Consider the following 118,743-nt stretch of genomic DNA (forward strand, 5'->3'; position numbering starts at 1 on the left):
CGTTGCTCTGCTCACTGGCCAGGGATGAGGGCAGGAGGTGCAGCCAACAGCTGAAGCACTGACAGCGAGGGAGGTGGCCGCCTCCCCCCACAGCCACCAGCGTGGCCAGGTGGCAACCGCAGAAGCCAGGGGGCCCCAGCGATCTTGACCAGGGAGGCTGACGGGCCAGACAAGAGGGCTCGGCCCACAGACGTTTGAGTTAGTTGAAGGAACATGATGGCCCCCGGGACGAGAGGCCGGGAGCCCCCAGCATGTCGTGTGATGTGTGCAGGCGACAGAGGCGAGAGCGGGGAGGGGCTGTCACGTGGCCAGTGGGAACGCGCGTCTCTGGCTACAGAGACACTGGGGCGCTTGTGCGCTTCTGCTGGGGATACGAAACGTGCGGCCACGATGACAAGCAACTTGACAGTAGCTCAGCTAACACCATTACATCTGGCCCAGCAGTCGCTCTCCTGGTGAGCAGGGACGTGAATCTCTTTCCCACCTGAGGGCTTTTGCCCTTGCTGCTCCTTCTGCCTCAAAACATTCTAGTTCTCTGCTGTAAACTCTCTCATCGGATGTCAGCAACCCAGAAATCTCGTTATCAGTCACCGTCTCCACCCAGGCCTCTCCTCCCTGGCCTTCGCACAGTCACCACCGCCTCTCTGTTGGTCTCCTCGCCTTTCTGTTCTCTCCCTGAGCAGAATAACCCCTGCTGTCCGCTGTCTCTCCCGGGCTCTGCACACAATAGAAACTCAATAATTCCCTGTGTAATGGACGATTGAACAGCCTGCCTCATGGGCCGACACCCCCACCACAGCTGCCCTCACCCCCGTCTAGTTCTATTGTAATAGCATACTAGTATGTTTTGACAACCCAGGAGAGTTTTAAATAGCACATCCCTTGCTATCAATAGCATTTATATACATTGTTTTTTATCTTAATAATTAACCTTCTGAGGAAAGTAGGGCAAGGGTGACCCCCAAAATAAGGATAAAAAAAAATTAAGCTGGGGCCTCCTGGTGGCGCAAGGGTTTAAGTCTCTGTACTATGAAGCTCTCTGCAGCCTCTGCAGCACGAGTTCTATCCCTGGAGCTGACCCACAGGGCGCAGCAGACCTCTCCTGTCTCCCTGCTGCTCCCCTCAGCAGTGGATTTCAGTGGATCCACCTGTTCTGCTCCCCGCTCACCCGCTCTGTCTCTGGTGAATCCTCTCAGCCCCCACACCTCTGGCCTGCACCCCACCTAGCTCTTGTATGCATAAATAAATCTTTAAAAATAATAATAACAATGAAGCTAAGAGAAGCAAACTACAAAGTGTCAAAATCTAACAACGGGTCTGGGGAAGGGCGAAGCTGTGTGACACCAGCTCCCGGAGTTAGACCGAAGCTGCAGGTGAAGGGTCCAGCCCTGGGCTGACCTCCCTGGACACCCACCCAGGACCCCACAGCCCCCTCCAGCTTGATGTTTTGCTACAATTACTCACAGAACCAAGAAGGCACCGTACAATGAAAGTTTTTTTTTTTTTTTTTTTTTTTTTTTTTTTTTTTACTTTATTAAAATACTGAGTTTATTTCACATGTATATTTTTGTCTCCCCACCATTTCCATTTGTCTGACCACCACTACTACTATGTCCTATCATAACATTCCATACATACTTAAAACCAAGTAAAGGGTGGAGTTCCATCTTTAAAAACTAAACAGGCATTTTGGACAACACATTCTTGGCAATGAAACCTGGACAACATTTATCAGACACGGTAGGGAAAGTTCTCACTCTGCATTATAAAAAGGACAGCCAGATATCAACTGTTACAGAAATGAAATAAGACGGAAAATTTTAACAAACTGAACTATTTTCTTAAAGAGACTTCCTCCACTGCCAAAGATCTTGAATAGCCTCCTGATCAGTCATCCGGAAGCAATTCTTCACATAATTGATGAACTTGGCTTCCACTTTGGGAAGAGAACCACCTTTTTCTATACTTGCTTGCATTTTTGCTTTAATGTCTTCTACAGAACTAGGTCCTTTTGGTGTTTTAGGAGTTTTTTCCTGTTTTTTGAAAGATTCTTGACCTTTTGATCTTGGTGTTGATGGTTTTGAGTCTTTTCCATTCTGGTTTGATTTTTGTGCATTTTTGGCTGGAGTATCTCGTATAGATTTCTTTACAGGTGCCTTTTCTTCAGCTTCTCTAGGCTCCACGCGCCTCCTCCAGGTCTCCTTCTGGCTCCATCCTGCTTCCTTCCTCAGTCTCTTCTTCCGTACAATGAAAGTTTTATTAAAACAAAAGGAATCAAATCAGAACAAGCCAAGAGAAGAGACAACTGAGGTAAATCTGGGGGGCCCTCTGCTGGAGCCCCCACATTCTGCCCACACTCAGGAGCATTGCCCCCAGGGACGCGTGGCCGGGACTTTGGTATCCAGAGATTTTCCCCAGCTCCATCACACACCGGCCGCCCGCTCACCAGCTCCTTCCTCAGGGCCCTGGGCGACCAGCCAGGCCTCTCCCTGGGTAGAATGAACTCTTCCCTGTGCAGGAGGGCTTCACTCTTTATTTTGCCCTTTTTTAAAATTCAAAATCCGGTGTCTAGACGCACGACCCTGTTTAATCTTCGATCTCCACGGCTGTGCTTGACAAAGGAAATTATTATGAATGCTCTTTTCTTTTTTTAACCTGATGTTGAAATAAGATCTAGTAAATGTTAGGAGAAAAACCAAAACAGAGTGGGACAGTGACATCACGGAACACAGCACTGAAATCTGCGTGACTGTCCTGATGACACACTCCGGCCCCGCAGCCCATGATTCCTACAGACGAACATGCCAAGAAAATGTCAGTTACTGAAATGGAAAACCCGGATAACGTCACTAGCGTGGGGCGTTGAGCGTTACACACAGGGATGCACACGCGTGGCTCCTCCACCTTCACAGAGGTCGATGGTGGTTATTGACTTTGGAGTAAAAGTTGTCATCACGCCATCATTACAGACCATTGATTGAGTCTCCAAATTGCAAAGTATGTTTTGTCTTTGATTTTAACCCTGTGTTTATTTACCTTTCTCCCAACTGGGAGGTGAGCAATTACAAAGGTATGCGATGAATGCTTTTTTAGTGAATATATAGACAAGCTCTCTAGCTTGGGTTTTAAGACGATTATGCCACACAATAAAAATGTAACAACAATAATGAAAGTATAACAAGGGCCTCCCTGGTGGCAAAAGGGGTTGAGTCTCAGCACTATCTAGCTATCGACACCCACTGCAGCACCCAAGTTCTATCCCCAGCCAGGGAGCTACCCACATGGTGCAGCAGACCTCTCCTGTCTCCCCGCTGCTCCCCTCAGCAGTGGATTTCAGTAGCTCCACTTGTTCTGCTCCCCACTCTGTCTCCGGTGAATCCTCTTACCCACCCCTGCCCCCCCACACACATCTGGCCTGCACCCCTGTTCCCCTATTCTTGTATGCATAAATAAAAAAATTTTTTAAATCTTTAAAAAAGGCAACAGAGTAGCTGGCCATTGGGCCAGGTTCCCTTCTGGCTCTGGCTCCAGCCCTGATTGATGAGTGCCTCTTGGGCAAATCTCAATCCTTACATCCACTTCCTCATCTGCAATATGGAATTACTCATATTCGCTCTATTTACCTCATAGGGTTATTGTAAAATCAAGAGTCCACAGGCTTTAAGATGTCTTGCAAACTATAAAATATTTTGCTAGTGACACTGATATTTCCAGTGAAAATTACCTTAAAAGTACATGCATTTTACTATATATAAAATATATAGTTTAGGGCCTCCCCTGGTGGCGCAGGCAGTTGAATGCAGCGCTGTGAAGCTGTCCGCAGCCTCTGCAGCACGGGTTCAATACTGGCCGGCCGGCGAGGGTCCCACATGGCGCAGCAGACCTCTCCTGTCTCGCCTGCTGCTCCCCTCAGCAGTGTATTTTGTCAGTCTGCCTGTTCTGTTCCCTGTTCTGTCTCTGGTGAATCCTCTCACCCTCCCGCACATCTGGCCTGTACCCCAGTTCTTGTATAAATAAATAAATCTTTAAAAAATAAAAAAAGAAAAATATACAGTTTACATATAGAAAACATGGTTGGGGAAACAGGCTCAAAAATTCCAAGCCTAGGCAGATTGAGACAAGGGATGCTTCCTGTCACCTCTTGCGTTTAATAGTCATCTAAAGGGGACCTATTCCTGGTCTTGGCTACTTAGTATTTGTTTTCTTAGTCTCCGTTTCTTTATAGCAATCACTCTGAGCCTCAGTTATACCATCTGGTACATGGGAATAAAGCATGACTTACCCCAGAATGTTTGCTGGGAGGCTCAAATTAGATCATTGTTGCCAAGATTTCTTTGCCAGCCATAAAGTGCTTTACGACTGCAAAGAAACCTGGTATCATCTTCCTAAAGGTGAAGAACGTTCCAGAAGTCTCAATAAAGCCTGTAGGCTGAGGGCATGGGACACTCACGAGCAGGCACCTTCCAGAATGAGCTCCGCCGTCAGGCGGGATGGCACGTTGCTTTTGGGCTCCGTTCAGGCCAGACCTTGGGAAAGTGAAATGAAGCATTGGCCTCTTCTCATACATTGGTTCGTTAAATCTTCCCAGCATTTGTGCCAACCGGGGTTTATCACGTCTGTTTTACTAATGGAGGGAATGAAGCTTGGAGATGTTGAGACTTTTCCAAGACCGTGCAACTATAAATGGCTACATCTGAAGCTGACTCTTCCCACATCATTGGGGGAGAACAAAGTGCTCTTACTTGAAAAGGAGGATCTAGTGGAGGCGGCCTCACATTCCTGTGGCCTCACATTCCTGCGGCCTCCCGGACACAGCTTCCTACCCAAGCATCAGATTCATTTTTCATCTTTATAAAAAAACTTTTTTTTAATTTATGCATAGAAGAACTGGGGTGCAGGCCAGAGGTGCAGGGGGAGGGAGGGAGAGGATTCACCAGAGACAGAGTGGGGAGCAGAACAGGCAGATTGACACTGCTGAGGGGAGCAGCGGAGACAGGAGTAGTCTGCTTTGCCATGTGGGTAGCTCCCTGGTCAGGGATGGAACTCAGACCATAGTGGCTGCCAGTAGCTTGATAGAGCTGAGACTTTAACCCCTTTGCCACCAGGGAGGCCCTTATTTTCCATCTTTTTCAATATTTCCTCTTTCTCATGATGGTTGGGGTACCCAGATAAACCATTACCGGCAGCAGGTCCATTTAGGGCACAATAGGATGACCTCTGTGGAGGGACAAGAAGGCTTCTCTACCTTATAATCAGTGTTCACAGCTATGGCATCCTCCCGCCCAAAAGATGGTTAACTGGCAAAGAAGCGGCCATGCTCTGCTGCAATCCACCCCGTCTGAAACGCCCAGTTCTGTGTCACACCCCAGTTGTACACATAGCCTGAGAGACCTGCATTAGCAGCCACTGCTCCTCACCACCACACTCTAAGTGTGCTCCCCCTGAGACTGAAGCAAGTCAAAGTCATCCTTGGTCACCAAAATACTCAGGGTCCTTGGTTGTATAGAAACCTTTTTCACCACCTAGAATGCGTCCTTCATTAATTCATGTCTTTCATTTGAAATTGAATTCAAATACCAAATTTGGAAACAGTCCCAATGTCCATCAGTTTGGAGACCAATTTAAATAAATTACAACATTTTAGTTCAATGGGCTATTTAGTAACCATTAAAAAGAATGAAGCAGATGTGGCACGGCTCTCTAGATATAGTGCAAGGGAATTAGTAAAGGGCAGAACAGGGTGTATAATATGTTCCCAATTCTGTAAAAAAGGAAAATGTTGGGGTTTTTTTAAGATTTATTTACTTATTCATGCATACAAGAACTGGGGTACAGGCCAGAGGTGTGGAGGGTGAGAGGATCCACCAGAGACAGAGTGGGGAGCAGAACAGGTGGATCCGCTGAAATATACTGCTGAGGGGAGCAGCAGGGAGACATGAGGGGTCTGCTGCGCCATGTGGGTAGCTCCCTGGCTGGGGATCAAAGTCACATCACAGTGAGTAGAGGTGATAGCCTGAGCCTATGCCATGACAGAGGCCCAAAATGTTGAGTATTTTAATAAAAAGATATTGTTTTATTAAAAATATAAGCATATAGTGGCATAAAATTTTTCTGGAGTGTGTAAGAACTCCTAATAGTGGTTGACTCTGGTGAAGAGACATACTTTTCATTATATATCTTCAATACTCTTTGGATTTTTCCATGACATATATTATTATTCCTTCAATTAAAAGAACAATTTAAGAAACAAATGCAAAATCTTTTTCCCTCCAGAACTTTCCTTGACCATATAACCTCTTCAATGTCTCCTAAATTTGATTTCCCTTCCTCCTGCCCCTGACTCTACCAGACACTGTGCTTCACCCAAATGTGCAGAGGGAAGGTGTTTTATAACATAATTACTTTAAAAGAATAGCACTTGGCTTTCCAGAATATTCAGTCACTTTGAAAGCGATCAGAAGGCATGTGGCCAGCCACGCCCATTTGCAAGCCATATCTTGAATTTCTGAGCTGTTAAAAGGTCAATTTGGAGCTGTTTGCCCTGAGTGACAGAATCGCTGTTCTGTTCTGCCCCTGCAGGTTCAGGCCATCCACCCTTCTGTCTCCAACCGCGGGAATCTAATCCCGGATTCCACAGTTGCTCGCTTGCCTCCCCCCAAATCCAGCCCTACATGCAGCTAGAGTGATGGAAATGTTAAATGCAAGAGTACAGTTCCATGTTGCCCTTGGGGTAACATCTACTTCCTGTAAGGAGCTCCGGGGCCCTGGGTCCTCAAACGGGCCTGCAGCCTTGGCCTTGCTCTGGCCACAGTGCCTCCGAGCCCGCCCTGCTCTAAACTCCAGCCGTGCTGCTTGCTGCTTGGGCCTCAACTTTCTGTTCCAGGAAGCAGAGACTTATCCCTGGCCCCTAACTCTCATATCTGCTGTTTGCCCTTTGGGGACCCCCCCACCTCTCCAGCATGTGACTGCAGACCTGTAACCCCAGGCCTGCCTTGGGGGCGGGGGTTGTCCTTGCTGTGGGCTCAAGTACCTCTTGCTTAAGCCATCAGCCTCCTCTCCAGGGGCCCCCACTAATTTTCCACTTTCAACAATCTTTTAAAAAGGGAAAGGAAAGCCTCGTAGACAGAGGGTGAGAAGGATCGACTACTAAGGCCAAGGAGGCCAAGGTAGAAGGTGTCCACAGTTTTCTTGAGCCCCCACAGTGGGGAGGGTCCCTCTGACTGGTCAGACTCCGCTTTGGCCCATGCAGACTCTTCCTCAAAGCGTGATGACCTTTCCAAGCTGACTCAGACCCCTGTGAGTCACTGGGATTCCACTTCCCCTCCCACCAGGGTCTCTCACCCCGTCTCCACCCTCCATCCGCTCCCCCCTTTCCTGTTCCCCACCAGCACGCACTCCAGCAGAGAACGCTTTAAAGGCTTCACTTGGAAGCAAATGAATTTCTTCATGGATGTCCCCCAATAACAGCAGAGACCAGATCTTCTGGTTCTTTTATAACATCCACACCACACCCATTCTTTAAAGCCTGCCCCTCCCTAGGGAACTCCCCATGAAGGGAGCGCTCCCGCCTGTGATGGCGACCTACGGGTTATTCCCTTTACACTTGATGCTGTGCCGTCCTGAAGTGTCCTCTCCCAAGACCAGGCGCTCCCAGCACTGGCCAGCTGCCCAGTCGGGAGTGAAGATATCCGGCCTCAGGTCGTGTCTCCCCTTGTGGTATCCTGAGGAGCTGCCTTCCTAGGCTCAGTGTCCCTGCAGGAAAAAGGGACGTGCTGACCTCCAGGGACCCTCCAGCCTCTGGCTCTGCAAGCGTGAGCTGCTCCAAGCCAGGAGCCGGCCACACCCTCTTCCAGGCTAGGCAGGAACAGGAGCTTCATTCCTACTGGAATGAAGCTGTTGAAGAGGTTGCCCGGCCCCTCCCTTCTGCACCAAAACAACAGGCTACACATGGTTCATCTCCCCGGGAAGAACTCTCTGGAAGCCTGCAAGTGACTCCACAACTTCACTGACCCAGATCCAATAACCCTTAAAGTCCTGTGCCCTGGAGCGCTGTTCCTTCCCACAAACGAGCAGCCATCCAGGTCAACCGTGAGGACACTGAGCACCTGTCAGTAGTGACCTAAGTCCGGCTTATCCCGCGCCCCCTCACCCCAAGCTGGTGCTCCTTTTGTGGCAGCATTTAGATTCTAGTTCAGAAAACAAACACAGATGCTGGTCCCCAAATTGCAGGGGGGGGATGGGCACTGCTCAGCTCCTGCATTCCTGTGAAGGAGTCAAGTGGCTACAAAAACGTGGACCAAAACAAACACCTTTTCAGGGAGTTTCATTCAGAAAACCAAGCACAGTGGCAAAAAAATCCAAATTTTTAAAAAGTTTTGGGGGACGTTGGAAGTGTAGAAATCTGGAGAGCCGGTTTCCGAGGGGCACAGCACACCAGACAATGTGGTACAAGGGCCTCGGGCTGTTGCGTCAATGGAGCCTTTCAGACCCTCCACACTACTCACTTGTTCCCTTAAAGTAGCGCTTTCTGGAAGCTAAACTCTCAGCTGCCGAGAACAGCGAACCCCGTGCCATTTGCCCATCAACTTCTTTAAAAAGAAAACCCTCCTGGCCGGTTCTCGGGCTCTGTTCTGTGCTTCAGCACACGGAGCGACCAGCGCTGCTCAGTAAAAAAAAAAAAAAAAAGTTCATTTTGTAATGTATCAAGAACTCACATGAACTGATAAGAAAAATGCAAGAAAAGGACAAAATAGGTAAAAACATAAACAGGAAATGACCATAAACTTGGGGAAATGTTCCTGTCTAGTAGGTGTCATCAAAGAACCGATACTAAAACAAAATAACATTTTTGCCTCCCAATTTAGCAAATAAAAAATAACCAAGACAATGCCGGTGCTGGCTACAAAATGGGCGCCTCACACTGTGGGAATGGGGTGCCCTGGCAGGAAGAACTTGTCAGAATACATCAATACATCGGGAGCCTTAAAAATGCTTACACTCCAGCTTAGCAGCACGGCCAGGAATTGGATATAGGGAAATAATCCTGACTATGAAAAAGAATCTGTTTACAAAGATGGCCACTGAAGCATATGGAAAAAAATATGGAAAAAAAATAGAATAAAACATCCCAAATAGCTGAATAATGACGCACCATACTGTTGTCACAGAGGCACACTACATGATGCATGTGGGCATTTTTCAAACAAGTGCTTATGATATGATTTTAAAAAACATGATATGATTTTAAAAAATGCATTCCATAATCACAAATATTTTTAAATGTGTTTAAAAGATCTGAGAGGAAATACGCAGAAATAGCTGTGTCAAAGATTATGGATTATTTTTCCTTTTTTGGAATATACCATTATACCAGTCAGTATCCAGCCTGAGCTAGAGAGAAAGAAGCTACAACAAAATTTGGGGAGAAAATTTCATTTTTAAAAAAATATCCAATGAAATTGTATACTTCATTTTTAAAAAAGATTTATTTATTGATGCATACAAGAACTGGGGTACAGGCTAGAGGTGTGGGGGGGTGGTGAGAGGATTCACCAGAGACAGAGTGGGGAGCAGAACAGGCAGATCCACTGAAACCCACTGCTGAGGGGAGCAGCGGGGAGACAGGAGAGGTCTGCTGCGCCCTGTGGGTCAGCTCCCTGGCAGGGACTGAACTCAGGCCACAGTGGCTGGCACTAGCTTGATAGGGCTGACACTTTAACCCCTGCATCACCAGAGAAGTCCCAGAAGGTTCAATTTTTATTAATGCCCCCAAAACTTAGGTTTTCACCTTGGATCTTTCATACTAAGAAGAAAAAATACTTGTTTCGTTTTTTAAATTTGCACTGAACAGAAAACTGTACTGCATCCACCTGTCCTTAGCTAATGGAAACACCTCCAAGCAACAGACTGGTTGTCGTTGATGGTCTCAGTGAATCAAAGAGCTGAGTCAGGCTCCACTGGTGCCTGGATTCACGCAGCCCGGCCCGCCTGTTCCAAGACCCGCTTCCAGCCCCAGCTTCCTGGGCATGCGGTGCTGCCCGGCCCTAGGAATAGCGACTTTCCATCACCTGCTTCAACGGAGCAAATAGAAGTGTGAGTGGCAATGACGTGAGTGTCTCTGGGTGTGAAAACTTAGTGCGAAATTTCCCCTTCCTCTGGCAAAAAGTTCACAAGGCGTCATTCTAAAAAGAAGAAAAAAACCTGCCAGCTCGGCGTTGACTGACTTCAGAATCAGATCCTTAAAGCAGCCTTTTGATCTAGAGCGACTTAAATATCTCTTTCCAGGTCTCCAGCAATCACTTACCTTCCTCTCTTAAATCAATTACCTTTTTTCCTTCAAAGACCCCAGAATGACGCGACATCCATTGCAACTCCTGGGCGGGTACTGCCCTCTAGTGCTTACAGCACAGAATACTTTTTTTTTTCAATGACCTAAGGTCCTTGCACATAAGCACTCTCAAAAATTAAATAACAGCCCATTAACCCAAGACTTTTAACTTCACGCTTTGGACCTTTGGGGTGAATAGTTCTCTGTCGGGGTCACTGCTGTGCATTGTTGGGTGTCAGCAGCATCCCTGGCCTCTGCCAACCGGGTGCTACAGCACCCCCTCTAACCCAGTTATGACAAGCAAAATGTCTCCTAAGGCTGCTAAGTGGCCCCTGGGGAGCAAAATCACCCCTGTTTGAGAACCGCTGTATTGACCTAAAGGTTTTCCAAAGCATTCACGTTATTCCAAAAAAATTATAAGCAAAAAATTCTTCTGGACTAATTTTGAGTGAGGAAAAGAAGAACTTCATTGCTGCATTTAAAAAATAAAAAAAGTGTGGGGTGAGAAGGTTTTCAGCTGCCTCTGCCCAAAACCTGGCTGATGGGACATTCCTCACACCTGTGACTTCTGTTCCCACTTTCCTTCTTAGGTTTGTCCACTTCCTTTCAAGAGCTTAAAGACAGCGCTTGCTTGTAGCTCTCCTGCCCGCCTGTGCCATGCAGGAGCCTCTCTTCTTCTGTCTCCCATTCCTAATAAACCTGTCCTTTCAAAATGCAAAACGAGAAAACAAACAACAGAGCTTGCACTTGTAGCTGACTGTGGACAATGTGACGGGGGATGAGCATCTGTACTGTCTCCCACAAAAATTACCTATGTCCATGACTGTGTAGGTAATTCAGGAACAATATAGGTAATAGACTCCATATTGGTTGTAAAATGTGAAAATTCTTATGGAATATCAAAAGGATTTCTGGATTTTAGAAAGTTAGAAGCGTTTATTCAGATCTGATATGAATGATTATCCCTCATTTAAGTGCATTATGCTCATAAATCCTGCTCCTGTGAATTTTAAAACCTACAAATGACTAAGGACCAGATACCTTAAAAATACAAATGTCATTTGGAGTGGCCCTAAATGTAAAACCCCCCCCCATCAAATTTCTCTCTACCTCAATTATTTTTGCAAAAGAAATAAGAATAAATAAATTTTAATTCACTGCTGTGATTAGAAATATACCACTTTTTATTAACACGCTGAAATCTAATATTTTATTTATTGCTTAGTGACCCTGGAAGTGTTATAAATCTACAACTGTCAGGCTCTTATTAGCAAAATCTTGGAGTGGAAATCTATTCCAACCACGCAGAGCAGTTTCCAGTGTGACATCTGCTTGGAGGCTGCTGCTGTACTGACTGTTTATATTGGTTTCAGCCTTTCCTCTCTAATTAAATGTAATTAGAAAGTCTCTGATCATATAACAAAGCAAGGTATAAATAGGTTTCAGGCTTTTATCTTTTAAAGGACAACCAAATGATTCAAATGTATATTTAAAGCTGTAATATAGAAAAGTTACATAACTTGGAGCAAAGGAGAAAAGAAAATCTGGAAGGACACCGCTGACCAGAGGGAGCAGAGACGCTTGAGGCCCTGAGACTATTTGAGGGTGATTGTGCATCACCTTTCCCAGGCACGTGAAAGGCTCAGGTTATTCTGTAATATGCCTCATCTCAACACACAGAAGCTTTTTTAAAAAGCAAATAATTTAGAAATCAGGTTATATATTCATTGCTAGCTTCATAGCATTTTAAACTCCTCAGTAAAGGAAAATATTTTCTTTGGTATTTATTTAAGGAACTGTGGTAGGCAGAGTCCTCTCTCTCTCTCTCTCTCTCTCTCTCTCTCTCTCTCTCTCTCTCTCACACACACACACACACACACACACACACATTGCTATTTTGATTCTTGAAATTTTATGAAGAAAACTGAGGAGGGGGCCAGTCAGAAAGTTCCAACCCCCTAATGCTGGTCTTTCTGGTGTGACTTGCCCCTCACTGGATACAAACACCCACCTGGGGTCACATTAGCATAAACTCAGGTTTGGTAAAGGGGCTTGCAAGGAAGAACAAATCAAGAAATTCCAGGAGTTTTTGAAGTTGTGCTGTTGTGCCCACGAGTGCTAAGAACTGGGGGCAAAGGCCAAGTATATTCTTAGTACAACATAAACATATTAATAAATTAATATTTATTAAAGACTTGATGTGCCTCCCTGATCAGGGCCTCCCTGATACCTGGGGTTAAGTCTCAGTGCTATCAAGCTATGGCCAGTCACTATGGCACAGCAGACCTCTCCTGTCTTGCCTGCTGCTCCCCTCAGCAGTGTATTTCAGTAGATCCACCTGTTCTGCTCCCCACTCTTTTTTTTTTTTTAAGATTTATTTATTTATTCACACAAGCACTGGGTACAATCACAGAAGCACGCGGGGGGTGGGGGGGTGAGAGAATTCACCAGAGCCAGAGCAGGGAACAGAACAGGCAGACTGACGAAGCACACTGCTAAGGAGAGCAGCGGGCAGCAGGAGAGGTCTGCTGCGCCATGTGGGACCCTCTCTGGGCGGCCAGGGATCGAACTGGTGCTGTAGATGCTGCGGCAGCTTTGCAGCCCAGCGCTCAACCGCTGCACCGCCCACTCTATTTCTGGTGACTCCTTTTACCCCCCACACCTCTGGCCTGTACCCCAGTTCTTGAATAAATAAATAAATCTTTAAAAAAAAAAAGTAACTTATTTTACTTGATTGACTTTTCTATCATTAATTACATCAGAACTATATCTTGTTTTCTGAACAGAATTCAATATGCCAATAATAAGAGCAATTAATAAGAAAAGCAGATCCTAGCCATGTTTCATGCACTCAGTAGCCACAATTGGCAAATGGCTGTGGTGTAGAACAGCACAGATTATGATACTAATACCTGACCTACCTAAATTGTTTTAATACCTTGTTCATTGACGTCTCCCTAGAGGTTGGAACGTAGAACTCAATAAATATTTCTTGAATGAATAAATTTGCCTTGATCTTTTTTTATTACTTTACATCGACCTTAAGGGAAAATTTAGATTTTCCCCAAAAATAATTTCATTAGGAATTTAAGTGGGAATTGCAATTATTTTTTAGTTAATTTAAGATGGGCTGAAATCATTACAATGTTTAGGCCTTCCACCCAAAACTTAGCATGTTTCTCTCCTTGTATTTAGTCGGGGGAAAACTAAGGGTGTTTCTTATTCACAGATGTTTCCAATATTATTTTTCTCTGGTAATGATTGATAGTTTGGATTTCATAGCTCATACATAATTTTATCTGGTGATGTAAGTTTTTTTTCACCGATATATTCTGCTACATATATACTTCTAATTATTGCCAAAATATTATAAAGTCTTTTCCTGGATATTTTATTAATTCAAATGCTTAGTTTAACATAAAAACCCCATCTTTTTTTTTCCTTTCAGGATTTAAACCACTTATTTGTTTGCTGTTTTACTGCATCAGTCAGAAATTCCAAAAAACTTTAACTGGCAGCAACTGAGAGACTGAACCTACAAAAGACCACATGTAAAACAGAATGTTGGCCCACAAGTGCCAAGAGCCTGCCTAGGAAGCCATGCCTTTATCTACAACAAGCAACCCGGGAAACCAGCCAGCTCTAAGGCACACTTGCAGGAAGCCAGGTTACTAGCCACAGTGACAATCCACAGAGGTAAGCACCCGTTTCTATAACAATTGGCCACAAATGACCATGACTTGATTAATAAGGGACAGCTTCCCTAATTTTGGTGCCCACTTCTAACTATGGACCAACTACACAAAACCAAACATATATCCCCACCAATCATATACAGGACGCCCCACTTCTAGCAGGCTGCCTACAGCTCCCCCATGCCAAGAGTCTCCTATCAGGGCACAGCACACCCCAAAGCTTTCCACTTTCCCACTATAAATCTTTCCCATCCTCCACCGGCCTTTGAGTCAGTGACACTCAAGTGACAGAGACTGGCTTCAGCCAGCTCAGAATAAAGTCTTTGCTTTTCTCATTTGATTGGTCCTCCATCTGCACACCCAAAAACAGGCACCTGTAATCTTAGTTAAGGAACACCTTAAAATTTTTTGCTATAAAGAATATTATTTTGAAAAGGATTTTATTTCATTGGGCATACTATTCCACTCCTAATAAATACTTCAAACAGAATGTTAACTTTCATCAGATATATTTTCAGCATCTGAAAAGATATGTTCTTCCATATTTGATTTTTAAGATTAGATTTCTTATTATTGAACCATCCTCAAATTTCTGAGATAAGCATTTCTCAGTTATGATGAATTATTCTTTCAATATCCTTGTTTTTGTTGTTTGTTTTCATTAAGATTTTATTTATTTTTGTGGAAAAGAATTGGGATTAGGCCAGAGGTGTGGGGAGTTAAAGGATTCACCAGAGATCCCACATGCTTGTTTTTTAATTTCAGATTTAAAGTATAGGGCCTCCCTGGTGGTGCAGGGGCTAAGACACAGCACTATGAAGCTATCCACAGCCACAAGTTCAATCCCTGGCCAGGGAGGTAACCCACATGGCACAGCAGACCTCTCCTGTCTCACCCGCTGCTCCCCTCAGCAGTGGATTTCAGTCAGTCTGCCTGTTCTGTTCCCCACTCTGTCTCTGGTGAATCCTCTCACCCCCACACCTCTGGCCTGCACGCCAACTCTTGCATGCATAAATAAATAAAAAAGATTTATTTATTTATACATACAAGAGCCAGGGCGCAGGCCAGAGATACGGGGGGGTGAGAGGATTCACCAGAGACAGAGTGGAGAGCAGAACAGGCAGACTGACTGAAATACACTGCTGAGGGGAGTAGCAGGCGAGGCAGGAGAGGCCTGCTATGCCATGTGGGCAGCTTCCTGGCCAGGGATCGAACTTGTGCTGCAGAGGCTGCAGATTGCTTCATAGTGGAGTGTTTAACCTCTTCCGCTGCCAGGGATGCCCTAAATAAATCTTTAAAAAAAAAAAAGATTTGGGCCTCCCCTGGTGGCGCGGCGGTTGAGCGCTGGGCTGCGAAGCTGCCTGCAGCCTCTGCAGCGCCGGTTCGATCCCCGGCCGCTGGCGAGGGTCCCACATGGCGCGCAGACCTCTCCTGCCGCCCGCTGCTCCCCTCAGCAGTGTACTTCGGTCCTTCTGCCTGCTCTGCTCCCCGCTCTGGCTCTGGTGAATTCTCTCACCCTCCCACGCTTCTGACTGTACCCAGTGCTTGTATAAATAAATATTAAAAAAAAAAAAAAAATCTTAAAAAAAAAAAAATAAAAAAAAAAAAAAAAATAAAAAAAAAAAAAAGATTTGAAGTATATATTTATAGGTAAGACTAATTTCTAGCATTCAGTATTAATCTTACTAGTTTTATTTTTCAATTGACAATTTTATTTTTATATAGAGAGGGTATGTTTCAGGTAACTAAAAAAAAAAAAGAATGTTATCAGTCACTTACAGTTACAAAGTAATAATAAATGCCTTACCTTCAAGGCAATTCAAATATATGCAAAAGTGAAGTGAAAATAAACTCACAAACTTTTTGCTTTAACTTTATGAAAATGCTCTACTGCTATTAGAGAATTTAAGACTTCTCACAAATAAGAGTGGTAAACACATATGGTAGTGCTTTCCTTAACACTAATCTACTCCTGTATCAAGTGATAGCACAATTCTTCTAGACTAGGCTAATATATGTTTCCATTTTAACCTCAAGAAGTTAATATCCTGATGTTAGTGATATTAATATTTTTAAATAATTAGACATTAGTAAAATATAACCCTTAAGAATTTAACATGATAGGGCCTCCCCGGTGGCGCAGCGGTTGAGCGCTGGGTTGCGAAGCTGCCCGCGGCCTCTGCGGCGCCGGTTCGATCCCCGGCTGCTTCCCGGCCACCGGTGGAGGATCCCACATGGCGCGCAGACCTCTCCTGCCGCCCGCTGCTCCCCTCAGCAGTGTACTTCGGTCCTTCTGCCTGCTCTGCTCCCCACTCTGGCTCTGGTGAATTCTCTCACCCTCCCGCACTTCTGACTGTACCCAGTGCATGTATAAACAAAACAAACAAACAAACAAAATAAATAAATAAAAAAAAAAAACATGCCTCTATAAAAAAAAAAAAAAAAAAAAAAAAAAAAGAATTTAACATGATAAAAAGAAGATGCCACAAAGCATTGGGTGGTTCTAGGTGGAAAACCTGAGAACAGTTTGAATGTACCAAAATATACTAACTCATTGACTAATATAGGAAACTATGAGCTTGGGTAGATGTAAACAAAACAAAAAAAATTTTTTTAAAGATTTATTTATGCATACAAGAGCTGGGCTACAGAGATGTGGGAGGTGAGAGGATTCACCAGAAACAGAATGGGGAACAGAACAGGCAGACTGACTGAAATACACTGCTAAGGGAAGCAGCGCGTGAGACAGGAGAGGTCTGCCGTGCCATGTGGGTTGCTCCCTGGCCGGCCAGGGATCGAACTCATGCTGCAGAGGCTGCGGACTGCTTCATAGTGCGGTGCTTAACCCCTTGCGCCACGAGGGAGGCCCCAACAAACCAAAAATTTGAAGAGTAATGTACTCAGGTATTGCCCCACAAAATACTTAATTACAAAGAAGACTGAGAAGCTTGGAAGATATCATTTAAGTCAAGTGATCAAAGTAAACATTATCTGTAATGGGACAATTACCTAACTGCTGATAAGGTGTGAGAAGAGCAGCTTCTGTGATATTCCTGCCAAATAGCCTGCTCATCATGAGGACCCATCATCAGACAAGCCTGATTTAAGGGACATCCTACAAAATAAGTGGCCTGGAATGCTTAAAGTGTCAAGGTCATGAAGGTTGAAAAAACACTGAGAAATTTCCAGACCGAAGGAGACTAAAGAGACAACTAAATATGAGACCTCTCTGGGCCGCCCCTGGTGGCACAATGGTTGAGCAGTCTGCCTGTTCTGTTCCCCACTCTGTCGCTGGTGGATCCTTTCACCCTCCTGCACCTCTGACCTGTGCCCCAGTTCTTGTATAAATAAATAAATAAATCTTTAATATATATATATATATGTGTAACATTGTAGTATAGCAGGTTAAATGAAATATGATTGCAGTCAATTTTATCTGTTTCTAAGAGGAGTTTCTCAGAGTGAGAATAGTGTCTGAGAATAGTTATTGAGAGTAGTTGCCAAGGGGTGGGTAATGGGGGTGGTGGGAGATGTTGTTTAATGGTACAAACTTAGAACTAGTAGGTAAACTCTGGAAATCTAATGCACAACATAGTGACTAGTGTCAACAATGTTGTATTATAAACTTCAAAGTAGCTAAGAGACTAAATCTTAACATTTGTCAACACTACAATAAATGATAAATACAGGTTTTCCCCACTGTCTGAAAGTAGAACGGTCTTATTTGGCAGATTAATTTGAGTGCCTGGGAATGCTGCTATTCTCCTAATTTACAGAGAAAAAAATGTTGAGTGTTCCCAGATCATCTAAAATAACCTACCAAGTCATATTAAATAGTACCACTCTGCTTTGGGGAAGCAGGGGAGACCTATATGTGACATGATAAAGGTGCTACTGTAGCAATTATGTTGCAATAGAAATGTTTGATTGATAACAAACATTTTATACCTTAAACTTATACAATGTAATTTGTTGATTAAGCCTCAATAAAAATGTTATATTCTTTGTACTTTTTTAATATGGCTTCTAAAAAATTTTAAATTACCCCTGTGGCTCCCAATCATAGACAATATTATATTTCTATTGGAGAGCACTGAGCTAGAACATTGAACAGGAGTAGTGCAGTCAGTGGAAATACACACTGTCCCTATGAAACAATAAATTGACACACTGGTTTAGACATCAGTTTCTCGTGAGCTTTCGTGGCACAAGTCTGCACCTCACAAACTGATCAGCTTTGCGTTGACAAAAATCAAGCCCTGCTAAAGGGAAGATCAGACTTTCACTTTAGTGAGGAAATGAAGGTTCTGACAATCCCTGAGCTTCTGGGCACAGCTGTCAGCTCAGTCATGTCATTACCTTCCATCATTTCTCTCTTGCCCTCTCTCTTGTCATTAGACTGTTTTCTTCAAGGAGTAGGATTGCAAATATTCATTGTGTTTCCCTAGCACTTAGGTGTCTTAAACAAACATATTTAAAAGTTTATTAAATGAGTAAGTGGACAGTCCACATTTTATGCCTTTGATCATAGTTATAGGCCTTCTTGACTTGAAAGGAATTATGCAGAACCTCTCCTTTTTTCCATGTGTTCATTGCAAATAGCTTGTAGAGATTGAGCTCAGAAAAACCTGAGAGTCATTACAGTGATGTGAACTAAAAATAGTGAATAATACCTAATGTAGAAAGGAAGTGTATTTCATTATCAAGAACAGAGCCTCAGAGACAGATCACAGAATTGACATTTCATCATTATGCAGTGGCATACATTATATGACCTCTTATTTGTCCCTGAGCTCCAACAGCCACTTCAAGGCTGACAGAGAATAGTGGTGGGAGGGAGAACAGATGACACAAAAAGAAAAGGAGGTTTATGGTAGGATCAGTATAGTGCTTTGGGCTCATCACACAGACCAGATGGCAACAGTTCCTTTCTCAGCAAGTTACAATGCCCTGCAGGTGTAAAAAAACATTCACTGTCAACTTCCTCTACTAATATTTTTTAATACTGTGGCCACATCCAAATATGGCTGAAAACACACACAATCTCTCAATATAAAGGGGGGGGGGGTTTGCTTCTAAATATTTGCTGTCAAAAGAAAAAATCCTTTCCTAAGAAATCTGTCACTCAACAGACAACCTTGGCTTCTGAAAATCTGCATGTCCCCATCCCTCTCTTAAAATGAGCCTTCATTTTACTCTATTTTGTCACGGTTTTGCAAAAGCCAGGAAAATGTGTGAGAAATTACTGGCTTTAGCTTTGCTGAAGTTAAATGCTTACAATTGCTAATTCTATAGAAATGTGTCTACTCCTAATGTTTTCATAAATAGTGTACACACGAATTCAATTATCGCCTCCACTTTCCATAGCTCCAAAGAAACCGTCCTGGTGTATAAGACAAACGGAAGCAAACCTTCTCTGGTTTCACTAATTCCAATAAAAAGTATAATTTGATGACAATTTTTCTTCAATAGTTGAGACCCTTCTCACAAACTACAATTCAGCTGCCCTAACTATAACAAGAAAAATGTAAGTTTTTTTAAAAAAGATTTATTTATGGGCCTCCCCAGTGGTGCAGCAGGTTGGACGCAGCACTGTAAATGCTGTCTGCAGCCTCCGCAGTGCCAGTTGGATTCCCAGCCGGCCAGAGAGATACCCACATGTTGCGGCAGACCTCCCCTGTCTTGCCCACTGCTCCCCTCAGCAGTGTTTTCCGTCCATCTGCCTGTTCTGCTCCCCGCTCTGTCTCTGGTGAATCCTCTCACCCTCCCATGCCTCTGGCCTTACCAGGGTTCTTGTATAAATACATCTTTAAAAAAAAGATTTATTCATGCATACAAGAACTGGGGTACAGGTGCGGGGGGCGAGAGGATTCACCAGAGTGGGGAGCAGAACAGGCAGATCTACAGAAATCCACTGCTGAGGGGAGCAGCCGGCGAGTGAGGAGAGGTCTGCTGCGCCATGTGGTCACCTCCCTGGCCAGGGATCGAACTTGTGCTGCAGTGGCTGCGGACAGCTTCATAGTGATGAGACTTAACCCCTTGTGCCTCCAGGGAGGCCCCAGAAAAATGTCTTAATCCCATAAACAAACCTTTACAAAGTTCCCCCAGGGAACCATTCTTTCATACTAGGAGAAGGAAAAAAATTCTACGTTTGTTAAAATACAACCTACGTTCCAGGCGTGTTAAACCAGGCGTGTTAAACCAGGTGTGTTAAACCCCATCAACACTTTTCGTGCCCCGAGAGTTCCGGGGTCTCTCAGCGGGGGCTGCCCCGACGCCTCCCGCAGGCCCTTGGGTGCCGCGGGCTCAACTATTAAGACGCGCGGCGGCGGCAGCCCGGCTCGAGGGCCGGGGAAGGCGGGCGCGGAGTGACGGGCTATGTCCCGGGGGCAGACGCGGAGCGACAGGACAAAGGTCCCCCCAGCGCGGACGGGGCCGGGCCGGGCCGGGCCGCCCGAGGAAGCCGCGGAGGCCGCGCCGCCCGGAGACCCGAGCGGGGGCCGCGGCGCGCCGGTGGCGTCACGAGCGCGGGAAGGAAGGTCAGTGTGTGACATTGAATTGGAAACACAGACGCCCCGTAAATCGTCCCGAGGGGCCGCAAAATGCAAAACAGCGAACGCGAGAGGAGGGTGATGGGGACCCCACGTTCCCCGCCCGGCGGGCCCGGAAGAGAAGGGGCGCTTGGCCTCCGCGCATGCGCAGCCTGGCGGCCTCCGGCGCGGCGCCGCGGGGTCACGTGGCCGCGGTTGCGGCATTTCCGGCCCAATCGCAGGCGCCGGGGGCGCGCCCCTGCCACGCGACGCGGGGAGCCCTGCGCGCCGGAGCGCTGACCTCGCTTTACGCCTCGCCGTGCGCCCGGCGGCTCAGCCCGGGGCGCGCTCCGAAGTGGGGCGCGTTTTGTTTCCCTGAACCCGCGTGCGGGCTCGCTGGCCTCGCGTCCCGTCTCCCCAGACGCGCAAACCCGCGTCCCCCCGTTGGAGACGCCGGCGGCGGGGGGGGCGCCTGGACGGCCGGGGCGGGGCGGGGGCGCCGCTCCCGGGCCTGGCGCGCAGGAGTCGCCTCGCAAACGCGCCCCGCAGCGTGTCGCCTGCGCCTCCAGGGGCGGCGCGGGGCCCGCGGCGCGCGGAGTCGGAGCCCCGAGGCCCGGAGACGGATCCCGGCGGGCGCCCGGCGTGGCCAGAGCCGCGGGAAAGCGGAAGGACGGCGGCCGCCCCAGTCCGCTCCCGCCCCCCGCGACGGCGCGCTCGGGGCGGGCGAGTCACGTGCCCAACGGGGCCGAGCAAAAAAGGGCGGCGCCCCCACAGGCCCCGGTGCAGGAGAAGTAAAGCCTCGCCGGAGGCCTGTGCGCAGTGTCCCTCCCTACGAACAGATCCTCCACGGGGCAGCTGGGAGTCGGCTCCCGGAAAGGTGGGGTGAGGGGAGGACGCCGGGGCGTCCCCCGCCCCGTCCCCGGACCCCGCTGTGCTCCTGGGGCGCTGCCTTGGGCCTCTGGTTCTTAAAACAGGTGCAGTTCCTGCCCCTGCGCTTCGCTCCCCCGCGCGGGGCACACTGACTCCTCGGTGCCAGGAGCCTGGGCTGGGGAGAAGATGCCAAGAGACCCACTAAGCGAGCTCTGGGGCCGGGGAGGGAGTCTGCCCAGGAAAAGTGGCAGCTTAAGTGGCGAGCAGAGGCATGACCTTCAGCGCAAGGCGGTCCGAGTGTTTACTTTTTGAAAAAGATTTATTTATGCATACGAGAGCTGGGGTGCAGGCCGGGGGTGGGGGTGTGAGGATTCACCAGAGAGCTTGGGGAGCTGTAGAACAGGTGGTTCTACTGAAATACACTGCTGAGGGGAGCAGCGGGGAGACAGGAGAGTCTGCTGCGCCATGTGGGTGGCTGGTCTGGGAATCGAACTCGTGCGGCAGTGGCTGACAACAGCTTGATAGTGTTCTAACGCCTGCGCCACCAGGGAGGCCCCTGGTCTGAGTATTTAAAGAGGCGGTCGGTGTTGGTACTTCTCAAACAGTGAGAAAGGGCAGTTCTGACCAGTGTCTGTGTGAAGCCGGTGGCCCGTAGACCACACTGCAGGTGTGTCAGGTGATCAGGTCCAGTGATGCGTCGGCAAAAATTTAAATTATTTGTAGATAATTCATAAAATTCATAAAATTGAAATCATATACCTGTTTGTTAATCACATGGTGTTCTGGCTCAAACCTGCATCCGTGCCAGAACCACCAAGACAAGTGGGTAGATGTATATGAAATAAGTATTTTATGAGCGTATAATGGCCTTTTAAAGATTCACCTGGAAATCAACTCATTTTGTAATATCCATTTTGTGGCATAACCTGTTTTCCTTCAAGTTAGGGTTGTTCTGTAGACTAGTAACATAAGTAGCTGCCTCAGGCCAGATTACCCAAGCCAGGCTCTTGCTGCTTGAGACTGATTAGTACATGAAAAAGGAATGCAGTGGTAGAACGCTATTATTAAGCAACAGCTGCAGAGTATCCAGTGCTAGGAACTGGGGAAATTTTCAGCAACTTAAGTCACATGTTGTAAAGCCTCTTTAAAATACAGAAGGGGGGTGGGAAATAAAATACAGACTAAGAAATAAACAATACTTGAAAGTGTTTTCAAGTCTTTCATAGAACTGATTGTTCCATTATCTGACACCTCCACTAAAATCTTTTAGTGTAGTTCCACCATTTTCTTTAACCAAATAGGAAGTCTTCATTTTTTAAAGACAAAAAAAAAAAACATTAATTTCAACAATCCCTTGAGTTGAAATATGCATCAGTATTTTCCACCCCTCAGGAAGCAGAGTTCCACGATTAAAACAACCATTTCAATATTAAACAGTAAAGTGATCACAAAACATTACTAAATATACTTGTGCCTTGACTTCACAAGACATTCCAGAGCTGTCTACAGGTGAAACATTTTAAAAATCACTTACACGGGAAAACCAAGAGAGAACAAAAAGGTTAACCCACAATATCATATTGTAAGTTGGGAAGTTTGGACTCATTTTAGAAAACTTATCAATGCACAATAGTTTTATAATCATTGTAGTTAAGAGTTCCTTCAACTGTCATTTCCAATCAAAACAAGAAAATACTAGCTCAATTTGAAATTCGGAATGGGCAATAAAGAAAGAATTGAGAATTTTTTCTTAGGAGTCACTGAGGCACATGATGAGTTAAACTATTTGATGATGATGTCTCATCTCATAGCCAAGTATTTAGGTGAGTTTAGGTGAATTCTTTCAAGTTGTGTCTCAGTTTTTAAAGACCTTTAAAGCCCCTAATGGTACCTTCAGAAAGTAAATGTGATACAATGAAACTAATCGTTAACAACAAATCTTCAATTTATTTGAAGCAATTTGGTTTCAAAAATGTTAAGTTACAGCAGTCACAGAAAAAAAAAAAAACAACACAGGGAACAGTCAGAAACAAAAGAATAATCGTGAGTACTGTGTTTCTTTGTTTTTTAACACTGTCATGGCTTTATTCAAAACACAGTTGCACAAAAGTATTAACTTCAAAGATCTTTTAAGGAGTTTTGAGGAATTTAACACACTATATACATACTGCCATACAAAGAGCATTAAAATAGGACCAAAAACTTCTACAAAATATAAAACCCACCCTTACTTATTTGCATGAAAATACCGCCCACAAAGCTAAATAAGTCTAAAAAGTTATCAGGAGGCTCTAAGTGTTGTTTTCAAAGCAAAGAACCCTAATTGTGATTGCACAAGATGATTGATAAGAAAGCCAATATATTGATTTCATTCTAAAAATAACTCTTTCATAATCTGGCATAGAGTAAAATGAGAATTCGTAGGACTAAAACAGAGTACTTCAATTGTTAAAAAGGAATAAAATGTTAGCCTTTGGAGATTCCAATTCTCCGACTAAATTTATCCCAAGAGTTTTATTTCAGTCAGTTGTTTTTAAGTTTATGCACAACTAACCACCTAATTTTTACTTTAAAACCCCAAGTCATAAATTGTAAACTATTAAAGAAGCAGTCCTGCGTTCAGTAATTTAAACTGTCCCAGTATGGAAGTGTAATTTCAATTAATTTGCTGACATTAACTTTGAAAAAGCTTTTATTCTAAACAAGGGGGGAGGGGAGAGCTCTAGATAGCCAAGATTAAAAAAAAACAATTGCCTTGAACATGGAGCCTCCACAACAAAAATGAAGATGTACTCAGCTAGTTATTATAGATATTTAGTAGCCATATAGGGAAACACACACTCGCACTTATTCCAAATACCTTTCTAGTTTTACTGGCTGGACCTGAAAACAAATCTTCATTTAATATTGATTTAGTTTCCAATATTTTTCCAACTGCTCAGTATCTGGTAATGTTTTTAAACTACAGGAAGAATTAAAGGTTCTACACAGAAAAATTAGATATAGTTTGCAGAGTGGTATCTAAATCATTTGGGAAGCCAACTTTAAAATTTCACTTGAGCAACTCATTACCAACAGGCAATTAACTGTTCTGACTTTTGAGGAACACTAATGCTGCTTCCAAAAGCCTCCTCTGCTTCTTTAAATTCTTTATCCTAATACAGTCTGTACATGTCATTAGCCAAGGAAAAGATTTCCAGTAAGCAGTCTGCTGCATAAAACTGTGCTGATAGCAATATATGTATTTCAGAAAATACTCAATTTCATTCACCTAGCTTGTTTAAAACTGAGACAGGTCTGAAAAGGTGGTTGAGGTATAAGACAAAAGGTTTTCCTGGGTATCCAAGTTTTTCAACTTTTCTGAGATAGAGGGAGAGGAGTGAAAGAAAAAAAGGAAAGTGATGATAAAGGGACCGTTGAGAAGAAAAGGAAGACTACACACTTAAACAACAACAAAACAAAACAAACCGTTGGCATGTCATGATCTTCAGCTTGCAGAAAGGGTTCCCCTGCATGTCTCTGAACTTATTAGTATAAGCAATTTTTCCTTCAAAAATAGAATCTTATTAGTCACCTGGCTTAAAGGTTTCAGATGCTCCAACAAAATCTATGAACTACATTACTGAACAGAACCTTTACTATCTGTTCTGCCCCTACTTTGCAAGTTATGACAAAAAGCACCCAAACACCCTTAGCCACACACACACAAAAATCGTTGCTTCAAACTAAAGCTCTCTGGGTCATCTCTAAAACAAAATAGTCATCGAGTTACCATTCAAGAGACTGCTCATTTCAAATTCCAGCGACTAGGATCTCAGTTAATGTATAAATAACTTTTAAACCTTATCAAGGAAATGCACCATACTACACCTGTGAAAAAAGCGATCTTTGTTTTTTTTTTTTTAAATTCTGGGCTAAACATGACTAATACAGTTAGCTTGAATTAGAAAAATTAAGATTCTAAATAAATTGCTAGAGAATTTCACAATGAAGTCAATGAAAAATTTCCTCTACATATAATGTGATCAGTAACAGACTAGTAAATCTTATTTGGAATGATAAGGCAAAAATAGTAAAACCACACTTTTTCCTATAAAAAGTTACACGTTATCTTCTGTGGGGATGGCCATCTTACATGAAGAAACAGAGAAGATGTGATCACTCCATTGCACACCCAGGACATGAGGGAGTCTGGTCTTAGAATGATCTAGTCATCTTCTTCCTCACCATCATCTTCAGCCTCTCGTTTCCTCTTTTCCCCTCGAAGACCTTCTTCTTCTAAAAGACGAGTGGAAGGAAAATTGTAAGATACTTAATCTTAACAAATGGATGTTGGTTAAGTTACAAAGTTTTGGACTATTTTAATGAAAAGCTAATGGCCTAGGAAAATTTTAAGTTGTTTCCTCTCAACTTCAGTGTATGGAACAGACTTAAAATCCATAAATTGCGACAGCTTGCTATGCACCCTTGTGGACAAATCATGAAGCACAGGTCAGGAAACTAAGGGCTTGACATTAACAGTGTGGTTAGTGAATTTTAAAAATTAAAGACTTAGATAATGAATACCATGGAGAAAAATCTAAGAGCATTATCTAGAGCTTAGATAAAAATACTCTGTAGATAAGGCTTCACAAACTCCAAATAAAAGACGATAAAAAAATTAATGGAGCTCAAGGGTCCATTATCTCTTCATTCTTTCGAAAATAAGTGTTATAAGTATTTGTTTCATGGAATTAATGAATGCCTGAGAAAATTGCTTTAATAAAAAATTTTCTACCTCTTAAAGAATTCAATGAAATGATTCCAAATCACAGAAATCTATAGTAATTTGAGTAACATACTCATTTTTTAAAAAGTCCATGAATAATATCAGTACCTTGAACTTTAGTTTTGTAATGGCTAATGTTACTCACCCTCATCTTCCTCTTCTTCCCCTTCTTCAACATAGTCATCATCATCGTCTTCATCCTTGAAATTCAAATATTCAGTTTGAGAATTAATAAGTCATGATATGGATTTTTCACTGTTTAATAATAGTACTTTCCAGCAACACCAAAAAAGACTATGGTTATTCTGTGTTCTGACAACCTCTGCCTAGCTACATTTCTTCTTTTTAAAAACCCAACGAAATCTAGTTTCTTCTGAAAATAACTTATATTTTATTTAGACTGGCACTATTCAAAACTTTCAATAACATGGAAATGTTCTATATCTACACAGTAACCACTCAACACATGTGGCTATTGAGCCTTTGAAATGTGACCAGTGCAAGTGAGAGACAGAATTTTTCATTTCATTTTAATTTTTTATTTTTTTTTTAAAGATTTATTTTTATTTATTTATACAAGCACTGGGTACAGTCAGAAGCACGGGAGGGTGAGAGAATTCACCAGAGCCAGAGCGGGGAGCAGAGCAGGCAGAAGGACCGAAGTACACTGCTGAGGGGAGCAGCGGGCGGCAGGAGAGGTCTGCTCGCCATGTGGGACCCTCCTCCGGGGGCCGGGGAGCAGCCGGGGAGCAGCCGGGGAGCAGCCGGGGATCGAACTGGCGCTGCAGAGGCTGCAGGCAGCTTCGCAACCCAGTGCTCAACCGCTGCGCCACCGGGGAGGCCCTAATTAATTTTTTAAAAGATTTATTTATTTATTTATACAAGCACTGGGTACTGTCAGAAGCGTGGGAGGGTGAGAGAATTCACCAGAGCCAGAGCGGGGAACAGAACAGGCAGACTGATGAAATACACTGCTGAGGGGAGCAGCGGGCGCGGCAGGAAAAGTCTGCGCACCATGTGGGACCCTCGCTGGCAGCCGGGGATCAAACCAGTGCTGTAGAAGCTGCCAGCAGCTTCACAGCCCAGCACTCAACTGCTGCGCCACCAGGGAGGCCCCATTTTAATTAATTTAAATAGACACTGTGCCCAGTGGCTACCATAACGGACAAAGCAACTTCCTTCCATTTCAAAGACAGTCTTCTATTTTACAGCTTGAGGAAGGAATTACCTGAATTCTATCCCCAAACACAAGTTATATGCACCAAAAAAGTCACTCAGTCTGTCTGGACCTCAGTTTTCCAATCAATAAAAAGAACTCATCTAGAAGGATCTCTAAGTTCCTTCTATTCTATTTTTTTAAACTTACTTTTTTAAAGATTATTTATGAATACAAGAACTGGGGTACAAGCCAGAGGTGTGGGGGGTGAGAGGATTCACCAGAAACAGAGTGGGGAACAGAACAGGCAGATTGACTGAAATGCACTGCTGAGGAGTAGCGGGGAGACAGGAGAGGTCTGCTATGCCAATTGGGTCAGCTCCCTGGCCAGGGATCGAACTCGTGCTGCAGTGGCTGCCATAGCTTGATAGCGCTATCTTTAAAACGTGCGCCACCAGGGAGGCCCAGTTCCATCTATTCTAAAACTCTACACATCAAAATAGCTAATGTCAATAAAACTCACAAGCTTGATCTACAACTATGTTGTGGACTGAGTTGCTGTGGATTGCTAAGATTTTCCACATAGCCTTGAAACACTGTAACTTTTTTTTTTTTACTATAGCCAAATGGGATACAAATCTCTTCCAAGCACTGCATACTCCTTGACCGTTTTATGTTAAGTCTAACAAACATTTTTCTTAAATGATCATAATCACCATATCTTGATAATAAACTTTAATTAGTATATGCCTCAGACAACTCTAGGGTCTCGCCTTCAGTCCACAAGTTTACTGCTTCATAAAAACTTAAAGTAGCTGGGGGCCTCCCCGATGGCGCAGCGGTTGAGCGCTGGGTTGAGAAGCTGCCCGCAGCCTCCGCAGCGCCGGCTCGATCCCCGGCCACCGGGCGAGGGTCCCATATGGCGCACAGATCTCTCCTGCTGTGCCCGCTGCGCCCCTCAGCAGTGTATTTCATCAGTTTGCCTGTTCTGCTCCCCGCTCTGGCTCTGGTGAATCCTCTTACCCTCCTGCACTTCTGACTGTACCCAGTGCTTGTATAAATAATTAATTAAAAAAGAAAAACCTCTAAGTAGCTGAATAGTTAAGGAAAACTTGGTCAACCTTCCCCTTTTCACAATATCCACAGTCCCAGTTGTGTGTAGTAATGCTAAACAGAACCTAATTTTCCAGCATTTAGCTAGACACCCCCAAGAAACTAAACTGCCTGGCAATTTTATCACAAACCATTCTTTTTTTTTTTAATAGAGGCATGTTTTATTTATTTATTTGTTTGTTTGTTTTGTTTATACAAGCACTGGGTACAGTCAGAAGCGCGGGAGGGTGAGAGAATTCACCAGAGCCAGAGCGGGGAGCAGAGCAGGCAGAAGGACCTAAGTACACTGCTGAGGGGAGCAGCGGGCGGCAGGAGAGGTCTGCGCGCCATGTGGGACCCTCCTCTGGTGGCCGGGGAGCAGCAGGGGATCAAACCAGCGCCGTAGAGGCTGCAGCTTCGCTCAACCTCAACCGCTGCGCCACCGGGGAGGCCCTCACAAACCATTCTTACACAATCAATCCAAACACTGTAAAGCCTTCCTCACCAGACTATTGAGCACATCAGAGAAGGAACAGATGGGTAGAACGGGACAAAAAGGAACCTCAATAACAATCAGGAAAACCCGCAGCTATAAAAGCTGAACAGGAAGGAAGAGGGAGAGAAGTGAGGGGGGTGGAAAGGGAGCGGAAAGACAGGGAAGGAGGAGATTTTAAACCTCTCGAATCTGCGAGGAATGGTAAATGAGGATATTTAAGTAATTACCAATTTTTAAAACACTCGCGCTATGAATCACATTTATTCCTTAATAATTTAGAAAAGCCCTAGTGCAAAAGGCAAATTACCTGTATGGATTTTGTTCTCAACAAAATATAATTAAATTGATTCAAAGCTTGTTAACTTTTTCAATATCTATTAGATAACATCTCTCAGTAAACACTCAGCTTCCACCCTAGAATTGCTCAGTAGAGACGATGGTCTTTTCCTAATTAGTGGGAAATAAAAATGTTTCCTTATTTGTACTATGAATAGACAAACAGCACAAGACCACCTTAATCCTCGATTCTTCTAAAGTTCGCATCTCCATTTTAAAAGAAATATACTACATATACATGAAACCTTCTTTATACACATTAATTCCTTACCTCTGAAGAGTAACTGAAATAAAATAAACTCAAATAAGAATTAATCAAATTCCATTTCTATTTCTTTAAGACTTTCTTTCAAGGGCCTCCCGGGTGGCACAAGGGGTTAAGTCTCAGCACTATGGAGCTATCCTCAGCCACAGCAGACCCCCCCCCCCAACTCCCCGCTGCTCCCCTCAGCAGTGTGTTTCAGTCAGTCTGCCTGTTCTGCTCCCCCTCTGTCTCTGGTGAATCCTCTCAATCCCCCATCCTCCACCCCTGGCCTGCACCCCAGCAAGAATGGATGGGGTAGCATCCATAAATAAAATCTTTAAAAAAATTTTTGCCTTAAAATTGAGGTATAACTGACATGTATTAGTTTTAGCTCTATAATATTCTGCGTTTATGTATATTGCAAAATGATCACTGTAATAAATCCAGTTAACATCCATCCCCATACAGAGTTACCAGAACATTTTTTTCTTGATTCTTTGTCATGAGGAATTTTTAAATTTACTCAGCAACTTCCCAGTATACAATATTCTAAACTACGGTCACCCTGCCCACATCACATCCCGTGACTTATTTTGTAACTAGAAATTTGTACTTTTTGGCCCCTTTACCCATTTTACCCACCACCCTCCTCTAGCAACTAGCAATCTGTGTGTGTCTGAGCCTGGTGTTCCTTTTCTTTTGTTTAGATACCACATGTAAGTGAGATCACATGGTATTCGTCTTTCCCTTTCAGACTTACTTCACTTAGCATAAGGTCTTCAAGGTCAGTGTTGCTGCAAATGGCAAGATTTTTAATTTTTTTTAAGATTTATTTATTTATGCTGGGGTACAGGCCAGAGATGCAGGGGGTTGAGAGGATCCACCAGAGACAGAGTGAGGAACAGAACAGGCAGATTGACCGAAGTACACTGCTGAGGGGAGCAGCGGAAGACACAGGAGAGGTCTGCTGCGCCATGTGGGTTGCTCCCTGGCGGGCTGGGGATCAAACCCCTACTGCAGAGGCTGGGGACCGCTACACAGCGCGGTGGTACTTAACCCCTTGCACCACCAGGGAGGCCTGATTTTATTCTTTTTCATGGTTGAATAACATTCCATTTTTTAAAAATGTACCATTTTCTGTATTCATTCACCCATGGATGAATTTTTAAAAATCTCAATAGTTTTTGTCTCAAACTTCTCCTGACTCTTAGTTTCTAAGAATAAGACTTCATTAAAAATCCAAATTATTTCTTAATTATTGAAAGCCTCTGGTCCTTGCCACCCAAGGACTGAATTGACTTGTATGCAGTGTTATATGTTATCTTAGAGACATTTGCTCTACATCTGACCATGTCATTTTTCAGTTAATATTTTCCAGTATTCAATAGTCACAAACATAAATAATTATTGCAATTATTTGAAGGTTTGTTTTTATTTGTTTTTGCATAGAACTGGGGTGTAGGCCAGAGGTGTGTGGTGAGAGAATTCAGAGACAGAGTAGGGAGTAGAACAGGTGGATTTACTGAAATTCACTTCTAAAGGGGAGCAGCGGGCAAGAGAGGAGAGGTCATATATGCTGCGCCATATATGAGTTAACTCCCTGGCAGATCAAACTCAGGCCTTAGCAGTGATAGCGCTGAGACATAAGCCCTAGGCCACCAAAGAGGCCCTGAGGTTGTTTTTTAATTACCTAAAACTGAGAAAATAAAAAGCCCAATGCAAAATAACACAAGTCTGTTATTTTAGTAAAAAATTAAAACAGGGGCCTCCCTGGTGGCGCAAGGGGTTAAGACGCAACCTATGAAGCTACCCCAGCCACTGCAGCACGCGTTTGATCTGGATCCGGCCAGGGAGCTGACCTACATGGCACAGCAGACTCTCCTCTCTCCCCACTGCTCCCCTCAGCAGTGTATCTCAGTAGATCTGCCTGTTCTATTCCCCGCTCTATCCCTGGTGAATCCTCTCACCCTCCACACCTCTGGCCTGCACCCCAGCTCTCGTATGCATAAATAAATCAATATTTAAAAAAAAAGAGAGGGCCTCCCTGGTGGCACAGCGGTTGAGCGCTGGGTTGTGAAGCTGCCTGCAGCCTCTGCAGCGCCGGTTCAATCCCCAGCTGATGGGTGAGGGTCCCACATGGCGTGCAGACCTCTCCGGCTGCCCGCTGCTCCCCTCAGCAGTGTACCTCGTCAGTCTGCCTGTTCTGTTCTCCCCTCTGGCTCTAGTGAATTCTCTCACCCTCCCACGCTTCTGACTGTACCCAGTGCTTGTATAAATAAATCTTTTAAAAAAAATAAAGTATCTGGGCCTCCCCGGTGGCGCAGCGGCTGAGCGCTGGGTTGCGAAGCTGCCCGCAGCCTCTAAGGCGCCAGTTCGATCCCTGGCTGCTCCCCGGCCACCGGAGGAGGGTCCCACATGGCGTGCAGACCTCTCCTGCCGCCCGCTGCTCCCCTCAGCAGTGTACTTCGGTCCTTCTGCCTGCTCTGCTCCCTGCTCTGGCTCTGGTGAATTTTCTCACCCTCCCGCGCTTCTGACTGTACCCAGTGCTTGTATAAACAAACAAACAAACAAACAAATAAATAAATAAAACATGCCTCTATAAAAAAAAAAAATTCTTTAAAAAAAAAAAAAAATAAAAAATAAAGTATCATACACTATTTAAAAAAAGAAAGAGAGAGAGAGAAAGAGAGAAAGGAGGAAAGGAAGGAAGGTAGGATCAGGGAAAAGGAAAGCTTTCCTGAGCATCTATACTGTGTGAGCAACTGGATACTTTACAGATGTTATCTTGTTAAATCTCTCAAATAATGCCAGGAGGTTGGTATAATCTCAGATTTATAAATGCCAGACTGAGGCTGAGGAACATTTGTAAAATGTCTCCACCATACCACGCTGCTGACAGGATGCATTTGAAAGATATCTGGGGATGAGCGTCCCTGGTGGCCTAGGGGTTAAGTCTCACTGCTGTCACCACTAAGGCCTGAGCTTGATCCCAGGCCAGGGAGGTGACCCACAGAGGGCGCAGCAGACCTCTCCTGTCTCCCCGCTGCTCCCCTCAGCAGTTTGTTTCAGTAGATGCACCTGTTCTGTTCTCCACTCTGTCTCTGATGAATCCTCTCACCCCCGCACCTTTGGCCTGCACCCCAGTTCTCTACACATAAGTTAATAAATCAATCTTAAAAAAAAAAGAGACAAGCTATCTGGGGGTAGAATCAGTAGGAGTTCATGAGCATCCGGCTGGAGCATGAACTGGGGAGAATGGAGAAAGGACAGGCGGGCCCACACATGCACACCCACAACTCTCAATTTCTACACAACTTACTTTTCATAGTCCTTAGCCCTGTGCCTAAAAAGTTATCTTTTGATGCACATGAGAAGGGTTTATTCACCTGAATTTCTTCTTTCATCAAGTATGAGAGGCCCACCTCCTCTTCGCCCTCCCCCAGCTCCGAGCCGGCTTCTTCTTCATCCTCATCCTCATCCTCATCATCATCTTCCTCCTCTTCCTCGTAGCCTTCAGGGGGTCCAGCTTCGTCTTCATCTTCATCATCCTCATCTTCATCTCCATCTTTGAAAATTATTTTAAGGGATGAACAAAAACAGAAATAATGGCTGGGCAAATGTTTCTTGTGAGCCGGCTGATCCTTTTTATCCTCGCCCCAATCACTTCAAACTCTTACGTCAAGAGATGGGAAATATTAGGTGATTTTTTTAAGCTTTTTTCATTTATAATATTTTCTGTTAGAGAAATATGGTTCCTAAATACTGAAATTCTTCCAATACATAGAATGTCATCAAAATATTACATGCGCTAAAGTTTGTTGCACCTTGTGGATACTCAAAACCTCCTTGTTGATCTTTGCATCTTTTTATAACATTGTTTATCCATCAAATCTTTTACAGTGAAAAACTTTCCAGCCAACAGTAACAAAGTATCCCATTTCTAACAATAGCCATTCCACCATTTGATGTGTCAGTCACCCATTTATCTAAAACTGTATATTCACTATCTAATTGTGGAACATTTCCATCACTGCCCTCACCCCCAAAAAAGTTCCAGACCCATTAGCAGTCCCTCCCCAGTCTTGGCAACCATTAATCTACCTCCTATCTCCATGAATTAGCCTAGTCTGAACAGTCCATAAAAATGTAGACGCCTTTTATATCTGTCTTTTTTTCATTCTGTAAAATGTTTTCAAAGTTCACTCTCAAAGTTCACAAAATATGTATTAGTACTTCATTTTTATTGCTGTTTTTCCATTGGAAGATAGATCACGTTTTGTTTATCCATTCATGTGTTGATGAACATTGGGGTTATGTCTGCATTCTGGTGATGATGGATAATATTGCGATGAATGGTGCTTGTTTTTTAAGTACTTTTTTAAAGTTGCCACATCCACTGAGTGGTGGTTACATGAGTTTATACAGATATAAAATTTCATGGAGCTTGAAGTTATAACAATCAAATTCCCTTAAGCTAGCAGAAATGTGAAAGAAGAAATACAAGACTAGGACTCTGGTTTTTTTTAATTTGTCTTGTCTTACTAACATCTTTTTTCCCTACACCTAAATATCCAGGCCTGATCCAGTTTGCAAAGCTAGACTGGAAGTTATAATTATACACATTTACGAGTATTAAATGATTACCTTCCTCGTCCTCCTCTTCCGAGTCTGGTGCTTCGTTATCCTCCTGATCAAATCCATCTAAGTATGTGATTTGCTGCAGCAGTTCAAAAATACTTTCTCTATAATCTTCCAGGTTTGTGATCTCACAGTTAAACAAGTCAAGACTTTTCAAATTTTTCAGATTTTGCTGCGAAAGTAAAAAGTTAAAATTTACATTCAAGATTTATAATGCCATATTATTTCTTTCAATTTGTGAAATGAAATATGTACTTGAAACCAAGAGAATGATGCTTGGATTTTTAAGAGTTTTATAATGAAGGGTTATGAGATCAAGTATAGCCCCTTCTCTTAATGAGCCCTGAGCCCTGCCATGTAAACCACGAAAGTTAAGAACTGTGCTCTGTTCCCTGCGGTATCCCCAGGACCTTCGTGCCTGACTTGTGGGAGGCACTCAGTATGTTTGGCTAACCAACTCTGTGCATAAATAGGCAGTAACAAAGCTTAAATCCCCAGCCAAACTTGTCAATAACTTCAACCTCCTTCCAAACTTTTTTAAAAGTCATGGCAACACGCTTCCAGGGGATAAAGGAGGAATAACTCAAAACACAAGGCGGAAAAGGAATGGAACTTAGGAAAGGACTGGAAATCTTAAAAGCAGACATTCAACTCCTGAAGTTGATAATACAATGACTTAAGAAATTTTATCTGAATTTTACTCTAAAGGAAAAGAAAGCAGTAACCATCAGGATCACAAGAAAGAAGAAAGAAGGGTCATAAGAATGAAACCGATTAGATGAAACACAAACACATCTTAGGAAACTCAAAGAAGCAAGTCCAGAGACAAAGTCTTCCAACTTACCAGTGCTTCTACTGTGCTGAGATCTTTGATTTTGTTTCCACTCAGATTGAGGTAGGTGAGATTTGGACACTTTTCTGCCAGAACTTCCAAGCCTCCAGAAATTATATTGTCACTAAGTTCCAACTATGTAGTCAACATAGGAAGAAAACAAAATAGGACAAAGGCTTAGGGCAGAGAGCAAAAATCTTCTTTATTGTAAGATTGTTATTTGAGTAGAAGAACTGGGGTGTAAGCCAGAAGTACGGGGGGTGAGAGGATTCACCAGAGACAGAGTGGGGAGCAGATCAGGCGGATCTACTGAAATACACTGATGAGGGGAGCAGCAGGGAGACCTCAGGAGAGGTCTGCTCTGCTATGTGGGTAGCTCCCTGGCTGGGGATCAAACTCAGGGGATCGAACTCAGGCCGTCTTGGTGGTAGTGCTGAGAGTTAGCCCCAAGGCTACCAGGGAGGCCCAGATCAAAGATTTTTTTAAATATATCAAATTGGAAAAAAACAACTGTCATTGTCTCTGGCTTCAATAGACTGTCACAAATTCCCACTAAAGCCACCAAATAACATATTAGAATCCCTATATAGGGGCTTTGTTCTGATTATATATAGTTGGATTTTAGGTTTCAAAAAAAATATTAGGTTGGTGTTAATCCAAATTCACGCCATAAAGCAACTTAATTATTAAATTTAAATTTCTAAAGGCAGTATTAGAGCTGACTGCAAAATCCTACATAACCCTTTTCCCCCCCTTAATTGTTAAAAACTTGGAAACCTCTAGTTAAAAAGCAGAATGGTTGTTTCAGTTGGCCCAAAACTACGCATAATAATAGTCATTGGCTTGGAAACCATGAGGCTTTCACACCTAATGCCAACTTACCTTTCGAAGTTTAGTTAAGCTGGGCAGCCGAGCCAGTGAACTCAGTTCCACGTTAGCCATACTCAGAAACTCTAGTTTTTTAAAAGTGTCATTCAGGCCCTCAATTTCCCCATTCACACACAGGCAATTATCAAGGACTAATTCGGTCACCTGGAATAGAAAACATGAGTGAGTCTTTCGTTTGCTGTCAGTCTGTTTAGCAAAAGCCCTGGGTCCTGACACTGGAAATGTGACTGTGAAGACCACCATCCCCTTAAACCTTTTCATCCTCCCTGAAATGCAGTCTAAAATCATCATTATAAGTTAACCCTTTAAAGTGAAGCTTGGAATAAGGAATCCAGTGTGTGCCTCAAACCACTGAGGCATAAAAATCAACTGAAAAGAGCCTCTAGAGAGCCCTGGAGAGCCTCAGCCTCGAGAGAGCCTGGAGAGAGCCCTGCGGCAGCCTCTGCCCCAGGGCTGGGGTGGGGAAGGGTGAGCTGCCGGATTACTGCAGGGAGAACGAACTGTTTTACTCACCTTTTCAGTTTTAAATCCCTTATCTTTGGCTGATAAATGCCACCATAACGAAAAAATACCTTGCTACCTTTGGTGAAGAAACGTGAGAAGCTTCTTCTGAGAGTCCTGCTTTGGGATGTTACCTGTTCTAGCAACAGTGAAGCCACGCGGTACCACCCGGAACAATACATTCTTGATAAAATGTTACTTCTTGCCACCCTGCAAGCATTTTGGGAACTTCTTCCCATTCTTGAGGGGCCCGGGGGCTGCCTCCTCCCCCTGGTCAGAGTTGGAGTAACAAAACTTTCTGGTGTGGGTGGAAGTGGGTTTACCCTGCAGTGGGAGGTGAGGGGCGCTGGTTCTCCATTCCCAGGCCCAAACCCATCCGCGGTCCTGAGGGCCACGCACCACACCGAGGAAGGCCGCCCTCTGTCTGGATGGGGCTTTGGCATCACCATTTCTGCGAGCGCCGAGGCCCGGAGACCTCCTGCTGGCACGAGGGAGGCCGGGCCCGCGGGTTTGGGGCCGGGCCGGCTGCGGCTGCACGGCGTGGAGGAACACACTGCAAAGTTTGGTGTCAGAAAACCAGTTCTTCCACTGGAGTAACCACTTGGCCGCCCTGAGACTCCATTTGCTAGTTGGGAATTGGAACAAAGCATCCACCCTTCGGTGTGTCCGAAGGAGGAAAGCGAGGAACAAACGCGGGGAGCGCCCCGCACGCCGCAGAGCCGCCCCAGCAGGAGACCGTTACTGCACCGGGGAGGAAGGCGAGGCTGACCCCGGCAACATCCGGCGCTCCCCGCGCTGGCGAGGAAACTGCCCGGGACGGGGCGAGCGCACGGGCCGGGCGGGAGCGGCCGTCCCCGGCCGCCCGGCTGCAGCAGCCCCGCTCGGGTGCAGCTCGGCCGCGTCCCGGGGCGCGCGCCCCCCGCTGCAGGCCCCCAACTTCGCCCCTCGCCGGACGGCCCTGCCCGCGGCGGCTGCGGCGCCCTCCCGCCACCTGCCACCTCGGGGAGCAGGCTCGGAAGGGGGAGCTAAGGAAGCGCGGAAAGACCTGGGGCCCCGCGCTGCACCCCGCGGCCCACCCGACCCCCGCGAAAAAGATGCAGATGTGCGGACGGAGCCCCGGCGCTTCGGCGGCATCCTGGGGTGCCTCGGCGTGGCGAGATCTCGGGGCTCCCCTCCGCCGCGGCCCCGCGCCCCCGGGAGCCCCGCGGAAGAGAGGGGGCGCGGCGCGGGCGGGCGGGCGGGCCGGGAGGGGCGGCGCCGGAAGCGCCCCCCCGCGGACCCTCGGAAAGTTGAGGTGACCCCGCCTCGCGAGGCCCCTCCCCGCGTCTCTTTAACTCGGCGCCCGCGGCCGAGCGCGCCCGCAGCCCCGCGCCCCGACCCCGGCCGCCGCGGGGGACACTCGCCGCGCGCCGTCCCGGGGGACCCCAGGTCCCCGCCCGCCCCCGCCTGCCCGGGGCGCCGCTGACCCAGATTCCCGCGGCCGCGCGCCGCTCCCGGGGTGGGCTCGGCGCCCCGCGCGCCCCCCGCGCCCCGCGCACGCCGGGCCCAGCCCGCGCCCCGCGGACGAGTTGGCCGCGCCGCGGGAAAGTTGGGCGAACTTGGGCGGCGACGGGCCGGGGGGCGCCGGGGGTCGCGCCCACGCCGCCGGCCGCGCCGGGGGGAACTCGGGGCGCCGCGGCGGGGTGGCCCCGACGCCCGCCGCCCGCCCCCGGGGTTCGCGCGCCCGCCCCTCGGGGCGCCGGGGGCTCAGCCCCGCGCACACAAAAACGCCCCTGGAAACTTAAGCCCTTCGCCATTTTAAGTGGAAGAGCTTCGCGATCCGAAACTTGAAATGAAGCGGCCCCCCCGCGCCCGGGGGAGTTGATCACCGCCCTCCCCGCCAGCCGCCCGGAACCCCGAAACCAGACCCCCCGCGCGGCCGATCGCCGGGAGGGGAGGGGCTGAGTCATCTCACCTCCTCCGGGGCTCGGTTCCGCAACTCCAGGTTGATCCTCTTCTTCATCTCCATGGCCGCCTCCTGCTCGGCCGCTCGCGCGCGCCTCCCTGACCCCCGCCCGCCGGCCCGCGGCCCCCCCAGACCGCGACGTCCAAATATTCGGAAATGAATGAGGAGAAACGCACGCAGAACGCCCACCGCCGCGGCCGGGGTGGGGGAGGCGAGCAGCACGCGGAGCCCGGGGAGTTGAGACTCTAACTCGGCTGCCCCCGCCGCCTAGTCCGCACACTCGCGCGCGCACACGCACACACACTTCCACACGCGCGCACACACGCAGCCCGCAGCTCCGGCCCCTTCAATGGCTGCTCCGAGACTGAGCCTCCATGACACGGCGCCGCCAACCCCCTGGCCCACACTCCGCCCACCTCCCGAAGGGATTGGTTGAGTTTTCAGCATCGCGCTCGCCCATTGGGCGACATCCGTGTCTGTCAGCCTTTGGGGCGGACCCGAACTAGAATCGCCGTCTCCATTGGCTGCGGCCAAGCGCGCAGTTAACTCCGATAGGCCCAGGAGGGTGTCCGTCGCGGGGAGAGGATTTTGAATCCCAGCAGCCCCCGCCTTCTCTTTGTGTGCTTGGCGCGCTTTCCCCGGCGCTGGGCGTTCGGCGCCCGTCGGGCGGTTCCGTTGGTTTTCCCGTGTTTAGTGTTAAAGGGAACGGGAAAGCCGCCGCCTCGCGGGCCCCGGTCGCCAGCCCGGTCCTCCCCGCCCGGGGCAGCGCCGCCCGGGCGCACGGAGAGCGCGGGGAGCCGGCCGCGGGGCGCGGGCTTCGGGGCAGAGCCGGGGCCGGGTGGGGACGGGCCCGAGGCCGCCTCGCAGGGTCCGACGGGCGGTCGCGTGAAGCGTGTAAACGCGGCGCCTCTGAGGAAGCGCGCCCTGGAGGAACGGCCGCCGAGGCCGTTGCCGCTGAAATGAACTCTCGGGACCTCGGGGGCAGCAAGGCCCGCCCGGGGGAGGCGAACACCAGCTCGCAGCGGGCGCTGGGGCCGCGGCGCCGCCTTCTCGTCCCCTCTTGGCGCTCTCCGCGGAATCTGTGGGGGCCAGATGCGCTCATAGGTCGGTGCGCATGGGAAATAAAGGAGAGGGCAAGGGTGACTTTTAGGATTTCTGTCCTGAGAGTCCAACTTTGCTTAGTTTTTAACCTAAATTCTGTTCTTTTCATTCCCTACGCCGTCCTCAGGATAAAGACCCAGAGACGTTCCAGATGATTTGGGGGAGTGAGGGGACTAGTCCAGCCCCTCCCAGAACTGCGTGTTGGTTATTTTTCCAGCGTCTCCTCTCGGATTAGAGACCCTAGGGTTTTTGAATAGATTCCTTCCGGCTGCACCCCCACCGCACCCCCCAAGAGAAACAGCTTCACGAACAGGCGTGCATTTAAAATGTAAAGATGTGGTATTTGACATGTTAAGTACTTTAAAGGAAAACAAAATAGTGATTGTCTTCTCCGTGCTGAGTGTTTCCTTTTAATTCCCTGGAGAAAAATTTGTGAAGAAGAAAATGGGGAGAAGTTTTTGGTATAAAATGCCACCTCTGGGGGGCTATTTGGAGTTCATTAAGTTTGTTTAGTGCAGGCTAATGGAGCCAGGCTGATGTGAAAACAGCCAAAATGGACTGAGGAACAATTCAAGAAAGAACTTTTAAAGGTGGTGGGGATTGGGGTAAAACAGGGGTGCAAAGAAACCTGGAAGCACTTTCTGGCCCCAGCTTGGGAGAAGGCCTGTGTCCTACTCCCACCAGCCTCTCACTGCAGGGTCTGGAACGCTGGTGTTAACTTCAGAGAGAGTTATGGAAGGGCATTCAGATTTAGGAGTCATCCACAAAGAATGGTAGGTAGGGCCTTAAAGAAATAAGATGTCGGACCTCCCCTGGTGGCACAGGCAGTTGAGCGCCATGCTGTGAAGCTGTCTGCAGTCTCTGCAGCACCATTTCGATCCCCGGCCTCCAGGTGAGGATCCCGCAGGGAGCTGCAGACCTCTCCTGTTGTGCCCACTGCTCCCCTCAGCAGTCTATTTCATCAGTCTGCCTGTTCTGATACCCACTCGTCTCTGGTGAATCCTCTCACCCTCCCACACATCTGGCTTGTACCCTGTTCTTGTATAAATAAAAAAATAAATTTAAAAAAAAAAGAAATAAGATGTCCACAAAGAATGTATAGAATAAGGCTGTAGGGCCTCCCTGGTGGCGCAGGGGTTAAAGTCTCAGCGCTATGAAGCTATGGCCAGCTAGACACTTAGGCATGACCCACATGGTGCAGCAGACCTCTCCTGTCTCCCCACTGCTCCCCTCAGCAGTGTGTTTCTGTAGATCAGACTGTTCTGCTCCCCACTGTCTCTGGGGAATCCTCTCTCTCACACACACACACACACACACACACCCGCCTCCACCCCAGTTCTTGTCTGCATAAATAAAAATAAAACCTTAAAAAGTATATATATATATATATATATATATTAGAATAAGACTGTTGGCAAAGGAGAACAACACGTGGTTGAGGGAAGCGAAAACAGGATTCTCTACCAAGAGTACAAGAAACTGAGCAGCAAGTAGAAAAGGAGGTAAATTTGAAAAAAAAAAAAAAATGCAAGGAAGACAGTTTCAAGGAAGATAGTGATCGTCCAGTTAAATGGTGGGGCTTTTGTATCGAGGAGGTGGAAGGGATGGGCGTGTTTGCTGGAAAATAATGGCTGTGAGCAAAGGCCTGAGGGCATTTCTACCACTGGGTGGTAACTGCACGTAGAAAGCAGCAGGATCCATCAAAGTGGGCCTCCCCGTCCCCCACACCCGTTGTCCCCAACCTCTTATCATCTCAAAAGAGGGTGGCCCCCGGGGAAAGGGGAGGGTCCAGGTTCCCTGCCCCACCCCAAGCAAGGGTAGAGCTGAGCTGGGAGGAGAAGCTGGAGGAGGCTAGAGACTGAGAGTGTTAGGGGGAAAGGATGTCCTGCGCTAATCCCACGCAGGCTGTGTGGACGCCACCCCCACTCCAGACCAAAGCCATCAGGACATTGGGAAAGACAAATCCCGTCACCACCCAAGGGAGGGTGGCTGGGAGCTGAGGGTGGAGTTGGGCAGCCAGGTTGGGTATAAAAACCAAACACGTGGGCCTTGGGGGGCTCGCTATCGCTTGCCTCCCGGCTTCACCGCTCCCGGCTTGCGGCAGCTCTCAGAGCGCCAGTTTGGGATTCCTGATCAGCGGATCGGGTAGGACGCATTTAAAACTTTGTCTCCCACTTTTCCCCCTGAGCTGTCCATTTCCTCATTTCCCCTGCCCTTGTCCATAAACCTTTTATGAACCTTTCGCGTGTGCCTGCAGTGGAGCATTGATAAGTCCTTTCAAGCGCGGGGGTGAGGACCCACAGTCAGGCACCCCATTTTGTATCGGGGCTGCCCAATAACAAGAGGAAGAAGGAAGGGAAAGATGGGGAGACCTGGAGGAGGCAAGGGGGGCAGGACACGTGAAGAAGCTTCTCTTGCTTCTCAGCCTGGGACTGGCACCGGGGCCTGGGGGACAGAGGGGACACTTGAAACCGACATGGGTGAGAGACCCGCGGGAAGTTAACAACGGCAGCCTTTATCTTGATTTTGATTTTGCTCTTTTTTAAAAAGATTTATTTTTATTTATACTAATTTTGCTCTTTTCCTTCCAGATTTGTCTGGTCCCTTCTGCCCCTTTCCTCTGGGTCCCCACCAGAAGGTGCCTTGGGTTTGTCGCAGGCTTTCGGGCCTCAGCTATTCTGCTTTGGCCAACCCTGTTTGCCTGGGCATTTACCCATGAGGGGACAGGTAATTTTGGGTATCTGATTTGGAAACTCTATTCTTTGTCTTTCTCTTCTCTTTATTGAACACTAATTGTATTAAAGTTCTATCCACTAAAGGCCTTATGCACTAGAGTATGTTTTGTCTTGAGGCAGCAGATGGCAGAACCTATTTAGAGCAGGCAGGTTTAGGGATCCCGGGGTGCCCCTCACCCAGCCCTGAAACACTCTCAACTGTATAGCCACAATACTTGAAGGGCCTCCCCGGTGGCGCAGCGTTTGCGAAGCTGCCCGTGGCCTCTGCGGCGCCGGTTCGCTCCCCGGCCACCGGAGGAGGGTCCCACATGGCACGCAGAACTCTTCTGCCACCCGCTGCTCCCCTCAGCAGTGTACTTTGGGCCTTCTGCCTGCTCTGCTCCCCGCTCTGGCTCTGGTGAATTCTCTCACCCTCCCGCCCCCGCTCTGATTCTGGTGAATTCTCTCACCCTCCCGCGCTTCTGACTGTACCCAGTGCATGTATAAAAACAAACAAACAAATAAATAAATAAAACATGCCTCTATAAAAAAAATATATATATTAAAAAAAAATACTTGAAACTTAACTCTTTCCAGTCTTAACCAAGAAGCCAGGATAAACAAGATGCTGGGAGAGTAAAGACCCCGCTAGAGGTGGTGCCCAGGAAAAAAGACCCCTGGCAGGGGATGAATGCAGAAGGGCATCACCAGGCATGTAACTGGGCGTGTGGAGCTACGGAAAGGGAGAGGGGATGGAATAGTCAGTGTTACAGAGCAGGGAGAGGGGCAGCCCAAACCCCGCAAACCTGCCTATTCTAAATGGGTTCTGCCATCCGCAGCATCAACACAAAACATATAAGACTTTCATAGGAAGGAACTTTACTACAACTAGGAAACAACACAGGAAAGGCAAAGAATATAGTTTCTAAATCAAGCACTCAATGTTACCCGTCCCTTCATGGGTAAAAGTCCACCCAAGCAGGATTGGCCCAGAGCAAGGCCCCAAAGCCTGCCACAAGTCTAAAGCACCTTCCAGTGGGGACCCACAGAAAAGGATCAGAAACCACCAGACAAGTCTGGAAGGAAAAGAGCAAAATCAAGACAAAAACCACCATGGTCACCTCCCCACAGGTCTCTCACCCACATCTGTGTCACCCAGTCCACGACCAAAAGGCAAGTGCAGTTTCTTCACATGTCTCTCCATTCCATGTGCTTCTTCCAGGTCTCCTCCTGGCTCTCCATCCTGCTTCCTTCCTTCTCAGTCTCCTCAGCTGCTGCTTCTCTCTCTGCTCAGTTCCACCCTCCTTTTAGGTAGGGCAGGAAACCTGGAACCTCCCCCATTCCTGGGGACCACCCTGTTACATCAGGAGAAAAGCCGAACTCACGAACATGCTGGAAGCTGGAGGAAGGGAGCAGGATTTAAATGGTGGAATGAAGAGTGAAGTTCAGTAACCAGGAGGTAGATGGAAGCAAAGACGCAAGGTGTGAAATGAGAGCAGGTGTTTCAGAACATTCCTTGGATCCACCAATGGAACCTGGATCAGGATATGACTTACTCGGCTGGTCTTTAAAGGTCAAGCCCTGACCCCGCCTGCTGCAGCCCCTCCAGATCCAGACCCCCTGTCACTCTCCACCCTTCTGTGAGTCAAACCCAGGAGGACTGCATCGAGTCCTGGAAGGAGACTGGAAGTCTGAAGGAGAGAGTATTTATTTACTCCCCGACTCCCTCCTCAGTGCCAGGCCTCACAAGGGGGTGCAGCTCCTCTAGTGGGGAATCACTGTGATCCACCACCGACTCTCCAGGAATGGAGGACAGTAGTGCCGGGAGATGACCTTCAACTGCCCCCACTCTAGGCAGTTACCGAGGCTGCAGAAAATTGCTGGGCCCTTGGTCACCCCTCCCTCTGGTGGCGGCCCAGGCCCAGTGAGTGACCAGTGCAGAGGGGTAAGGCCTGGCCAGTCCTGTTGCCTCAACCATGACAAACTCCAAGAGTCATTCAACCCCACCCTAGAGCACCACTAAAGGGATCAGCCTAGCCCCCCCTTAGAACCACCTTGTCATTCATTGTCTCCCACTGCTAAATCCCACTTCCTTTCCCCTTTTCCACAGATATTGGTCCCAATACCATCCCCCAGAAAATGCCCTGAATACTATTTCCACCTCAGGGCCTACTTCTTAGGTAGTGCAGGAACCCTCGCCAAACACCCATCCTCTGAGGAAGTCCAGGCCAACCTACAGGAGAGATCACATCCAGAAGCCTTGAGCCCACGCTGAGAGAATGGGGGCTTCCAGCCACCCCCCAGCTTCTTCAATCCCAGTCTCTCCAGCTCCAGCCACTGATTGAAATCTCATGAGAAATGTGGAGCCACCCAGCTAGCTCTTCCCTCTGCGTCATCCGGATTGGGGTTCCCTGGGAGCAGCCAAGCCAGTGACCTGGCTTTCCCCACTGGCCTGCATGGCTCTGAGCACGCGGCAGGCACGCAAATGTGTCAGAATTGTTATGCCTCAAATAACTCAGGTTGTGGTTTAAGTTCATACTGCCGTTAGGAAATAGACTTTGCAGGTGATGGAGTGAGGAGTTAAGGATAACTGCAGACTGTCCTTCTCAACTTTTTATCTTTGCCTTTTGCAAACTGCTTAATTTGCCATCTCAGTGTAAGACTAAGCCAGGGCCACCATTGCCATGCGTGTGCTACAGAGGGCACGCTGGTTTGGAACTGCTAGAAGTCATTCCTACCCCCACCACTGAGAAACCCTGTGCAAGAATAAAACAAACATCCAACTGGGTCACTATAGCTCCCCATTGGGCCCATGATCAGTACTCAGGGAACACCAACACCCTCTACACCCAGAGTGCTGCTGTCCTGTGGGAACCCCCCAGGCTGATACCCTCCAAGGCCAAGTTAAGTGGCTAGTTTGTCTGTAAGGGAAATCTACTGTATGCCAATGTCCATTTACAGTCAGTAACCTTTCCAGGGGCCTCCCTGGTGTCACAAGGGGTTAATTCTCAGCCCTAAGAAGCTAACACCAGCCACTGTGGCCTGAGTTGGTCCCATGGCTGTCTTGAGAAAGTAGCAACAGATGAAATGCTGAGTCAGCTCAGCTCATGATGTAGTAACTCAGTGAGGAAGAGAGGGTAGGAAAAGGAAGTGTGTGCAGTTGGAAGTTAATGGATAATAATACCTAAGACTGAAAATTCAAGACATGACAGGATGAACATGTTTTAGGAGGGGATGAGAACAGTTGAAACGTTGCAGTGATTTTCCCTAGGAAGTAAAAATTGAATGTGAGGAGAAAAGAATATTCCATATTTTCCACTATTATTTTTATTAATCCATTTGACTTTTTTAAAAAGATTGATTGATTGATTGATTGATTGATTTATACAAGCACTGGGTGCAGTCAGAAACAGGAGGGTGAGAGAATTCACCAGAGCCAGAGCAGGGAACAGAACAGGCAGACTGACGAAATACACTGCTGAGGGGAGCAGCGGGGGGGGGGGGGGGCAGGAGAGGTCTGCGCGCCATGTGGGACCCTCGCCAGAGGCCAGGGATCAAACTGGTGCTGCAGAGGCTGCGGGCAGCTTTGCAGCCCAGCGCTCAACCCCTGTGCCACCAGAGGAGGCCCAATCCATTTGACTTTATTACTTTAGTGGAAATAATAAATAAATTTAAAAATAAAGTGAGATAGCTCACAATCAACTTGTAGACTCTACAAGCACAACAAAATGTTGAGTGGAGCCACTGCCCTTAATATCTGCTTTTCTTATTCTGTGCGCTTTTCTGGTTATAGAAAGTCTCTGTTGGGCCTCCCCGGTGGCGCAGCGGTTGAAGCTGCCCGTAGCCTCTGCAGCGCCGGTTCCAACCCCGGCCACCTGGCAGGGTCCCACATGGCATGACAGACCTCTCCTGCCGCACCCACTGCTCCCCTCACCAGTGTACTTTGGTCCTTCTGCCTGTTCTGCTCCCCGCTCTGGCTCTGGTGAATTTTTTCACTCTCTCGCGCTTCTGACTATACCCAGTGCTTGAATAAATAGATAGATAGACAGATAGATAGATAGATCTTAAAAAAATAAAGAGACTGGGTTCTATGGAACAATTCTGAAAAATTATTAAAAAAAAAAAGTCTATGTTGCCAATCCAAATGCACACAGGTCCACAATAGAGAACTTATCCAAGCATAATGCCTGATGACAGGATTTTGGTAGATATTCTGCCACGTATTTCAATAAGTATGTCCCCCTCTTTCTTTATTAAAGCAGCTAAGATTTTTGCCAAGACTGTGTTTGTGTTGCTATTTAACTCTGGCTTAATGAAGCCAATGACTTCCTCAACGTGCCAAAAGCAAAGTCCTGGTAATCAAAGAGTTTGAGTACAATTCTACTGAAATATATTGAAATTTGCTAGAAGTTGAGGAACCCATTCAATTTCATTCTTTTAATCAAGATTTTCTCCTGCTTAGTTATTTGAGCTGTCTTGTCAAATATCTTGCATTTGTTTGAGTTTTTTTGTTTTGGTTTTTTTGTTATTATTTATTTATTTATTTGTGGGGCCCTCACCGGCAGCCGGGGAATGAACTGGCGCTGCAGAGGCTGCGGGCCGCCTCGCAGCCCAGCACTCAACCGCTGCGCCACCAGGGGAGGCCCTGTTTGAGTTATTTTTAGTAGTATGCTTTCTTATCAAATGATAGGTTTACTCTCCATGAAGTGTCATCACACACTTGTTAAGATGGCTACTTTTTTTCAGATACTATCAAGTGCTTGAGCAGTCCAGAGCTCTCAAGCACTGACTGGGAGCAACACAACCTCCATGTACAACAGTTCGGCAGGAGCTTACAGAGTTAAACATACACTTAACATACAACATAGGGGCCTCCCTGGTGGCTCAGGGTTTAAGTCTCAGCACTATGAAACTATCCACAGCCACTGGGGCCTCAGTTCAATCCCCAGTCAGGGAGCTGATCCACAGGGCGCAGCAGACCTCCTGTCCCCCACTGCTCCCCTCAGCAGTGTGTTTCAGTAGATCTGCCTGTTCTGTTCCCCACTCTGTCTCCAGTGAATCCTCTCACCCCCGATTTTTGTCCTGTACCCCAGTTCTTATATACATAAATAAATCTTTAAAAAAAATACTAGGTTATTTATAGTGATTTTATCAAGGACTGATAAAAACTAAAAACAACCCACATGTTCTTCAACTGGTAAATGGAAAATAAATCACGGTCTCGGTGCATAGTGGGAAATCAACAATGAAATGATGAAATGAGGCAGATTCCTGATACCCAACAACATGAATGAATGCTAAGTGAAAGAAGCCAGACACAAAAAGCCTACATGCTATATAATATAATACCTAAGACATTCTGGGAAAGGCAAAATTACAGGGTCAGGAAGCAGTTAAGTAGTTAGCAAAGGGTAAGTGTGGGAAGAGAAGCTGACTACAAAGGGGCCGGCGGGACAAGGGCGGGGGCAGCCAGGAGCGCCTCTGTACCTCCATACCGTGATGGTTGCACATGGTTACACAGCTGATGGTTTGTCAAAACTCATGGAACTGCACCCGAAAAAGGATGATACTCACCACGTGGGAGTTATACCCCCAGAAACCTGACTTTTAGAAAAGGAGTTGCAGGCCTCCCTGGTGGTTCAAGGGGTTAAGATGCAACCTATGAAGATATCCACAACGTCTGCAGCATGAGTTCCATCCCCGGCCAGCCAGGGAGCAAGCCACATAGTGTAGCAGACCTCTCCTGCCTCTGCTGTTCCCCTCAGTGGTGTACTTTGGTTAATTTGCCTGTTCTGCTCCCCACTCTGTCTCTGGTGAATCCTCTCACCAGCCCCCCCACCCCCCCCTCCACCTCTGGCCTGTACCCCAGCTCTTGTATGCATAAATAAATAAATCTTTAAAATACACTTGTAACTCTTTTTTTTTTTTTTTGATTGATTGATTTATTTATACAAGCACTGGGTACAGTCAGAAGCACGGGAGGGTGAGAGAATTCACCAGAGCCAGAGCGGGGAGCAGAGCAGGCAGAGGGACCGAAGTACACTGCTGAGGGGAGCAGCGGGCGGCAGGAGAGGTCTGCGCGCCATGTGGGACCCTCCTCTGGTGGCCGGGGAGCAGCCGGGGATCGAACCGGCGCTGCAGAGGCTGGGCAGCTTCGCAACCCAGTGCTCAACCACTGCACCACCTAGGAGGCCCATAACTCTTTTTTTTTTAAAGATTTATTTATTTATGCATACAAGAGCTGGGGTAGAGGCCAGAGGTGGGGCGGGGGATGAGAGGATTCACCAGAGACAGAGTGGGGAGCAGAACAGGCAGACTGACCAAAGTACACTGCTGAGGGGAGCAACAAATGAGGTAGGAGAGGTCTGCTGTGCCGTGTGGCTTGCTCCCTGGCCAGCCAGGCATCGAACTCCTGCTACAGAGGCTGTGGACTACTTCATAGTGGTGTGCTTAACCTCTTGTACCAGCAGGGTGGCCCTACAAGTCTATTTTAATTTTAAGTCTTTTTAAAAGTCTACACCTTCTTGGACCTCTAATCGTGCAAACAGTTGGACAAGTGTGTAAGTATATATATGGACAAGAATATTCTGAGGGCCTCCCTGATGGCACAAGGGGTTAAGCTTCAGCACTATAAAGCTATCTGCAGCCTCTGCAACATAAGTTCGATACCCGGCCAGGGAGCTGACCCACATGGCACAGCAGACCTCTCATCTCCCCGCTGCCCCCCTCAACAGTGTATTTCTGTGGCTCTGCCTGTTCTGCTCCCCACTGTGTCTCTAGTGAGTCCTCTCTCACACACACACCCCACACCTCTGGCCTGCACCCCAGCTCTGGTATGCATAAATAAAAATTTTAAATGTTTTTTGATTTCTGCATTTGTTTTTGTTTTTATTTTTTTTATTTAAATTTTATTTTTATATTCCCCATACAATTACAACCCCCTTATTTTGACCTCAACCCTCCTTTCTCCGCCCCTCACCCCCCATAGAGTGTCTCTGGTTCATAGTTGTTTGTTGATTTTGATATTTTCTTTCTTATAGTTAGTCTTTTTCCTGGTCCCTTATTTAAGTTTTCTAGATTCCTGCTATGAGTGAGACCATCCGGTATGATTTCTGCATTAGGATTTCTGCCTCTGACTGCAAGGAATTATCAGAGGCTGCAGCCACCGGAACTAAAAATGTCCTCTACTTTCTTTAAAGGTGTTTATTTCCGTTTTCTGGTTTTTTGGTTTTTTTTTTAAGTATCTTAACACATTTTGAGCATGGGATTAGTCAGAGCCTGATTTTTTTGTGTTAGTGATATTTATGTAACCTCAGCCAAGTCTCTACCTTTCAAGACTCAAACATCCTGTTAAAAACTGGATTGTTTTGAAAGCAACTAATGTGTCCACCAGGCGCTACAAGCTCTTTCCCTATAGTGGTTCAAAGAAATCCAGATCATTGTCACACAGCATCTGAGGACAGACTGCTCATGGGGGGGATGACTTAAGGCATTATTAAGCTACTCATTGTCACAGATTTTGCTGTATTATCTTCTGACTTGTATTCCTATAGGGATTCAGACATACCAGTGTCTTCAAAAACAAAGAAAAACACTCCCGTTAGCTAGAAAGCTTCTCACCATGGAAGGGAAGTGATAGAAGTGTTACTCTTTCACTCGGGTTGGTGCAGGGACTTCATTTGAGTCAAATGAATGGCAGAGAATTAGAAGGCAAGAGAGGAGAGAGGCAGGGTGACCTGGCCACGATAGATGGAACAGTTACAATTCCAGGGCCCGTTTGATCCTTTTTCCTAGCTCCCAGCAGAGGAAGCAGTTCATTAAACACATTAAGTGTATGAAATCATGCCTGGACATAGCCTATCTTTTGGTGTCACCCCCAGAGACCGAGAAGTGTGGGTCTGCCTGCCTTGGAGCAGTGGCTTTTATGTTCTTACATGTGACTCTGGGACCTGGTTCTGCTCCCACCCAGTGGAAAGATTGTTGTATCAGGTAAAGAAATCGCACCACAAAAAAAGAAAAGAAAAGAAATCGCACCGCTAATTGCTCACCCCTGGCTCCCATAGCTCTTTGCTCAGCCATTGCATTGGGATAACCGGGTAAGGTAGCATCCCCTAAGAGACTGTGAGGTCCTAGGGAATTTTGTCTCACAATTTTTTTTTTTAATCGCAGCAAGGGGCCTAGCAGGTGCAGGTTCCCCTGTGTGTCTGTAAACCACAGAAGGAACTGCTGCTAACCCCTGCAAATGCGACTGCAAGGGACAACTCCAGAAGGCTGGGATCCCTGCAGTGCGAGGCAGACTCCCTGCGACCCGGCTCTGCAGTGGGGCATTGGGCCCCAAGCATCGGCCCTCAGACCATAGCATCGGCCCTCAGACCACAGCGTCGGCACCACCTGGGCCTCGACCCGCCTCCGTGAGTGCAGGGCAATCGTGGGCCTGGGGTCAGTGTGTGGTACACGGTGGTCACAATTCTTCTCGACAATTCCAGCAACATGTGGACCGCACCTGTTACCTGACTTCTGTCTACAAGGTCCTTCTGCTGCACGTGCTGTGCAACGTGAACTGGAAAAACAAGTGAATAACCCCAAGAGTTGTAACCACCCTCTTCCCAAAATTATCTTGACTTTATTCTCAAATGTTTTGGTTTTTGCTTAAGGGGCTTGCCATGTATCCGAGGACAGCGCGTGAGAATCCGTGGAGCACCTCACAGATGGGACATCTCTCGGTCCACCTTACCACAGGGCTATGGCATGAGGTCCTTGCTGTTTTGGAGACTCAAAGTCCATTTAATTCTGTCTCCTGGGGTCCCCTTCTCACGGTGACCACGTTCTTCCTCTCCATCTGCCCTTCCTCACTGATATACCTCACCACACAAACTCGGGGTACTTAGGAGCTTTCTGTGGAGTGATTTTCAGCGAGTGAGGTTTAAGATCTTTTTTATTTTTTGTTTATTTTTTAAAGATTTATTTATGCATGCAAGAGCTGGGGTACAGACCAGAGATGCGGGGGTAGGAAGGGTGAGAGGATTCACCAGAGACAGAGTGGGGAACAGAACAGGCAGACTGACTGAAATCCACTGCTGAGGGGAGCAGCGGGGAGACAGGAGAGGTCTGCCGCGCCGTGTGGGGAGCTCCCTGCCCGGGGATCGAACCCGTGCTACAGAGGCTGCGGATTGTTTCATAGTGCGGTGCTTAACCCCTTGCGCCACCGGGGAGGCCCAGATCTTTTTTAAAATGACCTTTTGAAGAGTGGCCGCCGCGGTCGGCCCCTGACCCGTCCGCGCTGCGCCCACCTGGAGGGCCGGCAGGTGGCGCCCGGGGCCGCGCGGGCCGGGACTCGGGCGGGGCGCGGGGCGCGCAGCGTGGGAGAAGCCGGCTCTCAAACAAAGGTTCTGGGGTTCGAGTGGAAACGAGGGTGGGGCCCTTTTTTTCCTTTAAAGACCGTAGAAGGGCGCTCTCGACGCCGCCTCCAAACCAGCGTGGCCGCGGGGACCCTCCGCAGTAAAGTGGGAGCCAAACCAGGCCGGTGCCAGGAGCGCGGGCCGGGAGGCCTCGGCCGGGAGCCCCGGGTCCCCAGCCCACCGCGGAGGCGTTTGCCCCGGAGGACTCGGCCTCGGCGTGGAACACTTTGAAGTTGTCTGAACTTAAAATTCGTGGGCGAGCCAGGAGAGGGCGCGCACCTGGCCCGCGGGGCGCGGGGGCAAAGGGGCGCGGGGGCAAAGGGGCGCAGGGGCGCGGGGCCGCGTCCCCACGGGGTCACCCTGCCCCGCCCGCTTCCCGCCCCGCCGCGGCCTGAGCGCGGCCCTGGCGTCCCGGGTCCGGCCCGCCCCCGGGGGATCGGAGCCGCACCTGGAGCCCCTGACCGTCGATGGGCCCGGCGGGGCTTTCGGGAACCTCAAGCGCAGAGCTTCGCCCGCGAGGGAAAAGTGCTTGGAAACGCGATGGAGAAGTTAAAAGGAAGGACCCGGGTCGGGGCACCGCGGGCTCCGGGCTCTGCGGGCCGGGCACCCCGCTATTCCGGCCGCCGGGCGCTCACCCCACCCCAGCCCCGTCTCTCACCCCGGCGGACGGCGCCGGGCCCGGGCGCGCGCAGAGGCCCCGACGGCGCCCGCGCCGGGACGAGCGGCCCGCAGCGAGGGCTGCGCGTGCGGCCGCGCTGACCCGCGGGCTTCGCGCCCTCGGAGGCGGGATTTGGGACGCACATTCCAGCCGGGATTTCCAGCCCCGCGGGGCGCAGGCAGCAGCCCACATTCCGGAGCCCGGGCCTCCTCTGCGCGCCGGCGGCGGGGTCGGCCGCTCCCGGGGAGACCCGGGCCCGCGTCCACCGGCGTCACGTGGTCTCCGCGCCCGCCCCTTGCCCGGAGTCCACCTTTTCTGAGGGCGCAGTGATTGTCTCCCAGCCTCCGGCCTCCCTGCCAGGGGTCAGTGTCCTCTTCGGTGACAAAAGCCGCCCCAGATCTGCGCTCCCCGGGGAGGGAGGTGCCCGCGGCTGGCAGCTGGAGCCGCCGTCCCTCCGTGGTGCCGCCGCCGCCCCTCCCCCGCTGGGCACACAAACGGGCTTTATCCAGCAAACAAGCCACCCCCCACCCGGCCGCCCAGCACGTGGACCGGCCGCCGCGGGCAGGGGGTGGTGACGGCCAGGAGAAGGGCCGCTGCGAGCCGGCCTCCCCGCGCGGCGCTCTCTTACTCTCCACAATCCAGGGTTTCCTCCTTGACGTCCTGCCCCCCCTGCACCCCAATCCCCAACTCCTGTTACCCATTCCCTAGCTGCCGACCCTCCTGTTGTAGCGCAGCGCACATTCTGCAGGGTGCGCGCAGCCCGCCCCAGCCGCCCGGGGACCCGCTGCTCGGAGAGGCAGGCGGGAATGAGAACCCGCGTTCCCCTGAGGAGGCCTGGACTGGACCCCAAAGCCCCCCTTCGCGGCGCTGGGCGCCCCAGGGACCCTCTGTGAACGGAGTCCGAGCAGCAGAGGAAGGAAGAGCTGCCCCAGCTGTCTCCTGAGCCGCGGCCAGCGCCCCAGAGGAGCCCCGCGCTCCCGCGGCGGCCTGCATGGCTAATGGGCTATTTAAGGAGCTGTGCGGCTGCAGCCCGGCCGCCCCCCCTCCCCACGCGCACCCGTCCAGAGCCACCTTAAAAGCGGGCGGTGATTGCGAAGCTGCCGGCCAGCAAGCGGAGGGAAGACAGCGGGAGATAGAAGGAGGGCTGAGGGAGAGGCAGGGGGAGAATTGTCCCGGGGACCCAGAAGCCCAGGGCGCCCTCCTGAAAACCAGGTCCCCTGGAAGCGGGCAGGGCCAGAGAGCAGGGGAGGAGCGGCACGCTCAGGTCCTGGAAGCCCCCCAGTCTCCCCTGCCCGCCCCGGCCCCCAGCCCTCGTCCTCGCTCCCGCACCTTCTGCTTCTTCCCGGGGCGCTATGCTGGTCTTCACCCTCCTGCTAGAGGGGATTTGGATCCTGGCTGCAGACGGGGGTAGGTACCTCTGGGTGTCTGTGCGTCTGTCTGTGTCCCCGTCCGCAGGTCGCCCGGCGTGCTGAATGGGGGTGGGGAGTGTAAGGGAGGCCCAGGGGCTGGAGGGCAAGAGGAGAGAGGAGACCTCTTCCCTTCTCTCCTCTTGGCCTTCCCGGCCGCGCTGGTGGTGGGGTGGGGAGACGCAGCCGGCAGGGGGGCAGTGTGGAGTGCCTGGAATCTCTGCGCCGGCTGCAGATTCTCTCCAGAGTCCTCTCCCCACCACCCAGTGCCAGGCCGCCCTCCCGGCCTCCTTTACTTCCAACTCTCCCAAGTAGCGGTGAAGCCTGGAGGTGCGAAGGGGGCCACTACCTCCTGCCAGCTCGGGCCCTGGACACAGTGTGAACCTCATGGCCCAGGCCCCTTGGATTCTGTGCAGCCACTAATTTCCCAGTTTTTCTCTGAAAGCAGTAGACGTTTGTAGGGTCCTCTCAGGAGTTCCCAGGAGATGAGGGACAGGAGGGATAGGCCGAGACGCCCCAGGAGTGTCCCCCAAAGCCAGCCTCTTATTTCTGTTTCCTGTGCCTGGAGCAGTATCCAGCACCCAGTAGGTGTGTAACTGAGTTGTAGGGAGAACAGGGTGAGAAGGGTGCTGGAGAGCAGAAGGCGCGTGTGGAGAAGATTGGGCCTGGGGAATGGAGAGTTGCAAATCGCATCTGATGAGAAAGGGGGAAAAATGGAGGAAGAGGTGCAGCCTTTCATGAGGATTTGGTGGGAGGGAAACAGGCCAGGCTCAGCTTGCAAGAAGCAGGAAAGTCAAGTTGGGTCCATGGAGCTGGCCTGTGAGAAGCTGCCCAGCCCTGCCTCGGACGGCTTTTCAGAGCTGCCTGACCCCAGGGCTGGCCAGCAGGACGGACCAGGCCACTTTGGAAGTCCGGAACTTAAGGGAGTGACAAAGGGAGAGCAAGAATTTAGCATTTTCCTCCAAAGTTTCTAGCAATTTGAGTCATGAGGGAAAATCTGTAAGACCTTCCTTTCCCCTTGAAACACCCTGGCCCCGGCTCGGGGGCCGGCAGACCCCAGCAGACGCGGCCTCTTAGCCAGACACTAGCCGCATGGGGACCGCATGTGACCGTGCTGGCAGCTCTTTCTCACAGACAATGCTTCGTTTTCATCCTTTCCCTGCCAGCCCGCTGCCCGTGCCCACCCACCACCCCCCACGCAGGCTGGCCCCTGCCTGGGCCTTCCCCAGCCTCTGGGAACCTGCGAGGCAGCGGCTGCGGCGCTGGGGAGTCTCGTCTGGAGTTACCGTCCTGGCCCGGAGGAGCTGAGCTGTTCACGAGCAGCTCCATGCCCTCGCCAGCAGGGAACAAAGCCCCTTCTCCCCTCAGGGGCACTGTCCCCCACTCGCATCTTCCTTCCCCTCCGTGCAGCCCCTCCCCCCATCTCCCAAGTGTGAGACTGGCTGGGCACCGGCGGGAGCAAAGTGAGGGCCTGGACGGCACCCTGGGCTCCCGGTTAATTTTAGTCTCCGGCCTTTATCTCTTTTCATTCCTCCTCCCCCTTAACTCGGCAAACACACGCCTCAGCCCGGCTGGCGATTTTAAATAGGCCCCCCGACCTTTCCACCGAGGTGTCCAGTTTCAGGCCTTCCTTTGGGAAGAGGTGGAGTGGAGGGAGGGGAGCGCGGCGGGAGGTGGAGCGAGCGAAGGAGGGTGGGGAGTGCCCTGCCCCCTCCCCCACTGGCTGTAACTCAAATTACTCTGCTTTGCAGGTCAACACTGGACATATGAGGGTGAGCAGAACCCACGGCCTCCCGACACCCCTTTCACTCCGGGACCTCGTGGCCTGGCAGGAGGTCTCGGGCAGTGTGGGTGGGAGGCCTCCTGCAGCGGCTCACCCTGGTCCTCCTGCCCCTACCACCCCGCGCCAAGGGTTTCCATCCTGGGCTCCGGACCCTGTTCTATCAGATCCGTCACCCCCGATTCTGCCAGTTCAATCCACAGTGGATCCGTGTGGGAGAGGGACGGGGGTGGACAGCCCACGGTGGGGGAGGGCCCTGAGCGTCACTGCCCAGTCTCCTTCTGGCTCCCTCCCTCCTGATGGAGCCTCCCCACAACCTGCATTTGGAACTGGGACAGAGCATGAGGTCAGGGGTGAGCAGGAGGCCAGCAGGACAGTTTGTGACCCTGGGGGGGCGGGGTGGAACTCTATTCCTCTGACTTCTGCTGAATGACCCCTGAGTTCCAAGTGGACGCAAGGCCCAGCAGGAGGGTAGGAAGGTCTAGGGAAGGGCAGCAAAGCTGAGCCCAGGGGCAGAGATGCCCGGGAAACCCTCTCTGTAGGATCGTGTCACCCCCCAGTCTCCTACCCCTCTAGTCCCACCTCGCCTGCAGCTTTCTAGCCATCACCCTTCCTCTCCTTCAGCTTTCTTGTTCTCAAAGTACAGGTGAGTAAAAGCCATGACACCCTGTTTATGGAGAGAGCTGGGGCGTCACCTCTGGCCCTGAGGAGAGGGCAGCTGCAGCGTCAGGTGCAGCAGGAGCTCCTGCCTCCCCAGCCCCGCAGGAGGGATCCGCAGGAGGGATCCGCATCTGGGGTGGAGGGAAGGACATTTCCACCTCCCCAGGGTGTATAACTGCGGGGTGGGGACGGGGCTGGAGGGCAGCACAAATGTCTGTGGTGGCCCCTCCAGGCCCCCATGGTCAGGACCACTGGGCAGCCTCTTATCCAGAGTGCGGACGCCAAGCCCAGTCCCCCATCAATATCCAGACGGGCAGTGTGACCTTTGACCCTGACCTGGCCATGCTGCAGCCCCGTGGCTATGAGCAGCCTGGCGCTGGTGCCCTGGACCTGCACAATAACGGCCACACGGGTAAGACCCCCAAGCTTCAAGGAGACATGGCCCCGGTCCCCATCCAGGGGGTCAGGGCCAAGAGCATCCTCCTGACCTCCCAGGAGGAGATGGGATAAGGGGGTGAGGTCCCAGGGGCCGATGCCTGGAGCGACTTGTGTGCTCAGACCCTGCGGGTGGTGACGTCTTGATCTTCACTGGGCAAAAAGTGGGCTACCAAAGCAGCCGCCTCTGGGAAGAAGTGGGTGCCCTGGCTAAGCGAGGCTGGCCGAAGTGGTGGCAGCCCTGGGCATGTGGCCCCGTCCCACCAGCGCCGGGCTTGCTTTCCTTCCTTCCAGTGCAGCTCTCCCTGCCCCCCGCCCTGTATCTGGAGGGACTGCCTCGGAAATACGTAGCGGCACAGCTGCACCTGCACTGGGGTCAGAAGGGCTTCCCGGGGGGTTCGGAGCACCAGATCAACGGGGAGGCCGTGGCTGCAGAGGTAACAGGCGCAGAGGCGCGAGCAGTGGCAGGCTGGTCGGCGGGGAGAGCATTTGGAAACTGGGGAAAGCAGAACTCTGCGGGGCTGACTTAGAGCACAGTGGAGCTGATGGTAGCCATGCCAGGGTTGGGGCGGGGGGGGGGGTGGGGTGGGCGGACAACCGCCAGTGACCCAGCTGCCTTCGCCCTCAGCTCCACGTTGTTCACTATGATGCGGACTCCTATGACAGCCTGAGCGAGGCTGCTCAGCGGCCTCAGGGCCTGGCCGTCCTGGGCGTCCTCATTGAGGTTGGTGGCCCCAGCCCCTGCCTCCACCTCTCCGCCCCTTGGCACCCCCAGTCCTACTCTGCCCTCTCTGCTGCTGGTCTCCCTCCCAAGGCCAGCGGCAGCCCCCGATGCTCACTGCTCACTCCTGTCCTCCCCCTGCAGGTGGGCCAGGCTGACAACCCAGCTTACGAGCACATTCTGAGTCGCTTGCATGAAATCAGACATAAAGGTGAGCCCTAAAACCTGCCTTAGAACAATGTGAGGTTAGACTTCGGGGAGACTCCCACAGCTGGCCTGAGTGTTGAGCCCCGCGGCGCCTGGGAGCCCCGGGGAAGGCAGGCCCAGGGGGAGGAAGGAGCCTACAGCCCGCTCGCCTCCAGGTCAGAAGACCTCGGTGCCCACCTTCAACGTGAGAGAGCTGCTCCCCACACAGCTGTGGCAGTTCTTCCGCTACAACGGCTCCCTCACCACGCCCCCCTGCTACCAGAGCGTGCTCTGGACCGTCTTCAATAGAAGGGCCCAGATTTCCATGGAGCAGGTGAGTGGTGAAGAGGTGAGGCTGCAGAGGCAGAGCTGTTCACCTCCTACTCCCCAAAGTGAGACCTCTCTGCCCACCCCACTTTCTACTCAGCTGGAAAAGCTTCAGGAGACACTGTCCTCCACAGAAGAGGAGCCGTCGGAGCCCCTGGTACAGAACTACCGGGCCCCCCAGCCTCTCAACCAGCGAACAGTCCTTGCTTCTTTTATCCAAGGTGACCCTACAGGACTTGGACAAGGAGATGGGAAACTGAGGGCACAGGAGTGGGAATTAGGGAGCCCCTCGGGTGGAAAAGGCTAGGAGAAGGGGTTTCCAGAACTTGCTTGGATGGGGCAACGCGCCCCGCCCCAAGCATCTCCAGGGACAGAAGCGCTGAGCTTCTCCCAGTGCTAAGTGTGCTCCCACCTAGGTGGGGACCTCAAGTCCCACTGACCCACGTTTTCTTCCCTTCCAGAGGCGTCCTTCTACACTACAGGTGAGAGCCCGGAGGAGGCCCTGGGGGAGGGGCGGGCAGCAGGTGAGGGAAGGGCTCTGGACCGGGACCCCCTCAGCCTGGCTGATGCCTCGCCTTCCTCTCCCAGGTGAGATGCTGAGTCTGGGCGTGGGGGTCCTGGTGGGCTGCCTCTGCCTCCTGCTGGCCGTGTACCTCATCGCTAGGAAGATGAGGTGAGGTCCTGCTTTCTACTGCTCCAGGCCTTCCGCTGCGTGGGGAAGCACTCCCCTGCTCCACCGCAGGTGGGGCTCACCTAGGCCTCTGCTCATTTCCAAACCATCCCCTCTTCCAGGAGAAAGCGCCTGGGAAACCGGAAGAGTGTGGTCTTCACCTCAGGACGAGTCACCGAGCCATAGGCCTCATGAGGCCCTCTTGGATGCCTTCCCCTCACACCTATCAGGGAGCTTCTAAAATGGGCTGTGGAGAGCAGCCAGAGGATACTGTAGAAGCATGTAGCCCCCGTCCTCTGGACGCCCCCCGGGGGGGCACAGACAGGCTCTCCATCTAGGGAGAGGAGGAGAGCTCTCAGCCTCTCCACGCCTGCAGCCCAGACCCCAGGCCCCCAGGGCAGAGCGCAGACAGGCTGTAGCTGCAGAAGTTGGGGATGTGTCCCAGAGTCCCCCAGGCCTCACTCACCTTTACGCCCCTTCCCCCGATGCAGCACAGTACCTCGTTAGGAAACAGTGCTGCTATGGTTGGGGTTATGATTTTCTGCTCACTCTATTTGGAAATTAAAATTTCTGACCCCACTTCTGGCCTTACCTTTGGGACCCTTAAGATTGGGAGAGTTCCCTAATCCCTCAGGAGGCAGAAGCGGACGCAGGAAAGGGAAAGAGAAGCGTGGCTGAGGGGTGCCTCCCACCCCAGTGCTGGACCCCCTTCTGGAAAGTGCGTACCTCTAAGTACCTGACCCGTCAGAGCCCCAGCCCAGGCTGCTGCCTTTGCACAGAAGCTGTCTGTGAGGATCAGAGGTGGCCGGGGTAGGGAGGAGGGTGTACAGGAGACACCAGAGAGCAGAAGTCTCAAGACTGCCACGTGATCCCCTCCCTTAGAAGCCAAGTTCCCCCACAATTAAAAAGTCCTTTTTATTAGTCAAAATCACAACCACCTTGATTAAAAGGATGGGACACACCATCCTCAGCAGAAAATGATACAGTTTATAGAAAACCTCCCCACCCCCCGCACACCCCAATTAAAAACTAGAAAAAGTCTGCCCCCTTCCCTGCGACGGCACGGTGTTCTCTCTCCTCCCGCCCGGGCACCGAGCTCTGGGGGGCCAGCTCCACCACAGCACCCTCCACTTCACCTTGGGGAGAGGAGAGGTGCTGGTGGCCAAGGAGGTTAACACATTAGTTCCAGTAATGCCAGTTCCCACACATGCACGGCCTTCCTCGCCGCCGAGGCCCGGGCCACGGGGCAGGCGGACAGGTACCAGCCCAGCCATGGGTGACTGGCGGAGGGAAAGTATTGTCCAAGGAGGGCAGGAGGGAGTTCCACCTCCTGCAGCCCGCTTGGGAAAAAAAAAAAAAAAGGCAATTTGGGGTCTTTTATCACACCAGAAACAGCTCCGCTCAGACCTGAGAAAAAGATCAAGCTGTCCAGTCTGGGAAGGCTCCTGGGGCTCAGCGCAACTACCTGAGCCTGGCCACGTCATCTCCACGGCAAGGCTAGGCTAGTCCCTTTTTTTGGCAACCTGCACTGTCCAGAACTGGAGATGGAGAAATACAGAGCGAGGAGGTCAGGAGGGTCCCCCAGGCCCAGGGGTCCCCCCCAGGTGCCCTCAGTCCTCGGGTGGGATGCGCAGGGCAGAATACACCATCACCCGACTGTCCTCCTGCCGTCGGCCTGCAGAGGGGAAGGGGGGTGAGTCTTGGGCAGGGGGAGAGCAGAGCACTGACACATAGGGAGTCCTGGACACAAGGGGGTCCCCAGGTGGTGGGGATAAGTGCAGATTCAAACCCACCAGTCACTGACTGGCTGAACCCAGACTGCTCCTGGTGACGCCTAGAGACCAAGGTCATGAGTGGACAAAGCAAACCCTGAAGGTGGTGGGGAGGCCGATGAGAAGGAAACAGAGCGTGGTGGGCAGTGGACCCGGGCTGGGGTGGGCTGTCATGGGCAGTGGGCAGGCAGGTGGGGTCTGCCAGGCGCTCAGTCCAGGTAGTCAGTCCTTACACGAGAGGCTGCGCTGGATACTTCGCAGGGACCCTCCGGCTGTGAAGAAGGCCCAGAGGCCCATGGAGACAGTCACTGCATAGATGGGCAGCAGGCTGGCCTCGTACCAGGGGTTCAGGAATGTCTGGGGGTGGCGGAAGAACAGAAAAGAAGTGAGCTCCCCCCACCCAGTCCTCACAGCTCTTCATGCCTTTGACGTAAACCTCCCCTCAGACATCGCCCTCAAACCCCACCCCGTCCTGTCCTCAGCACCAGCATCTCATGGTGAGGAGGACTTCTGATTTTCAGCGACCCCCGAGGTTTCTTCTACCCCTGCTCACTCAAGCCAGCTGCATTACAGCCAGTTACTCCGCCCCAACTCCTCCCTGGAGCAGGCTATGAAGCTCATGCTAAGGTGAGAGGCCATGGAAGACTCACCTTTTGCTTTTCCCAAGGCAGATCTTAAAAGGTTAAAAAGTGAGGATATAGTTCCCCTTCATCCCACTCACCAGGAAATTCTTTTCTCCCTAACTCAAGCCCCTTCCCCAACTCCCCAACTCACCAGGCCTGACGTCAATAGGTGACTCCCAACCACCAGGCCCAGAGCCCAGTACCGTCTCCTCTCACAGGCATCAAAGAACACAACTCCCCAAAAGGTGTGGAGCAGGATAATGGCTGCTGTCAGAAAGGCTGCAGGGAGGGAGATGAGGATGAGACAGTCCCTCACTCTCTCACTCCTGAGATGCTGAGCCAAGAAGTCTCCCAGGGAGGGCCGTTTCAGACCAGGGCCAGGGGACAAGGGGCATGAGCACAACAGGAAGCAGATCTTACCTGAAGTCAGGAAGTAATAGGGTGAGTCTCCATGGATCCCAACCACACCTGGCCCAAGTGCATCAGCCAAAATATTGATAACAGAGAAGACACCACTGATGATACCGAAGGAAAGACCAGAAACTGGGGGGAGGGAGGTTCTCATCAATGTCAGAGAGGGCCATAGCAGGAGACCATGACCCTCCCCGGCGCCCTACACCTATGCTTCCCTTCACACCACCTCTCCTTGGAAGTCAGGTATGAAGGAATCAAGAAGCAATTCAGAGCATGTGGCTGTTTTAGAGACTTCCCTGGGGAAGTCTCTCCCCGGGGAAGTCCAAGTCCCTCCTCCAGCCCCTCTCCCCTGGCTCACCATAGGCCATCTGGCGGATGGAGATGGGTGATCTTCCGTCCTCACTCAGCGATGCTAACCCCTCATCTGCCTTCCTGGGGTGGGATGGGCAGGCAGGGTGGGGGACACATGAGGGAAGGTAGGAAAGCTCCCTCCCCTCTAATGTCCTCCCTCAGTGCCTCTCCCCAACCACCACCCGCTTCTCACAGTGCAGTCCTCTGCCCTTCGCCCCTCCAGGCCTCCCATCTTCTTACTTAAGCAGCTTGTAGTAGGCAAAGCGGAACACCTCCTGCAGAAGGACAGAGACCGCAGCACCAAAAATGAGGAGGCCATACTGGAGACGGGCATCCGATCGGTCGGTCACATGGACCAAGATGAACCAGACCACAGAGGCCAAGAGCAGGGAGACCAGCCAGAAAAATGCCCTGAGGAAAGACAAGGGCAGTCAGATGGGCAAGGAAGGTGGGGAACCAACCGAGCCCGCGGGGTGAAAAGTGGAGTGAGACTTCCAGACAGTCTGGGGGCCAGGGAGGAGGCAGGAGCCTCCCCCCGCGGAAATCTGGCAGGGATCTAGCCGGAGAGAGGCAGAGGGATCTGGTCAGAGGCTTCGGAGCGCGCCCGGGTGCGAGCACAGAGGACGAGGCGTCCATGGCCGGTCCGCCCTGCGGCCGGCGGAGGTCAGCACGGCCCTCCCGGGAAGTCAGGTCCTGGGCCTCTGACGTCGCCGGGAGAGGAGGAAGAATCGGGGCGCTGCGGGGCGGAAGCGGCCGCGGGGAGGCAGGACGCCCCGGCCCGGCGCCACCCGCCCCCCCGGCCAGCGCCTCGGACTCGCGTGCCCCGACTCGGGCTCCCGGGCCGGCCCCGGGCCCCCCGAGCCCCGCCGGGGCTCTCCCGTGGGCGCCCTCCCGTCTCCCGACCCCACTCACCCCGCGACCAGGATGATGACGCGAAGCGGGTCCCCGGCCACCGTGATCAGGAACAGCGCGAAGGCCGGGCCGAAGGCGACGAAAGTGCAGCCGAAAAACACCGCGGCCCCCATGGCGGGCGGCTGGGGGCGGGGCGCAGGCCCGGCCCGGAGACTCGGACGGGGGCCCGGCCAGGGGTCCGCGTGGGCGGCGACGCGACCCCGCGAGGGGCGCGGTGCAATGTCACCCCCGGACCCCGCGAAGGGGAAGGGGAAGGGGGGCACAGAAATCCCAGATACAGGTTCGCGCGACTTCCTCTACGGAAGCCGAGGAGGGGATAACCCCCGGCCGCAGCCCCTTGGCCGCCTCCCCGCTAATCTCCGCCCCCGAGGCCAATGGGGACGGGGCGGGGCGGGGCGGGGGCGGGCCCGGGCCGCACGGCCTGCCGGGAGTTGTAGTCCCGCCGCCCCCGGAGTCGCGACCTCGGTCTGGGAGCGGCTGGGGCGGGTCACCGGAATGGGCCTGGCCCGGGCTCGGATCCTGGGCTCGGTTGGGCCTGGGCTGCGGTTTCCTTACGTGATTTTGGGGGGCTGAGTGACAGCGATCTTACCTCTTCTTGAAGGGCTGCAGAGGGGAGAAGGTCATGTTGGTGCTTAAGGGACAAGTACAAAGAGAGCACAGGATAGGGGGTGCGCAGAGATAGGGACGGGTATTGTTCTGACTTGAATGAGAGGAAATGCCCGGAGATGAGCTACTGCGGAGACATGAAAGTTAGTGTTAAAAGTAGAAGCTCTTTGAACAGGCTAGGAAACATGCCTTACAGTATATGGTTAATGAAACCCTCATCTGTCATGAGCAGCGTCCGAATGAAACCAGACGGGCCTGGAGAGCGGTGTTCCGAAGGAGGCTAGAGGAGATTCAGAGTTTAAATTCAGAGTGGGGATTGTTTGTAAAAAAGCACCTGGGGGAGGAGTTCCTGGTGGCACAGGGGTTAAGTCTCAGCACTATGAAGCTATCCCCACCACTGGGGCCTGAGTTCGATCCCCGGCCAGGGAGCTACCCTCATGGCACAGCAGACCTCTCCTGACTCACCCGCTGCTCCCCTCAGCAGTGTGTTTCAGTCGATCTGCCTGTTCTGCTCCCCACTCTGTCTCTGGTGAATCCTGTCACCCCCACACCTCTGGCCTGTACCCATGCATAAATAAATAAATCTAAAAAAAAAAAAAAAGCAACTGGAGCAATGGGTTGAAGGAAATGGACATTCGCCCACCCACCCGCCGGGGTCACTGGGTTCCTTTTATGTCATGCGTCCTCTATTTATTTTCTGAAAATGAATCACTGTAGTGTCTTTTCCTCAGACTGAGGGCAGGGGCAGAGGTTGCATATTATTAGGATCAAAGAAAGTTCAAGTAGGAGAGGAGGGTGTTGGAGGGGAAGGGTTAGTTCTTAGGACGAATGTTTAAGGGAGAGAGGACCAGGATGGGGAAGTGAAGGAAACTGGATGATTGCTTTTGAGAATCAAAGAACCGAGAAAACAACAGAAATTGCTGAAAGGGAACCAGGCTTCCTTTTCTTCCTGAAAGTGATTCATGATATGATGCATATGTGCACATTCACAGAAGTGTTTTTACATTTTTTCCATGAAGTCCTGGAAAGGCGCTGAGGGATAGATTATAGCCAAGTAAATCTCCACCAACATGGCTGAGAGGATGGGCGAGCTAGCCAGGACTCCAGACTGCAGGGATCTTGCTTCCGACTTCAGGGCCCTGTGGGCAACTACCACAGCTTCCGGGGCCTCCCTGGTGGTGCAGCAGGTTGAGCGCCGCACTGTGAAGCTGTCCACAGCCTCTGCAGCATGGGTTCAATTCCCAGCTGGCCAGGGAGAAACCCACATGGCGAGGTAGACCTCTCCTGTCTCTCCCGCTGCTCCCCTCAGCAGTGGATTTCATCAGTCTGCCTGTTCTGCTCCCCGCTCTGTCTCTGGTGAATCCTCTCACCCTCCCGCACCTCTGGCCTATACCCCAGCTCTTATACAAAAATAAATAAACCTTAAAAAAAATTATCACAGCTCCCTCTGAGTGACAGAGCAGACGCCAGTCTTGCTTCACAGCGCCCCAAGGAGGCCTGCAGAGGGCCTGGCTAACAATAGATGTTGACTAAAGATTTCCTTTTAAAAAACAGCTCTGAAAGAAATAGGGAAAAAAAGTGTATGTGTGGGGGGAGAAGTAACTATTCTTATTTTATTCCCTTGTCTGCAGACCGTGAATGCCCAATGTTACTGCCCAGATGTTACTAATATTTCTGAGTTGAGCCGAATGAAAAATGGAGACTGTCCCGACCCGCGGGATTCGTAGGCACGAAAAGAGAAGGGCTGAGGATTGAAATGAGGGACTTGAGACAACTTGACGCTAGCGGATGCTTCTTTATTTTTTCTTTTCCTTCTCTTTCTTCCCTGGCCTTCTCTCTGCTCCTCTTGCAGCACTCTCCTCTCTCGTGGTTCTCTTCTCTTCCTCTTTCCCGCCTTCTCCTCTTATATCCTGGTAGCTCCTCCCATCGTACCTCCCAGTCGCATTTGATTAACAGGAAAAACCTGTGGTTTCTCAGAAGGCGAAACGGTAAAGCGAAACTTAATTGATGGCACATACTGCGCAACACTGCGCATGCTCCAGACAGAGACCACCAGGCCACTCTCCTGCCCGCCCGTGACTATGCAGGTGCTGCTCTTTTTCTTTCTCCTTTTCTAATAAACCCGTCCTTTAAGAGGAAGAGAGAGAGAGAGAGAGAGAGAGAGAGAGAGAGAGAGAGAAGGACGGAGGGAAGGAAGGAAGGAGGGATGGGCAGAGAGAGTGGTAAGAGGAGCTTTACTGGGCCTTCCACTGACCATGTCCATGAACAACATGTGGGACCCACAGAGGCCCAACCAGGTGCTAAGGTGAGGACCCCAGCATCATGGGAGGACCTTGGATTGTGGGTCGGAATCCGGAGACACACCTGTCCCTCTCAGGGGCAGGCCTTGGTGCCCCTGCCCCTCGGGCCTGCCCCTGTACGGGCCTCTGCCCAGCCTAACCTGCAAGTGTAACCCGGCCTTGCATGAGCCGAGAAGGGCCACATAGAGGTGCTGGGCACGGCCTTCCACAGGGGCAGCTCCTGCTCAAGCTGAAGTGGTGTGTGTGCAGGAGGCCTCTGCTGCTCCTTCCTCAGCTTAAGCTTCACCGCGTAGTTCTGCAGGGGATGGTAACTTCGTGCCATCCTCTGCTGTGGTGACATCCCAGCAGCAGAAACCTCAGCCCGGGATGCTCCCCTGGTGACATCACACCTGGGCCCCCCGGTGACTTCACACCTGGGCTCCCTCAGGCCTTGGCTGCTTAGCCTCCTGCCCGCTGCTGACACTCTGGACTCCCTTGGGTGAAGTAGTGTCGGGGCCTGTAGCTGAAAGAAGGTGGCCACACCTGGCCCAGCTGATCCTGGGGCAGAAAGGCGCACCGCAGGCCTACTCCCGCTTCCCCACCCTGCCCGCTGAAGGGGGGGGGGGTGCCGTCCATGTTTGTAGGTGTGGCCACTTGTTTTCTTCTTGAAACCAGTAACAAAGATTTGCAATCTGAAAGGAAAAACAAAAGGCAAACTCTACCCCTGTGGTCTGAAATGAACACACATGACTGAAGGTGGGAGAAGGGGTGCAGCGCCCCCAGCAGGGAGAGACTAGCTGCTTCCTCCCCTGTTCCCTCCTGTGTCCAGAAAGCTGAGAGAGGTGACATAAGGTCAGCACTTACCAGAGAGGAAATAACTGGACTTGACAGAGAGATTTTTATCAGAAGCCAGGGAACATGAGCTTTGAGGATCGATGAGGCTGATGTCCTCACACACTTCATGAATGGGACAGGCGGCAGAGAGAGGGCTCCTTTCAGTCTAGAGAAAGTGTATTCCTTCCTCAGAACATCCTGATTGTGAAGAAAGATTTTTGTTTTGTTTAGGGTTTATTTATTTATGCATACAAGAACTGGGGTGCAGGCCAGAGGTGCAGGGGGTGAGAGGATTCACCAGAGACAGAGTGGGGAGCAGAACAGGTGGATCTACTGAAATCCACTGCTGAGGGGAGCAGCGGGCGCAACAGGAGAGGTCTGCTGCACCCTGTGGGTAGCTCCCTGGCCAGGGATCGAACTTGTGCTGCAGTGACTGCCGATGATAGCGCTGAGACTTTAACTTCTGTACCACTAGGGAGGCCCCAAGAAAGAGTTTGTTATTAAGCCTCGGAGAGAAGGGCAACTCTGGGTGGGAAAGGAGAGAGGCAGAGGGGGAGCTTTCAGGGAGGCCTGGGAAAGGTAGGCTGGGGGTGTTAGTTTGGGGGGCGGCATCTGGAATCCTGAATGGATTTAATTTGGGGGAGCTCATCACACATGTTTCCATCAATACCCACTTGTCCTGTCTAGGCCTGGGCCACTGTGGCCGAGGGCCAGACCCGGGCTAACTGAAGATGTAGTTGGCTGACTGGGGGGGCGGGGAATTCCAGCGCCTGGGAGAGGAGTTGCTGCAGCTCCCTCCCAGGAGGCGGGCTGAGCTTGGTGGGAAACGCTGTAATTTCCTTTTTCTGCTTTCAGTAGTGCAGCATCCAGAATGGATGTCCTGTTTGCGGCCATCCTTGCTCTGCCACTTATCCTTGGTAAGTGCTTTTCTCTGAGAGCCTTTGGGTGAGGTCTTCTAGCATAAATGGGGGAGAGGGGATAAAGTGAGAAGATGAGCAGTGCAGCTCAATGAGAAGTGATAACGCTCTCCTCTGTGCTGGAGCCCAGGGCTGGGGGCTGAGCAGGGATCTGGAAAATGGGCCAGGAAAGGGGGAGGAAATGGAAGTCCCATCAGAGAAGAGAAGGCTGATGGGGAAGTCGCCCCAAAGATGGGGCTGTTGAATGAGATGGCATTCAGCTCGCCGTCACCACAGAGCTGGACAAAGTGAGAGCGGCCAAGGAGAGACCGAAGGCGAGAGAGGGGTTGTGAAGGGAGGGCAGCCTGGTACCGGCAGGGAAGTCAGGGTGTCTTCTCTCCTGGACAGATGGAGACAAACATCTTGCATCAGTAAACACACAGAAGTGGGGGGACCTTTGGAGTAGAGAAGTAGCTTAGTTCCTTCCCTCCTTTGTCCCCAGCTGCTAGGTGCTGTCATTGTTTCCTGTTCCTCCAGACTCTGTCCTTGCTCAGGGGTAAGGGCGAGCATTCAAGGAGCTCAGGGGAGGGCTTTGGAGACCTAGAGTTTGGGATCCAGTCACGTCAAAGCCAAGTATTTTTAGTCTTGGGAAGAAAGAAAAACCATTGTAGACAGGTCGTTTAGTCCAGCTGACTCCTCTTAAGAAAGTGGGTGCTAAATCGCTGGTTCGGAGTTGCTCCCCTAGTGAGCAGGGAAGCTGGAGCTGAAACCCAAGCTGCGAAGCACACGGGGATGTGTGCGTGCCAGGTGCTTGTGAGAGAGGCTGATGAGAGCCTCGCTCACAAATACGACAAGGTCTGGAGCACATTGAATAGTTTATAGTTCTTAATCTGGGATCGCTCTCTGCTTCCTACTTTTTTTAGGTTTGGTTCTCTTCTGGGAGTTAGTGAAGGGACCCATTTTTTGTCCTGGGAGCTCCTGTTTTGAAAGTGCACAGAGTCACCAGCCTCATCACAGACACAGAACCCAGAGTCTGAGAAGGACTTGGAGGGCGGCAGTGGGGAAAGAGCATGACCGTTGGAGAGAGAAAGGAAACAGGGGCCTGAGCCAGTCCTTTGGTCCCTAAGGAATTCCAGCTGTGTCTTGACCTCTTGTCCTTATCCCCATAGGACAAGAATATGAGGACGGAATACTGGAAGAGGATGATTACTATCAGATCATGTATTATTACACAGTCACCCCTAGTTATGGTGAGTGTGAGCCAGGCTCTGACCCTTACCTGGATAGATAGGGGTTTGGGGGATACTCAGTTCTGAGATTTCAGCTTTCCCTTTGCACTGGAGCAGCTGGGTTAGAGAGAAGTTGGCTACGGGTGAAGACTACCAAGGCTCACAATGTTATTTTTGAATTATTTGGAAACTGGTTGAAACAACATGGGAATTTGCAAAGGGTAAACTATATCAGATGTTAGAGTGAAAATATAAATACACGCACATTCACAAACATGTGAACATTGAAATTCATTAGAATTAGAGGATAGTTGTAAACATTACAACTTGAGCAAGTTAAGTGTCCTGAGCAGTTCCTTCCTCTTCTCATTTCCCATTCAGAGCTACCTTTCTCCTTTGTTACTGCTGACTTTTTTCCTCCTCCCCAGATGACTTTGCTGTAAATTTCACTGTTGATTACTCCATGTTTGAGTCAGAAGACAGGCTGGTGAGTGACATACCTCTATAGGACTGGACAGCTAAAAATAATCCGGGATATGTTGAAATGGAAGTGATCAACAGGAAGCAAAACTAGGTAGTAGACCCAAAACCAACTTGTTAAGGATCCCTGAGGAGAAGAACGAAACCAGAACCTGGCAGGTTTGCTAAGACACTTGAGAGGAAGGGGCAGGGAGTGGGATGGGAACACAGTGCAAGCCTACAGCAGGGAGGGAAGACACTGAGCTTCAGTGGGGGCAGCTGGAGAGGGAAAGTGGAAAAAGAACTAAAGTAGAGTCTAGGGGAATAGTGGATGGAGGCCATGATGATACTTTGCTTTCTAATCCTCTGGAGGGCAGAACAGGCTGGATAAGGAGGCAACAGAAACAGCAGAGACAACCACCATCAGTACCACCATCAGTCATGAGACAGAAGGTACAGACCATCAGAAACATGAGACAGTGAAAGCAGCCACCCCAGAGCCGAAACTGGTAAGTGGATTGGGAAGAAGTGGGAAGGGAGCCCAGGAGACAGGCTTTACCCTGGCATACCAGGCTGGGCCAAGAGGGACCCACCAAGCAGGTGTTCATCTCAGCTGAGACTTTGTATCTTTCCCTGAGATTCAGGTGAGACAGTGTATGTTTCCCTGAGATTCAGATGAGACTTTGTATGTTTCCTGAGCTTCAGCCCAGACATTGCATGTTTCCCTGAGATTTAATACTAAACCTGTATGCAGAACACCAGGAAGATTTGTTGCCTTAAATTTCAGTGCAGTGGCTCTCAATTTTCATGTAACCTGTGAGCAAAGTACTAGGATGCTGCTGCTGCTGATTCTATTGCCCTCAAGGTATTTCTCTTTTTTTGAAGATTTATTCATTTATGCATACAGGAACTGGGGTACAGGCCAGAAGTGTGTGTGTGTGGGGGGGGGATTCACCAGAGACAGAGTGGGAAGCAGAATAGGCAGACGATCGAAATAACACTGCTGAGGGGAGCAGCGGGGGATACAGGAGAGGTCTGCTGCGCCATGTGTGTCAGCTCCCTGGCTGGGGATCGAATTTGTGCTGCAGTGGCTACAGCAAACTTCATAGGTTATGTCTTAACCCCTTTGGCCACCAGGGAGGCCCCTCTCAAAGTATTTCTAAAACTCAAATTTACACTATGAAACATTTAGAACAAAATGAAAAGGTTTGTAACAATGTTAAGTTACATGTAAATTTTAGAGTATATGACAAAGAGCATAGGATGTGCCTTAGCAGTAGGAAGAGAAGCTAGGACAGGCTGGACCTGTCTGGAAGACTTCTAGGAGGTGATGTGTTTGAGCTACATGTTGAAGAATAGGTGAGCTCTCAATTGGTTAAGTTAGGAAAGGATGGAGCAATTAGGAGGAAGAATTTTAAGAATGGAAGAGTGCACAGGAGAGGGGCTAGGGCAAGCCTGGCATGGTTAATGAACGGGGTGTGAAGGAAGAGGGTCTGTATGGAAAGGAACAGCAATAAAAAAAAAACAGAATTTAAAAGGCTCCTAATATTTGCTTGGTCATTTCAAACATGGCAAGATAGAACAAAGTTAGAGTCGGAAGTGTCAGGCTTCAAGTTTGCATTCATTTTTTTTTTAGATTTATTTATTTATGCATACTGCGGTGTAGACCAGAGATGCAGGGGGTAAGAGGATTCACCAGAGACAGAGTGGGGGAGAAGAACAGACAGATCTACTGAAATACACTGCTGAGGGGGAGCATCCGGGAGACAGGAGAGGTCTGCTGCACCATGTGGGTCAGTTCCCTGGCCAGGGATTGAACTCAGGCCATAGCGGTCATAGCAGCACTGAGATTTAGCCTCTAGTCCACCAGGGAGGCCCTAGGTCTGTAGTTCTAAATGCAAAGTCACAGTCACAAAAGCAGATGACCTCAACAGAGATGTATATACAAGATGAAAGGCAGTGACTATGCCTATAGTCAGCAGGAGGAAGAGGAATCAAGATATAGAAGATTTGATTGCAAAAGGAGGTAGATTTTCACATTTGCATTATAGAGTCTGAAATAGAAGTTTAACATAATCAATTGAAAACTACCAAGAGACCAAGAAAAAGGAAGTAGTTGGCGGCCCCAAAGAAAACAGCTGCAACTGAGCAGTTGGAGCAAAAGCTAGATTTTGTGAAGTTAGAGAGGGAGTTCATTATGAGGAAGTGGAGAGTTCAGACCAGCAATCTGAGAAAGCTGGTAAGAGCTGGAAATGAGAAAAAGAAAAATAGCAGCTAGAAGGGGCGGCAGGACCAACATGCAGCCTGTGTGCAGCTGGACACAGATGGGAGGAGTCACAACTGGAAAGCAGTGGTTGATGGTAACCACAGGTAAGTATTTTAAAGTCTATAGTGGTTTCCCTTTGGACTGTAAACTCCTTGAAGACAGGAGCCATGTCTTAACACGCTTGTATGCCCCTGTAGCGCCTTGCAGTGACTACACGTTACATGAAAGCAACATGTCGAGCCGAGTGTGGACTCCCTGGCATGGTCGGGAAGGGCTGAAAGCAGACAGGAAAGGTCTTCTCTCCGTGATGGGGAGGTCTTTCCTCTAACCTCAAAGGAAAGGAGAACTGTAAAGAGAACTTTCTGAAGGGGGCAGGGGAGGAATAGGAAGGATGACCCTGGCTGACCCTGGGGTGTCTGTATTTCAGCAGCACCCAGGTCTGCATGATGCTGTGTCCGGTCTGCAGAGTCCTGTTCCCCTCCTCCTGTCCTGTGCCCTCCTTCAGTGGGGGGTGTATTTCATGTAGAAGGTGAGAGTGCAGTCACTGGGGGAGAGGGGGGGCTCTGAAGCAAATTTTAACCTGTATCTGGCAAGTGTTTCCAGCATGGTCAATATTCAGTGCTTAACGGAGGAGGGATCACGATTAAAAAGATGGAGAGGTTGAGGCAAAGATTTTTGTAACAAGAGTCATTACATTTTTTGAAGTGGGGCCTCCTAGAGTCAAAGTAGGAAAGAAGCAGCCCCAGGTTTCCAGGGGCCCTTGGGGAATCATGGCTCCTTTGGGTCTGGCTCTGGTTTATGGCTTCACAGGTGCCAGAGGGCAAAATGGGCGGGACCCTACAACCTGGCTGAGTCAAGAGGCAAAGTTCAGAGGCAGAAAGGGGTGGGGTTTCCTCACATGGGGGAGTTGTTGGGGAAAGGGAAGAGGAAGAGAGACCCATAATACAGGAAAGGGCTTTAAGTTGGGATCCTAAATAGCTATGAGGAGGGAAAGGGACACATCTTCCAGATGTCACGGGGAAATCCAGTTTAGACTATGAAAGCTGGGGAGTTTTCGGGGGGCGAGGGGGGGCACCATGGGGCTTCCTGGCACCCTGACCCTGTTTTTTGTTTCCTTTCTTTGCTTTTTTTAGAAGGCCGCTAGGAGTCTTTGGATGGGGGTTTGGGAAGAGGACATTGGAAGAAAAATAAATGAACAATCTGGTTACTCTCTGCTCCTCTAAGAGGATCTGTTCTAAAGCCACAACACTGAGGCGAGCGCAAGGATGTGGGGGCGGCCGATGAGAAAGGGAGCTTGCGGAGGATCATCTGGAGGGGACGTGGGGGGTGAAAACGCCGAGTCTTGGGCAGCGAGGGGAAGCGCCCCCACAGACAGGCTCGCGCGGCCCGGACTCCCCAGGGCCCCCGCTCTGACTCACTACACGTGAGCCAAGCCCGAGCGCCGGGGAGAGCCGAGGTGCGCGTGGAGCCCTTTTCACGAGGCCACCCGTCATTAAACATGTGTGTGAAACATCGACCACCCCCCGGAACTGATTTTAGAAGCCCACTCCCCGCTCCCCGTCACCCCACACGGCGCGTCTCCAGTCAGCAGTTCGGGCGGGCAGGCACGAGCGGCCAGTCAGCACCGGCCCCCGCCGGCCGGGAGCCCCGGGCCGGGCTCTCCCCGGCCGGCCGCCCTGCCCCGAGCGCTCGCGTGTCCCCAGGGGCCAGCGGCGCGGCCCCGGGATCGTCCCCGCCAGCCCGCGCTGGGATCCCTGATTCGGGACCCCGCGCCCGGCGCGCAGGCGGGGCCGCCGTGACCTCCCGCGGGCGGCGGCGGCGGCTTACGTAAGCGGCGCGGGGGGAGCCGCCGCGGGCGCCGGGCGAGGACGCGGCGTTCCCCGCGCGGCGCCTCCTCCCCCGGCCGGGCAGAGGCGCCCAGCTCGCCGCGGAGGCGGAGCGGGCCACGGCGGGCCGTGCGGGCGGGCTCCGCGCCCAGAGGCCCCTTCGCGCCGCGCTCGTGAGCGGAGGCGTCCGAGCAGGGGGCGCGGGGTCGGCCCCGGAGGCCACGTCCCGGGGCGGGCGCCGGCCGCGCAGCCAATCAGCGGCGCGAGCCAGTGACGCGCCCCGCCCGCCGCCCGCCCCCCTCCAGCTCTCGCCACCCGGGCTCCGCGGGCCGCATGTAGGGGCGGAGCGCGGATCGCTCTATCCCCAGCCAATCGCTACCCGGCTGCCTCTCGATTGGCCGAACCCCGTAGGCTGTGACCAATGGGGAGTTAGCTTCGGAAGCTGGGGTCACGTGCTGCCGGCCCGACAGCCAATGAGGGCGCGCGGCCTGTGTACGCCGGGGGAAGGCACGTGCCGCGCCGCACGTGTCCGGGCGGGGCGAGGGGCGGGGCGTGCCGCGGCGGAGGTGGACGGCGGGGACCGGCGGCGCCCGGGCGGGAGCTGCGACCCCCGGCGGCCCGACCGCGCAGGTGAGGACGCGGGGCGCCCGTGACGGCGCCGCCCGCGGAGCCTGTGTGGGGAGGAGCGCCTCACGTGGCGGGCGCGACTGAGCCGGCCTCGGCGGAGCGGGTACCGGAGCCGAAAGGCAGGGGGTGTCGGGGCCGGCGCTGACCGGAGCCCCGCGGCGTGACGCCTGGCGGGCGGTGGGGGTGGGGGGGTGGGGAAGGGCTGGCGGGAGGGGGCGGGAGGGGAGGGCTGGCGGGAGGGGGCAGGGGGTGGGGGGGAGGGCTGGCGGGAGGGGGCGGGGGGGGGCCGGCCTGGCGGGAGGGGGCGGCAGATGGGGGGGGCGGGGGGGCGGGTGGCAGGCGGGGGCCTGGCAGGAGGGGGTGGGGTTCAGATCAGGGGTACACTGTGAACCGGGGCAGCGCCCAGGCGCCAGCACGTCCAGAGCTGCCGCCCGGCCAGAGGGGCGTCCAGGGTCCTGCCGGCAGCGGGAGGCCTGGGCGTGACTTCCCTGTGGCCTCTGAGCCGGAGATGTTGGGGGGAAGAAGAGCGCTGGTCCCCCGCAGCACGCCCGGCTCCCCCCCCCCCAGCCCCGGATTCTGCTCTCGGACGCGCGCCCACTCCTGTTTCAGGTTCTGACCCGGCCACTCCCGGAGCGGCTGTCCAGCCCGGCGTCCAGCCCATGGAGTCTCCGTCTGGCACGTTCTCCTGCTCCTGCTCCTCGCTCCTGTCCTCTTCTCCCGCCTGCCCCGTGAACAGTGACTTGGGTTCCCCCTCCCATGGCGAGGGGGAGGAGAAAGGGGCGCGAGGCCCCAGCCCAGACCCTGCTCGGCCCAGGGGAGGTCATCGTTCCAGCCCAGGTCCTGTCCGGTGCAGGCAGCGGCCCAAGGTGTCCAGCAGTCAACGTGAGGCGTCTCTCTGGGAACAGCCGGGCTGGCCTTCTCCGGCAGCAGGATCTGGGGTGAAAAGATCAAGGGATGATGACTCGGAGGCCAGTCTCAGTGCTGAGAGCTGTGGCACGGAAGGAGACCTGCTCTTTGCCCAGAAGGTAAGAGAAAGGAGGGCAGAGAAGGCCCCGGGGAGTGGCTGACCCCCAAGCTGGCTGGTGGGGACCCTCTATGGTCGCACCGGCCCCCAGATTGGAAGATGGAGGGAGAATCGATGCCGGTGCTGCGCTTGGTCTTCTGATAGCTTTTGTCCTGTCTCCTACAGTGTAAAGAGCTCCAGGGCTTCATTCGCCCTCTCACAGACCTCCTGAATGGGCTGAAGATGGGGCGCTTTGAGAGAGGTAATTATCCGATTAGGTGCATTCATTTGTGCAAGCTTCAACTCTCTGAAAACATGTTTTAAACATGTATTTCTACATAGTGTTCCTCTTTTGCTTCTGTGACTTGATATGTTTAGGTGGATCATTTTAACTTCTTTGTGCCCTTCCTTTGCCTGATTTAACTCTTGAATCTCAACCCTTAATCTCTTTCTCTCCCTGGCCGCAGGGTTGAGCAGCTTTCAGCAGAGTGTGGCAATGGACAGAATCCAGCGGATTGTGGGTGTTCTGCAGAAGCCACAGATGGGGTAGGTCTAAGTCCTTGGTTCTGGCCTCAGTACTTCATAAAAAAGGAATCTCCATTGGGGGCTCCCTGGTGGCGCAGGGGTTAAGTCTCAGCACTATGAAGCTCGCTCCAGCCACTGCAGCACGAGCTTGATCCCCGGGCAGGGAGCTACCCACATGGCACAGCAGACCTCCTGTCTCCCTGCTGCTCCCCTCAGCAGTGGATTTCTGTGGATCCGCCTGTTCTGCCCCCACTCTGTCTCTGGTGAATCCTCTCACACACCCCCCGCACCTCTGGCCTACACCCCAGTTCTTGTATGTATGCGTAAAATAAATTATTTTTTTAAAAAGGTGTCTGCAGGCCTGTCTTGTTTCTCTTTTCATGGTTAGTAGCTTTTATTTTAATGTCTTTTTTACAGGGAGCGATACCTGGGAACCCTGCTGCAGGTAGAGGGGATGCTGAAGACTTGGTTTCCTCATATAGTTGCCCAGAAGCCGCTGCTGAGGAGCAGCAGGCAGCAGCTGACCAAGGTAAGAACTGATGAAGCTGTGGAAGAGGTGGGAAGGCACCCGAGGAGATGATTTGTACAGAAGAAATGGGCTCCTCTTCCTTTGGCTTTTGGGGGGCTTGCATTCTTCAGAGTGAAGCTTCGTTCCAGGGAAAGGGATGCCCAAGTGCCCTTCTTTTTTTTTTTTTTTTTTTAAATTCCTAGATGTTCTTTGTTCTGTTTTGTCTGGGTCACTACAAAGAATTCTGTGAAGTTTAATCCTGTTTTTCAAGTTGCAGCTTACCTGCTTTCTTTGCAGACACAGAAGGCTTTCACCTGGCCATCCTGTTTAAGGTGGTGGCCTTCTGTGTCGGAAGATGCCGCAGCATCTTTGCAAATTCTTCCTTCTCTGCTGCCCTTAAAACCCTTTCCCTCTCCTTCTTTTTACTCCTGCCAGAGTATCTTTCCATCAAATTCTCCAGAGGCTTGGGTTTCAAGGACTGGTCACAAGAGGAGGGCACCGGGGGGCACGTGTATGTGTGTGGGGGTGCTTGGTAGATTATTAGTGTGGAAATGACCTAATGTGGAAATGACCTGTTTTCTGTGCTTCAAATAGTGGGATATTTAGAGGGCACTCATATGATGGGGGTGGTCTCCTGTAAAGAATGGACAGTCCTTGTTTTCAATCAACCATAGTTGTTACTGCTGTAGGAGTAACAGATTTCACAGGAGGATCTTGCTCTCATATTTACACATCTTAAGAAGCTCAGCAGAGCCTCCCTGGTGGCACAGAGTTAAGTCACAGCGTTATCAAGCTATTGCCAGCCACCGAAGCATGAGTTTGATCCCCTGCCAGGGAGCTGACTCACATGGCGCTGCAGACCTCTCCCGTCTACCCTGCTGCTCCCCTTGGCAATGTGTTTTGGTGGATCTGCCTGTTCTCCCTACTCTGTCTCTGGTGAATTCTCTCACCCGCTGCGCCTCTGGCCTACACCCCAGTACTTGCATAAATAAATAAATGTTTTTTAAAAAAAGAAAGAAACTCAGGATAGGAAATTATAACTTAAAATATAGAGATTGGGAAATTATCACTTTGGAAAAGAAGGTCTAAAAGAAGGTCTAACTTATTTGTTAAGTAGTGAGAACCTGTGGGACTCTGTATGTGTCTGGATATCCGTGCTTTTGACGGTACATGGCATATTGTAGGCCTTAACATATTTGTAAAATAAATAAAAGCTTAATTTGTCTGCTAAATCTTTTTTTTTAAGATTTATTTTTATCTATGCATAAAGTGACAGGGGTGTAGGCCAGAGGTTCGGGGGCTAAGAGGATTTGCCAGAGACAGAATGTGGACAGAACTGGCAAATCTACTGAAAAACACTGCTGAGGGGAACAGTAGGGAGACAGGAGAGGACTTTAACTCCTGCACCACCAAACAAGCCCTGTCTCCTAAAACTTTTACCTATTCAGCCTGCCAAGAAGGTAACTGTTGCGTGAAAGCAATATATATTTTCATTGCAGAGTTCCCAAGGAAAGTAAAGGTTTAAACAATCAGGTTGAGTTTGTCTGAAAGCTTTTTCACCTAATTTTTCTTTTTCTCTCTCTTAGCATTTTCCAAGCCACCACAGTTACCCAGCTGCTTCCTCTCCCGACCCTCCCGTGGAGAAGCTGGAGCAGGCTCAGCCTGGACATACAGTGTTGAAACCACAGCAGCCGTGGCACCTCACTGAGTGGCCAACTATGAACCTCACTTGGATCCACACTACCCCGATCTGCAACCCCCCCCTTAGTTCCCCGGGTACCATCGCCATCAGCCACGCTCCTTTAGACACTGGAACCAGCATTGGCGTCATCCTTTTCCTCCAACCTGGAATGCAGCCCTTCACCCACTCCGCCCCAGCCACTCCATCTCTGCCTACCACAGCATCTCTCATCACCCTTGGTGGCCCCAAGAAACTGTCTGGAGAAGAGTCTCGTTGCCGCAGTTTGCCAGTAACTCTGCCATCAGACTGGAGCTGTCCCCTGCCTCCCCCTGGCCCACCCAGCGTGGCCAGCAAGGTGACAGTGGGTCACCTAGAACGGAGGAGAAGCCCCCCTCCAGGTGCTTCCCATGGCCGGCTTCTCACCCCCTGACAGGACTTGGGACTCTGGTTTCTAATTTGTGTAAATCTCTCTCTCTTTTTTACTTTTAATGTGTGCATTTGTGTTGAGGGAAGAGAAATCCTTTCTGATTAAAACAATTTTATACCTAAGCATTTTGCTGATTACAGGAAATTGGAAACCTTCTATTTCAAATACTGTACATCCTCTGAGCGCCAGAGGAGGAGAAAGGGGCCGGAACGCTTGTGCATGGGAGCGCCACCATCTTAGACATCTGGGCAGGCCCGCAGAAGCCTGCGAGGGAGGGGAAGATAGCGTCTGCTGCTGTTTCCGCAGGACACACCGGGGACAGCTGCAGGGCTCAGAGTTGGGCTTGTTTTTCATCCAGGCTCAGAGACTCGCTCTGCCTCTCACTGGTCATCGTCCAGCTGGCCCAGGCTAGCAGGTTCTTCTTCGATGAGGGCTGTTGAGGCTTGTGGATAAAGGCAGGTGTAATGTGCCAGAGGAGGGGCACAGCAGCCAGAACAGCGTCTGTGGCTGCCAGTTTTAAAAGGTAGGGACATTCAAGGACTGTCAGAATGGGGAGTCCTCTCCAACTCTGGCTTCAGCCTCATTCGAAAAGCGGCAGCTGCTAAATGTCTGCTGGACGGCAGAGGGCTGAGCACTGGTGTTACCGGGAGGTGGACGTGAGGCCTGTGATTGACCTGTGTCTGCCCTTGTGCCTGCATTACCCTGAGTTGTCCCAATTTGCAGGGAAGCCACATGCTTGCCCACTTTTAGCAGTATAGGACGGCTCAGGTGTTCAAGTTACTGCTTATTGGCTGCGCTTTCCACAGGTAGGTGGGCAGGTAGGTTCCCCCTGCTTCCTGAGTTCTGTGTTCTCAGTGAATAATTTTCTTTCTTTCTTTTTTTCTTTGAGAATGTGACTTTTGAAAGACAAACCTCTCTCCACTGGGCTTTTGATGACCTTTCACCTCTGGAACTTTTTCTGTACAATTTACCCCTCTATCTTACAGCTTTCATTTGTTACTGAGTTAGTTACCATTCTTTCTCCTTTGAGTAATAATTATTTATTGCTCTTATGAGTATGATCAGGTCGCCCTTTTGTGAAAACATCCATTGAGACGCTTCGTCCTCTTTCTTGCTTTTCTCCATAATCCTTGGTGGAGGAGTCTTGTCATATCCTTCCTGACTCCTCCCTGCCTCTCAGCACTCAGCCTCTTGCAGCTTCACCTCCATTGATGTCTTTCTACTGCCTCTTCCTAGGTCACCAATGATCTCAGAATATCATAATGTAACTTCCATCCAGTCAATGGCTAGATCCAGGGACCTTTATGAAGACGATGTATTTCATTCTCTCAAGATCATTTGACACCCCTAGTGCAGCCTGCTGAAATCCTCCTTTGGATCCCATACCAGCACACGATCCTAATATTCCTCTTACCCATCTGACAGCAATTTCTCTATCTCTTTTTTTTTTTTTTAACTTTTTTTTTTTTAATAGAGACATGTTTATTTATTTATTTGTCTGTTTTGTTTTTGTTTATACAAGCACTGGGTACAGTCAGAAGCGCAGGAGGGTGAGAGAATTCACCAGAGCCAGAGCGGGGAGCAGAGCAGGCAGAAGGACCCAAGTATGCTGCTGAGGGGAGCAGCGGGCGGCAGGAGAGGTCTGCGTGCTATGTGGGACCCTCCTCAGGTGGCCGGGGAGCAGCCGGGGATCGAACCGGCGCCGCAGAGGTCGCCGGCAGCTTCGCAACCCAGCGCTCAACCGCTGTGCCACCAGGGAGGCCCAATTTCTCTATCTCTTAATGGCACGTTTCTACTCCCTCCAGAGTGTGGGTGTTCCCCGCAGCTCAGTCCTTGGCCCTTTACTCTTACCTAACTACATTCTTTCACTTAAAGGCTTCATCTTTTCTGGCTTTAATTCTCTCTATTTTTTTTCCTATTTGTTTATTTATTTATTTATTTATTTTTGTGGGACCCTTGCTGGCGGCCGGGAAACAAACCAGCGCTGCAGAGGCTGCGGGCAGCCCCACAGCCCAGCGCTCAACCGCTGTGCCACCAGGGGAGACCCATCTATTTATTTATTTATGCATACAAGAGCTGGGGCACAGAGACAGAGTGGGGAACAGAACGGGCAGATTGATTGAAGTCCACTGCTGAGGGGAGCAGCGGGCGAGTCAGGCGAGGTCTGCTGTGCCATGTGGGTTGCTCCCTGGCCTACCAGGGATCGAACTCGCATGCTGCAAAGGCTGCAGATAGCTTCATAGTGCGGTGCTTAATCCCTTGTGCCACCAGGGAGGGCCCTAATTCTCTCAACTGAGGCGGCTGTGGAAACTTCATCTCCAGTTCCAGTCTTTCCCCTGAGATTACATACTGAATGTCTAACACTCTGCTGGGTAATTCTATTTACATATTACTTACACTAAACACTTACTGAAAAGGTCAGCATCTCAGAGCTAAGAAGTACCCTTTGTATCTGATTTCAACCCCCTCATTGTATAGTGAAGCAAACTTAGGTGGCTTGTGTAAGGCAGAACAAAACTTTTTTTTTTTTTTTTTTTTGCATAGAGCTGGGGTGTAGGCCAGAGGTGTGGGGGGGAGGGTAATAGGATTCACCAGAAATATAGTGGGAAGCAGGACAGGCAGATGTACTGAAATATACTGGTGAGGGGAACAGCTGGTGAGATAGGAGAGGTCTGCTGTGCCATGTAGGTCAGCTCCCTGGCTGGGATAGGGGGCATTGAACTCAGGCCATAGTCATGACAGCTCTGAGACTTAACCCCTAGGCAACCAAGGAGGCCCCAAAACAGAACTCTTGCTTTCTAATCCACTGATGCTTTTTTCAGTGCTCACTAATTAAAATAGTCTCTTTCCTTTAAAAATGCCCTGTCTTTATACAGCCTCCTTTTGGTGCTATTTATGGTTCCAATATTTTTCTAAATAAGTAGACTTAAAACTTGGGGCTGTTCAGTCACCTTTTTATTCTGATTTTGGAATGTTATTTAAAATCCCTTTTTTGGGCCTCCCCGGTGGCGCAGCAGTTGAGCCCTGGGTTGCGAAGCTGCCCGCGGCCTCTGCGGCACCGGTTTGATCCCCGGCTGCTCCCCGGCCACCAGAGGAGGGTCCCACATGGCGCGCAGACCTCTCCTGCCGCCCGCTGCTCCCCTCAGCAGTGTCCTTCGGTCCTTCTGCCTGCTCTGCTCCCCGCTCTGGCTCTGGTGAATTCTCTCACCCTCCCGCGCTTCTGACTGTACCCAGTGTTGTATAAACAAAACAAACAAATAAATAAATAAAACATGCCTCTATTAAAAAATTTTTTTTAAATAAAATCCCTTTTTTCCTATCGATTCCATTGCCACCTCTGTAGTCTACACTGTGACTATACCAATAACCTCTCTTACCTCTAATTCCTACTTACTGATAATCTTAATTTTCCTAATACAGTGCTTTCCAGGTCATTTCCTTTCAAATCCTCTAATGACTCCCCAATTCCTTGAGAAGAAAATTCAAAACCTTTAGTCAACGTGTCTATTTCTCCCTTTGTTCCCTTACATGTTCCCTCTGTTCCAGTTCTTTCTGCTTGTCACTGAATACTGTAAGCTTTGTTGTCTCAATTCTTGCTCATGCTGTTCACTTTGCCCAGCATTTCCTGCTTCTGCTAATTTGCTCCCGCCCTTCTTACCATGACTAACTCATGTATTTTCCCCTTCTTTTCTTTCAAAGTATATTTATATTTTATTTCATTTGATTCCCATGAAAATTTTTGTGATTGAGGGCAGATATTAGCCCCATTTTACAGATGAGGAAATACTTGACAGTTTAAGACAGGAGTCAACAAGGGTTAGTAAATAATTCAGGCTTTGTGGGTCATATACCTCTGTTGCAAATACCCAACTCTAAAGTTGTAGCTCAAAGTAGCCATATCTAATAATCAAATTAGCACAGCTGTATTCCAATAAAATTTTGTTTACAAAAACAGGAAACGGGCCTCCTAGGTGGTACAAGGGGTTAAGTGGCAGCACTATGAAGCTATCCACAGCCACTGCAGCACAAGTTCCATCCCCAGCCAGGGAGCTGACCCACATAGGGCAGCAGACCTCTCTTGTCTTACACATTGCTCCCCACAGCAGTGTATTTCAGTGGCTCTACCTGTTCTGCCTCCCACTCTGTCTCTGGTGAATCCTCTCACCCCCTGTGCCTCTGGCGTGCACCCCAGTTCTTGTATGCATAAATAAAATAAATCTTTTTTTAAAAAATGGGTGGAACTGGATTTGACCTGCAATTTGCAGACTATTGATTAAAGTGACTTGTTCAAGGTCATTTGCCCGATGACGATAGTTTGGATAGAATCTAAATTTCCTGACTTCTAATCCAGTGGATTTCCACTATATTGTGCCGTTCCCTATACAATTTATTTTGTACTTATCATATGCTACCTTGTTTTATTATTTTATGTTTACAACTGTCTTCTGGTGTCCCACAAGGCACTGAAATGCTATCAACAGTACCTAACACAGGGTAGGTATTCAATAAAAATGTGTTGATAAGTGCCATGATGTCCCAGTCTAGCTCTGTTGTGGTACTGAACCTGGTGTATTCCGAATCTAGCTCCAGCTTTGGTGAATTCTATTAGCATAATGGATGATGATGCACCTGTGTGTCTGTTTTAGGGGAGGTACTCAAAGAACCTCATTACAGGAGGTGGGGGGGCAGAACCTTATTACACAAATAACTGCTTAGGCCTATCTTCTTTTTTTGAATCTTTTCCTGAAGTTTTTCAGTAGCCATATGAATATATGTAAATCACCATAAGTAGATATATAGAAGTAACATTAAAGGAGACTGTCTCCACAGTGAGGAAGAAATAAAAAAGAAATATTTCTACAGGTCCCACTAGGAAGCAAAAGGATAGAAACTGAAACGTCTTCCATTCTAAATCCTGAAGATGTTTCTCAATTTTTTATTTACTGATTTCACTTTATTTAGTGAAATGGCTTGAAAGGTGACGTTACAGGAAACTCACAGTATGTTTATTTCGTTTCTTTTCCTTAGTTTTTCAGCAGAGGAGGGATATGACGCTGTTTTTCATACAGAAAGCGGATCTTAAAAAATCCATGTCTTTTTGCTGACAGGAAACAGGACGGATGCTTGGGAAGTTTTGCAAAAAAAATTTATTAATGCATACAAAAACTGGGGTACAGGCCAGAGATGCGGGGGGTGAGAGGATTCACCAGAGACAGTGGGGAACAGAACAGGCAGACTGACCGAAACACACTGCTGAGGGGAGCAGCGGACGAGACAGGAGAGGTCTGCTGCGCCCTGTGGGTTGCTCCCTGGCAGGGGATCGAACTCGTGCTGCAGAGGCTACCGATTGCTTCATAGGTTGCGTCCTAACTAATCCCTTGCGCCACCAGGGAGGCCCAAGTTTCGCAAATTTATGTCATTTTCCTTCCAGAAAAAAAAGGGGGGGCTTAAATAGCTGTTAAAGATTTAGTGAGATTTAGGGGTCGGAGTCGGGCTGAATTCAGAGGCGGGAGGGCCGCCGGGAAGGCGAGGGCCCTGCGCTGGGGAATCAAGGCAGCGGACACTCGGCCGCGGCGGGCAGCAGCCCAGGCTGGCACCCAGGCTGGCACCAGGGGCTTCCGCGGGGCGCCCCGCTTCCGCCTCGGTCCCGCGCGGCGCGGCGGATGACGCACTTCCGCTTCCGGTCGCGAGCCGCGGGGCGCCGCAGGGCCCGGGAGGCGCGGGTGAGGAGCTGGCGCGGGCTGCGGGCGACGGGCGGCCGCGGGGGAGGGCGCGGGGCGCGGCTGTCCCGCCCCCGAGGCCCGAGAACGGCCCGCGCCTCCCAGGCTTCCAGGGGTCGGGCCGCCGCGGGGCCGGGTCGCGCGTCTCCTTGGCGACGCCCCGCTGCGGCGTCTCGTCCTCCCCGGGTGTCGCGTCGCGCGGCCTCTGCGGGCTGCGGGCCCGTCCTCGAGCCCCGGCTCCCGGGGCCCCGCGCGTTGCGTGGCCAGACCTGGAAGTCCCGCGGCGGAAGGTGTTCTGTGTTGCTTTTCTGACCTGGTCTCTGTGCTTGCCTCCCCCTCCCTCCACCGGCCTCGCGGCCCCGCAGAGAGAAGGCTGAAATCCAAGGTCATGGCGAAGCATCTGAAGTTCATTGCTAGGACTGTGATGGTGCAGGAAGGGAACGTCGAGGGTGCATACAGGACCCTAAACAGGTAAGTGGAAGGGGCCAGACTGCCTGGACAAACTCTCGAGGGGAAGGTGGGAGTCTTACTCCCCCCACCCCCATTGTTCTCGAAGTGGCGCCAGCCCAGGTGTTGAGTCTCTTAAAACTTCTCAGCCCCTCAGTTTATTATCTTAAAGTTCTAGCCAAAGCCTGACTGCATGAAGCTTATTATCAGCAGCCATCCCTTTGATGAGCAGCCTGAATTCAACATGTAGGCAAGAGCCAAAAGGGAAAATCAAGATATAAAGTGGCCAGGAAGCAAGAACATGGTGCTTGACAAATAGAAAGCGGAGGAGGGCCGCTGCGTGGGCCCTCTGAACGCACCTGTCCCTTACAGGGGCTGCTCTTCCTGCCCGCTCCAGTGTCACCGTCTTCTCCTTTCCCTTTCTTATGTAATAAACCTGCCCTTTGCGTGTGTGGAGATATACACACATATATGTATATTAAAAAAGAGAAAGAGGCACAGGGAGGGGTTGATGTAGGACAAGGCAATGGAAAAGATGCATTAATTTGGGATCTTGCAGAAGCACGCAAGAGATGAAAAACATTCCAGATTTAGAGGAAGGTTTCTGCGTAAGCAAAAACAAAAATGGAAAGGAACTGACTGGAGTGGAGGAGCTGTATTGAAAGGTTGAGTGGCAGCCTAAGAGATTACAATGACCCTGAGGAGAAGATGCCTTGCCAGTAGTTACTCAAGCAAATTAGTTCCTTACCCTTCCTTTATCTCTAGTGAGGATTTCTGGCATGCTTCATTCATTTTCTTCCGCCATTTTGAAGCAGAGATTGGAGAAACAAATGCTTTAGTGGGATTCTCAAAGAATTGTATGAAAACGATTTTAAGAGATTATATGATTCAAGCTCTGCCTTAAGGCCAGTAGGTGGTAACTTCACAAGTGAGGAAATCTAGGAAGATCAAATTGTATTTCCTAGGTCACACAGTGGTGGGAAGGAGCATAAAGTGCCTCGCTTTCTAGGGCAGCGATCTTTGCTCTGTTACTAGGTAATTGTTTCTCGGGATATGGAGAGACCTATGGCGTTCACTTTTCAGTTAATCCTGTTAGGTTTAAATATTGGTAATGGTCTTGGTGACTGAGAAAGCAAATAAAAGAGAACCTAGTTCTTCGAAAGCAGAAAGTTAGAGATGTGGCGAGTTGGATAGCAGAAGACCATAGTAAGTGAAGCTGTGTAAATGAGTCGTAGGCTCAGGTTTGGTGTCTTGGAAAAGGACCTGGTCTTAGGTCAGCCTGTTACCTCATTCTGTGTGGGTTTTTTTTTTTAAAAGATTTATTTATTTATGCATACAAGAACTGGAGTGTAGACCAGTCGTGAGAGGAGTCACCAGAGACAGTGGGGAACAGAACAGGCAGATCTACTGAAATACACTGCTGAGGGGAGCAGTGGGGAGACAGGAAAGGTCTGCTGTGCCTTGTGGGTCAACTCCCTGGCCAGGGATTGCTGATAGCTTGATAGCGCTGTGTCTTTAACCCCTGTGCCACCAGGGAAGCCCTCAGTCTTTGGGTTTGCCAGTCATACCTGTGGGCAGAGCTGTTTCTCTGCATTGTCACGTTGAGAGTAAAGATTGTCAGTTAAGTACCCAGCGGTAAGATAGCCTCTTTTTTTCCTGTTACTGCTTCTCCCAAGTATTTCCTATTTTTGAGCTTCTAGTGGCCTGTCTGAAAGAACACTGAGATGTCATTATTTTAGAAGCATAAAGTGAGTGTTTTAGACTGTAGTGAATTAACTAATGAAATGCTGAATTTGGGAAAAGTAAAGTCTTGCAGCTTATTTACTTTTTCGGATCTCTCCCTGTAAGTCTTTGTCTGTTTGTTTCTTTTCGTGGATTTAGATGGGCCTATAAAGTAACAGTAATTAAAACAATATGATATTGGCATAAAATAAACGTATGGGTCAGTGGAGCAGAATTGAAAGTCCAGAAATAAAGCCACAAACGCATTAATGCTTACTCTAAAGCAGCCACGAACATCCAGTGGGGAAAGCAGAGCCTTTCTCACAGTGGTGCTGGAAACACTGGAAGGCCACACATAAGACTGAAATTTATTACTCTCTAATCCATTCCCCCACATAAATTCCAAATCTTTAATCCACTTTTTAGAAAAATTACTGTTGCTTTTTAGTACAGTGTAAAGTCAGGTAACGTTACACCTTTGTTTCCTTTCAATTCATATGTTGCTTTAGGGAGAATCGTCCTGTCATCTTTGTGCGCCTCCTCCAGGCGTGGGAAAGGCCCTTTAATGCCACGGTCTAAATCCTTTCACAACATCTTGTGGTTCTGTCTAGGTCCTTCACCTTCTTCATTAGACTCATTTTGGCCACAGTATTTTTTTTTTTTATTTACTTATTTATTTATTATTTATATAAGCACTGGGTACAGTCAGAAGCGCGGGAGGGTGAGAGAATTCACCAGAGCCAGAGCGGGGAGCAGAACAGGCAGAAGGACCGAAGTACACTGCTGTGGGGAGCAGTGGGCGGCAGGAGAGGTCTGTGCGCCATGTGGGAACCTCTCCGGTGGCCGGGGAGCAGCTGGGGATTGAACCGGCGCTGCAGAGACTGCGGGCAGCTTCGCAACCCAGCGCTGAACCGCTGCGCCACCGGGGAGGCCCTTGGCCACAGTATTTTTAAACTCTTCCAGGAGATTTTGACATTCAGCCAGGGTCGTAGACGTTCGGGGTCTAGTTGGCTTCTCAAGGGCAGAGGCCTGTGCGTCTGCATTTGGGTATCCCTTGTTGGTGCCGAGGCGGCTGGCGTGGAGAGCGCTCAGGAAATGTCTTCTCCGTGGAGGTAAATGTTCCTTTACCTTCTGTCAGTCTCTCACTTTAGTGCTTGTCAAACTTTTCCACTGAACTATCCTTAACAGCAGAGGACAGTGAAGGAACGATAGTAGTAAGCCAACATGGGATTTCTTTGATGTCTCTCTCTTTTTCCACTTAAAATTGTAGGTGATTTTGTGCTGGGTGCCGTGATTACAGCGTTAGGGAAAGCACACCCACCTCTGCTCAAGTCAGGATTGGTGCTGCGGGCAGATGCATCAAATTTATTCAGAGATTTTTGCCTGTGGCACTGTCAGCTAGTCTAAGAAGCCAGAATTACCTCCCTTCAGGGATTAAAACACTAATTTAGGACTAGGTTTTGGGGGAAGTAATTTACCTTGCTTAAAAAGAAAAGAATTTAGGGCCTCCCCGGTGGCGCAGCGGTTGAGCGCTGGGTTGCGAAGCTGCCCGCGGCCTCTGCGGCGCCGGTTCGATCCCCGGCTGCTCCCCGGCCACCGGCGGAGGATCCCACATGGTGCGCAGACCTCTCCTGCCACCCGCTGCTCCCCTCAGCAGTGTACTTCGGTCCTTCTGCCTGCTCTGCTCCCCGCTCTGGCTCTGGTGAATTCTCTCACCCTCCCGTGCTTCTGACTGTACCCAGTGCATGTATAAACAAAACAAACAAACAAACAAAATAAATAAATAAAACATGCCTCTATAAAAAATAAAAAAAAAAAAAAAAAAAAAAAAAAAAAAAAAAAGAAAAGAATTTAATCATAAGGAAGATTCAAATCCTGGAGACTCAGGGCTGAGGCTTGATGATCTTTTTCAGGCTTCCTCATGAATTTAGGAGACAGGAACTTTGTGTGGGTTGTTGGGAAGCAGTCTGGGGAGTGCGTGTGGTTGGAAGCTGCCAGCTCGAGCAGGTGTTAGAAGAGCGGTTTTGAATCGTCTTTGAGGAGGATACTTATTTTGTCAATTTAGATTCACTCTTTAGGGAGCAACATTTCTATTTTTTCTCTTGGACTGTTAGATATGTAGCCCATAAATTGGGTCTTAGCCTGAAGGGGGAGAAGTGAATGAATATTTTTAAGGACTTTTTTTTTTTTTTTTTTTTTTTTTTCCGAGTCAGGGTCTCGCTATGTTGCCCAGGCTGGAGTGCAGTGGCTATTCACAGGCGCGATCCCACTACTGATCAGCACGGGAGTTTTGACCTGCTCCGTTTCCGACCTGGGCCGGTTCACCCCTCCTTAGGCAACCTGGTGGTCCCCCGCTCCCGGGAGGTCACCATATTGATGCCGAACTTAGTGCGGACACCCGATCGGCATAGCGCACTGCAGCCCAGAACTCCTGGACTCAAGCGATCCTCCTGCCTCTGCCTCCCGAGTAGCTGGGACTACAGGCGCGCGCCACCACGCCCGGCTTTTTTTTTTTTTTTTTTTTTTTTTTTTAAGATTTATCTTATTTTTTAAAGATTTATTTATTTATGCAAACAAAGGTTGGGGTGCAGGCCAGAGGTACGGGGGCGAGAGGATTCCCCAGAGACAGAGTGGGGAGCACAGCAGGTGGATCTACTGAAACACACTGCCGTGTGGGTAGCTCCCTGGCCGGGGATCAAATTTGTGCTGCGGCGGCTGCAGATAGCTTCATAGTGCTGCGTGTTAACCCCTTGCACCACCAGGAAGGCCCAATTAAATAGTTTTTCAGATACTTTTTCCTGTATTTTCTCTAACATAATAGGCTCTTCTGGAAGCAGCCTTCATTAAAAGGCAGTCTAGGAGGCCTGTAGAGATAGGGCGAGGGGGAGGGGGAGGGGTGTGAGAGAGGCCAACATTTAAGGATAAATTAAGGAAGAAAGATCCTTTATGGGCCTGAATCCTGTCTTGCTCTTTGGTACCTTTTCTCTCTATCGTAAAGGCAGCATGTGTTTGGCATAACTGTCTTTCCAGCAGAACCCATATCATCTGCTGCTCCTGCTCTGGGGTCTGCGGTAATTCCCTTGCCTCCGTTTCCCTCTGCTAAAACCAGACAAGCTGATTGTACACATACGATTCTCTGTAGCTTACGAGTCATTCTTGATAGGAAACAGTTGGCGCCCCGGAGAGGGCCCCGGGAGTCAGTGGTGAGCATGCCTCTTCACATTTGTACTTTTCCCAAAGCCCAGCTTCTTCCCAGTGTATGTTCAGTCTGTTCTTATCTTGGGCTTCGCGATATAAACTGGCAGGAGTAAATAGGATCCCCCCTGGGCAGGAGCAGCTCGTAGTTTCTCTTATTTTTATTTCCTCCTCCTGTCCCGTCTTCCGTGTCTCAACCTCCTCATCTCTAGGTGTGCCCGTGACTTACTTCTCCCATGTAGTGAAGGGACAGGGTGAGCAGGAGTGGGGGGCGGCAGCAGGTGCTTCCTGACCCCTTGGACCAGCGATGATGGGTCAAGAAAAGTCCAGGTACAGCATGGAGCCAGGCCCGTAGACTAAGGTTATAGACTAAGCCCCAGGGTCTTGACTCACTGAGAGCAAAGAGGTGAGTTTGAGTTAGGCTGTTGTAAATCCAACAGAAGCAGGTCTATAAAGAATTAGGGCAGGAAAAAACAAATCGAGCTTCATTTTATGGACACTCGTAAGATTATTAAAACATGGTTTCTCCCTTAAGGGACTTTTTCTCTAATGAGAAAGAGAGAGGTTTTTATAATTAACTTAAGGAATGACAGAATGAGATATTTGCTAAATAGGTGTACAGTAAAATAAATTATTTTCTCTAGAACATGAGAAAGTTCTGTGGAAAGATGGCATCTGCCCTTGGCATCAAAAAGCCAGAAATTTTTCAGCAAGAATGTTGGCAACTGAGGGTTGGGGTGACATTCTAGACTGGGAATGCAACTAAGTAGGTATCTGGTGTTGAAGTGTGGTCAGGGGTGGTCAGTCAAATAGCGCGGCTGGGACATGTGAGGAAATGGTGGGTGAGACTTACTAGAATGTTCCCATTTGTACCAGTAGGACGCTATGGGATGGTCTTTGCCTGTATTTAAGTAGGCCCAGAGAGTTCTCAGACCTTCAGACTTTAGCTGCATTGGTTCTTAATCACAACAAGCAGAGAACTCCTTTCTCCACTACGCACCAAGGAGGAATCACTCCCAGTGGTTTTTTTTTTTCCTACTGTACACGACTCACCTCATTGGAAGTTTCTGAAATGGCCCTTGGTTGATTCACTGTCCTTGGGGGCTGTGTTCTGCTCCTCAGGGATGTAGTGGAAGGAAAAGGTGGGGCATGCCCCTGACTGTAGACTCCCCAACACGGGGACTGTGTAGTCGCCTCTTTCCTTCCCCATGCGCCCACTGGGCCTCTGTAGTGGGAGCTGGTGCTCCCCCACCTCAGCGCTCGCGTTGCTCAGCGTCTAACCGCCCCTGCTTCGCAGAATCCTCAGCGAGGACGGGCTCCTGGAGGACATCCGGCGGCGCCGCTACTACGAGAAGCCCTGCCGCCGGCGCCAGCGGGAGAGCTACGAGACGTGCCGGCGCATCTACAACATGGAGATGGCGCGCAAGATCACCTTCCTCATGAGGAGGAATCGGGCGGACCCGTGGCAGGGCTGCTGAGGCCTGTGAATAAAAGGCCCAGAGTAACCCCTCAGCGCTGTGTCTCCCTCTTGTCTTTCGCCAGCTCCGGTCCTCTTTCACCTCTCCACGCGCTCCCCCATGTGGGCGCCGGCCGGCCTGCCTGTGTGCAAGCAACCCCGGGCAGCGAGCAGGGCCTCAGCAAGCCAGAGTAGGCCCGGGTGGGTGCTGCGGCCAGGGCCTGGGGAAGGTGGAACGGCTCTGGGGGTGGATGGTGGTGATCACTGCCCCGAAGGGTACAGCTGTGCGCTTACATGGTTTTAGCCGGTAAATTGTATGTTACATATATTTTACTACAATAAACAATTCTTTACAAGTGGCCTAGGAGAGATGAGGAAATTTACTAAACCATAGGGGAACATGTCTACCACTTCCTACCCCGGTTTCATGGAACCCAAAACAAGGTTTTAATGGAAAAGCATCTGTTACTCTTTACTGGTTAAAAAACAAAAGGAGAGACAAAAAGGAGAGCGAGCACGTGTGTATTGAAGAGATTGTTCTGAAATGCCTGTCAGCCGCACAAGCATGCTGGGACCCTGCACGAAGAAGTCCTGGAAGACAATCTAACATCTGCTCCTGTCTCGTCTCTCCTTCAGCTGTCCTCGAGAAGAGGCAAGTGCAGGTTGGGGAAGTAAAGCAGCAAGTGGAGAGCAGGAAAGGGGGTGGGGAGAGCAAGGGAGGGCGCAGCACCAGAAATCCCTACAGTGGGTCCCCAGGTGTGGTCTTCAGATCAGCGACGCCTGAGGAACTGTGTGAAATGGAAATTCTGGGTCCCTACTCTAGGCTTGAGTTGGCAAGTGGAGCTGGCACTCAGTAATCTTTGTGTGTGTGTGTGTGTGTGTGTGTGTGTGTGTGTGTGTGTGTGTGTGTGTGTGTGTGTGTGTGTGTAGAACCGGGGTACAGGCCAGAGGTGTGGGGAGTGAGAGGATTCACCAGACAGGGACGCAGAACAGGTGGATCCACTGAAATCCACTGCTGAGGGGAGCAGCGGGGAGACAGGAGAGGTCTGCTGCGCCCCGTGGGTCAGCCCCCTGGCCTGGTATTGAGCTCAAGTCATCACAGTGATAGTGGTGACAGCTGACGCTCAAGCCCCCAGGCCACCAGGGAGGCCCTCAGTAATCTATTAACAAGCCTTGCAGATGACTCTATGATGCCTAGTAAGTCAAGAGATTCCAAAAGATAAAAGACAAAAGACAACAACGGAGAGATTCCAGGTGGAGGTCCCCGCTGCCCGCACTGCCGCTCCCCGGCAAGCACCCCGGCTTATGTGGTTCTTGAAACCCCGCAGAAGCCCCGTGGGAAGGCCCTTGCCCTGCTGCTTCTGCTGCTGCCCGTCCTCCCCGGCCTTGCCCTCCCGGGGCCCGGCGACGAGTTAACATGAGAAGAGTTGGCGCCAACCCCTGCAGGCCCAGAGGGCTGGCGGCCCTGGCTGCACCCTCAGCATGGTGGTGAAAAGGCAAAACCCGAGGGAGCCGTCTGCCGAGCACGGCCTCTCCGGTCGCCCGTGTCCCGTCGCTGCCCCCTTGTGGTCGGCAGTGTGGCTGCAGGTTTTTTCCGGTCTTAATTTCTGATTTTTCACTGTTCGCAGCTTTCACAATGAACATCCTTATTGAATAAGCAGGCCTGCGAGAAGAGGTACTGGAACTGCCGTTACGTTCCTTGCCTCTCCAGGCTTGGCTCCCCCACCCTCTTCCATGGATCAGCAGTTAGGTCCTTGGTAAATTGCATTGTTGGTCATTACATAGAAATGACAGAAATAAAAGCTCTGGTCTTTACCCTCTGGAAATATTCATTGTAGTTAGGGATATTCTATATAAATATTGCCTACAATGTTGTTACCTTTGTACAACCTCATTTTAACAAGTTTATTTATTTATTTTTTTTTTTAAAAGATTTTTATTTTAAATTTATTTATTTATTTATACAAGCACTGGGTACAGTCAGAAGCGCAGGAGGGTGAGAGAATTCACCAGAGCCAGAGCGGGGAGCAGAGCAGGCAGAAGGACCGAAGTACACTGCTGAGGGGAGCAGAGGGCGGCAGGAGAGGTCTGCGCGCCATGTGGGACCCTCCTCCAGTGGCCGGGGAGCAGTCAGGGATCGAACCGGCGTTGCAGAGGCTGTGGGCAGCTTCGCAACCCAGCGCTCAACAGCTGCACCACCAGGGAGGCCCCTCATTTTAACAAGTTTAAATTAGGCATTCATAGTTCTGAATCCCTTTCAGTCTCAGATTTTTGGTCTTTAACACAGCACTTTGGATGGTATTAAGATGTGTGGTACCATGTGCCAGCTGCTGTTGCTGAAGAATATGGGCCTACGCTCTGCCAAAATGCAGGGTGTATCTGTGATAACAGAGTCAGGCCTGTTATTAAGATGCACCTGAACGCCATCCAAAATACTAAGAGATGGCAATGATCTAGAATTGTCTCTGAACATTTTCTCCTGTTTGTCCTAATGTCCTGACCATTGTTCTTGTCAACCAGAGTGGTGAACAATGGTGGGTGTCAGCAGAGACCCAGCTGAGAGGCCTTGTCTGGCAGCTAGTTTTTTAACAAGTCAAAATTTTCTGGGTTCAGTCTTGATCTCGGCAAAGTACTTAACATAAATTATGGTTTCCCCCTGTAAAGTGAGGACAATTGTATCTAAAGGTGTGTGGTGAGGATTAAATGAGAGAACGCATTATCATGTACTTAGCATAGTGTCTGGCACATACAGAACTTAACAAATCTAGGAATTAATAATCTAGTTGTGCCAGCCAGAAAGATGGCATTGATTCCTCCTGCTTACTCAGCCAGCACCAGCACCCATTTAATTCCTTCCAGCTGTCTTTTTTTTTTTTTTAATAGAGGCATGTTTTTATTTATTTATTTGTTTGTTTGTTTGTTTTGTTTGTTTATACATGCACTGGGTACAGTCAGAAGCGCGGGAGGGTGAGAGAATTCACCAGAGCCAGAGCAGGGAGCAGAGCAGGCAGAAGGACCGAAGTACACTGCTGAGGGGAGCAGCGGGCGGCAGGAGAGGTCTGCGCGCCATGTGGGACCCTCCTCCGGGGGCCGGGGAGCAGCCGGGGATCGAACTGGTGCTGCAGAGGCTGTGGGCAGCTTCGCAACCCAGCACTCAACCGCTGCGCCACTGGGGAGGCCCCCTTCCAGCTGTCTTGATTCAATGCTGCAGGCCTCATCCCAGCTACCATCATAACTCTCTGCAGCCACTTACCTCCTTTATGTCAGTATTGCCTGGCCTTCAGTTCCTGTCCACGTTGGCCAGAATGATTGTTCTAACATGCAACCCTGAACTTTTACTTTTCATGCTTGTATTTGCAAGTAGTTGGTACTCATTGCTTTCAAATAAAGTCCAAACATTCAGTAAAGCATTTAAAACCTGGGCATCCCTGGCGGCGCAGGGGTTAAGTCTCAGCACTATCAAGCTGTGGCCAGCCACTGTGGCCTAAGTCTGATCCCCAGCCATGGAGCTGACCCGCATGGCGCGCAGACCTCTCCTGTCTTCCTGCTGCTCCCCTCAGCAGTGTGTTTCAGTAGATCCGCCTGTTCTGCTCCCAGCTGTCTCTCATGAATCCTCTCATTCTCCCCCCCCCCTGCCACCTCTGGCCTTCACCCCAGTTCTTGTGTGCATAAATAAAGAGAAGAGCCCCCACGGCCGAGGGCAGCACCCTGACCAGACCTGAAGGCCAGAAGGCTGCGTATAAAGCGCGTCGTCCATGAAGGCAAGACAGACAAAGCGTCCTGCCGCACTCTTTCCTAGATCGCCTCTGGCACCGCTGTGAAGTCGGGGGGCCAGGTGAGGTAGGGGTGTCAGCGCTAGTGAGTGATCGCTCCTCTAAGAACCGACTTGGTACGGAAAGGCCGCGTTTAGTCCGAACACACAAGCCCCGTTTTGCGCTCCGAGGTAACGCTGCGCACTTTGCGTCCACACTGCGAGGCCCGCAGGCGGCGCGGCCCCTGCACCCCGCGGCGCCCGACCGCAGCCGCCGGGCTGGCGCGACCCGACTAGGTGCGAGCAGCTGCGGGCGCGAGCGCCGCCCGCGCATGCGCCGGGCCCCGGACAGCAGCTCCTGCGGCTGCGCGGCCGGCGCCCGCCCCTCGGGTCACGTGGCGGGAGGCGCGGCGTGGCGCGGCCGTGGCGGCGCGACGGCAGGCCGTAGGGCGCGCGCGGGGTTTCCGGTTCCGGTGTAACGTTCGGGCTCCGTCTCAGGGGCTGAAGTTTGTGAGGTGAGTGGTGGCCCCGGGCCCGGGCGGCGTGCTGCGGGTGCGAGCGACGGGGCCGGGGCCCGGTCCGCGGGGCGCCCCGAGGCGGGAGGCTCGGCGGGAAGGCGGCCGAGGGAAGCGCGGGGTGCCGGGGAGCCCGGCGGGACTGAGGTTGCTGAGGGGAAAGGGCGGGGGCGGGAAGGGACAAGGTGGGGAACCCGGCCCCGAGCTGAGGAGTTTGGGTAGAACCGGGTGGGCAGGGCCGGCGGGACGCCGAGAGCAAAGCCGGGGGAACGGGGGCGTCTGCGGGGAAACCGAGGCGCAGAAGAGCACAAAGTGGGGGGATTCCTCAGAAGGTTGGCCCTGCTCCCAGAGATCTCTGCCCCCCCTTCCACGGCGGCCCCCCACCCGCGCAGTTGTTCGTTCTTGAATGCATTAGTGACAGAAGTTACCGCTTGGAACTTTTATGTTTGCCCCCTGGCTGAGTGTGCACCTCATCTCGTGGAGAACTGGCTTGAACCTGAGCGGTTGTTGGTGCTCTGACCCGGCACCTACCAGGTCAGATAGCGGTGGTACCTGTCGTGTTGTTTGGGTTTTTTTTTTTTTTTTTGCTTTGTAGCTGTGAGTCCGGCATCGTGGAATATAAGCCCCTAAGGGCCAGGTGAGGATTCTTGACTTTTCTGTTGTAAATAATCTCAACACTCAGCGTGCTGCTCCCAATAGTTAAGCAATGCGTATTGATTGAATGAAGTCAGTATGATGTAGGTTTTAAGATAAGGTGTGGAAGATTGGTGAACTAAACCCAGGGGAATTACCTGCCCAAAGGCTGGAGAATGGTAGGGTTTCCATCCCGACTGTTGGCTGCGAGCTCCTTCTTTACTTTGCGCAGTGTCTGAATGTGCTGCTTTGAGCAGTGCACGCTTAATGCTAGAGGCTGTTAGACTGTATACTGCTGTTTCATCACGGGTGAGTAGAGACACCGTAGGATCGTTCATATAATGTATCACGGAGACACGAAATCTTTCACTCCTAGTTTCATGACTAATCTCACTTTGTGTATTTACATCAAAATTAAATACACTGATGGCAGCAGATCTGATAGAAGAGAAACACCAAGACTGTAGTAGTTGATCAGGTAGTTTCTTCTAGGAGAAAAGATTTCTTAAAACATCTTGAGTGATTGACCTCATGTGTGATGTTGCTTGGGGGAGGTGATACCGCTTGGAGAAGATTAGCTTGGAAATTGAGGTTAGTGGAGATTATTGACTTTGAGGCACTATAGAGGAAATTGGGGAATTCAAGTTTCTCTAGGCTCATGGGGAGTTTTCAGACTTAGATAGAAAATCAAAATGTAAGCGTGAATAATGCTTGAGAATTATACTAGTATGCATAATAACAAGATTTGTTGTAGAGTGTCTTTTATGATAGTGTTTATTAAGCTGTAAAGTTGAAGATGTGAAAAGGTCAAGAGAGCAAGCGTATATCCAAAATAAGGGTATTTTTTTCTGAGCTGAGGGATTGCTCTTACCAAGTCAGCTGAGAGAGACTCTGTAGAACATGAGAGAAAATTATCTGGGTACAGAATCCTCACTGGGATGAATATGACTACCCAGATCTGTAACAGAACATTAAGGATTATGAGATTTTTAAAGGATGATTGACCTGGATAAATCCGCCTTTATTTGCATCCCTTAAAACAAAGGGAAACCTATAGGTCAGAGCAGGCTTACAGAATGCCTGCCTGCAAGTAGGTGTGTTAGAAAAGCTGGCCTCTGGGTGGGCTTTCTGCAGTCTTCTTTCATGTACTCTGTTTGCCAGTCCTTGTTAACATGGTAGGATCAAGAAAGAAACCAGAACTTATTTCTCAGACAAGGTTATTCTTAGGATTTGTTTGTTTAGTCTGCAAGTTTCATTGATCCATTGAGACTGACCTTGTTAGGGTTAAAAATTGAATAGAATGGAGTTCATTCTGCTTTGAAGTGTGGTTTTCGGGAGAACACTTAACCTGAAGTGAAGGGGAAGGTTGCGAATGGGCGGGGAATGCGCTCCTGATGTTCCACCAGTGCCTGCAGTTGCTTTAGTGTTTTCCTACCTTCTAATTGAACTCTTTTCCTGGTTTCTTTTTAGGTGCAGTATTAATTCCCTTTTGCGCTGTCCTCCATTTCCTGGAGAATGGCGCTGTCCAAGAGGGAGCTGGATGAGCTGAAACCATGGATAGAAAAGACAGTGAAGAGGGTGCTGGGTTTCTCAGAGCCCACGGTTGTCACAGCAGCACTGAACTGTGTGGGGAAGGGCATGGACAAGAAGAAGGCTGCTGGTGCGTGCTTTTCTGAATCTTTTGACTTCACATGTAGGATGGCCCCAAACGCTTTGAACCTTTCCAGAATTCTGTTGGGATTATCTAAAAAAGATCAGGTCACAATTTATTTACTCTTGCATTACAATGGAAATAGTTTAAATAATTTTGCTTTTCTCTCTTATTGCTACATTTTTTTATACTATTTGGGACATAGTTTGTTTTTGTTTTTTTTTTTTTTTAAACATTTATTTATTTATGGGGTACAGGCCAAAGGTGTGGAGGGTGAGAGGATTCACCAGAGACAGAGTGGGTAACAGAACAGGCAGATAGACCGAAGTACACTGCTGAGGGGAGCAGCGGGGCGGGTCAGGAGAGGTCTGCTGTGCCATGTATTGCTGCACCAGGGTTGCTCCCTGGCTGGCCAGGAATCGAACTTGTGCTGTAGTGGCTGCGGTTAACTTCATTGTGTTTTAACCCTTGCACCACCAGGGGGGCCCTTGTGGCATATGTCAAATCTCAGACTGTACTGACCTTTGACCACTGTACTGAATTACCTAAGGTAATTCGCATAAGAAATAGTTTAATGTCAGATTCAGACTGACATCTAACCGTATAGGAGTCTCTATAAAATAAATTTTAAAAATTGAGGGAGGGAGGGCCTCCCTGGTGGCGCAGCGGTTGAGCGCTGGGTTGCGAAGCTGCCCACGGCCTCTGCAGCGCCGGTTCGATCCCCGGCTGCTCCCCGGCCACCACAGGAGGGTCCCACGTGGCGCGCAGACCTCTCCTGCCGCCCGCTGCTCCCCTCAGCAGTGTACTTCGGTCCTTCTGCCTGCTCTGCTCCCCGCTCTGGCTCTGGTGAGTTCTCTCACCCTCCCGCGCTTCTGACTGTACCCAGTGCATGTATAAACAAAACAAACAAACTAAATAAATAAATAAATAAATAAAGCATGCCTCTATAAAAAAAAATTAAAAAAAAAATTTGAGGGAGGGAGATTTTTTCTGGGGTAGTCTTCTATAACTTGCTATTTGGGAAACATTAGGGTTTTTATGCACCCTAAATTTTGATGCATGACACAGACAGATTGCTCTTGCTATGGTACTTCCTATTCCCAAAATTACAAGTATATTGTTACCTCATAAGGTAAGGTCACTCTATGTAAGAGAATTTGTAGGAATTCTACAAAGAACTTAATAAAACATTTCCCTACATCTGGGATGAAATTCCAGTATTGGTGTGTGTTAATATGTCTTGTAGTAGAATAAATGCTCTTAATGTTTTCAACCTTACTGCTTCTTTTTTACCTCTCAGACCATCTGAAACCTTTTCTTGATGATTCTACTCTTCGATTTGTGGACAAATTGTTTGAGGCTGTGGAGGAAGGCCGGAGCTCTAGGCATTCCAAGTCTAGCAGTGACAGGAGCAGAAAAAGAGAACTAAAGGTAGGTTATATTGAACTAACTGATTAACTCAGAATTGTTTTGAATGGTAACAAAGTTGCTGAGCTTACCTGGCTCACACTTTGATATTTGCTATTAAAATATCTACTGTTCAAGAGAGATACTTAGACATTGTAGAGGGGATGAACTTGCATTATTACCACCTTACAGTGATGAGCTACTTAAGTTCATGGGTTGAAATATTCCAAGAAAATAGTCAGTAGCTTTGCTCTTTTTCGTGCATAGTTAGGGGTTTTGGTTCTCATGTCTCCCTGTCCCGCCATCCTCCTTTACTACTACCTATAAATTGACAGTAGCTCTAAGATTGTATGCTTGGATTTGCTTGCAGTCTAATTGATTGCTTGAGAATGTGATTCCACTATTATCTGAGTTGTAGACCTCATTATTGCTCCTTTTTAGAGGTTTCTCTGCAACAGACTTGTAGATGGGAGACATAACAATAAGTATGTCTGGAGAACCTACCATTTGCTATATAGAATGTTGCTGGTCATCTTAAAGGGACCATCATATTTCACCGTTGATTTTGTAGTTGCTGATGGGTCGTAGCCTCTTTCAATATTTTCATTGTCAGTAGCTGATCTCTGTCTCATTTTTCTCTGTCTTTTAAAAAAAAATCTTCTCTGTGACTCCCATCAAACCTTCCCAAGTGATTTTAGTACCTTGGCTGTTCCATTGCTTTTCTTGATGTGCACAGAGGGAATGAGCATTGTCTACTTAGTCTCTGGCAGGCTGTAGAACCAAGAGAAATAGTTTCAGGTGCCCTTTGTGTTTAGGGTATTGTAGAATGACGAGAGGAATGAGAAATAGTCCTTGCCTTAAAGGAATTTAAGGGGTGAGAGCACAATAAAACAGGCACAAACTATAAAATCTGAGTATTAGTTTTATATATATATTTTAGAGTTGACTATAGAATCTCAAACTTATGTTGGGTTTTGTTCTATTTGAAGGGGAACGCTTGATCCACAGCATACACCACTCTGTAGCGTGAAGGTTATGTTAAGATTGGCATGCTGCTATACTAAGGGCTGAGGACAGAATGTGAATGAGTGACTGCCTTGGGTGGGCTTAAAAATGGTTACTTGAAGGAGGTATCTAGATAGCCTTGGGATATGGGTCCCATTTTGGTCCATTTAGGTCCCCACCCCACACAATATATTATGGGAGAGTCCTTTTTCTTGAACTGTAGGAGTTCCAGGAAGCGCTCGCCCCTGGCCGAGGATATGTCCTTGCAAAACACGAGCCCTCCTAGTGAAGAGGGGATGTCACCCAAAGCCTACCACCGGTGTGTACATTTGCTTTTTCCCATTGTCCCTTCCAGTTGGCCACTCTTGGTCCTGTTAAATTCACTTTGCAAATTAGTCAACATATTTGAGTTCCCATTGTTTGATAGAAACAGTGTTACTGGGGAATAGCGAAGAAAAGAGAGACAGCCCCTGTCCTGGCAGAGCGTAGACTGTAGTTGGGAGGAACTACTAACATTGAAGACTTAACACTTGGCAAGCAGAATATCAGCCATGTAATTTTACCTACTGTGAACCAACCTCTTAAGTGCTAAGCGGATGTGAAACAAAAGTTTGATCAGAGTGGGATGAGATTATTAATGAGGAAAAGTTCCTGGAGGAGGTGAGTTTTAGGCAGGATTTGGAACTGGGATTTTCACAGAAAAGTTAAGGGAGATTATTACAAATGTGGGCAGTAGCATTTTGCAAAGATGTTGAAATGGGAACATTTATATGAATGTGGGGATGAATTTGCTTGACTGGAATAGAATGATGAAATTGGGTGAGGTGGTCCACTTGGAGGGTCTAGAAGACTGACTTCTGGCAAGTAGCCATTTGCAAGATGGCATCATAGTCCCCTGGGAAGAGCCACCAAATGCTGATAGGGACTAGGATGGTTTTTCCCTTCTCCCCTGGGCAGGAAATACAAATCTTCTGTCATCTTTGGTTCCCGTAGGAAGTGTTTGGTGATGACTCTGAGATTTCCAAGGAATCATCAGGAGTAAAAAAGCGACGGATACCCCGTTTTGAGGAGGTGGAAGAGGAACCAGAAGTGATCCCTGGGCCTCCATCAGAGAGTCCTGGCATGCTCACTAAGCTCCAGGTAGTAAGCAAAGGCTGGACACGAGTTAAAGAAATGAGATGCTTGGGTTTAAATTTATTGTAATTTTACTTGAATTAGTGTTTGGTGTTGGAGAACTTTTATTTCCTGCTTCATGTTTCATCATTCTTTGGCTTAATCAGGAGTATTCCATTTCAGGGCCATAAAAGTAGCTTTTATGGAGCACCTGTTAATGGGCAAGCAAGATGTGGTACATACAGTTACCTGCCTCATTGGGTCATAGAGAAAATTAATTGAAATAATCAGAACTCAGCTTGATGACAGAAAACTGTAATACGGAAAAGATATAATCTACTTAAATAATTTCAGCTTGACTTTGCTTTTATATGGTAGTATCTGTTTTCAAATGGGCACCGTTAAACAATTTTGATACCATATAAGCAAGAGATGTTTCTTATGAGATATTCTTTTTAATTAAAAAACCATTTTTTTTTTAATTTTTTTTATTAAGGCATGTTTTATTTATTTATTTGTTTGTTTTTTTATGCATGCACTGGGTACAGTCAGAAGCGCGGGAGGGTGAGAGAATTCACAGAGCCAGAGCGGGGAGCAGAGCAGGCAGAAGGACCGAAGTACACTGCTGAGGGGAGCAGCGGGCCGCAGGAGAGGTCTGCGCGCCATGTGGGACCCTCCTCTGGTGGCCGGGGAGCAGCCGGGGATCGAACCGGCGCCGCAGAGGCCGCGGGCAGCTTCGCAACCCAGCGCTCAACCGCTGCGCCACCGGGGAGGCCCTAAAAACCATTTTAAAACATCATTGGAGGAGATAGAATATATGTGTACATATGTATGGACAGTGAACAGACTTTATCTCTTTGTGATATTTCTGGAAAGGAAGAAACTGATGATGTTTTTTAGAGGACGGGGTTAAAGGAGTTTACAATGTGCCCTTTTATACTTTCCTGCCTTTTGAACTATGTAAATAATACCACCTACTCCAAAAATGTTAAAAATGAATTTTAGAAAGTATCTTGACAGATTTTTGGGAAAATGCAAGAGGAGTTATCCCCAAAGTTTATTATTCTGAACTTCTTTAGAAGTTTACAGATACTAGAAGTTTACAAATGCTAGAATCCTTCTCCGCAGCTAAATTACATCTTTATGCTATCATCTCTGGTTACCCAGACTAAGAATTCAGGGACTCAGAGCCTATCTTTTTATTAAAGAATAATTGTATGGGTTTTGTTAGGAATGTTGCATGTGTCACTTAAATGCATACAACAGCTCTGTAAGGCAGGTACTATTTTTTAACCCTTTTAGACCCCTGGAATGTTTAGAGATGAAATACCATGTCCAAAGTGCTCTAGATACTAAGTAACAGAGTTAGGATTCAAACTCAAGTCAAACTCTCTGACTCCAGTGTTTTAATCATCAAGCTACTTAACATCCTACCTTAGGAATTAATCCTTCCTAAATTCTCTGGCCTATTGTACAGGAAGAATATTATGCTGTTATTTAAAACATTTTTAGGTCTCTAGATCTGAAAGTCCATTGGGTTTAGAAACCTGTATGAAAGAAAACGTTAACTGGTTTTCTATTATCCCCCCACCCTGGAGAGCAGATCAAACAGATGATGGAGGCAGCAACACGGCAAATAGAGGAGAGGAAGAAACAACTGAGTTTCATTAGCCCTCCTGCACCTCAGGTATTGTGCTCATGGGACCCTGGAAAGAATCTTTAGCACAAAATTTCTTGCCTCTCGGATGAGAGTCCAGGAGGTGACTACGTGTTCTACTCCACAGTCTAACACACTGTGTGTGTGTGTGTTGTGTGTGTGTGTGTGTGTGAGAGAGAAAGAGAGAGAGAGAACTCTAATACTCCTGATTCTGATTTCTTTTTCTCTACTTCACAGCCAAAAACTCCCTCTTCCTCCCAACCAGAACGACTTCCAATTGGCAACACTATTCAGCCCTCCCAGGCTGCCACTTTCATGAATGATGCCATTGAAAAGGCAAGGAAAGCAGCTGAATTACAAGCCCGTATCCAAGCCCAGCTAGCACTGAAGCCAGGGCTCATTGGTAATGCCAATATGGTGGGCCTGGCCAATCTCCATGCCATGGGCATTGCTCCCCCGTGAGTATCTATTTTACAAAACCCCTTGTCGTTTCTGAAGCTTGAGAAACAGTTTATACCTTGGAATGTTATTGATCTGTGTCTTGCACGTAACCTAAAGCATTTCTTATACCATTTTGTGTTTCTTATATATGATCAAAAAATGCGATTTGAATTTATTGTCTTGGCTTCCTTGTAGAATTTACTACCCTTTTACAATTTGGAGAACAGAGAATAAGATGATGCATCTTACATTGGACCTGGGACTAAAACCAGGCCTCCTAACATTAAATCATGTTAAGTGAGACCAGATCTGAGAGTTCTTCACAGCTGGGTAAAGATAATAGACTTTAATTTTAGTATCTATGGTTATTTTGGTATCCCATGTCTCACTCAGGAGTTCAGAGGTAAACAAAGATAGGATTACACATTTTCTCATTGTAATCTGCAAATTCATTGAATTGAGATAGTACCCTGTATTTAAATATCCAGTTTGATATTTTTAATCAAGCTATTCACTGATTGAGGACTTTGTGTTCCATAGAATTGACTTTGTTGTCTTTGTCCGCCTTTGATATATTTTCTGAGGTTTTTTTGTTTGTTTCATATGGAATTTGTTTCTTTCTGGACTATTTTTCAGGAAGGTGGAATTAAAAGATCAAACTAAACCTACACCGCTAATCCTCGACGAGCAAGGTCGCACTGTGGATGCAACAGGCAAGGAGATTGAGCTGACACACCGCATGCCCACTCTGAAAGCCAATATTCGTGCTGTGAAAAGAGAACAGTTTAAGCAACAGCTAAAAGAAAAGCCATCAGAAGATATGGAATCTAATACTTTTTTTGACCCCCGAGTCTCAATTGCCCCTTCTCAGCGCCAGAGACGTACTTTTAAATTCCATGACAAGGGCAAATTTGAGAAGATTGCCCAGCGTTTACGGACAAAGGTATCTGGCTTAGACTAGAACCTAGAATCTCAAAGACATTTGGAAGATGACAAAAAGGAAATTGAATATAGTCCTAAAATACAATCAGAAAAGTGAATAATTTTTTAAATACTGTATTCCTGGAATACTTGATTTTTTAGCTGATGGATTTTTCAGTTAGAGTCTGTTTAGGTAGAAATGAAATTTTCAGCCTTCTCCATATACAACTTGCAGTAGGGAGGAACAATTCAGGATCTTGTGGGTAACGAGAAAAGCTAACAATCCGTACAATTGTATTGTTAATGACTTTGGCCTTGTCATTTTCACCCTGAGAGCCTCATAAAATGTCGTTTGTGCATATTTGCTGCAAGCACACTGGCGTGGGTGGATAGTGATGAGGGTGAGGTATGTGTAAATCAACTAAGTAAAGGTTAAATAAAACGAGCTCTTTTTTTGAAACTTACAGAAATTATGGACTCATCACAGTAGGTATAAATTGTTCAACAAGAGAGTATTTTAAAATTTGGGATTCTACCGCTTTTCTATTCTCTGTGTCTCTTACTTTCCTCTCTTTGTTTATCTTGTCTTTAGGCTCAATTGGAGAAGCTGCAGGCAGAGATCTCCCAGGCAGCTAGAAAAACAGGCATCCATACCACAACGAGGCTCGCCCTCATTGCTCCTAAGAAGGAGTTAAAGGAAGGAGATATCCCTGAAATCGAGTGGTGGGACTCCTACATCATCCCCAATGGGTTTGACCTGTGAGTTTGTCAGTAATACCTTTTCATAACACTGCAGTGTCATGGAATAATAGTACTCATGCTTTAAGTAAAACTTTGAAATCCAAGGGAAGTAGTTAATCATACACAACCTCATATATATTTATAAAGGATATGTTAATGGGTTATTTTAGGTTTTTTCTTGAGTTGATGTTGGAGGAAAGGGCACACATAATCAAGGCTCTAGGGAAGTATTACCCACTGGAGTTTTGTGTGATAATGGACATATTTGCTCTCTTGTCTGAGATAGCAGCCACTGTGTACATGTGAATGTAGAGTGCTTCAAAACTAAATTTTCTGTGTTAAACATTACTTGTTTTTCAGTTATTTCTTAATTATATTACTTTACTACTTGTAATAGATGTTTACATATCTTAAAGGTCCAGTTCTAGAATAGAGCAAGGTTTCTTAATTGATGGTGGACAGAATGGTAAATAAAGCATATTAGAGACATTTAGACAACTTTCACTATGTCTGTTCCACCACTCTGTTTCCTGGCTTTGGGACAGTGTTTCAGTCATTCTCTACCCCTCTGTTAACCGCCCCAGGAATTTATCCTTACTAATGAGAGAATGTAACAACCTCAGGAGAGAGGGTAGAAAAAAAGGTTGTGAATGACTGGTGTAGAGAGCGCATCTAAGCCTTAGTGGAACCCAGTTTCTCATCTTGAGAGATTACATTTAATACATATAATAGATATGCATGTATTGAAAAGGGGTGGAATACATTATGGATCATGAGTTTTTTCATTTTGTCTATGAGATTCCTTTTCTATTGGCATCATCTCTATCCACATATCTTGTTTTCCCTTCTTCCTCCAATTTTAGTACAGAGCAAAATCCTAAGAGAGAAGATTATTTTGGAATCACGAATCTTGTTGAACATCCAGCCCAACTCAACCCTCCAGGTAAAGTATGGGTGGTTCAGTCAGGCTCTAGAGAAGTAGTCACTGGTAGAGCTTGTGTGATAATGGACATGTTTTCTGTGTGTCTGAGACAGCTGCCCCTGTCAACATGTGATTGTTGAGCACCTGAAAACCGAGTGCAACTGTACACTGGTTTCACCAGTATAGCTGAGGGTCTAGATTTTATTTTTTCAGTTTTAATGAATGTAAATTGGACATATGGCTGTTGGCTACTTTATTAGACAGTGTAGCTCTGAAGCATTGAGTCCTTACTTAGAGATGACTGACTTGTTGATGTGTGTGGTGGGTTAGGCTTTTACCATAGTGTTGACTCCCAGTTCTGGCCTTTACACCATTATGAAATGCCTTCCCTTTGTTGATCTTCTTTGTCTTCCGCCTTTTTTTCTTTATAATTTTTGTACCATAGCCTGTTGTTTCAGTAAGGCGAGAGGTTTTAATTGTGGCTGTTTTATTCAGCTGAATATGTTGGGTAAATCACTTGAAATACAGAATTTCCTCATTTGTACAGATATTAACTGATACATCTTCAAAAGTTTTTTGTTTTGTTTTTAAAGATTTATTTAGGCATCCAAGAACTGGGGTGTAGGCCAGAGGTGCGGGGGGTGAGAGTATTCACCAGAGAGAGAATGGGGAGCAGAACCAGTGGATCTACTAAAATACATCGCTGAGGGGAGCAGTGGGTGAGACGGGAGGTCTGCTGTGCCATGTGGGTCAACTCCCTGGCCGGGGATTGAACTCATGCTGCCGTGGCTGCTGATAGCTTCATTGTGCTAAGACTTAACCCCTTGCACCATCAGGGAGGCCTCCCACCTTTAAGCATTTTATGATTCATAAAAGATTTGATCACATTAGTCAGATTTGATCACATGAGTTAGATTTGGGATGAAAAGAGTTAATATCTCAGTTGGTAAATTGAGGAGTAAGTTCAGAAAAATATATTGGGACGTTGAGATAATACAAGGTATAGTAGTCATTGGATTTTACTTAATTCTACTTTGCTATCATCAGTGTGAATTACTAAAAGGATATGTGGGGGCAGAGGAAGATGTTTGTTTCTGAAAAGTTGAGTAAAAGTGCTTTGGGAGTCCAGAGGATTTTTCCCTGTGCCGTAAACTCTAAAATTATAAATTTTATCGTCAGTGTCAGTGGTTTTCAAATTGAATTCCACCAAAACATTTATGCTCAAGAGGTGGGATCTAAGTGGGATTCTGGATACTCGTTCTTAACCCCAACTCCTCACTTAGAACTAAAGGAGCTCTAATTTTGTTTTCTGTAATTGCCACATTTCAGTTGAATAAAGGGTCAACTGCTTAAAGAAAAACAAGTTTGAACACTACTCATGAAAGATAAAAACATTTTTTAAAAAATTTAACCATGTCATAACTATTAACCTAAACATCACTAACACTGACCAACTAAAGTGCCTTTTAATGTAAGTGGTACACACCCAAGTTCCTCGAGTAGGCTTATTGCTTTGGTACATTCATCTCTCTCCCTAACAGTTGACAGTGACACGCCAGTTACTCTGGGAGTATATCTTACCAAGAAGGAACAGAAGAAACTGCGAAGGCAAACGAGGAGGGAAGCACAGAAGGAGCTACAGGAGAAAGTCAGGCTGGGTCTCATGCCCCCACCGGAACCCAAAGGTGTGTTCTTGGGGTGAGGGAAAAAAGGGTGTCACATTGATCTCTGCCATTCTGTCCTGTCTTTAGCACCTCAGTATTCAGTGCTTTCTGTTTCTCAGAATCGGTCAGTGGTTTTGTCTTTCCTTATGAAGACAGTAGTTGCAGTATTTGCATGGCGTTGTTATGTATGTAATTCTTACTGTTTTAACAATGGAACCAGTTTAAAAACCTCTCCTGATTCCGTTATTCAGTAAAATTTTGAGTGAGCTTTGTTAGGTGTAGGATCTTTCACTAAACACTATGATCAGAATGAAAAAAATACCAAGAAATTAAGTTCCTTGTCTTTCATAAATTTTCAAACCTTGTAAGTACATACAATTAATTGTGTGACCTTTCACAAATACTGGGTTAATTGGATAGACTTTTCAATGTAGGAATTTTTTGAGGAAGTGAGTTTTTAGCAGAAATTTGAAATAAATAATGATTGTGAATTGGGAGAAGTGACAGGTTTTCCAGCTGGATACGTGACTCAGGAGATTGATTTCTGTCCCCACTGCAGTGAGAATTTCAAATTTGATGCGAGTATTAGGAACAGAAGCTGTTCAAGACCCCACGAAGGTAGAAGCGCATGTCAGAGCTCAGATGGCAAAAAGACAGAAGTAAGTGCCATAGGGGTGGGTGGAAACCCATGGCAAGCACCTATTCCAAACTCTTCTGGGGGATCCACGTCTGGAGGGGGGGGAGAGTCCTCCGTTGCTCTCTCTTTCCCTCAGCCCTGCCTCTGATCTTCAATGCCTTTCTCACTTGTGGATGTCCTTCCTGTCACGACAGAGCGCATGAAGAGGCCAACGCTGCCCGAAAACTTACAGCAGAACAGAGAAAGGTCAAGAAAATTAAAAAGCTTAAAGAAGATATTTCACAGGGGGTACACATATCTGTATATAGGTAGGTGTCCAAATTGGGTAGCTTATCTCTTAGAAATACTAAGACATTTTCCAAGTGCTTGAGGCAGAATCACCGTGATCTAGAAACACAGCTGACGTCAGTCCCTCTTCTCTTTTAATGACTCTCGTGTGAATTAGGAGATCGTAAATCTTTTACAGTAGTGAGTGTTGAGGTTTATTCTTCTCCTTGAGGTAGTCTTAGTGGACCAAGTCTGAAGAATTATGGGTGAATGAATGAATGAATAAATGAATATGTTTGTTCAGGCCAAGATGTGAACTAAGATCATTCATCATTTGTCATAAGAGATCATTCTGCTTCTCCAGGAAACATTAAAAATTTCTCTCTTTAAGCAGTTATATCCTTATCCCCATGTATTGCAGAGATCCTTTCATTTCCACTCCAAAATGTACTTTATACATCGTAAATATTTTCTACATTCATGTTGATTTGATATTTATTTTCATTTTACTCTTATTTGAATACATGTTTCTTTTTTTAAAATGTGCTCATATTTAGTAACTAATTCTTTAAAAACAGTAAATGCTTATTAAGATTTTTCTAAGTTGTAACAATACAGAAGAGCACTTATTGAAAAAAATTCCTTCCTATTACTGATCTCCCAGGACTACTCATAGGTAATTGATGCTACCAGTTTTCATGTATTCTTTCTATCTTTTTTTTTAAAAGGTTTATTTATTTATGCATGGAAGAACTGGGGTATAGGCCAGAAGTGCGAGGGGTAAGAGAATTCACCAGAGACAGAGTGGAGAGCAGAACAGGTGGATTGACTGAAATATACTACTGAGGGGAGCAGCGGGGAGGCAGGAGAGGTCTGCTGCACCATATGTGGGTCACTCCCTGGCCAGGGAGCGAACTCAGGCCACAGAGGTGATAGCATGATGGCACTGAGATATAACCTCCCTTAACAGGAGGCCCCCATTTTCTTGTATTCTTTCAGAAGATGTTCATGCATAACATTATGACTACTTTACATTATAAGCACCTAGTGGGCAAAGAATTTGTTGATCTGTATACTGTCAAGAACAGTTAGCTTATAAATATTTTTGGACAAGGATAAATACTTCTTCATTCTTAGAGTAGATTTTGATTGCCTGCTCTTTGTTGTGGAGTATATGCTTAGTACTTCAGCTACTTGGAAGGAAGTATTAGAGAGTAGAAATATTTCTAGACTCATCAACTCTACCTTTGAGCAGTAGTATATTTGCTTACTCCAAAGGCCTTTATTTTTAGCGAGAAAAGCATATTGGATCCATCTATTTAATTGCCATTCCATTCAAGCAGCTGCTGATGCTAAAATGAAAGCCATAACTAAACTTTCCCTTCTCCAGAGTTCGAAATTTGAGCAACCCAGCCAAGAAGTTCAAGATTGAGGCCAATGCTGGGCAGCTGTACCTGACAGGGGTGGTGGTACTGCACAAGGATGTCAACGTGGTAGTAGTGGAAGGGGGTGAGTCTGAAAAAATGAGGGAGTCTGTCCCCAGGCAACCCTAGGCTTTGAAGTGATTTAGCGTGGTGGGGGAACAGGAGAAAAAGATAGTATTTTAGAGCCATTCCTGTGTTTAATATCCTCGGTTCCTATGTTCGTTGGTGTAGAAGGACCTAAGTTGTTCCTGGGATTGCTTCAACTACCACATTAATGTCTGACATTAAATGAGCTCAGAGGTTCTTTCTATTCCATCATCTCCCACAGCTGTGGCAAAATTCTCCTTCTCTGTTTCCAGGCCCCAAGGCCCAGAAGAAATTTAAGCGACTTATGCTGCATCGGATAAAGTGGGATGAACAGACATCTAACACAAAGGGAGATGGTGAATGGGGGTTAGCAGGGATTAAGCGGGAGGTTGGGTGGTACTTTTGTTTCTCAATCTGTTTCTTCACTCTGTCACTCTAGCTTGCTAACACTAGATAAGACCAGGATTTCTAGAAAGACCCATCTGAACTGTGTGCATGCCAGATGTAGATACAATATTTATTATGTGATCCTATACGTGAGTGATAGTCAGTCTCTGCCTGTTCTTCAAGGCCTTTCTAGCCGCTGGTTTCCCTGTTTGCCCCAGATCTGGATACTATTTATAGGAGTGTATTCAGTTTGTGAAAACACAGGACGTTTTATAGGAACGCAGGAAGAGAACATGTATATATATATATATGTGTTTTGCTTCAATAAATGATTGTTTAAAGGAATAAAGACCAAAAAAGATTTTCAGATCAGAAACTCTGCTTTGTTCAAGAAAATAACTTTTCAGTTCAGTTGTCCAACTTTATCTCCTATATATGATATATAAGATATGTATACAATAATATAGAACTGATATATCTTGTATGTGTGGTAATGTATAAGATAAATATTATATATGTCCATGTAATATTTGACATTCTCCTGGCAATAATTTTTCCAACAATACTCATTTTTGTCTACCTTAAGACCTGGTTACCATTTAACTTCTGCAGAGAGTTACTAAGTTTTTCCTAACTTTGACCCTCTTACACTTTTACCCTTAAAGTACTTATGTACCTTAAAGTACACTTTTTACTATAATTGACCTATATTTTATTTTGTTTTGGAAGGGTTCTAAGGTATTTCTATTTGGCATTTCTGTATTCTTCCTCCTTTACATCAAAAGTTTCTTGAGACGACTGTGTGACGTGGACATCTGAAGCCTGGCTCTCAGAATGCCTAGGGCAAATTTCTGTTGATTGCTTCTCTCGCATTCCTTATTCCCCAGTATACCCGCACAGCTCTTGGTTCATAGTGTGTACTCAAGAAGGGGTTATGGAATTAACTAATGTCCCCGCCTGTTTGGAGCTTCCAGTCTAATCTGAGGAAAATAAATAGTACCAGGCAACTTTGGCTGCTGATATATGGGGGAGGGAGATAATATTTAAATACATTTAGGTAGACTTGAATAATGTTTATTTAAATCTAAATTTTGGTCTCAAGTCTAGAGCAAGATTTTAACTATATTTTCTTTTCCAGATGATGAGGAATCTGATGAGGAAGCTGTGAAGAAAACCAACAAATGTGTGCTAGTCTGGGAGGTAGGTGGCCTTTGATAGAACACTGACACAGAACTTTAGTTCATTTCTGGTTGTTCATAGTATTCAAGTGGAACAGAGGAATGGCAACAACTATACAATGACTGCCCCTTTAATGATGTTCCTTTCTGGAATTTGTCGTTAAATGTTTGGCAGCAAATTCTTCCTTATTATATATGGTTAAATCAATGAAGTGTTTTTTTTTTTTTTTTTTAACTTCTCTGTTTTATTTATTTATGCATACAAGCTATTTATTTATTTATTTATTTAAAATTTTTTTTTTTTTAAATGAAAACATTAACTTTTTTTTTTTTTTTAAAGATTTATTTATTTATTTGTTTATACAAGCACTGGGTACAGTCAGAAGCACGGAGGGTGAGAGAATTCACCAGAGCCAGAGCAGGGAGCAGAGCAGGCAGAAGGACCGAAGTACACTGCTGAGGGGAGCAGCGGGCGGCAGGAGAGGTCTGCGCGCCATGCGGGACCCTCCTCCGGTGGCCGGGGAGCAGCCTGGAATCAAACCGGCGCCGCGGAGGCTGCCAGCAGCTTCGCAACCCAGCGCTCAACTGCTGCGCCACCGGCGAGGCCCTAAGCTATTTATTTATTTATGGTACAGGCTAGAGGTGTGGGGGTGAGAGGATTCACCAGAGACAGAGTGGGGAACAGAACCGGCAGATTGACTGAAACACACTGCTGAGGGGAGCAGCAGGCAAGTCAGGAGAAGTCGGCTGCACCATGTGCGTAGCTCCCTGGCCGGGGGATCGAACTTGTGCTGCAGTGGCTGCGGACAGCATCATAGGTTGCGTCTTACTTAACACCTTGTACCACCAGGGAGGCCCAAGTTTTTTGGTTTTTTTTTTTAGGATTTACTTATTTAGAGGCCTCCCTCATGGAGCAAGGGTTAAGATGCAAAGATATCTTCAGCCACTGCAGCACAAATTCGGTTCCCGGCCGCCCAGGGAGCAACCCATATGGCGCAACAGACCTCTCCTGACTCACCTGCTGCTCCCCTCAGCAGTGTACTTCGGTTATTCTGCCTGTTCTGTTCCCCACTCTGTCTCTGGTGAATCCTTACCCCTCACACCTCTGATCTGTACCCCAGCTCTTGTATGCATAAATAAATCTTAAAAAAAAAAAAGAAAAAGTCTAGTTTCCATTCTCCACCATATAATTAACGCCCTCTCCTTTTTTGCCCACCCTGCTGACACAACTCTTTTCATTCCAAAGATGATCTTAGGGAACCGATGTTAGTTCTGAAGAATGAATAAATATGCTTCTCCAGGCCAATATGTGAATTAAGAGTCATTTGTGCTTTGTGAAGCATAGAATAATCATCCCGTTTCTCCAGGAAGAAGTAACTGTTTCTTTCCAGTGACTTGATCCTTACCTGATGTATGGCAGTAATCATGTTAGTCCCACGCCAACAGGCAGCTTATACATTGTGAAGATTTTCTACTTTTGTGTTGTTTTGATGCCTTCATTTTTATGTTGAGTACATGTGTATCTTCTGTTGTTTAAATGTGCTCATACTTAGTAACTAGTTCTTTATTATAAAAATAGTACATCATTACAAAGGTAGTGAATGCTTATTAAAATAAACCCTACAGGCGGCACTTACTGAAAGAGTGTCCTTCGGATTCCCTGACCCTTTAAGACCACCCTGTAGGTAACTGCTATTCAGTGTTACTCATGTGGCTCTGTGTTATGCCAGACTCCTCGAATTCATGCACATAAATTAGGTCATAATAACCATAATGCCTGTTTCTCTTTTTCATAGGTTCCCACTTGCCTATTTAATATCCCAGCCCATTCAGTTCTTCCAAATTTTTTTCCATTTATCTCTAAAGCCCTCAGGAATTACATCTGATTCAGAAACAAAGCAAGTTCAGCTCTAGCCTTCTATTGGAATCTGATCCCTGAAAGCCCCTTGAGGTAGTACTTCCACACCTGTCACTGCTGCTGGTGGCTTGGTGAGGCGCAGCCCTTCCTAGTCCTTGCTCTTCTCTTACCTTTCTCCCCAGGTAGCCACCCGGACTCCCATTCCCTCCCCTCATCCCTGCGTTGTTTATCACGGGGCTGCAAAACATCCTGCTGTATACGGGGTCTCACCAGTGAGAGTCTTGTGAAGAGAATCCGTTCAGCTCCTCAGTTCTCTACTCCTTTCTCCTTAAAGCCTCAGATCTAGTCCTTGAGTTCTGGTGGAAGAAAAGTCAGTCTCAGCATACCCTCCTGATTTGTTCTCTCTCAGGCACCACAGCACAAAACTCACGCTTCAGTCCAAAAAAATGAGAACTTTATGCATGAAAATTCATTGAAAACTCACAAAAAGTCTCCAAGGGGGTGGAAGTTAGAATTGCTTTTACTGTAAAATCGCACTAAGCTAGGCACATTGTTAACGCAAGTTTCACTAGGTTTTATAAAATAATGAGGACAATTTAAATGAGCAATTGCACTGTGTTTATTGCAAATATTACCTCCTTCCCAGGGTACGGCCAAAGACCGGAGCTTTGGAGACATGAAGTTCAAACAGTGCCCCACAGAGAACATGGCTCGGGAGCATTTCAAAAAGCACGGCGCCGAACACTACTGGGACCTTGCACTGAGTGAATCTGTGCTGGAGTGCACTGACTGAGGCTGCCGCGGCCCCGGCCTCTCCCCTCTTGCCTGTGTCTCCTTGGTCCTCTCCTTTACTCTACTTCCCAGCCCCGTTTGTGTGTGTGCTCTCAGAACTGTGCCGGGCTGGCATCGGGCAGGGGCTCTCCTTGCCCCTTCCCTAGACAGCCTGGTGCTGCCCTTTATTCCCCTTATGTGCATATGATTAAAGAGTTATTTTTAAACTTGGTATGCTATTTTTCACATACTCGGAAGTATTGGAGTTTGATCTTTTCTCCGGATGTAGAGTGCTGTGGAAAATGAAAATGTTGTCATTGATATTTATGTATATATAAGTGAATGAATGTGTGGATGGATGAATGGAGAAGTATTTTTGAGGTCTAGAGAGTTCCGACCTGATTTTGGAGCAAAAGCAGGCAGAGGAAACAGGAGGGGGTGTTAGGTGGATCAAGAAGGCGGGAACAAATGTGTATCCATCTGTTAACCTTCAAAAGATGGCGTCATGAGGTAAAGGGATGACATCTGGTCTTGACTAAGTAGTTTTAACAGGAAATTAATTGCTTAAGAGTGTGTGTTGTAGGTGAAGTGCACACATCCCGGGAGGATGTTAATGAGTTAGTTTATAAAGTGGAATAGGATTTAGGTATCTAACCTATTTCCTCTCCTCACTAATTAAAAAAAAAAAAATCCTTTTCTAACAATGTGTAGTTTTTTTGTTTTCTAAGAACCTGACTAGATGTGGTTCTGTTTTAGCATTTAATATTTCTAGTTTGACTTTGGGAGTATTTAGGTCAGAATAAATACTCATTGAAGGCCAGAATTCTTATCTATCCTTCCATTTCTTGTTTCTTGTTGATGTATTGGGAGTGGATCAAACACAGGAGCCATTTGAGCTCCTGTAACTCCGGCTTGGCGCTTACTAGGGAGTGATGTTGGAGAAGTTGAACTTGACAAGACATTCTATGTTACAACCACCCTATTTTAAGAGTTTGAGGTCCTAATCACAGTGAAGGAATTATTAGGAAGTACTAGGATAAAGGGTGGAAAGAAAGGGCTTTCAGAAAAAAATTGTACAAGCTCCCTTTTCTAAATATAAGTAAACTGGGACCTCCCCTGGTGGTGCAGTGGTTGAGCGCTGGGCTGTGAAGCTGCCCGCAGCCTCTGCAGCGCCGGTTCAATCCCTGGCTGCCAGCGAGGGTCCCACATGGCATGCAGACCTCTCCTTCCGCGCCCGCTGCTCCCCTCAGCAGTGTCTTTGGTTCGTCTGCCTGTTCTGCTCCCCGCTCTGGCTCTGGTGAATTCTCTCATCTTCCCGCACTTCTGACTGTACCCAGTGCTTGTATAAATAAATAAATCTTTAGGGCCTCCCCGGTGGTGCAGTGGTTGAGCGCTGGGTTGCAAAGCTGCCCGCAGCATCTGCGGTACCGGTTCGATCCCCGGCTGCTCCCCGGCCACCGGAGGAGGGTCCTCCATGGCGCGCAGACCTCTCCTGCCGCCCGCTGCTCCTCTCAGCAGTGTCCTTTGGTCCTTCTGCTTGCTCTGCTCCCCGCTCTGGCTCTGGTGAATTCTCTCGCCCTCCCGCGCTTCTGACTGTACCCAGTGCATGTATAAACAAACAAGTAAATTAAAAAAAAAATGCCTCTATAAAAATAAAATAAATGAATAAATCTTTAAAAAAAAAATAGGAACTTTCAAAAAATAAATAAATACAAGTAAACTACCCAGACGTGAGGCTAATTCCTGGAGCAGGATAAAATCTGTAAACAGAAACAGCTTGTCAGGATTCAGCAATGAAGGTTTTGGGTGCTTGCTAGTGTTCATCCTATATCTGTGACACTTAGGAGCTATAGAATTGAATCAGTTTTTTATAATTACTGATTAAAGCAAACCCAGGGAGAAAGTCCACTTAAAAATCCCTTTGCCTTTATTAAAGGATTTATCACAAATGTGTCAACAGTTTATACACAACTTCAAAAAATTATTACATAATGAGTATAAGACACTTTATTATAAGATACCCATGAGACTCAACCTTGTCTTAGGTAAGTCTCATTTCCCTCTGCCTTAAAGGGGTATTTTTTTTGTTTGGTGCCTCCTTTATCAGAACAACTTTTATGAAAAGAGTTGATTTTACAGGTGAGGAATCTGCAGGCTTAGAGTAATCTGCACCAAAGTTGTGGCTAGTAAAATTAGTGGAGCTTAATTTGTACCCAAGTCTGTTGAGCACAAATCCAGCCCCTACATAGGCTGTTTCATTCGTGAAATAAGGTGATAAGGATAGATGCGTTCTCTCAAATGAACGTTATTCTCACTTGGGTGCTGTCTGCACCGAAAACACTTTGTGAACTTAAGTAATGTCTTTCATCATCTGTTTCCACTCATGTATAATTTGTCAACGGTGGTTATTTTTCCTCTACAGTCTGGAGTTTTAATAATCATTTAGAGGGGCCTCCCTGGTGGCACAAGGGGTTAAGCACTGTACTATGAAGCAATCCAAAGCCTCTGCAGCATGAGGTCGATACCTGGCCGGCCAGGGAGCAACCCACATGGCGCAGCAGACCTCTCCTGCCTCACCTGCTGCTCCCCTCAGCAGTGTATTTCAGTTAGTCTGCCTGTTCTGTTCCCCACTCTTGTCTCTGGTGAATTCTCTCATTCCCCCCACATCTCTGGCCTGTACCCCAGCTCTTTATGCATAAATAAATCTAAAAAAATACAAATCACTTAGAATTCACAATGGAGAATAAATTGAGATGATCAAGATAGATAATAGATTTCTTCATTAAAAAAAAGGGGGGCCCTTCCTTGTGGCACAAGGGGTTAAGCACAGCACTGTGAAGCTATCCGCAGTCACTGCAGCATGACTTCAATCCCCGGCCAGGGAGCTACCCACATGGCGCAGCAGACCTCTCCTGTCCCGCCTACTGCTCCCCTCAGCAGTGTGTTTCAGTTGATCCGCCTGTTCTGCTCCCTACTCTGTCTCTGGTGACTCCTCTGACCCCTCCCCCCTTCCCCTTCCCTGCCACCTCTGGCCTACACCCCAGTTCGTGTATGCATAAACAAGTAAAATAAATCTTTTATAACAATTCAAGTTTACTGAAAATTTATAAGAAATTCAAAATAAAACTAGTTTCTTTTTGTGGAAATACAAGTTTTGAATGATTTAAAAAAATTACATTGATTATATGAGTTGCTAATTTGCATAGCAATGTGCTAAAGTACAAATTATTTTAAAAATTACACTAACATTTACATAGCAAAGTTATAAAGTTAAGCTAAATTTAATCATTTTTTAATTTAAACATGTCTTTTTGTCAATTTTTTAAAAGATTTATTTATTTATGCATACAAGAGTTGCAGTGCAGGCCAGAGGTGCAGGGGTGAGGATTCACCAGAGACAGAGTGGGGAGCAGAACAGGCGGGTCAATTGAAATACACTGCTGAGAGGAGTAGCGGGGAGACAGGAGAGGTCTGCTGTGCCATGTGGGTAGCTCCCTGGCCAGGGATTGAACTCACCGATAGCTTCATAGTGCTGTGTCTTAATTCCTTGTGCCACCAGGGAGGCCCCTTTTTTGTCATTCTTAACTGCATCGAGTAAATTTCATGCTTACCCTTGTACAAAGCACAGATAGACGTATAGTACACAAATAGATACACAATGTATGTTACTGAAAATTTCACGGGTTGGAGGGATTAGGAAAAATATCTAAAAAAGGATCTTAGCGGTAACATTAGTGAAAAAATCCTGAAAACCATTGTTTTGGTTATTAGGACAAAAATCTTGGTATCATACTTGATTCATTTGTTTTTCTCCCACTTAATTTTAAGTACGTGACCAGTTCTCCTATCTATATCTTCAAAATATGTCTAGGATTTTACACCATGTCCATACTTTTTTTAAAAAAAACAAAATTTATTTATGCATAAAGAGCTGGGGTACAGGCCAGAGATGTGAGAGGGAGGGGGGTTAGCGGATTCACCAGAGACAGAGTGGGGAACAGAACAGGCAGACTGACTGAAATACACTGCTGAGGGGAGCAGAGGGTAAAACAGGAGAGGTCTGCTGCACCATGTGGATTGCTCCCTGGCTGGCCTGGAATGGAACTTGTGCTGCAGAGGCTGAGGATTGCTTCATAGTGCAGTGCTTAACCCCTTGAACCACCAGGGAAGCCCATGTTTCGTATTTTTTGCTACAACTCTGGTACAAGCCATTATCTCTTCCTTGTCTGCATTATTCCGATAGCCTTCTTTATTGGTAATTCTAAAATCTACATCAACCACTATATCTTTAAAGATCACTGTGTTGGGCCTCCCTGGTGGTGCAAGGGGTTAAGACGCAACCTATGAAGCTATTCACAGCCACTGCAACACAAGTTCAATTTCCAGCCAGGGAACCACCCACATGGTGCAGCAGACCTCTCCTGACTCGCCCGCTGCTCCCCTCAGCAGTGGGTTTTACTAGATCTGCCTGTTCTGCTCCCCACTCTGTCTCTGGTGACTCCTCTCACCCCCCACACCTCTGGCCTGTACCCCAGTTCTTGTATGCATAAAAAAATACTGTGACCAGCTAGGTCCTAAATGAACTCTCCCCTCTCATCTAAGACGTCGTATTCTATCACGTGTCCCCCTTTCACTCTTCTCTGGTCACACTGGCCTCCTCGTTCTTCAGTATGTCAAGACATTCCTTTTTAAGGACCCCTGCACTTGCTGTTCCTTCTGCCAGCATGTTCCCCTCTCCCCTTTAACCCCCACGCTCATCTGCTTGGGTACCTTGTCCTCAACATCAGATTAAGTTTCAGTTCCTTCCAGAAGCCTTCCAGGGTCTCCAGGTCACCCTTCCTGTTCTAATTCAGACACACACACACACACACACACACACACACACGCCACCCCTTCTCCCCTTCTGTGGCTTCATACTTCTTCACAGAACCGATTGCTCCCTAATATATATTCGTTTATTGTCTCTTGCCACAAAGCCCCAGAAGGAAGGGTTGTTCTCAACATGCAGAACAGTACTTGGCCCAGACGTTCAACACCTTTTTGTTGAATCAACGAAGACTAGATAAGGCTCTCTGCCTCAAGAAATGTGCGTTTATGGGGGAGACGCGAAAGGAGTTAATCACACTAGTCATGCGTTCAGTAGGACTCAGGAGCCTTAAAATGTGCCTGGCTGATTCAGACTAGGCAGACAGGATAAATGATGAAAATAGGCTGGGCTAACACCTGTAACAGGTATCGAAGGTTCCTGCAGACTGTAAAGCACCACGTCACTAAGAGACTGCATCCCAGCCGACGAAGGTGAGGTTGTAGCTTGCCTTAACTTCCTCCCTCGTCTCAAACATTTCCATCTCACTGCATTGACTTCCTCTTCCTCTAATCCACAGGAGCAGGCGGCCGCGAGGGTTCTCGCCCAGAGGCGAGTGAAAACCCTGCACGGTCGGGGAGGCTGCGTGGTGAACGGCGCGCCGGCGCCGCGCATGCGCAGCTGCGCGCCCGCCCCAAGATGGCTGCCGGCCCCCGGGCCGCACGTCGGTGCCCCGCGGAGCGAGCAGCGGCGGCGG

At 48.8% G+C, this 118,743-nt stretch overlaps 7 protein-coding genes across 10 annotated transcripts; 5 read left to right on the forward strand and 2 right to left on the reverse strand.

The window, feature by feature from the left end:
- Nucleotides 1–23,353: 23,353 nt before the first annotated feature.
- ANP32E (acidic nuclear phosphoprotein 32 family member E) lies at nt 23,354–38,674 on the reverse strand. The gene is made up of 7 exons (XM_037499935.2): nt 38,328–38,674; nt 35,867–36,016; nt 34,997–35,119; nt 34,159–34,324; nt 32,901–33,079; nt 26,336–26,390; nt 23,354–25,700 (listed from the first exon to the last, which is right to left on the reverse strand). The coding sequence occupies exons 1-7, from the start codon at nt 38,379–38,381 to the stop codon at nt 25,630–25,632; spliced, it is 798 nt and encodes a 265-aa protein (XP_037355832.1). The 5' UTR covers nt 38,382–38,674; the 3' UTR covers nt 23,354–25,629.
- Nucleotides 38,675–53,343: 14,669 nt separating this feature from the next.
- On the forward strand, nt 53,344–59,432 carry CA14 (carbonic anhydrase 14). The gene is made up of 11 exons (XM_037499558.2): nt 53,344–53,596; nt 55,347–55,367; nt 56,268–56,447; nt 56,765–56,907; nt 57,099–57,194; nt 57,336–57,402; nt 57,554–57,711; nt 57,805–57,925; nt 58,166–58,186; nt 58,293–58,377; nt 58,497–59,432. The coding sequence occupies exons 1-11, from the start codon at nt 53,542–53,544 to the stop codon at nt 58,558–58,560; spliced, it is 1,011 nt and encodes a 336-aa protein (XP_037355455.1). The 5' UTR covers nt 53,344–53,541; the 3' UTR covers nt 58,561–59,432.
- Nucleotides 59,280–62,760, reverse strand: APH1A (aph-1 homolog A, gamma-secretase subunit). The gene is made up of 7 exons (XM_037499559.2): nt 62,447–62,760; nt 61,775–61,945; nt 61,542–61,615; nt 61,190–61,312; nt 60,921–61,048; nt 60,380–60,503; nt 59,280–60,049 (listed from the first exon to the last, which is right to left on the reverse strand). The coding sequence occupies exons 1-7, from the start codon at nt 62,557–62,559 to the stop codon at nt 59,985–59,987; spliced, it is 798 nt and encodes a 265-aa protein (XP_037355456.1). The 5' UTR covers nt 62,560–62,760; the 3' UTR covers nt 59,280–59,984.
- A 2,104-nt stretch (nt 62,761–64,864) lies between these two features.
- CUNH1orf54 (chromosome unknown C1orf54 homolog) lies at nt 64,865–72,375 on the forward strand. 3 transcript variants are annotated; one of them, XM_054691503.1, is made up of 7 exons: nt 64,865–65,139; nt 67,021–67,082; nt 68,231–68,311; nt 68,719–68,777; nt 69,127–69,258; nt 71,446–71,544; nt 72,149–72,375. In XM_054691503.1, exons 2-6 carry the CDS (start codon nt 67,037–67,039, stop codon nt 71,539–71,541), a joined length of 414 nt encoding a protein of 137 aa, XP_054547478.1. In that variant the 5' UTR covers nt 64,865–65,139; nt 67,021–67,036; the 3' UTR covers nt 71,542–71,544; nt 72,149–72,375. The 3 variants fall into 3 exon arrangements, with proteins under 3 accessions (XP_054547478.1, XP_037354796.1, XP_054547477.1); XM_037498899.2 differs by having other exon boundaries at nt 64,866–65,139; nt 71,443–71,544; XM_054691502.1 differs by having other exon boundaries at nt 64,866–65,139; nt 67,024–67,082; nt 71,443–71,544.
- A 1,073-nt stretch (nt 72,376–73,448) lies between these two features.
- Nucleotides 73,449–77,886, forward strand: CIART (circadian associated repressor of transcription). Its single transcript, XM_037498950.2, has 6 exons — nt 73,449–73,471; nt 74,078–74,493; nt 74,658–74,733; nt 74,939–75,017; nt 75,414–75,525; nt 77,091–77,886. The coding sequence occupies exons 2-6, from the start codon at nt 74,128–74,130 to the stop codon at nt 77,613–77,615; spliced, it is 1,158 nt and encodes a 385-aa protein (XP_037354847.1). The 5' UTR covers nt 73,449–73,471; nt 74,078–74,127; the 3' UTR covers nt 77,616–77,886.
- Nucleotides 77,887–83,294: 5,408 nt separating this feature from the next.
- Nucleotides 83,295–90,736, forward strand: MRPS21 (mitochondrial ribosomal protein S21). Its single transcript, XM_037500252.2, has 3 exons — nt 83,295–83,335; nt 83,698–83,803; nt 89,994–90,736. The coding sequence occupies exons 2-3, from the start codon at nt 83,721–83,723 to the stop codon at nt 90,172–90,174; spliced, it is 264 nt and encodes an 87-aa protein (XP_037356149.1). The 5' UTR covers nt 83,295–83,335; nt 83,698–83,720; the 3' UTR covers nt 90,175–90,736.
- A 3,614-nt stretch (nt 90,737–94,350) lies between these two features.
- PRPF3 (pre-mRNA processing factor 3) lies at nt 94,351–113,442 on the forward strand. 2 transcript variants are annotated; one of them, XM_037498892.2, is made up of 16 exons: nt 94,351–94,418; nt 96,522–96,711; nt 98,003–98,133; nt 100,108–100,254; nt 101,831–101,914; nt 102,122–102,342; nt 102,962–103,268; nt 103,839–104,005; nt 104,851–104,930; nt 106,451–106,594; nt 107,133–107,232; nt 107,405–107,518; nt 108,868–108,986; nt 109,261–109,344; nt 110,514–110,575; nt 113,058–113,442. In XM_037498892.2, exons 2-16 carry the CDS (start codon nt 96,567–96,569, stop codon nt 113,202–113,204), a joined length of 2,052 nt encoding a protein of 683 aa, XP_037354789.1. In that variant the 5' UTR covers nt 94,351–94,418; nt 96,522–96,566; the 3' UTR covers nt 113,205–113,442. The 2 variants fall into 2 exon arrangements, with proteins under 2 accessions (XP_037354789.1, XP_037354790.1); XM_037498893.2 differs by lacking the exon at nt 94,351–94,418 and adding an exon at nt 94,720–95,055.
- The last annotated feature ends 5,301 nt before the right edge of the window (nt 113,443–118,743 follow it).

This window comes from Talpa occidentalis, unplaced genomic scaffold (genome assembly GCF_014898055.3).
Source record: "Talpa occidentalis isolate TD23 unplaced genomic scaffold, MPIMG_talOcc4v2.1 talOcc4.9, whole genome shotgun sequence".
NCBI lineage: Eukaryota > Metazoa > Chordata > Mammalia > Eulipotyphla > Talpidae > Talpa > Talpa occidentalis.

What these genes read in the sequence shown, in the direction of transcription:
- CA14 (XM_037499558.2), top strand. Translation starts at nt 53,542, where the DNA reads ATGCTGGTCTTCACCCTCCTGCTAGAGGGGATTTGGATCCTGGCTGCA. An exon ending in GGGAGGCCGTGGCTGCAGAG is followed by an intron (nt 56,908 to 57,098) that starts GTAACAGGCGCA and finishes CTTCGCCCTCAG; the next exon opens with CTCCACGTTGTTCACTATGA. An exon ending in GGCGTCCTTCTACACTACAG is followed by an intron (nt 58,187 to 58,292) that starts GTGAGAGCCCGG and finishes TTCCTCTCCCAG; the next exon opens with GTGAGATGCTGAGTCTGGGC.
- ANP32E (XM_037499935.2), bottom strand. Translation starts at nt 38,381, where the DNA reads ATGGAGATGAAGAAGAGGATCAACCTGGAGTTGCGGAACCGAGCCCCG. An exon ending in TGATGAAAGAAGAAATTCAG is followed by an intron (nt 26,391 to 32,900) that starts GTGAATAAACCC and finishes TTGAATTTCAAG; the next exon opens with GATGAAGACGATGATGATGA. An exon ending in GGAAGAAGAGGAAGATGAGG is followed by an intron (nt 25,701 to 26,335) that starts GTGAGTAACATT and finishes CTCGTCTTTTAG; the next exon opens with AAGAAGAAGGTCTTCGAGGG.
- CIART (XM_037498950.2), top strand. Translation starts at nt 74,128, where the DNA reads ATGGAGTCTCCGTCTGGCACGTTCTCCTGCTCCTGCTCCTCGCTCCTG. An exon ending in ACCTGCTCTTTGCCCAGAAG is followed by an intron (nt 74,494 to 74,657) that starts GTAAGAGAAAGG and finishes TGTCTCCTACAG; the next exon opens with TGTAAAGAGCTCCAGGGCTT. An exon ending in GCAGGCAGCAGCTGACCAAG is followed by an intron (nt 75,526 to 77,090) that starts GTAAGAACTGAT and finishes TCTCTCTCTTAG; the next exon opens with CATTTTCCAAGCCACCACAG.
- APH1A (XM_037499559.2), bottom strand. Translation starts at nt 62,559, where the DNA reads ATGGGGGCCGCGGTGTTTTTCGGCTGCACTTTCGTCGCCTTCGGCCCG. An exon ending in GCCTACTACAAGCTGCTTAA is followed by an intron (nt 61,616 to 61,774) that starts GTAAGAAGATGG and finishes ATCCCACCCCAG; the next exon opens with GAAGGCAGATGAGGGGTTAG. An exon ending in ACCTATTGACGTCAGGCCTG is followed by an intron (nt 60,504 to 60,920) that starts GTGAGTTGGGGA and finishes CGCCACCCCCAG; the next exon opens with ACATTCCTGAACCCCTGGTA.
- PRPF3 (XM_037498892.2), top strand. Translation starts at nt 96,567, where the DNA reads ATGGCGCTGTCCAAGAGGGAGCTGGATGAGCTGAAACCATGGATAGAA. An exon ending in GGACAAGAAGAAGGCTGCTG is followed by an intron (nt 96,712 to 98,002) that starts GTGCGTGCTTTT and finishes TTTACCTCTCAG; the next exon opens with ACCATCTGAAACCTTTTCTT. An exon ending in CGTGGTAGTAGTGGAAGGGG is followed by an intron (nt 108,987 to 109,260) that starts GTGAGTCTGAAA and finishes CTCTGTTTCCAG; the next exon opens with GCCCCAAGGCCCAGAAGAAA.
- MRPS21 (XM_037500252.2), top strand. Translation starts at nt 83,721, where the DNA reads ATGGCGAAGCATCTGAAGTTCATTGCTAGGACTGTGATGGTGCAGGAA. An exon ending in GCATACAGGACCCTAAACAG is followed by an intron (nt 83,804 to 89,993) that starts GTAAGTGGAAGG and finishes CCTGCTTCGCAG; the next exon opens with AATCCTCAGCGAGGACGGGC.
- CUNH1orf54 (XM_037498899.2), top strand. Translation starts at nt 67,037, where the DNA reads ATGGATGTCCTGTTTGCGGCCATCCTTGCTCTGCCACTTATCCTTG. An exon ending in TGCTCTGCCACTTATCCTTG is followed by an intron (nt 67,083 to 68,230) that starts GTAAGTGCTTTT and finishes TTATCCCCATAG; the next exon opens with GACAAGAATATGAGGACGGA. An exon ending in TTGAGTCAGAAGACAGGCTG is followed by an intron (nt 68,778 to 69,126) that starts GTGAGTGACATA and finishes TCTGGAGGGCAG; the next exon opens with AACAGGCTGGATAAGGAGGC.